Source organism: Bufo bufo, chromosome 2, assembly GCF_905171765.1.
Source record: "Bufo bufo chromosome 2, aBufBuf1.1, whole genome shotgun sequence".
In the NCBI taxonomy this organism is placed as follows: domain Eukaryota; kingdom Metazoa; phylum Chordata; class Amphibia; order Anura; family Bufonidae; genus Bufo; species Bufo bufo.
Window position 1 is genome coordinate 36,083,958 of NC_053390.1, and position 144,179 is coordinate 36,228,136.

The 144,179-nt window shown below is 45.3% G+C and overlaps 2 protein-coding genes and 1 long non-coding RNA gene across 4 annotated transcripts; 2 read left to right on the top strand and 1 right to left on the bottom strand.

Annotated features, from left to right (window-relative positions):
- The first annotated feature begins 3,591 nt into the window (after positions 1–3,591).
- On the top strand, positions 3,592–56,617 carry C7 (complement C7). Its single transcript, XM_040420929.1, has 18 exons — positions 3,592–3,733; positions 15,524–15,597; positions 17,572–17,647; positions 18,022–18,163; positions 18,764–18,905; positions 21,597–21,735; positions 25,614–25,751; positions 27,669–27,912; positions 29,447–29,560; positions 30,636–30,802; positions 44,020–44,248; positions 46,099–46,276; positions 48,956–49,043; positions 49,532–49,664; positions 50,753–50,944; positions 53,543–53,639; positions 53,918–54,102; positions 56,320–56,617. Exons 1-18 carry the CDS (start codon positions 3,728–3,730, stop codon positions 56,490–56,492), a joined length of 2,517 nt encoding a protein of 838 aa, XP_040276863.1. The 5' UTR covers positions 3,592–3,727; the 3' UTR covers positions 56,493–56,617.
- A 2,456-nt stretch (positions 56,618–59,073) lies between these two features.
- On the top strand, positions 59,074–59,495 carry LOC120992152. Its single transcript, XR_005776931.1, has 2 exons — positions 59,074–59,172; positions 59,265–59,495. It is a non-coding gene; the product is annotated as an uncharacterized LOC120992152 (long non-coding RNA).
- A 572-nt stretch (positions 59,496–60,067) lies between these two features.
- C6 (complement C6) lies at positions 60,068–115,639 on the bottom strand. Of its 2 annotated transcripts, none has more exons than XM_040420927.1 (18): positions 115,476–115,639; positions 112,758–112,908; positions 112,172–112,328; positions 109,714–109,858; positions 105,764–105,902; positions 105,478–105,625; positions 100,909–101,109; positions 78,880–79,120; positions 78,117–78,239; positions 77,389–77,555; positions 75,290–75,515; positions 74,475–74,646; positions 71,873–71,984; positions 64,910–65,042; positions 61,701–61,892; positions 60,850–60,940; positions 60,526–60,764; positions 60,068–60,298 (listed from the first exon to the last, which is right to left on the bottom strand). In XM_040420927.1, exons 2-18 carry the CDS (start codon positions 112,898–112,900, stop codon positions 60,123–60,125), a joined length of 2,805 nt encoding a protein of 934 aa, XP_040276861.1. In that variant the 5' UTR covers positions 112,901–112,908; positions 115,476–115,639; the 3' UTR covers positions 60,068–60,122. The 2 variants fall into 2 exon arrangements, with proteins under 2 accessions (XP_040276861.1, XP_040276862.1); XM_040420928.1 differs by having other exon boundaries at positions 112,758–112,911.
- Positions 115,640–144,179: the final 28,540 nt, after the last annotated feature.

Sequence of the window (144,179 nt, forward strand, 5' to 3'; positions counted from 1 at the left end):
GTGAGAGCTGTAGCTAGTGGAGGGCGGGTGGCACTAAATCACTAAGATCAGACTGGATACAACTGTGCTAGTTTGTTACAATGTATCAGTCTGGAGTCCGGGCTGTTTAGCTCACAGAGCATTGTCTAGACTGGATACAACTGTGCTAGTTTGTTACAATGTATCAGTCTGGAGTCCGGGCTGTTTAGCTCACAGAGCCTTGTCTAGACTGGATACAACTGTACTAGTTTTGTTACAATGTATCAGTCTGGAGTCCAGGCTGTTTAGCTCACAGAGCATTGTCTAGACTGGATACAACTGTGCTAGTTTTGTTACAATGTATCAGTCTGGAGTCCAGGCTGTTTAGCTCACAGAGCCTTGTCTAGACTGGATACAACTGTACTAGTTTTGTTACAATGTATCAGTCTGGAGTCCGGGCTGTTTAGCTCACAGAGCATTGTCTAGACTGGATACAACTGTGCTAGTTTGTTACAATGTATCAGTCTGGAGTCCAGGCTGTTTAGCTCACAGAGCATTGTCTAGACTGGATACAACTGTACTAGTTTGTTACAATGTATCAGTCTGGAGTCCGGGCTGTTTAGCTCACAGAGCATTGTCTAGACTGGATACAACTGTACTAGTTTGTTACAATGTATCAGTCTGGAGTCCGGGCTGTTTAGCTCACAGAGTATTGTCTAGACTGGATACAACTGTACTAGTTTGTTACAATGTATCAGTCTGGAGTCCGGGCTGTTTAGCTCACAGAGCATTGTCTAGACTGGATACAACTGTGCTAGTTTGTTACAATGTATCAGTCTGGAGTCCGGGCTGTTTAGCTCACAGAGCATTGTCTAGACTGGATACAACTGTGCTAGTTTGTTACAATGTATCAGTCTGGAGTCCGGGCTGTTTAGCTTACAGAGCATTGTCTAGTCTGGATACAACTGTACTAGTTTGTTACAATGTTTCAGTCTGGAGTCCGGGCTGTTTAGCTCACAGAGCATTGTCTAGACTGGATACAACTGTGCTAGTTTGTTACAATGTATCAGTCTGGAGTCTGGCTGTTTAGCTCACAGAGCATTGTCTACACTGGATACAACTGTGCTAGTTTGTTACAATGTATCAGTCTGGAGTCCTGGCTGTTTAGCTCACAGAGCATTGTCTAGACTGGATACAACTGTACTAGTTTGTTACAGTGTATCAGTCTGGAGTCCGGGCTCTTTAGCTCACAGAGCATTGTCTAGACTGGATACAACTGTACTAGTTTGTTACAGTGTATCAGTCTGGAGTCCGGGCTGTTTAGCTCACAGAGCATTGTCTAGACTGGATACAACTCTGCTAGTTTGTTACAATGTATCAGTCTGGAGTCCGGGCTGTTTAGCTCACAGAGCATTGTCTAGACTGGTTACAACTCTGCTAGTTTGTTACAATGTATCAGTCTGGAGTCCGGGCTGATTAGCTCACAGAGCATTGTCTAGACTGGATACAACTGTGCTAGTTTGTTACAATGTATCAGTCTGGAGTCCGGGCTGTTTAGCTCACAGAGCATTGTCTAGACTGGATACAGTTGGATCAGAATATTTGTCTTTCTTGCTATATCCAGTCCAGTTTCGGGGTAAGCTATATTACAGCAGGGGATGTTTTGCTGCGGAAGCCATGGATATGTAAGGTGGGCCGGAGGCCACATTGTCTGTCACCCAGCTTTCCCAGAATGAGATATTTCTGGCTGTAATCCTATCACTGTAACATAAAGCTCTGCGGACTATGTTGGCGCTATATAAATAAAGATGATGACTATATACATGCGTCGGTTTTCCACCTCTTACTTCTATGGCACATACAGGAAGTGCAGAATTATTAGGCAAGTTGTATTTTTGAGGATTAATTTTATTATTGAACAACAACCATGTTCTCAATGAACCCAATAAACTCATTAATATCAAAGCTGAATATTTGTGGAAGTATTTTTTAGTTTGTTTTTAGTTTTAGCTATTTTAGGGGGATATCTGTGTGTGCAGGTGACTATTACTGTGCATAATTATTAGGCAACTTAACAAAAAACAAATATATACCCATTTCAATTATTTATTTTTACCAGTGAAACCAATATAACATCTCAACATTCACAAATATACATTTCTGACATTCAAAAACAAAACAAAAACAAATCAGTGACCAATATAGCCACCTTTCTTTGCAAGGACACTCAAAAGCCTGCCATCCATGGATTCTGTCAGTGTTTTGATCTGTTCACCATCAACATTGCGTGCAGCAGCAACCACAGCCTCCCAGACACTGTTCAGAGAGGTGTACTGTTTTCCCTCCTTGTAAATCTCACATTTGATGATGGACCACAGGTTCTCAATGGGGTTCAGATCAGGTGAACAAGGAGGCCATGTCATTAGATTTTCTTCTTTTATACCCTTTCTTGCCAGCCACGCTGTGGAGTACTTGGACGCGTGTGATGGAGCATTGTCCTGCATGAAAATCATGTTTTTCTTGAAGGATGCAGACTTCTTCCTGTACCACTGCTTGAAGAAGGTGTCTTCCAGAAACTGGCAGTAGGACTGGGAGTTGAGCTTGACTCCATCCTCAACCCGAAAAGGCCCCACAAGCTCATCTTTGATGATACCAGCCCAAACCAGTACTCCACCTCCACCTTGCTGGCGTCTGAGTCAGACTGGAGCTCTCTGCCCTTTACCAATCCAGCCACGGGCCCATCCATCTGGCCCATCAAGACTCACTCTCATTTCATCAGTCCATAAAACCTTAGAAAAATCAGTCTTGAGATATTTCTTGGCCCAGTCTTGACGTTTCAGCTTGTGTGTCTTATTCAGTGGTGGTCGTCTTTCAGCCTTTCTTACCTTGGCCATGTCTCTGAGTATTGCACACCTTGTGCTTTTGGGCACTCCAGTGATGTTGCAGCTCTGAAATATGGCCAAACTGGTGGCAAGTGGCATCTTGGCAGCTGCACGCTTGACTTTTCTCAGTTCATGGGCAGTTATTTTGCTCCTTGGTTTTTCCACACGCTTCTTGCGACCCTGTTGACTATTTTGAATGAAACGCTTGATTGTTCGATGATCACGCTTCAGAAGCTTTGCAATTTTAAGAGTGCTGCATCCCTCTGCAAGATATCTCACTATTTTTGACTTTTCTGAGCCTGTCAAGTCCTTCTTTTGACCCATTTTGCCAAAGGAAAGGAAGTTGCCTAATAATTATGCACACCTAATATAGGGTGTTGATGTCATTAGACCACACCCCTTCTCATTACAGAGATGCACATCACCTAATATGCTTAATTGGTGGTAGGCTTTCGAGCCTATACAGCTTGGAGTAAGACAACATGCATAAAGAGGATGATGTGGTCAAAATACTCATTTGCCTAATAATTCTGCACGCAGTGTAGATAGGATATACCGTCACTATGTTATCAGTGGGCGCCGGCCTCTAGCAGCCGGGTCCGAGCGCTTGCACCTCATCTGGCAGCACCACATTTACTTGGTCCCCTCTTACACTAGTATCTGGTGCTCGGAATAGCGCCATAGTTGCGTCACCGGACCCCACCGATCATACATTTATAGGATATCCTATGTTATAGCGGGGGCGGGGGCGCAGTTCAGGGCGAGAAGTGGGCGGTGATTTCGGTAAACAGGATACAGATAGAGGATTATCTCAGGAGCCGGACACTTCCAGGCTGAACTCCAACTGCAGCAGACAGCAGCTCCAGGACCGAGGACATCCTCCAGATATGAAGGTAAGTCCCCGGGATCATCCCTGACACACAGGGGACAGCCCCAGATAATTCAGTAATATTACCTGCAGTCCTATGTAAGAGAGCTGAAAATTCATTTCACCATGAGACAAGGGACAACAGATTCAACTCTGCTACATTGTCTACATTACTGTGCGAAGGGTTGTCCTGTGATGGTCCCAGCAGTCCTATGTAAAAAATCTAACACACTGTGAAGCTATATGAGGTTTGGCCAAAAACAGCTCTGCTACATCTGACCACGGGGGTCGACTATATTTCCAGTAAATACTAATAGTTTTTTTTTTGTTTTTTTTTTAACTCTCCCTTGATCTAAAACTTCTCACAGCTGAGAGTTTGTTGCAATGTATCCACCTCTGCAATCAAAACAGCCCAGACTGATACATTGTAGCAAACTATCAGCGGGGGACAGGAGAGAGATTTGTGCAGCTGTATGTGTTCACAGAGGATTGTCTAGACCGGACACACTGTAACAAACCCTCAGCTGTGGCTCATGTTTAGCCTCTTCCGCGACAATTTTGCCTGGGTTCTCTAGTTTCCTCCTGGTATTCGGCTTTGTATGAAACTGGCCGCGGTGAATGTGAGAGATGGGGGGGGGGGGGGGTGATTAGATTGTCAGCTCCTAAGGACAGAGACTGATGTGAATGGTGACGGCCTCTGTACTGCGCTGCGGAATATGTTTTCTTGTTATATAAGTGATAGGAAATGAATAGCATGCGATTCTGTAACCAGCCGACCCCTGCACCTTTTTTTTTGCCATTTTTCCAAAAATTTAAAGAACCACAAGAAGCGATATTTGTGTCCAAGTCAGTAAACAGCAGCCCGCTACCTGTGGACGGTTTCCAAGGTAAACCCGCCGCAGCCATGTCATCAGGACATTCTGTGTAAAGGGGACGATTCTGATCATGCGATTACACTACAACTACCATCATATGACCCTACTCCATGATGGGGGTTGTGCGCTTTTGAGGCGCAGGTTGGAGACCCCAGAAGTGTTAGGGTGGGTTCACACTAGAGTTAGGGATTCCGTTATAGCATGGTTATAACGGAAAATAACGGAATGCCCAGACAGAATGCAAAACAGAAGCCTTTAAAAGGCATTCCGTTTGCTCTCCGTCCTAATAGAAGTCTATGGGAGAGCGTAACGGATCCGTCTTGATTCCCATAGACTTCTATTAGGACGGAGAGCAAACGGAATGCCTTTTTAAAGAATACAAGTCTATGGGGAGAAGAACGGATCCGTCCTTCCGTCTTATGGATTCCGTATTACTGTGCAGCAGCGGCGTCACGAAGCGCGCGGTGTCATAGCAACCAATGATGCCGTGCACTCCTGCAATGCCAGTCTGGTATCTCACGGACCGTGTTCCGCGGACGTCTGCATGAGGCCTCATGCACACGACCGTTGTTGCGTTCCGTTCCGCAAAATGTGCTTCCGTTGTTCCATGATCCGTTTCCGTTTTTGTTTCCGTGTGTCTTCCTTTATTTTTAGGGGATCACCAGACATGAAGGAAAGTAAAAAAAAAATCTAAGACAGGTTTGCCATGCAAATGACAGGAAAAAAACGTACGCGGATGACAATCTTGTGTGCCTCCGTGTTATTTCAGCGGTCTCATTGACTTGAATGGGTCCGTGAACCGTTTTCCGCAAAAATAATAGGACAGGTTATATTTTTTTGACGAACTGGAACCACGGATCACGGACGCAGATGACAAACGGTGCATTGGCCGAGTTTTCAACGGACCCATTGAAAGTGCATGAGGCCTGAGGCTTAGGATAGAATTTTTGACATGATGCAGTACCTCTTCTCACCTGCAGGTGGTGCTGTTAGACTTGACGGTGACTGGTCCATCCTGTCTGACTGCAATGGTTTTGCCAAATATTCTACTTCTGTATTTTGTTCCAGGCTTATCCGACGACTAATGACACCAGTTTACATCACTTTTAAGTGTTTTTTTGATCTGAACAAAAAGAAATTACCAAAAATTCTTCTCCCTCCATTAAAGTCAGTCTGAAAACTCATCGCAAAGAAAGATCCCGTTCTTTGCATTATAAAAGTTATCCAGTTTTATATTGGAACTGAAAAAGGTTCTACAATTTTCTGATAGACTACATGTTTCAATTCTTCATTGTTATCAAGATCTCTGCTTGCTGTCAATGAATAAAAACACTTTATTCAGAGTGCTCTGCACTCGCGTGAGAAAAATCGCGCATGTTTGGTACACAAAACCGAACTTCTTCACAGAAGTTCGGGTTTGGGATCGGTGTTCTGTAGATTGTATTATTTTCCCTTATAACATGGTTATCAGGGAAAATAATAGCATTCTGCATACAGAATGCATAGTAAAATAGCGCTGGAGGGGTTAAAAATAAATAAATAATAATTTAACTCACCTTAATCCACTTGCTAGCGCAGCCCGGCTTCTCTTCTGTCTTCATCTTTGCTGTGTGCAGGAAAAGGACCTGTGGTGACGTCACTTCGGTCATCACATGATCCATCACCATGGTAAAAGATCATGTGATGGACCATGTGATGACCGGAGTGACGTCACCACAGGTCCTTTTCCTGCACACAGCTAAGATGAAGACAGAAGAGAAGCCGGGCTGCGCTAGCAAGTGGATTAAGGTGAGTTAAATTATTATTTATTTATTTTTAACCCCTCCAGCGCTATTGTACTAGGCATTCTGTATGCAGAATGCTATTATTTTCCCTTATAACCATGTTATAAGGGAAAATAATAATGATCGGGTCTCCATCCCGATAGTCTCCTAGCAACCGTGCGTGAAATTCGCACCGCATCCGCACTTGCTTGCCCATTCACTTCTATGGGGCCTGCGTTACGTGAAAAACGCAGAATATAGAGCATGCTGCGATTTTCACGCAACGCACAAGTGATGCGTGAAAATCACCGCTCATGTGCACAGCCCCATAGAATTGAATTGGTCCGGATTCAGTGCGGGTGCAATGCGTTCAACTCACGCATCGCATCCGCGCGGAATACTCGCCCGTGTGAAAGGGGCCTAACTGAACGGATGATGACAAAACTGCAAGCTTTCGAGACTACGCAGGCACCCCCGCCCATCCGCTGTGTGAGGAGACGGCGCACGTAGTGTGCTTGTGCCGTCTCCCTTCTCTCGTACTGTTCACCTCTGGTCTTTGCCATAGACAGCAGCAGGAAGAGAGTCGGGAGACGCGCGCCGTCTCCTCACACAGCTGATCGGCAGGGGTGCCGGGTGTCGGACCCCCTCCAATCTGATAGTGATGAACTATGCTGAGAAGAGGTCATCAATAGTAAAAGCCTGGAGAACCCATTTAAGGAGTTCAGACCTTCTAAGGGTCCGCACATTCCTGGACTGGATATATATCAGGGGACAAAAAATGTTCACTCTCCTTATGTGTAACTGCCATAGAGATTTACTGCTACATCCCTTTCCCCTCCACCCAGATGGACCTGCTTTACCTCCGTTGTCTCATCTCCCTTATTATTCTCATGTATTTATGTGTGTAATAATGTGAATCTTCAGACACCGCGTAATAACATCCCTGAGTAATCTGGAAAGCTTTCCGTCTTGTCACCATCTTTTTAAGCCATTAAAAGGTATTATTCACTAAGGAATTTAATTTTTATACATTCAGAGGCAGCAATCCTGTCCACAGCTCGTCCTGCTCTCCGCTGAGAAGTGGAGACAGTTGTATCCAGTCTAGAAAATGCTCTGTGAGCTAAACAGCCCGGACTCCAGACTGATACATTGTAACAAACTAGTACAGTTGTATCCAGTGTAGACAATGCTCTGTGAGCTAAACAGCCCGGACTCCAGACTGATACATTGTAACAAACTAGCAGAGTTGTATCCAGTCTAGACAATGCTCTGTGAGCTAAACAGCCCGGACTCCAGACTGATACAGTGTAACAAACTAGTACAGTTGTATCCAGTCTAGACAATGTTCTGTGAGCTAAACAGCCCGGACTCCAGACTGATACATTGTAACAAACCAGCAGAGTTGTATCCAGTCTAGACAATGCTCTGTGAGCTAAACAGCCCGGACTCCAGACTGATACAATGTATCAGTCTGGAGTCCAGGCTGTTTAGCTCACAGAGCATTGTCTAGACTGGATACAACTGTGCTAGTTTGTTACAATGTATCAGTCTGGAGTCCAGGCTGTTTAGCTCACAGAGCATTGTCTAGACTGGATACAACTGTGCTAGTTTGTTACAATGTATCAGTCTGGAGTCCAGGCTGTTTAGCTCACAGAGCATTGTCTAGGCTGGATACAACTGTACTAGTTTGTTACAATGTATCAGTCTGGACTCCGGGCTGTTTAGCTCACAGAGCATTGTCCAGACTGGATACAACTGTGCTAGTTTGTTACAATGTATCAGTCTGGAGTCCGGGCTGTTTAGCTCACAGAGGATTGTCTAGACTGGATACAACTGTGCTAGTTTGTTACAATGTATCAGTCTGGAGTCCAAGCTCTTTAGCTCACATAGCATTGTCTAGACTGGATACAACTCTGATAGTTTGTTACAATGTATCAGTCTGGAGTCCAGGCTGTTTAGCTCAGAGTATTGTCTACACTGGATACAACTGTACTAGTTTGTTACAATGTGTCAGTCTGGAGTCCGGGCTGTTTAGCTCACAGAGCATTGTCTAGACTGGATACAACTGTGCTAGTTTGTTACAATGTATCAGTCTGGAGTCCGGGCTGTTTAGCTCACAGAGCATTGTCTAGACTGGATACAACTGTGCTAGTTTGTTACAATGTATCAGTCTGGGGTCCGGGCTGTTTTGCTCACAGAGCATTGTCTAGACTGGATACAACTGTACTAGTTTGTTACAATGTATCAGTCTGGAGTCCGGGCTGTTTAGCTCACAGAGCATTGTCTAGACTGGATACAACTGTGCTAGTTTGTTACAATGTATCAGTCTGGAGTCCGGGCTGTTTAGCTCACAGAGCATTGTCTAGACTGGATACAACTGTACTAGTTTGTTACAATGTATCAGTCTGGAGTCCGGGCTGTTTAGCTCACAGAGCATTGTCTAGACTGGATACAACTGTACTAGTTTGTTACAATGTATCAGTCTGGAGTCCGGGCTGTTTAGCTCACAGAGCATTGTCTAGACTGGATACAACTGTGCTAGTTTGTTACAATGTATCAGTCTGGAGTCCAGGCTGTTTAGCTCACAGAGCATTGTCTAGACTGGATACAACTGTGCTAGTTTGTTACAATGTATCAGTCTGGAGTCCAGGCTGTTTAGCTCACAGAGCATTGTCTAGACTGGATACAACTGTGCTAGTTTGTTACAATGTATCAGTCTGGAGTCCAGGCTGTTTAGCTCACAGAGCATTGTCTAGGCTGGATACAACTGTACTAGTTTGTTACAATGTATCAGTCTGGACTCCGGGCTGTTTAGCTCACAGAGCATTGTCCAGACTGGATACAACTGTGCTAGTTTGTTACAATGTATCAGTCTGGAGTCCGGGCTGTTTAGCTCACAGAGGATTGTCTAGACTGGATACAACTGTGCTAGTTTGTTACAATGTATCAGTCTGGAGTCCAAGCTCTTTAGCTCACATAGCATTGTCTAGACTGGATACAACTCTGATAGTTTGTTACAATGTATCAGTCTGGAGTCCAGGCTGTTTAGCTCAGAGTATTGTCTACACTGGATACAACTGTACTAGTTTGTTACAATGTGTCAGTCTGGAGTCCGGGCTGTTTAGCTCACAGAGCATTGTCTAGACTGGATACAACTGTGCTAGTTTGTTACAATGTATCAGTCTGGAGTCCGGGCTGTTTAGCTCACAGAGCATTGTCTAGACTGGATACAACTGTGCTAGTTTGTTACAATGTATCAGTCTGGGGTCCGGGCTGTTTTGCTCACAGAGCATTGTCTAGACTGGATACAACTGTACTAGTTTGTTACAATGTATCAGTCTGGAGTCCGGGCTGTTTAGCTCACAGAGCATTGTCTAGACTGGATACAACTGTGCTAGTTTGTTACAATGTATCAGTCTGGAGTCCGGGCTGTTTAGCTCACAGAGCATTGTCTAGACTGGATACAACTGTACTAGTTTGTTACAATGTATCAGTCTGGAGTCCGGGCTGTTTAGCTCACAGAGCATTGTCTAGACTGGATACAACTGTACTAGTTTGTTACAATGTATCAGTCTGGAGTCCGGGCTGTTTAGCTCACAGAGCATTGTCTAGACTGGATACAACTGTGCTAGTTTGTTACAATGTATCAGTCTGGAGTCCGGGCTGTTTAGCTCACAGAGCATTGTCTAGACTGGATACAACTGTCTCCACTTCTCAGCTGTGGACAGGATTACTGTCTCTGAATGGATATTAGTTTTCCCAGTAATCTTGGAAATGGTGAATAGTGCGGAACAATTGAAACAAAAAGAGTATTAGAAAGTTGTAGAACTTTTCATTTACACAGGGATTAGACTTTACTTCTATAAATCCCCTTCTCATCTAGGTCATCAGTATTTGATCATTGGGGGTCTGACACTGAGGTCTCGCCAATGATCTGTTTGAGAAGGCACTGGTGCTCGTAGTAGCGCTGCCGCTGTCTCGCAGCATTCCCTCGGCCGGTGACGATACGTTCATCCGTCACGTGGCCTGGGCGCAGCTCAGCTCCATAGAAATAAAAGGGGCTGAGCACGATACCAAGCATAGCCGTATACAATGTACGGGGCTGTGCTTGGTGAGTTTAGAGAAGGCCGCAGCGCTCACAGGAGCACCAGTACCTTTTCAAACAGCTAATCAGCGGGGGTCCCCGGTGTCAGACCCCCACAGATCAGATACTGATGCCCTATCCTGAGGAAAGGTCATCAGTTATAAAGTCATGGAAAACCCTTGTTTTAATTGGCTGAAGTCATCTGTTGTGAACGCTCCGCCATATATTCCCTGCGACTGTGCGGTATACGTCCAGGTGCAAGGAGACCTTCTGTCGCTGGGTATCAGGAGCTGACCTGTGGCTACCATCGTCTCGCTGCTGCGCCCATGTAGCATGTCTGTAGGTGATATGTAAGCGCTGCGCGAATGTCACTGATTGAATGCTCATTGCCTGAATGCAGGAGTAGCGAGCGCCCGGCTGGGATACTACACGACGCCCTTTCCTATAATGGCTGATATTATACATGTGGACACGGATGACAGCCTCCTGGTTCCATGGTAGATGGTGAACTATACTAAACGGGGGGAAGGGCAGGAACCATAGGCAATGCAGAGGGCAGGCTCCAACATCAGCTCAGATAGAAAGAGCATTGCAATAATGGGGCCACAGGGCCCTACAGAGCTCTCAGCACACACAGCATATGTGGCTGATAGGTTCTTAATACACAACCGCCAGTCGTCCAGTGCTAGTTAGACGAGTCCTGGCGACTGCACATGGAAACTGGTTCTAGTAGTCAGGACTAACTCTAGGAATCCGTGGGGGTTGTCCTGTGCTCCACATTATTATATCTAGTTCATAACATGGAGCATTGCCTCAGCATGTGCTGTGATATGGATGCCAAGCTAATGAAATGAACTCCCTCTAGTGGTGGCTGTATATATATCTGTATGCAGTAATCTCCTGAGCTCCCTCTAGTGGTGGCTGTATATATCTGTATGCAGTAATCTCCTGAGCTCCCTCTACTGGTGGCTGTATATATCTGTATGTAGTAATCTCCCGAGCTCCCTCTAGTGGTGGTTGTATATTTCTGTATGTAGTAATCTCCTGAGCTCCCTCTAGTGGTGGCTGTATATATCTGTATGCAGTAATCTCCTGAGCGCCCTCTAGTGGTGGCTGTATATATCTGTATGTAGTAATCTCCTGAGCTCCCTCTAGTGGTGGCTGTATATATCTGTATGTAGTAATCTCCTGAGCTCCCTCTAGTGGTAGTTGTATATATCTGTATGCAGTAATCTCCTGAGCTCTCTCTAGTGGTGGCTGTATATATCTGTATGTAGTAATCTCCTGAGCTCCCTCTAGTGGTGGCTGTATATATTTGCATGCAGTAATCTCCTGAGCTCCCTGTAGTGCTCGCTGTATATATCTGTATGCAGTAATCTCCTGAGCTCACTCTAGTGGTGGTTGTATATATCTGTATGCAGTAATCTCCTGAGCTCCCTCTAGTGGTGGCTGTATATATCTGTATGCAGTAATCTCCTGAGCTCCCCCTAGTGGTGACTGTATATATCTGTATCCAGTAATCTCCTGAGCTCCCTCTAGTGGTGGTTGTATATATCTGTATGCAGTAATATCCCGAGCTCCCTCTAGTGCTGGCTGTATATATCTGTATGCAGTAATCTCCTGAGCTCCCTCTAGTGGTGGCTGTATATATCTGTATGCAGTAATCTCCTGAGCTCCCTCTAGTGCTGGCTGTATATATCTGTATGCAGTAATCTCCTGAGCTCCCTCTAGTGCTGGCTGTATATATCTGTATGCAGTAATCTCCTGAGCTCCCCCTAGTGGTGGCTGTATATATATCTGTATGCAGTAATCTCCTGAGCTCCCTCTAGTGGTGGCTGTATATATCTGTATGTAGTAATCTCCCGAGCTCCCTCTAGTGGTGGTTGTATATTTCTGTATGCAGTAATCTCCTGAGCTCTCTCTAGTGGTGGCTGTATATATCTGTATGTAGTAATCTCCTGAGCTCCCTCTAGTGGTGGTTGTATATATCTGTATGCAGTAATCTCCTGAGCTCTCTCTAGTGGTGGCTGTATATATCTGTATGCAGTAATCTCCTGAGCTCCCTCTAGTGGTGGCTGTATATATCTGTATGCAGTAATCTCCTGAGCTCCCCCTAGTGGTGACTGTATATATCTGTATCCAGTAATCTCCTGAGCTCCCTCTAGTGGTGGTTGTATATATCTGTATGCAGTAATATCCCGAGCTCCCTCTAGTGCTGGCTGTATATATCTGTATGCAGTAATCTCCTGAGCTCCCTCTAGTGGTGGCTGTATATATCTGTATGCAGTAATCTCCTGAGCTCCCTCTAGTGCTGGCTGTATATATCTGTATGCAGTAATCTCCTGAGCTCCCTCTAGTGCTGGCTGTATATATCTGTATGCAGTAATCTCCTGAGCTCCCCCTAGTGGTGGCTGTATATATATCTGTATGCAGTAATCTCCTGAGCTCCCTCTAGTGGTGGCTGTATATATCTGTATGCAGTAATCTCCTGAGCTCCCTCTACTGGTGGCTGTATATATCTGTATGTAGTAATCTCCCGAGCTCCCTCTAGTGGTGGTTGTATATTTCTGTATGCAGTAATCTCCTGAGCTCTCTCTAGTGGTGGCTGTATATATCTGTATGTAGTAATCTCCTGAGCTCCCTCTAGTGGTGGTTGTATATATCTGTATGCAGTAATCTCCTGAGCTCTCTCTAGTGGTGGCTGTATATATCTGTATGTAGTAATCTCCTGAGCTCCCTCTAGTGGTGGCTGTATATATTTGCATGCAGTAATCTCCTGAGCTCCCTGTAGTGCTCGCTGTATATATCTGTATGCAATAATCTCCTGAGCTCCCTCTAGTGGTGGTTGTATATATCTGTATGCAGTAATCTCCTGAGCTCTCTCTAGTGGTGGCTGTATATATCTGTATGCAGTAATCTCCTGAGCTCCCTCTAGTGGTGGCTGTATATATCTGTATGCAGTAATCTCCTGAGCTCCCCCTAGTGGTGACTGTATATATCTGTATCCAGTAATCTCCTGAGCTCCCTCTAGTGGTGGTTGTATATATCTGTATGCAGTAATATCCCGAGCTCCCTCTAGTGCTGGCTGTATATATCTGTATGCAGTAATCTCCTGAGCTCCCTCTAGTGGTGGCTGTATATATCTGTATGCAGTAATCTCCTGAGCTCCCTCTAGTGCTGGCTGTATATATCTGTATGCAGTAATCTCCTGAGCTCCCTCTAGTGGTGGTTGTATATATCTGTATGCAGTAATCTCCTGAGCTCCCTGTAGTGCTTTCTGTATATATATGTATGCAGTAATCTCCTGAGCTCCCTGTAGTGCTGGCTGTATATATCTGTATGCAGTAATCTCCTGAGCTCCCTCTAGTGGTGGTTGTATATATCTGTATGCAGTAATCTCCTGACCTCCCTCTAGTGGTGGCTGTATATATCTGTATGTAGTAATCTCCTGAGCTCCCTCTAGTGGTGGCTGTATATATCTGTATGCAGCAATCTCCTGAGCTCCCTCTAGTGCTGGCTGTATATATCTGTATGCAGTAATCTCCTGAGCTCCCTCTAGTGGTGGTTGTAAATATCTGTATGCAGTAATCTCCTGAGCTCCCTGTAGTGCTTTCTGTATATATCTGTATGCAGTAATCTCCTGAGCTCCCTGTAGTGCTGGCTGTATATATCTGTATGCAGTAATCTCCTGAGCTCCCTCTAGTGGTGGTTGTATATATCTGTATGCAGTAATCTCCTGAGCTCCCTCTAGTGGTGGCTGTATATATCTGTATGCAGTAATCTCCTGAGCTCCCTCTAGTGCTGGCTGTATATATCTGTATGCAGTAATCTCCTGAGCTCCCTCTAGTGGTGGCTGTATATATCTGTATGCAGTAATCTCCTGAGCTCCCCCTAGTGGTGACTGTATATATCTGTATGCAATAATCTCCTGAGCTCCCTCTAGTGGTGGCTGTATATATCTGTATGCAGTAATCTCCTGAGCTCCCTCTAGTGCTGGCTGTATATATCTGTATGTAGTAATCTCCCGAGCTCCCTCTACTGGTGGCTGTATATATCTGTATGCAGTAATCTCCTGAGCTCCCTCTAGTGGTGACTGTATATATCTGTATGCAGTAATCTCCTGAGCTCCCTCTAGTGGGGGCTGTATATATCTATATGTAGTAATCTCCTGAGCTCCCTCTAGTGGTGGCTGTATATATCTGTATGTAGTAATCTCCTGAGCTCCCTCTAGTGGTGGTTGTATATATCTGTATGCAGTAATATCCTGAGCTCCCTCTAGTGCTGGCTGTATATATCTGTATGCAGTAATCTCCTGAGCTCCCTCTAGTGGTGGCTGTATATATCTGTATGCAGTAATCTCCTGAGCTCCCTCTAGTGCTGGCTGTATATATCTGTATGTAGTAATCTCCCGAGCTCCCTCTACTGGTGGCTGTATATATCTGTATGCAGTAATCTCCTGAGCTCCCTCTAGTGGTGACTGTATATATCTGTATGCAGTAATCTCCTGAGCTCCCTCTAGTGGGGGCTGTATATATCTATATGTAGTAATCTCCTGAGCTCCCTCTAGTGGTGGCTGTATATATCTGTATGCAGTAATCTCCTGAGCTACCTCTAGTGGTGACTGTATATATCTGTACGTAGTAATCTCCTGAGCTCCCTCTAGTGGTGGCTGTATATATCTGTATGCAGTAATCTCCTGAGCTCCCTCTAGTGGTGGCTGTATATATCTGTATGCAGTAATCTCCTGAGCTCCCTCTAATGGTGGCTGTATATATCTGTATGCAGTAATCTCCTGAGCTCCCTCTAGTGGTGGCAGAAGGAAGCACATTTTATTATGTAGCTATCAATGCAGAGGTTTCTTAGCTATGTATTATAAAAATGAAGCCACGGCCTATAAAAAGATATGTTAAGAAATGAATCAGTGCAGGATATTAAACTTAAAAAAACGATCTGATGACACAGTATAATCATTTTAAAGATCATATTTTTTCATGTTTTCAGTAAGATCTGAGGTCTTTTCTATAGTGGGTACAATAGCGAATATTCTTCCATTATATATGTGACGAGTAGAACGTATTTCTTTCCTTCCCCAGCATCGTCTGCTCTTCTTTGTGCTGCTCTTGGAGATCGGAGATGGGAACGGTTTTGATTGGGGTTTCTTTTCGAGGTAAGGATCAGAGACAAGCTATAAATTCACAGAAGACAAACAATGAGATGAGAATCAGAGTTTAGGCTTTCTTTGTCGGGGGCGTACCGCTTGCTGCTGGGCAGGAGGGACATTTATGGTGGCTTCTCCCAGGACAGAAGCTTGGTGACCCCCAACCTGAAGAGCACTGACATTCTAGGACTGAATCTTAGACTCCCGAGACTCCTGCCATATTTGTAAGCCATATGAGTACAGTTTTCATGTGCAGGTATGAGGCACTGAACTCTCATGTGCTGTGGAAGAGGAGCAGTGACAATCATTGTGAGCACATTACATCCTCAGGATAGCCGTTCTCAGCAGTTTAGGTCCTGACTGTGACCATAGCCCCCAACCCTCCTGCTTTTTGTAGGTTTGTCGACCTGAAATGGGAGTTCTAATGCAAATGTTGAGAGTAATGATTCGTGTGGAGCACTCAGACTGTGAAATCCAGAACCCAGAATGATAGGGAGGTGACTATATAATGAGAAGACAAGTAAAAAAAAAACAAAACCAGCGAACACATTCAAGAGCTACAAAACATGAATATTGAACACATCCGACCACAGATTCCACGTGGAATTTGTTTGCATTTGCAGGAATGTTTGTTGCTGAACGACGCGGGTAATTACCCCGAATATCTGCGGTATTGTCTCCACACAAGCAGCAGCTCTAATTAGATAACGCTCGGTGCTAATGATGATTAGTGCTGTGCATGACATGGCTGCTCACTGCCGCTCCTCGCCTGGCGGGCCAGGGACTCTTTATCGTGATGCTGGTGGTATGGAGGAATTCTCCAACCATCCCGATGAGAGAGTCGATCTTCGTTCTGGCTCCTAGAGAGTAGTGAAGCCGGGGGCCCCCTCCACGAAGTTACACACCTTCGCATAAATAGTACAAGTAACCACAAGAAACTCTGTAATGTGTTTTATCAGAGAAATATCGCAAGAAACTCTGTAATGTGTTTTATCAGAGAAATCTCTAGTTCTCCTTTTATAAGGTTTGTATCAGCCCCCCCAACACGCTAATTGCTTTTCACTTTGAAAAATGCCTTCCTCGCCAACCTTCCCCTTCCAGGACAGACTATCTCTTTGGGAAGATCATATTACACATGTTAATGCAAGTCTATGGAGAGGGGAGGGGGTGGAGTGAGGAGAAACTCAGGAGACACACATAAACAAGCAGGACTACATAGTCACATAGGAAGCTTATAGCTTATCACAAGTGCTTTATTCACAAGAAATACACCTCAGTACCTCTCTCTGTAATGTCCTCCATTATCCTGAGGCTACTTCTGATTGACTGTGAAACAGTTAGGAAGGAGATTTTCCTTTACTGCGTGCAGTGGATGGCAGCTAGTCTCCATTCACTAGTCTTATGAGAGATCTGCAAACTAGACATTCTCTATGCACAGGAAAACTGCTAAAAAATGTCAGATACAAGTGATATAGTCTTAAATACTGTTATTCCTCGTATTCCCCACACTGCCCTATTGACTACTGCAAGTTTGTTGAAATCTCAGTGCCGCTTTAAAGTCAACCATGTTGTACAATAGATAGGCATTAACTCCCCCGCCCTCTCATAATAATGGGAATAGCCATCTGTAATATATATCCCATGAATGATAATGAGATGACTCTATTCATGCTGTCCCAGTCTATACAGCAAAGCAGACAGATTAGCTTCAGGAAACAGGAAGTGTCAGCCAATGGTGTGCTCTAGTGGCCAGTGTGAGAACTGCAGTATTTCAGGATTGCTTTATATAGATCATAACATAAAAGTAATAAATAAATAAATATTCGTAATAAAAACCTGATTGAAATAATCTGTGTGTCCCATCAGGGGCCCTCCGAGTGGTCAAATAAAACACCAGTGTGACTCTGCTATATACTAATGTTACTTATTACGGTGCCAGAGGATATATGTAACAATGTGGCATTCGTACATTATATATTACAGACGTGTGACAAAAGTGAACTGCAAATGGGGCCCCTATGGACCTTGGTCAGAATGTGATGGCTGCTCTAAGACACAGGTATGTCACCTCGTCACACTTACAGGGCGCTGATGTCTATGTCAATGACCCCAATTGGGTATAGAAATCTGTACATTTTGTGACTAGCTGGTTTACATACTTCCGTTGTTGGAAACTCCTGGGGCGTATTGTTTCTCCTTGTGGAGATAATCAGAATGGACAAAGGGAACATTATAAGTCATGCAATGCTTCCTGGGAAAGAAGGATATGCAGATTAACTGCCTCCAAGGAATAGGAAGTTGCATCTGTAGCTCCACCCAGTGGACATTGACTGTCGAGTAACTCCCTCCACTAGGTTGCGCTATAGAGACAACTTCTAATGCTGCTTTTCGTGGTAAAGGATTGCAGTCACATTCTCACTTTTTCCCATCTAGACCCGCAGACGGATCGTCGAGGTCTACGCCCAGTTTGGAGGCCTGGAATGCACTGGAAGTTCTTATGAGACTCAGCCTTGTGTTCCCACCAAAGGTTGTCCTATCGATGACGGCTGCGGGGACAGGTTTCGATGCTTCTCAGGTAATGTCCTTATAATTGACACAAGCAGTGATACATAACAATATTTGTAAATGGTATCTACATATTGGATAGACCGTATAAACTAAACATGCACCACTGCAGCCATGCGCTGGACTCAGTGGCCTCGTGCTGCTTGTGGGCACGCCACTGCCAAGTGAATGGCTGCTGGGTGCATGTGGGGGTCAGAGGACACCTTTAAGCCAAGTGCGTTCGCCTTTTTAATTTTCTCCATGAAGGATGATGCCATATGGCCACCCATCACGTGACCAACCACCACTATGTAGCAGTGCAGCTACCAAAATGAATGGTGTTGCAGCGTGACTCGCAGTTTGCTACGTGGTCATGGAAAATTGCGAGTTGTGTCGTGACTCCATTCAGTTCACTGGCTGCACTGCTCGCTGCGATGGGTCTCCAGCTAAGATCATGAGCAAAATATGAACATGAACATAAAAGAAAAACCCAACTTTTTGGAAAATGTCACGATGACACTTGTGTGCAGATATCATGTCTTCTGCTCTTGGATGACTTTCGCTACAATCTCTGCCCTCCTCTGTGTAACCCAGGATGAGGGGAGTGATGGTCTCTGTCTCTGTGTTTCAGGTCAGTGTATCAGTAAAGCTCTGGTGTGTAATGGCGATCATGACTGTGAAGAAGACAGCAACGATGAGGCCAACTGTGAGGAGCGGCATAAAGTGTGCGACATTGATAAATACCCCCCCAATACAGAGTTAACTGGACTGGGGTAAGGGGGAAACAATGTTGCAGGGGCTCTGTGGGTGAAGGGAGGACATAAAGTGACAGGGATTAGGTAAGGAAAGAGCAAATGGTGAGGCTCTATAAGTGGAAATTGTAAAGGAGAGGACACAAGTATGGCAGGGGCTCTGTGGAGAAGGAGGCACAAAGTAGCAGGGTCTGTGTGGGGACGGAGGCAAAAAGTGGCAAGGGCTCTTTGGGGAGGAGACACAGTGAGGCAGGAGCTCTGCAGTAGAGGAGACACAAAGTGGCAGGAGCTCTGTGGGGGAAGAGACACAAAGTGGCAGGAGCTCTGTGAGGAAGGAGACACAAAGTGGCAGGAGCTCTACGGGGGAGGAGACACAAAGTAGCAGGGTCTGTGTGGGGACGGAGGCAAAAAGTGGCAAGGGCTCTTTGGGGAGGAGACACAGTGTGGCAGAAGCTCTGCAGTGGAGGAGACACAAAGTAGCAGGGTCTGTGTGGGGACGGAGGCAAAAAGTGGCAAGGAATCTTTGGGGAGGAGACACAGTGTGGCAGGAGCTCTGCAGTAGAGGAGACACAAAGTAGCAGGGGCTCTGCTGGGAAGGAGACACAAAGTGGCAGGAGCTCTGTGGGGGAAGAGACACAAAGTGGCAGGAGCTCTGTGGGGTAAGAGACACAAAGTGGCAGGAGCTATGCAGGGGAGGAGACACAAAGTGGCAGGAGCTCTGTGGGGGAAGAGACACAAAGTGGCAGGAGCTCTATGGGGAGGAGACACAAAGTGGCAGGAGCTCTGTGAGGAAGGAGACACAAAGTGGCAGGAGCTCTGTGAGGAAGGAGACACAAAGTGGCAGGAGCTCTGAGGAAGGAGACACAAAGTGGCAGGAGCTCTGTGAGGAAGGAGACACAAAGTGTCAGGAGCTCTGTGAGGAAGGAGACACAAAGTGGCAGGAGCTCTGTGAGGAAGGAGACACAAAGTGTCAGGAGCTTTGTGAGGAAGGAGACACAAAGTGGCAGGAGCTCTGTGAGGAAGGAGACACAAAGTGGCAGGAGCTCTGAGGAAGGAGACACAAAGTGGCAGGAGCTCTGTGAGGAAGGAGACACAAAGTGGCAGGAGCTCTGTGAGGAAGGAGACACAAAGTAGCAGGAGCTCTACGGGGGAGGAGACACAAAGTAGCAGGGTCTGTGTGGGGACGGAGGCAAAAAGTGGCAAGGGTTCTTTGGGGAGGAGACACAGTGTGGCAGAAGCTCTGCAGTGGAGGAGACACAAAGTAGCAGGAGCTCTGCTGGGAAGGAGACACAAAGTGGCAGGAGCTCTGTGAGGAAGGAGACACAAAGTGGCAGGAGCTCTATGGGGGTAGAGTCACAAAGTGGCAATAGCTATGCAGGGGAAGAGACACAAAGTGACAGGAGCTCTGTGAGGAAGGAGACACAAAGTGGCAGGAGCTCTGTGAGGAAGGAGACACAAAGTGGCAGGAGCTCTGTGGGAGAGGAGACACAAAGTGGCAGGAGCTCTGTGAGGAAGGAGACACAAAGCGGCAGGAGCTCAACGGGGGAGGAGACACAAAGTGGCAGGAGCTCTGCGGGGGAGGAGACACAAAGTGGCAGGAGCTCTGCAGGGGAGGAGACACAAAGTGGCAGGAGCTCTGTGGGGGAGGAGACACAAAGTGGCAGGAGCTCTGCAGGGGAGGAGACACAAAGTGGCAGGAGCTCTGTGTGGGAGGAGACACAAAGTGGCAGGAGCTCTGTGTAGGAGGAGACACAAAGTGGCAGGAGCTTTGTGAGGAAGGAGACACAAAGTGGCAGGAGCTCTGTGAGGAAGGAGACACAAAGCGGCAGGAGCTCAACGGGGGAGGAGACACAAAGTAGCAGGAGCTCTGTGGGGGAGGAGACACAAAGTGGCAGGAGCTCTGTGGGGGAGGAGACACTAAGTGGCAGTAGCTCTGTGGGGGAGGAGACACAAAGTGTCAGGAGCTCTGTGGGGGAGGAGACACAAAGTAGCAGGAGCTCTGTGGGGGAGGAGACACAAAGTGACAGGAGCTCTGCGGGGGAGGAGACACAAAGTGGCTTGAGCATTAAACGGAAGGGGAACACCATGGAGCTTTAAAATGGATTCACCATGCCAGCGTGGCCCATTTCTGCTCCCAGGGGTATCTGAACTCACTCTTAGGGGTCCCTAGAGCTGCAGGGACCTCATTAATAACAGTCCCTGTTTCTGGTTGCATTGTCTTAAAGGACAGATCCACCTTTGTATTGCTTTCATGCATCTAAAATAGAAATATGAATCAACCTTGTAAATTGTTTGAATTGGTCGTTTTGTGTTTGCAGCTCCTCTGCAGACCCGTATCTTCCTCCTCTCTGTCTGTTTCATCATTTCTACTAACTTGCCTTTAGCAGAAAAAAAGACAGTTAGATGGCAGTGATATCAGTCTGTTATTGTGGAGCACATACTGTAGGTCTGCGTAGGAGCTGTATACACAAAACGGTAGAAGATTTTGAATGACTGCTATTTATAAAGTTGAGCCATAAAACGGTGTTGAGTACATATGACATCACCATGATGATAATGCCTGTGGGGCAAGACCCGGAAAGTGGCGGCTGATGACGTCACAGGGCGATCACTGCACATATCAGCAGGGGGCAGGACAATGTCTGTCTCTGACCCGGTGCCGAGGATTATGTGAAATGTAGGGACAGTCACAATTTGCTCCTTTGTTTCCAGTTTTGATGTCACCTCCCAACAGCTGAAGAGCGGCGTCATTCATACGAAAAGCTTTGGCGGAAAGTGTCGTAAAGTGTTCAGCGGTGATGGCAGAGACTTCTACAGGTTAAGTGACAACCTCCTCACCTACACCTTCAAGGTAAGTCCACATTGGACGGCTTTCCTCAGTATTTTCTGTCCTTCATAGAGATCGCTGCCGCCTCCTTTTTTTAATTGGGAAATATCTAGACATGAAAAATGTTCAGTGAGACAGCAAAAGGAGAAGACTCCCATCATTGTGTGTATGATGAGAGGGGATACAGAACTTTAGGAGCACAGCAGGAACTCTGTAGGTATCCAACCCAATGGAGATCACTGGAGATGTCGGCGAGTGCTATACAAGATGATGCCTGGTTATACACAGCGCATGTGCCATTGTGCTGAAGGACCAGGGAGTCTGGTATTTTTTTTAATTGTCTCGATGGTTGGCCAGTTTAGACTGGAATGTAACTGGTGGGATCATTCATACTTTGTTGTTGGAGGGATCATTTATACTGTCCATTGTTGCTGTTGGGATCATTCATACATTGTTGCTGTTGGGATCATTCATACATTGTTGCTGTTGGGATCATTCATACATTGTTGCTGTTGGGATCATTCATACATTGTGGCTGGTGGGGACAATCTTACATTGTTACTGATGGGATCATTCATACATTGTTGCTGTTGGGATCATTCATACATTGATGCTGGTGGGATCATTCATATATTGATGCTGGTGGGATCATTCATACATTGTTACTGGTGGGATTATTCATACAGTGTTGCTGTTGGGATCATTGATGCTGGTGGGATCATTCATACATTGTCACTGGTGGGATCATTCATACATTGTTGCTGTTGGGTTCATTCATACATTGATGCTGGTGGGATCATTCATATATTGATGCTGGTGGGATCATTCATATATTGTGGCTGGTGGAATCATTCATACATTGTTCTCGGTGGGATCATTCATTCATTGTTCCCGGTGGGATCATTAATTCATTGTTGCTGGTGGGATCATTTATAAATTGTTGCTGTTGTGATCATTCATACATTCTTGCTGGTGTGATCATTCATACATTGATGCCGGTGGGATCATTCATACATTGATGCCGGTGGGATCATTCATACATTGATGCCGGTGGGATTATTCATACATTCTTGCCAGTGGGATAATTCATACATTGTTGCTGGTGGGATCATTCATGCAAACAATCGCACAGACGACTAAACGACTGTGATGCAGATAATCATCTTCTCATGTGTGTGGCCAATGTTAGAGTGATGGGAGCAATTCTACATCTTAAAGGGGTTGTCCATTTTCTGATATTGATGGCGTATCCTCAGGTCCTCAATATCAGATTGGCGGGGCCCAACCCCCTGCACACCCACGATCAGCTGTTTGAAGAGAGCGCAGCGCTTGTATGACGGAGATGTAATAACACTGCTTGCCGCTGCAATGTCGAGTACAGAGGACGCAGCGCTCTTCAAACAGCTGGTCGGAGGGGGTCCCGGGTGTCGGACCTCCATCGATCTGATATTCATTACCTGTCCTGAGGATTGGTCATCAATATCAGAAACCAGACAACCCCTTTAAACTGGCCATACACATTAGATAAATGTCTAAATACAGAGCCCAGATCAGACCCTTAAATAAATACAGACCCCAGATCAGACCCCTAAGTAAATACAGACCCCCAAACCAGACCCCTAAAAAAATGCAGACCCCAAACCAGACCTCTAAATAAATACAGACCACAAATCAGACCTCTAAATAAATACAGACCCCAGACTAGACCACTAAATAAATACAGACCCCAAACCAGACCCCTAAAAAAATGCATACCCCAAACCAGACCTCTAAATAAATACAGACCACAAATCAGACCCCTAAATAAATACAGACCCCAAACCAGACCCCTAAATAAATACAGACCCCAGACTAGACCCCTAAATAAATACAGACCCCAAACCAGACCCCTAAATAAATACAGACCCCAGACCAGACCCCTAAATAAATACAGACCCCAGACCAGACCCCTAAATAAATACAGACCCCAAACCAGACCCCTAAATAAATACAGACCCCAGACTAGACCACTAAATAAATACAGACCCCAAACCAGACCCCTAAATAAATATAGACCCCAGACTAGACCACTAAATAAATACAGACCCCAAACCAGACCCCTAAATAAATACAGACCTCAGACCATACCCCTAAATAAATACAGACCCCAGACTAGACCACTAAATAAATATAGACCAAAACCAGACCCCTAAATAAATATAGACCCCAAACCAGACCCCTAAATAAATACAGACCCCAGACTAGACCACTAAATAAATACAGACCCCAAACCAGACCCCTAAATAAATACAGACCCCAGACTAGACCACTAAATAAATACAGACCCCAAACAAGACCCCTAAATAAATATAGACCCCAAACCAGACCCCTAAATAAATACAGACCCCAAACCAGACCCCTAAATAAATACAGACCCCAGACCAGACCCCTAAATAAATACAGACCCCAGACTAGACCACTAAATAAATACAGACCCCAAACAAGACCCCTAAATAAATATAGACCCCAAACCAGACCCCTAAATAAATACAGACCCTAAACCAGACCCCTAAATAAATACAGACCCCAGACCAGACCCCTAAATAAATACAGACCCAAAACCAGGCCCATAAATAATACAGACCCCGACCAGACCCCTAAATTAATACAGACCCCAAACCAGACCCCTAAATTAATACAGACCCCAGACCAGACCCCTAAATAAATACAGACCCAAAACCAGGCCCATAAATAAATACAGCCCCCGACCAGACCCCTAAATTAATACAGACCCCAAACCAGACCCCTAAATAAATACAGACCCCAGACTAGACCACTAAATAAATACAGACCCCAAACCAGACCCCTAAATAAATACAGACCCCAGACTAGACCACTAAATAAATACAGACCCCCAAACCAGACCCCTAAATAAATATAGACCCCAAACCAGACCCCTAAATAAATACCGACCCCAGACCAGACCCCTAAATAAATACAGACCCCAGACCAGACCCCTAAATTAATACAGACCCCAACCAGACCCCTAAATAAATACAGACCCCAGACAAGACCCCCAAAATAAATACAGACCCCAGACCAAACCCCTAAATAAATACAGACCCCAGACTAGACCCCTAAATAAATACAGACCCCAGACAAGACCCCCTAAATAAATACAGACCCCAAACCAGACCCCTAAATAAATACAGACCCCAGACAAGACCCCCTAAATAAATACAGACCCCAAACCAGACCCCTAAATAAATACAGACCCCAGACCAGACCCCTAAATAAATACAGACCCCAGACTAGACCACTAAATAAATACAGACCCCAGACCAGACCCCTAAATAAATACAGACACCAAACCAGACCCCTAAATAAATACAGACACCAGACCCCTAAATAAATACAGACCCCAGACCAGACCCCTAAATAAATACAGACCCCAGACCAAACCCCTAAATAAATACAGACCCCAGATTAGACCCCTAAATAAATACAGACCCCAGACTAGACTCCTAAATATATACAGACCCCAAACCAGACTCCTAAATAAATACAGACCCCAGACTAGACCCCTAAATAAATACAGACCCCAGACATGACCCCCTAAATAAATACAGACCCCAAACCCCCAAATACGGATCCCAGACCAGAAACTGCAGATACTTCTCTTCATTCCTGCAGATTGTAATCCTTTTCACTGCGGCAGACAAAGCCCTGACTAGTGATGAAGACCGCAGAATCAAGGCGGTCATGGAGCGCCCCCCCTTCAGAGCGTCGCCCTGACATTCTGGCTGATCGTACCTGTTTATGGTGGAGTCGGTGGCTCTCGGTTGGATGGGCATTTGACATATACTGCATGAGTATGGCGGCTGTAGACTTGGACATATTTTTACATACATATTTTTGTGCAGGTGGAGGCTAAGAACGACTTCAGCTATGATTTCTATAACAGCAGCTGGTCCTACGTGAAAAACACCGAAGAAAAAGTGCGGTCCAACTACGCTGGGAACAAGGACGTGTCCAGAACCTTCTCAACCTCCAAAGAAAAGGTAACCCTGAGCCTGCACCTCCAGCATGCGGCTCCATGTATTGTGTGCGTGTGTGAGTCCAGGTACACCTCCATACTGGACGTTACATTGGGCACTGGTGGCTTAGGGTCTTCTTCTGCCCCTCACTGGTGTGAAATAAGAGCCGATCAGATGTCTCCCCGATCCTCCTCTCTCTGCCACTGCACCCGTAGACAGCACATAAAACTTCAGCTGCATCCCCCTCCTTTCCCTCCTCCAGAAAATATTCAGAAAAGAGCTGCTGGATGGTGAGGAAGATGACTTTCCTTTAATAACGTATATTACAAAGTTTCATAGATTCACAGATACAATGGATTCATGGGGGAAGAAAGCAATAGTTGCCCTTTAAATAGGACCCCTCCCTTCTTCGCATATGTCTGATTTAGCAACTACCTGCATTCCCCATGCAATAGCCATTTTAGTGACAATTCTTACGACTCTATGCTGTGCCACTACTCTATTATTCCCGCTAGAAGTTATGAATTAATTGCTAGGATTTTTTAATGAAGTTGGAAATTTGCCACTGCACAGTCTGACTATCTAATCAGTGTTGCCAGACTGTGCAGGGGACACACCTCCCAACTGGGAACCCCCATCTGGACCTTCATTGCAAACTGCCAACTAATTCATGAATTACCTCTTGCAGGAATAATAGAGGAATGGCACCAATGTTTGATAAATGAGTGCAGACTATCTTTCCAGGATAGCGCCCCCATAAAAGTAAATGCAAAAAATGCACCACTTATGAGGGTAAAATGCAGTCTAAATAGTTGCCTGACTATATTTATAGTAACAGCCCATCTCACAACACAAGCAACATCAGTCCGGTCATACCTTCACGGCTGTGTCTGCATCTGGCGGTTTTATTGTTGGGTTTCTGCCCATTTCTAACAGAAGGTTCTGTAATAAATGCTGTGGTCAGAGCAGAACCTCCCCGCGGTATTCCATACACATCGTGCGGTACTATACAGCTAGAACAGCTTGTATTGTTTTAGTAAATGCTTGCACTGGAGCATCTTTTCTTAGAGCGCTGCATTATGCCGTCCCTCTGTTATTCATCCTGGATATGTATCAATAAATTGACAACTGGGTGCTGCCAATCCCTTTGTCAAGGGGGCATTTCTCTAAACAAGGACTCGCCTAACTGGCAAAGAGAATGGTAACTCCCAGTTGTCAATATAGTTATACATTTGCAGGAGGAATAACAGAGGAATAGTGCTGCAAAAGTTTTAAAGAAAGCCTCCAAATACAGGGAATTAAGAAAGAATGTAAATCCTGTGCTGTGGACTGTGGGGGAGGCTTTGGGGGAGATTAAACAAAAAAACTGCAAGTGTGGAGCGGTAGTCGCTGCTTCATTTCCCAAAAATAGGAGGGCAGGACGCCATGGCACTGTTGTGTTTTAGTAAATCTCTCCCATCGGGGACAAAATGGTCGTGGAGAAGTCTTAAGGCTACATGCACACGACCGTATGTGTTTTGCGGTCCGCAAAAAAAAACAAAAAACGGATGACATCCGTTTTTTTTGTGGATCCATTGTAACAATGCCTAAAACGGACAAGAATAGGACATGTTCTATTTTTTGTTCCGGGGCTACGGAACGAACATACTGATGCGGACAGAACACGGTGTGCTGTCCGCATTTTTTGCGGACCCATTGAAATGAATGGGTCCGCATCCTATCCGCAAAAAAAAAAGAACGGAACGGACACGGAAACAAACAACGTTTGTGTGCATGTAGCCTAAAAGATACAAATTACTTTGTGTATAATGAGAAGTGAGACAATGTTTCAGCATGCTTCCTGTATCAATTCGTCCTGGTTTTTAAGATCACTGCTTGCTGTCATTACACCCAGAGAAGTAACTTCAGTGATACGGGAATGTTTTTGTCCCTCTCCTGCAGAGTTACCAGTTCTTGGTTATCAGGAATCACGTGGAAGTGGCGCAATTCATCAATAACAATCCGGAACATTTACTGCTGGCGGAGCCGTTCTGGAGAGAACTCTTCACCCTCCCTTCCGTCTACGACTACACCACTTACAGAAGGCTCATCGAAAGATATGGAACCCATTTTCTACGCTCTGGATCTCTGGGTGGCGAATATGAATTCCGTTTTCTTCTAGATACTGAGAAAGCGACGCAATACGGTACAAACTGTTACACACACGAGGTCATCACTCCAGATATCGTTCTAGATTGTGAGGCACACAGAAGTGGTGGGGGGGCATTTTTTGATTGACACCTAGAATTTTTTTTCCCCCATGGGTCATGATATATGAAGGGCACCAGTGGTTCCAAACATGAAGTCTATAGCTGTTGCAAAACGACAACTCTCAGCATCTTCTGAAAGTCACTGGAGAATCGCAGGATGGAGACCACTGATGGACACAAATTAAGCTTCTTTCTGGGAGCGGAGAACTTTTCCAAAAAAGCATCTCGGATATCCATTAAGTTTAATAAGTGGTGGTCTTAAATCTTAAAAATCATGATCATGGTAATCAAAAAATCTCCATAATCCAGGATTTATCAAATATCTTGGTCTTGGTTTTTATAATTTACCATCATCCAACATGGCCATCATGCTCAGAGGTTCTTCACTCTGGGCAATCCCAACTTGTTAGAAGGGTCTCTTGACAATATGCAGAGTGTCCTCCTGCTGGGACCCCCAGTGATCAGCTGTGATCTGTAACCTGGTAGTAAGTGTTGGGTTTCCCTGCAGTGCCCCTACAGGGGACATGAAGTATTACACAATGTCCATTCAAATCAATGGGTTGTCTGTGTAATACAGGTCCTCCAGAAAGAGAGATGCTCTATGTGACCGCCTTCCAACCTGCCCATCACTGAACATTAACTAGACAGTATTGTAGGTAGATTATTGGGGGTTCTCTGGACTAAACCTACTTAAAACATAACTTTTAATCAGAAAATGCTAAAATAAAGTCCCATTAAACATAAATACATATAACGATCATCTATCACATGTGGATGAGGGATTATTAGTCTGAGGGATATTTGCCACAGATGTGGCTCCTCACGATTCAGTAGTCAACCAGATAGTAGTTAAGCCAAAGCATTATCCAGATTCTGTGTGACGTCATCAACCTTTCGGTGGCTGACTCTCAAAATAGCTGTCCCTAGTATCCCATCATCCATATGTAATCTTCCCTTCCCGATGTGTTTCCCCTATTTTAGGTCTATAGGTTCCTCAGGGGATCAGATAATGGTCGGCACAATGGCGCTGGTGATATCCAGTTGATTTTAGTCGTGGCCAACCATCCCAGTCCTGGGCACTCGTCAAATAGCCCTCCAACCTGCCCATAAAGTGAATGTCTAGACTCTACTCCTCTACTCCCCCCCCCCTTAATATTAAGTCAGAATTCACAATAAGGCTACATGCACACAACCGTTGTTCTGGTCCGCATCCGAGCCGAATGGGTACGAACCCATTCGCTTCCGTTGCTCCGTTCCATGGCCCTGCAAAAAAAATATAACATGTCCTATTCTAGAACAGGCATTTCTACAATGGGCCGCCTGTTCCGTTCCGCCTGGGCTTTCGTGTTTTGCGGGCCGCATAAAAACGGAACGGTCGTGTGCATGAGGCCTTAGGGTGTGGGACAATGGGTTTTCTAAACTGGTCAAAACCTTTAACCGAAATAATACCGCAATCCTTTTTTTTTCTAGATGGATCTAAGACAAATTTTGAGCAATGCACTTCCTCCAGCTCGGGATTTCTTATCTTTAAGACTTCAAAAACAGAATGCAAAAAGTTGTTTGATGCAATAAGATCGTCCTCAGGTAGGTCTCGGCTCGTACGTGCGTCATAAAACGTAATGCACTTCCCACTCAGCAGCATTGTACAGGACTTAGGCCCCTTTCACACGGGCGAGTTTTCCGCACGGGTGCAAAGCGTGACGTGAACGCACAGCACCCGCACTGAATCCTGACCCATTTTTTTTTCACGAGTCAGTTCTGCGTTGCGTGAAAAACGCAGCATGTTCTATATTCTGCGTTTTTCACGCAGCCCTGGCCCCATAGAAGTGAATGGGGCTTCAGTGAAAAAACGCAACGCATCCAGAAGCAAGTGCGTTTTTTACTGATGGTTGCTGAGAGATGTTGTTTGTAAACCTTTCGTTTTTTTATCACGTGAGTGAAAAACGCATCAAAACGCATTGCACCCGTGCGAAAAAAAACTGAACGCAATTGCAGACAAAACTGACTGAACTTGCTTGCAAAATGGTGCGAGTTTCACTGAACGCATCCGTCACGCTCGTGTGAAAGGGGCCTTAGGTATCTTCGGGATCGGTCATCGATATGAGATAGGTGGGGGGTCCGACTCCTGGCAACCCCCACCGATCAGCTGTTTCGGGCAGCGCTGGAAACTGTATTGGGCTTTCTGCTACCCTAACCTAAGGGTAGGTCATCAATACCTATAGCGGGAGTGCCCCTTTAGGCCTCTTTCACAACGGATCCGTGAAAAACTGACCGCAAAACACTGAAAAAGCCATACGGTCTTGTGAAATTCAATCAGTGAATTCCAAATGCAGCTGTATTAAGTGCCCTACGACTTTCAGTAAATGAGTTACTCTCACCAGCTACCATTTCCAAATGTATTGCTGTAAAGGACGCTAAACGCGCGTCCGCGTCATTGTTCCTGTGTCCGCGGGGTCTGAGATGGTTTTATACTTCCGATAAATAAGGAAAAACCTGATGTAAAAGCTGCAGGGAAGGAGAACTCAAGGAATTTTTTATATTTTATCTCTATTCTTTCTTGCCGTAGCATGCTCACAGTAAGACGAGCAGTCACCATTCTCCATGGAGTGTGCTTGTTCTGACCAGAGATAATGCTATAAATATAGCCCGTCTTTTACAGGTGGCAGCGCCAAAGAGATTCGAGGCCAAGCAATTGTGAAAGGAGGAGAGCCCAAATTTATCTCTGCCCTCAGCTATTTCTCCCTGGAAAACCCAGTGGCGAATGACCAGCGGTATGCGTCCTGGGCCGGCTCCGTGACCAATCTGCCAAGTATTATAAAGTTTAAGGTCAGTATAATAGTGCTGTCTGCTCTAGAAAAGCCTGTTTTGCTCAGATAGTAGAGAGTCTTCCATTTAGGACCACCATCTATGAGTGGAGAGCGGCTGAAAAGAGCGTCGCCCTCTCTGGAGGTACATACATACATACATGGACAGTCCATTCATTTTAATGGAAACTGTGCAATACCTCATTTCTCCTGTGGTGGCGCTGCAGGGAAAGTTAACACTGAGCAGATTGCCGCCGATTAATGGGCATCCCAAGGTGAGACGACATGTGACCCTTCTCATGCAAGGGACTTGTTTCTAGAGGTTGCTTTCTTCCAAAACCACGCCTCCCCTGACCACAGGCTGGTTGTGGTAATGCAGCTCAGTTCCATTTACTTCAATACTGGACAGACTCTATGGACAGGTGTGGCACTGGTTTTGAAAGAAAGTAGCCATGGTCTTCTAATCTCAATGATGCCAAAACCCGAACCCCCCCCCCCTGTTCCTTTCCCCTTCCCCCCGTTCCTTTCCCCCGTTCCTTTCCCCTTCCCCCCGTTCCTTTCCCCTTCCCCCGTTCCTTTCCCCTCCCCCCCTCCATTCCTCCCCCCCCTCCGTTCCTTTCCTCTTCCCCCCCTCCATTCCTTTCCTCTTCCCCCCGTTCCTTTCCCCTCCCCCCGTTCCTTTCCCCTTCCCCCCCTGTTCCTTTCCCCTCCCCTTCAATGCCCTCAGTCTCTTCAGCAAGGCTGAGTGTATTTAAATCACCCTTTTGAGGGCTCGTTCACACGAACGTATTTTGCGTTCCGTATAGGGGCAGTTTTCTGCGTTCCGCATATGGTCCGTATATGGAACCATTCATTTCAATGGGTCCGCAAAAGATGCGGACAGCACTCTGTGTGCTGTCCGCATCCGTTGCTCCATTCCGTGGCCCCGCAAAAATTATGAGGCATGTTCTATTCTTGTCCGTTTTGCGGACAAGAATAGGCATTTCTATAATGGCCTCCTGTTCCGTTCCGCAATTTGCAGACCGCAAAAAATGGCACGGTCATGTGATCGAGCCCTGATGCCGTCATCTCACTTGGTCACAGCATCTAAAGGCTTTAATTACCGCGATCAGCATTATTGCCGGTCGCGGTAATTAGCCGTGTGTCTCTGCTATTTGAAACAGTGGAGACCCGCAGGCCATGATGCCCGTTGCATGTGCGAGCAGGCGCCATGTTTGCCTATCGCTCCAGCGATGTACATGTATAGCATTGGTAGCGTGCCCCCATTGTCTGATAGGTGCCTCTGGGACCCGCACCTGCAATGAGAATGGAGCGCGGAAATGAATGGAGGGCGCACTGCGCATGCTCAGCCGCCCTCCATTCATTTCAATTGGGCTGCCGAAAATAACCGAGTGCTTGCTAGGCTATTTCCTTCTGCCCTTTACAAATGAATGGGAGCATGGGCCGCGCGTGCGTGGTGTGCACCTATTCACTTGTATGGGAGCTGCGCCTGGTGGTGGTGGACGGACCCTGGGAAATCCGGGGTCCTCCAGCCACAGCTCTCCTCGCTCCGTTCTCCTTGTAGGTGCGGGTCCCAGAGGTGGGACCCGCACCTATAAGACAATGGGGGCATATCCTAGTGATATTCCCCCATTGTATGTGATGGGAATACCCCTTTAAGCTTCCTCCTACTAGGCAGCAGGATATATAAGAAGACAACAGTAGAGAGAGACTGATACAGAGTAACAAACTATCATAGATTGTTTGTTACAATGTATCCTGCTCTCAGCTGAGAAGTGGATACAATTGTATCCAGTGTAGACAATGCTCAAACCATTAGCAGCAGCTCACAGAGCATTGTCTAGACTGGATACAACTGTACTAGTTTGTTACAATGTATCAGTCTGGAGTCCGGGCTGTTTAGCTCACAGAGCATTGTCTGGACTGGATACAACTGTACTGGTTTGTTACAATGTATCAGTCTGGAGTCCGGGCTCTTTAGCTCACAGAGCATTGTCTAGACTGGATACAACTGTACTAGTTTGTTACAATGTATCAGTCTGGAGTCCGGGCTGTTTAGCTCACAGAGCATTGTCTAGACTGGATACAACTGTGCTAGTTTGATACAATGTATCAGTCTGGAGTCCGGGCTGTTTAGCTCACAGAGCATTGTCTAGACTGGATACAACTGTGCTAGTTTGTTACAATGTATCAGTCTGGAGTCCGCGCTGTTTAGCTCACAGAGCATTGTCTAGACTGGATACAACTGTACTAGTTTGATACAATGTATCAGTCTGGAGTCCGGGCTGTTTAGCTCACAGAGCATTGTCTAGACTGGATACAACTGTGCTAGTTTGTTACAATGTATCAGTCCGGAGTCCGGGCTGTTTAGCTCACAGAGCATTGTCTAGACTGGATACAACTGTACTAGTTTGATACAATGTATCAGTCTGGAGTCCAGGCTGTTTAGCTCACAGAGCATTGTCTAGACTGGATACAACTGTACTAGTTTGTTACAATGTATCAGTCTGGGGTCTGGGTTTAGCTCACAGAGCATTGTCTGGATTGGATACAACTCTGCTAGTTTGTTACAATGTATCAGTCTGGAGTCCGGGCTGTTTAGCTCACAGAGCATTGTCTAGACTGGATACAACTGTGCTGGTTTGTTACAATGTATCAGTCTGGAGTCCGGGCTGTTTAGCTCACAGCGCATTGTCTAGACGGGATACAACTGTACTAGTTTGTTACAATGTATCAGTCTGGAGTCCGGGCTGTTTAGCTCACAGAGCATTGTCTAGACTGGATACAACTGTACTAGTTTGTTACAATGTATCAGTCTGGAGTCCGGGCTGTTTAGCTCACAGAGCATTGTCTAGACTGGATACAACTGTACTAGTTTGTTACAATGTATCAGTCTGGAGTCCGGGCTGTTTAGCTCACAGAGCATTGTCTGGACTGGATACAACTGTACTGGTTTGTTACAATGTATCAGTCTGGAGTCCGGGCTCTTTAGCTCACAGAGCATTGTCTAGACTGGATACAACTGTACTAGTTTGTTACAATGTATCAGTCTGGAGTCCGGGCTGTTTAGCTCACAGAGCATTGTCTAGACTGGATACAACTGTACTAGTTTGTTACAATGTATCAGTCTGGAGTCCGGGCTGTTTAGCTCACAGAGCATTGTCTAGACTGGATACAACTGTGCTAGTTTGTTACAATGTATCAGTCCGGAGTCCGGGCTGTTTAGCTCACAGAGCACTGTCTAGACTGGATACAACTGTACTAGTTTGATACAATGTATCAGTCTGGAGTCCAGGCTGTTTAGCTCACAGAGCATTGTCTAGACTGGATACAACTGTGCTAGTTTGTTACAATGTATCAGTCTGGAGTCCGGGCTGTTTAGCTCACAGAGCATTGTCTAGACTGGATACAACTGTACTAGTTTGTTACAATGTATCAGTCTGGGGTCTGGGTTTAGCTCACAGAGCATTGTCTGGATTGGATACAACTCTGCTAGTTTGTTACAATGTATCAGTCTGGAGTCCGGGCTGTTTAGCTCACAGAGCATTGTCTAGACTGGATACAACTGTGCTGGTTTGTTACAATGTATCAGTCTGGAGTCCGGGCTGTTTAGCTCACAGCGCATTGTCTAGACGGGATACAACTGTACTAGTTTGTTACAATGTATCAGTCTGGAGTCCGGACTGTTTAGCTCACAGAGCATTGTCTAGACTGGATACAACTGTGCTGGTTTGTTACAATGTATCAGTCTGGAGTCCGGGCTGTTTAGCTCACAGCGCATTGTCTAGACGGGATACAACTGTACTAGTTTGTTACAATGTATCAGTCTGGAGTCCGGGCTGTTTAGCTCACAGAGCATTGTCTAGACTGCATACAACTGTATCCACTTCTCAGTTGACAGCAGGACTAGCTGTGGACAGGATTACTGCCTCTAAATGGAACTACAGTGTTCTTGTTCACTGACAGCAAGCAGATATCTCAGAAATTGTGAAGAGCTGAAACATGACGTGCATTAGACAGTTGTAGAACTTTTGCTTTAGGCCTCTTGCACACAAAACATTTCAATGGATCCACAAAAAAAATAGAACATGTCCTATTATTGTCTGCATAACGGACACGGATAGGACTGTTCTATCAGGGGCCAGCTTTTCCGTTCCGCAAAAAAAACCGGAATGCACACAGACATCATCCGTGTTTTTTACGGACCGCAAAATACTGAAAAAGCCATACGGTCATGTGCAAGAGGCCTTACCCAGCGATTGCTCCTGATGTCTCCTTCAATGATGTTACATTTGCATTTGAAATAATGGAAGATCCTGTGAAATGACAGGAAGCCGCGAAGCCTTCCTTCTAGCAGGCGGCACATGACGGCGCCATTTATCATGCCTTACATCGCCAGACACTTCAACACCTTTTTGCATTAGGGAATATGGGAGGCAAAAAGTAATTATGGATCTGACAGGGACGCCGCTGACCTTTCCACGTGATCAATGGCTTTGCCTGAAATATGTTTATCAGTGTTATTGTCATGCGGCTCACGTCCCGGACGCGCTGCCTGATGTGGTGAGGACCGAGGACGGGAGACTCCATGATGAGTCTTGTTTTTTTTTCTGGACTAGAAAAGCAGAAATCACTGGCAGCAAAAAGTTTTTCCAGCAGCATGCCCGCCCCCTTTATATAGGCCATACAGCCACAATAGTTGGGCCCCTGTTGACTGTTGCATCCTGGCGATATGCCTTCATTTTTTTACACTGGTTCGGCCCCTTTAAGATGAACTCCAGAATTAATTAAGACCCAAATTAAAAGAATGCAGACTCCAGAGCAGTACTTTACTGGACTGCACGCCACATATGGCGGTATGATACATTCTTGCATAGATGTTGGCTCTTCCACATTGTCACTTGGAGAGCCCACTCCTACGACTCCCTAATAAATGCAATGAGGCTCATTAGTTACAGGAGACATTGGGCGTTTGATTCACCCCTGTGCTGCCCACGAGGCGCATCTTCTGGTAGTTTGTGCGCCTGGAGTGGAAAAACGAACCTATTCCTTAAGTGGAGTATTTTTTCGCCAACATTTACGCCTTTCTCCAGGCATAAATGTTAGTAAAATGTTCTGGCCCTGGCTTGGCCTCCACAATATTATTAATGTTATAAAATGACCCCCATTGGCCCTACGTTTACTACGCAGCTTACAACAATTTTTGGTCAAATAAAGTTGCAAATCAGGCCTAGCGCCAAATTTCAGCACAAAGACTGGTGTTTTCTACTGCAATGCCGGAGGATGCACCTAATATATGATGCTGCACATCCACTGGCAGGCCGTGTGCGGTACCCCAGTACTGGCGGTATCTGCAATAGGTTTGAGAAACTGTAGAGAGGGAGGAGGAAGGGAGCAGACCTCCATTTGTTCCTCCCCTCCCCCCCAGATTCCAGCTTCAATCCCTGGGGCCTCAATGTCACGGATGGTGTTGCAGAAAGCTGGAACTTATAAATAAATATCCGACTGGCTTGATCCCAAACTAAGGAGCATATGGGTGACCCCTATAAAACCCCTAGAGCTCTCCCTGACTGCTATGCCCATGCAAAGGTCTTTATGGTAGACGATTGCATGCCCACGTACCTCATACTGTGTGACACCTGAAAACCCTATAATAGTGAGGGGACACGACCACCGGCTCCCTACACTTAATATGGACGGAGTCAGGGTCACCTAGAATCAAGCCAGCAAGGAAACACAAATAAAGGAAAAAGACTTATCTGAGGAATCAGCAGTAGCAGCCTCCAGCAGTGAACAACTCATCCAGGAAGAAGTATAAACCGCAAAGTGAGGCAGTATGGGAGGGAATATAAAGGGAGACAATTAGTGTAAATAGGTGACAGCTAGGAGAAGGAAAGGAGATGACAAAGTGAAACCAAAACAAAGAACGTCATGCAAGAGGTAGAGAAGAACGTCTAACAGACCTTCTCACAGAACTGGCGGTGACACTCAGTCACCTTCACAAGCTCCAAGAGATGAAAGCAACAAATAAATAAAGGAGGAGGATTTGCATGGGTAAAGTGAGAGAGAAACAGTAAGGTAACCCAGCTTATAGCATTCCAGACACTCCTGCTACAGAGGGATAACAAGTTAAGACACCTTATGTATAACAAAATACTGGATATTACAGCCACGCTTGCCAGAGCAGCTATAAGCCAGAGATCTCTAAAGCAGATATTTTAGCCAGAATACTCAGAGGGCCAATGCCGTATATACTTGCTTAGCTCATGCTGGGATATCTGGCAGGACTTTGCATTGTATAGAAACTACTGATGGATGTACTACAACTTCAGTTCAGCACACAGTAAAGAGAGTGTCTTGTTAAATTCTAACTGGCCTGGTCTCGGACTCTTCCTTAACACCACATGCTGACCAATGCATTTGCAACAAGTGTCCTGCCCAGGACCCACATGGACATTAATACCATGGGCCCCCCTGAACTGACATCAGCTATAGAGAGTGCACTGAGGGAACACAGGGTGCCCCTCCTTCACTGCATTAAGCCCAGCGAGTGATGGCCTGAGGGAGTACACTGTGACACATCATCATCAGGGCCACTACCACTCCCAGCCATTGAGCTGCTGTATCATTATTTCTTCATTTGAGCTCAAGTAAACAGGCGCAAATAAAGACTAATGAGACAGACTGTTGGCCCCCTCCCCTCCCTGCCCTCACCATGCCCATTTTCCCAGAAAGTGGCTAGGGCGGCACAGAAACACCATCTACATCAAAGTGCTGTATAAAGATTTGCTAACACGTTTCAACTTTTTAACGCCACTTTTCAGGTCCAGGGAGTTCATAAATCTCTCCTTTTTTTTTTGTCACTTGCCAAATTTGAAAGGTAAATATAAATGTGCATGCAGTCTACAAGGACTGGTCACCGTCTCCTTAGTGTAGGAATGGAGTAGGCCTGTTAGGAATCATCTCCCAAGAGTGAGTAGTCTTCAAGGAATGGGTGAGAATCGACTGCTATGAGTGGCCGTGGTCTCCAAGCAATGAGGAGAAAAGTACTGCCTGTAGAGCTTAGAGACAGGATTGTGTGGAGGCAGAGATCTGGAGAAGGGGGGAAAAAATGTCTGCTGCACTGAATGTTCCCAAGAGCAGAGTGGCTCCATAATTCATATATGGAAGAAATATGGAACATCCAAGACTCTTCCTAGAGCTGGCTGCCCCACCAAACTAACTAATTGGGGGAGAAGCGCCTTGGTAAGAAAGGTGACCAAGAACCAAATGGTCACTCTGGCTGAGCTCCAAAGATCCAGAAGGTCAACAATCACTGCAGCACTCCACCAATCTGGGCTTTGTGACACTGGTCAGAAAGAAGCCTCTCCTTAGTAAAAGACACAAGGAAGCCCACTTGGCATTTGCAAAAAAATCTCCTTAAGGACTTCCAGACCGTGAGAAACAAGATTATCTGGCCTGATGAAACCAATATTTATCTTTTTGGCCTCAATTCTAAGCATCATGTCTGGAAGAAACAAGGCACTGCTTAAGTTATCACCTGCCCAATACCATCCCTACAGTGAAGCATCATTCTGGGGGAACAAGGAGACTGGTCAGGGTTGGGAAAAAGTTGAATGGAGCAAAGTACAGAGATATTCTTAATTAAAAACCTGATCCAGATCTCTGGGCCTCAGAATGGGCCGAAGGTTCACCTTCTAACATGACAATGACCCTAAGCACACAGCCAACACAGGAGCGGCTTAGGGACAGCTCTGTGAATGTCCTTGAGTGGTCCAACCAGAGCCCTGACCTGAACCCAATGGAACATCTCTGGAGAGATTTGAAAATGACTGTCCACCAACGATCCCCATCCAACCTGACAGAGCTTGAGAAGATCTGCAGAGAAGAATGTTGGAAAATCTCCAAATCCAGGCATAAACCTTGTGGCATCATCCCCAAGAAGACTGGAGGCTGGTATCACTGCCAAAGGGGCTTCAACTAAGTCCTGAGTAAAGGGGCTGAAGACTTATGTCCTGAGTAAAGGGGCTGAAGACCTATGTCCTGAGTAAAGGGGCTGAAGACTTATGTCCTGAGTAAAGGGGCTGAAGACTTATGTCCTGAGTAAAGGGGCTGAAGACTTATGTCCTGAGTAAAGGGGCTGAAGACTTATGTCCTGAGTAAAGGGGCTGAATACTTATGTCCTGAGTAAAGGGGCTGAAGACTTATGTCCTGAGTAGGGATGAGCGAACCCGAACTGTATAGTTCGGGTTCGTACCGAATTTTGGGGTGTCCGTGACACGGACCCGAACCCGAACATTTTCGTAAAAGTCCGGGTTCGGTGTTCGGCGCTTTTTGAAAGGCTGCAAAGCAGCCAACCAACAAGCGTCATACTACTTGCCCCAAGAGGCCATCACAGCCTTGCCTACTATTGGCATGGCTGTGATTGGCCGGTGCAGCATGTGACCCAGCCTCTATATAAGCTTGGGTCACGTAGCGCTGCACGTCACTCTGCTGATACAAGTGTAGGGAGAGGTTGCAGCTGCGACGTTAGGGCGAGATTAGGCAGATTAACTCCTCCAAAAGACTTCATTCAGTGATCGATCTACAGCTGTGGATCATTGAACTGCTTCTATTCAATTGCTCACTGTTTTTAGGCTGCCCAGAGCGTTTTTCAGTCACTTTTTTCTGGGGTGATCGGCGGTCATTTTGTGGCTTGTGGTGCGCCAGCACAAGCTGCCACCAAGTCCATTTAGCCATCAATAGTGTGGTTATTTTTTGGCCATATACTACATCAGGGGCAAGTTGAGCCTGTCACCCAGCGCCTAAAAAATAGGCCTGACATTTCTATTCATCCAAATCAGTCATTACTGTTTTAGCTGGTCAAGTTATTTGTAGTGACCGTAAAAGCACAGTTTTTGTTCTGGGTTGAAAAACAATTCCCAAATTTGCAATTCACAAAATTAGTGGTTTCTGCTGTATCAGACCTACTTTAAATCTATCCCTTAAAGGGTATATTAGATTCAAGGTGCTGATAGGGTCATTCTGAAAAACTTAACACACACGCTACAGTGCAAATCCAAGTCTAATTCTGTGATTAAACCTATACCTGTCACACAGCGCCTAAAAAATAGGCCTCACATTTATATTCATATTATGAAATTCTGTCATTTAGGCTGGTGGAGACAGACAGCTTCAAACAGCTCATGTCACTTGCTGTCCCACAGTATGTCGTTCCCAGCCGGCACTACTTCTCCCGGAGAGCCGTGCCTTCCCTGCACAACCAAGTATCCGATAAAATCAAGTGTGCACTGCGTAACGCCATCTGTGGCAAGGTCCACCTAACCACAGATACGTGGACCAGTAAGCACGGCCAGGGACGCTATATCTCCCTAACTGCACACTGGGTAAATGTAGTGGCGGCTGGGCCCCAGACGGAGAGCTGTTTGGCGCATGTCCTTCCGCCGCCAAGGATCGCAGGGCAACATTCTTTGCCTCCTGTCTCCTCCTCCTCCTACTCAGCTTCCTCCTCCTCTTCTTCCACCTGCTCATCCAGTCAGCCACACACCTTCACCACCAACTTCAGCACAGCCCGGGGTAAACGTCAGCAGGCCGTTCTGAAACTCATATGTTTGGGGTACAGGCCCCACACCGCACAGGAGTTGTGGGAGGTATAGAACAACAGACTGACGAGTGGTTGCTGCCGGTGAGCCTCAAGCCCGGCCTGGTGGTGTGCGATAATGGGCGAAATCTCGTTGCAGCTCTGGGACTAGCCGGTTTGACGCACATCCCTTGCCTGGCGTATGTGCTGAATTTGGTGGTGCAGAAGCTCATTCGCAACTACCCCGACATGTCAGAGCTGCTGCATAAAGTGCGGGCCGTCTGTTCGCGCTTCCGGCGTTCACACCCTGCCGCTGCTCGCCTGTCTGCGCTACAGCGTAACTTCGGCCTTCCCGCTCACCGCCTCATATGCGACGTGCCCACCAGGTGGAACTCCACCTTGCACATGCTGGACAGACTGTGCGAGCAGCAGCAGGCCATAGTGGAGTTTCAGCTGCAGCACGCTCGGGTCAGTCGCACTGCGGAACAGCACCACTTCACCACCAATGACTGGGCCTCCATGCGAGACCTGTGTGCCCTGTTGCGCTGTTTCGAGTACTCCACCAACATGGCCAGTGGCGATGACGCCGTTATCAGCGTTACAATACCACTTCTATGTCTCCTTGAGAAAACACTTAGGGCGATGATGGAAGAGGAGGTGGCCCAGGAGGAGGAGGAGGAAGAGGGGTCATTTTTAGCACTTTCAGGCCAGTCTCAGCAGAGGCCAGGTACAAATGTGGCCAGACAGGGCCCACTACTGGAGGACGAGGAGGACGAGGATGAGGAAGAGGTGGAGGTGGAGGAGGATGAGGATGAAGCAGGTTCACAGCGGGGTGGCACCCAACGCAGCTCGGGCCCATCACTGGTGCGTGGCTGGGGGGAAACACAGGACGATGACGATACGCCTCCCACAGAGGACAGCTTGTCCTTACCTCTGGGCAGCCTGGCACACATGAGCGACTACATGCTGCAGTGCCTGCGCAACGACAGTACCTGTGCACACCCCTCCACGTACTGACTGATGGTTCGGCCCCATTCAACTTCTGGGTCTCCAAATTGTCCACGTGGCCAGAGCTAGCATTTTATGCCTTGGAGGTGCTGGCCTGCCCGGCGGCCAGCGTTTTGTCTGAACGTGTATTCAGCACGGCAGGGGGCGTCATTACAGACAAACGCAGCCGCCTGTCTACAGCAAATGTGGACAAGCTGACGTTCATAAAAATGAACCAGGCATGGATCCCACAGGACCTGTCCATCCCTTGTGCAGATTAGACATTAACTACCTCCCCTTAACAATATATTATTCTACTCCAGGGCACTTCCTCATTCAATCCTATTTTTATTTTCATTTTACCATTATATTGCGGGGCAACCCAAAGTTGAATGAACCTCTCCTCTGTCTGGGTGCCTGGGCCTAAATGTGTGACAGTGGCCTGTTCCAGTGGTGGGTGATGTGAAGCCTGATTCTCTGCTATGACATGAAGACAGATTCTGTGCTGACATGAAGCCAGATTCTCTGTTACGGGACCTCTCTCCTCTGCCTGGGTGCCTGGGCCTAAATATGTGACAGTGGCCTGTTCCAGTGGTGGGTGACGTGAAGCCTGATTCTCTGCTATGACATGAAGACTGATTCTCTGCTGACATGAAGCCAGATTCTCTGTTACGGGACCTCTCTCCTCTGTCTGGGTGCCGGGGCCTAAATATGTGACAGTGGCCTGTTCCAGTGGTGGGTGACGTGAAGCCTGATTCTGTGCTATGACATGAAGACTGATTCTGTGCTGACATGAAGCCAGATTCTCTGTTACGGGACCTCTCTCCTCTGTCTGGGTGCCGGGGCCTAAATATGTGACAGTGGCCTGTTCCAGTGGTGGGTGACGTGAAGCCTGATTCTCTGCTATGACATGAAGACTGATTCTCTGCTGACATGAAGCCAGATTCTCTGTTACAGGACCTCTCTCCTCTGCCTGGGTCTAAATATGTGACAGTGGCCTGTTTCAGTGGTGGGTGACGTGAAGCCTGATTCTCTGCTATGACATGAAGACTGATTCTGTGCTGACATGAAGCCAGATTCTCTGTTACGGGACCTCTCTCCTCTGTCTGGGTGCCGGGGCCTAAATATGTGACAGTGGCCTGTTCCAGTGGTGGGTGACGTGAAGCCTGATTCTCTGCTATGACATGAAGACTGATTCTCTGCTGACATGAAGCCAGATTCTCTGTTACGGGACCTCTCTCCTCTGTCTGGGTGCCGGGGCCTAAATATGTGACAGTGGCCTGTTCCAGTGGTGGGTGACGTGAAGCCTGATTCTCTGCTATGACATGAAGACTGATTCTCTGCTGACATGAAGCCAGATTCTCTGTTACGGGACCTCTCTCCTCTGCCTGGGTGCCTGGGCCTAAATATGTGACAGTGGCCTGTTCCAGTGGTGGGTGACGTGAAGCCAGATTTTCTGCTATGGCATGAAGAGACTGATTCTCTGCTGACGTGAAGCCAGATTCTCTGCTATGGGACCTCTGTCCAATTGATATTGGTTAATTTTTATTTTTTTTATTTTTATTTTAATTCATTTCCCTATCCACATTTGTTTGCAGGGGATTTACCTACATGTTGCTGCCTTTTGCAGCCCTCTAGCTCTCTCCTGGGCTGTTTTACAGCCTTTTTAGTGCCGAAAAGTTCGGGTCCCCATTGACTTCAAAGGGGTTCGGGTTCAGGACGAAGTTCGGGTCTGGTTCGGATCCCGAACCCGAACATTTCCGGGAAGTTCGGCCGAACTTCTCGAACCCGAACATCCAGGTGTTCGCTCAACTCTAGTCCTGAGTAAAGGGGCTGAAGACTTATGTCAATGTGAGATTTTAGTTTTTACTTTTCAATAAATTAGTAAATATTTCTAACATTCTGTTCTCACTTTCTCATTATGGGGAACTGGGTGCAAAATGATGGAGGGGGAACTGGAACTTTTTTTTTTTTAACACAATGCGCAACATAGCAAATTATGAAAAAAGTGAAAGGGTCTGAAGACTTACTGAATGCACTGTAGGTGTCTTCCCATAGCTGCATCCTAGTAACCTTCCTCTGTGACGCTGCAGTATCCTTATGTAAGATGTGAACAGAACCCAGCATTCATAGAAATGGTCTGTCATGTAAAAGACAAAAAGTTGTCAACTTTGGATAGAAAGGTCCCCAGGCTGACCACTGAAGATCAAAAACTGTGATCAAGGGTTCAATTTCTCTGCAGCGCCTCCACAGGAGAAATGAAGTATGACACTGCTTTTATGTAATGCACACTCGTCCAGGGAGAGTGGTGCTCTTTGTAGCTGCTCTCCGATAAATGAAGATCCTAAACATCTTATTTGAAAACATGATTTCTAAACCAGACGGAAATGGAGATTGATCTAGCCCATGATGGAAAAATGTATACTTTTATTATATCCGAGGGCTCGTCTTATATGCATGGGTGCTTTGTTCCAGAAACGGAGCCACGCCTGTCCACAGGTCGTGTGTGGTATTGCAGCTCAGTCTCATTCACTTCAATGGAGCTGAGCCCCAATACCATGCACAACCCATGGCCAGGTGTGGAGCTGTTTGAAAACAGCCATGTTGTTTTTAGTCCTAGAAAACCCTCCCAGTCGTTAATAACCTTTTCTTTCTTTGCATTTTTTCGTTAGCTCACTCCATTATATGAACTGGTAAGAGAAGTGCCATGTTACTCAGTTAAAAGGCAGTACCTGAAACGGGCCTTAGAGGAGTATATGAGCGAGGACAGTCCATGCCGGTGTAAACCTTGTCAGAACAAAGGGCTGCCAGTGGTCGAGGGTACAAAGTGTGTGTGCCACTGTAAGCCATACACATATGGATCTTCTTGTGAGCAAGGCGTGCTGACCCAGGATGATCCCGGTAGGAGTCACACTTCTATAAAGTTTTTTTTTAATGTCTTTTTCTTTCTTTTCAAGGTTCTTTGGTAAGATGATGGTACTTATACAGATATATCAGAGATTTACCGCAGCACCCATGTGTGTCGACACTAAGGAAATTTGCCACAATGCAAAGGGAAAATATACGTTCAGCATGAACTAGATCAAATGAAATACAATACACAGAATAGGAGGTTACCCTCTGCTTTATAATAATGTGAACACACCGGCTCTTTGTATGCTGCAAGAACCATCTGTAGTGGAGGCAAAATTGATCCAGGGCCGTGTCCTGCCACAAAGCATTTTGTGGACCGCTGCTGCCGGCACTGAGCCAATTTATGCTATTGCAGCCTATAATACATAGTGTGTATTATTCATAGGTTCTGCTCCTGCATTATAATCCCCATTTCATAGGGTACTGTTTTAATGTGAATTCAAAGATTTGAGAATAAATAGGCTTATACAGGCTAAGTGATAAAAAAATATTTACTAATTGTGATTAAATATATTAAAGATAAAACAGAAGGATGAATCAGAAAAATAACTCACATACATAGTAAAAAACAATAGCTCTAACAATAGCTCAAACCAATGAGCAAACTCCAATTGTCGACACTACCAACATAGCACATGAGGTGATAGGAGAGGTATAGTCACAGATATCCTTCTTTACATGATGTCTCCTGTTGCTTACAGCTCTTTGCCACCATGCATCAAGTTTATACCTCTTAATCCCTCCTCCTTAGGATGTCAAATGTGCAAAATTCATGCCCCTGAGGTAATCACACAGGCAGGAATGCAGCCTTTACAGCACAATGGAGGTCTTGAATATGCTTACTAGCTAAACTCCATTCAGGGAATATCACAACATTAAAAGGCTAATAAGTAAAGGTAATGATAATTAAAAGGAAAGAACCAATAAGAACAACTACAAAATACCCTTCTAACAAAGGTACCTGAAGTAAGATTGCCACATGCAACACATGTGGACAAACTCATGTCCAGTCACAAATGTCGTAAGCAGTGTAGAGCCTAGATTGGAAATATGGAGGAGTGGGGGTACTTAGCAAATTTTTGAATTCCCTTCCTGTTGCTTCCACTCCTCTGTGGTGTTCAGCTGTACTTGCACCTTTATAGCTAGTGCCACTTACCTCTACTTCTAGCTAACTTCACGCAGGAATAGCAGTGTCTGTCAGCTCTCATTTCTTGTGTCAGGCGTCTCCTGCTTAAAGAGGACCTTTTACAGTTTTGTTTTATTCTAGATAAATACCTTTACTTGCCAGAGAGCGTCACAGCCAGGGATAAAAAAATAAAATAACACCTTCTCCCTGATTGTGACGCCCTCCGCTGTGACTGGACCGCGCCACAGCCAGGGAGAAGGAGACATCCATTGAGAAACCCTGGCGTCTCGTCTCCTCCTCCCTGTACGATGCTCAGTATTATCATACTGAGCGGGAAAACTACAGTGGGGCATAGGAGCGATATTCAAAAAAAGCATGCAGGGTGGCAGCATCAGCGGTGGGAACCCCGCAAGTAAAGGTATTTATCTAGAATAAAACAAAAACCGCGAAAGGTCCTCTTTAAACCTCTGTTTACCAGGCTGCAGCAGTGACATCATGTTGACAATGTGTTACCTCTGGCGCCAATCAGTAGCCTCTGCCGCCGCCAAAAAGGCCAGTAACTGGCTGCAGTGGTCACATGTTGTTGACATGAAGTCACGGCTACAGCCCAGCCGGGAGAACTGGAGCGCCGGTGTGGTATCTGTCTGGTAAGTAATTAATGTTATTGTATAGAGGCGACCACTGATAGTCTCTTGTATTGTATTTCTTCAAGGCGTTATTGATGGTAACTGGGGCTGCTGGACATCCTGGAGTACCTGCGCTGGGAGCACTGGGAGACGAGTGAGAAGCCGCATCTGTAATAACCCTTCTCCTGCTGGTGGGGGGAAGCACTGCACTGGGGACTCAATAGAAAGCCAGAAATGTGAAGAGGATGAGTTACTGCATTTACGGTACATTTTATTTGCATCTTGTTCCCTGGTGCGCTGGTCATACACCAGACAACCGCTCGGTACTGAGTTACCGCAGAGCACCGTATGATTCGGGTAATGCAGCGGATGTTAAGGGATATTCTCATCCTAGAAATTTATGGAATATTCACAGAGCTGGGACCCACACTTATGTCCAGCATGGGGGTCCCCTGACCCCTTGTCCTTGCAATTCACTCCACTCTCTCACACACAGCATACACACAGTTCAAATAAACAGAGGGGGTGGGACCAGCCCACATCCAGTAACTATCTCTGGTAACAAACCCCTAATCCCTATATACAGCCTTTGGAAAGGTAATACCTTATGCATTAACCCATTAAGCAGTGGGCCGCTGGCGCACTGCACATCCACTTCTATTGCCGCTCCCAATACTGCTGAGCGAGCAAGTATGGAGAGGTGAATACAGACAGTCATGCGTCTGTGCAGCCACCTCTCCTTTCACAGTGCCCATGGGTCAGGTAGGGCAGGGGGTCGGGGTGGAGATGATGTGTTTCCTAGAGGGGCACCTAGATTTATCATCAGTGGATATGCCATAGATATCTAAAATGAAAATAGCAGATTATTGCAGAGTCTGTGGTGCAGCATCTCCTTGGCTGTAGTTTACTTGTGGAAGCGTCATCTCCTTGGGTCTAGCATATCCTGGGTTGCAGCAGCTTCTGCATGTTGCGTCTTCTGGGAATGGCATACCCTGGGCTGCAGCATTTTCTGGATGTAGCATGTCCAGGTGTGCATCAGCCTCTGGGTGTAGGCGCATCTTCTGGGTATGGCATATCCTTGGGTGCAACATGTCTCGGTGCAGGCTCTCTTGGGTGCAGTCTTTTATTTGTGCAGCCTATCCAGAGGTGCAATATTTCCAGAGGTAAAGCAGCTTCTGGGCGCATTCACTTTTGTTTGCAGCACCTCTTGAGGTTCAGCATTTTCTGGGTGCTGCCTCTAATGGGTGCAACATCTCCTGGGTTGCAGTATTCTCTGTGTGCATCATCTCCTAGGTACTGTCTCTTTTGTGTGCAGCATCTCCTGGGGTTTAGCGTTTTCTGGGTGCAGCCTCTTATATGTGCAGCATCTCCTGGGTGCAGTACCTCCTGAGGTTCAGCATCTTCTGGGTGCAGCATCTCCTGAGGTTCATCATTTTCTGGGTGTAGCCTCTTGTGGGTACAGCATCTCCTGAGGTTCAACATCATCAGGCTGCAGCCTCCTCTGAGTGCAACATCACTTGGGTGCAGCATCTCTTGAGGTTCAACATCTTCTGGGTGCAGCCTCTTCTGAGGTTCGTCTTCTGGCTGCATCCTCTTCTGAGTGCAACATCTCTTGGGTGCAGCATCTCCTGAGGTTCAGCATCTCCTGGGTGCAGCCTCTTCTGAGTGCAACATCTCTTGGGTGCAGCATCTCCTGAGGTTCAGCATCTTCTGGGTGCAGCCTCTTCTGAGTGCAACATCTCTTGGGTGCAGCATCTCCTGAGGTTCAGCATCTTCTGGGTGCAGCCTCTTCTGAGTGCAACATCTCTTGGGTGCAGCATCTCCTGAGGTTCAACATCTTTTGGCTGCAGCCTCTTCTGAGTGCAGCATCTCCTGAGGTTCATCTTCTGGCTGCATCCTCTTCTAAACGCAGCATCTCCTGGGTGTATTGTTGATGACTTCTGATTTCATGGTACATTGCTCACTGCAGATTTTTCTTTGCTTCTTATCCAGAAGGTGTCCAAGTCCATTCCCAGGAATGAGTTAATCATATTTAATTTGGAATCATTTGTGGGAGACGCAGACCACATCTGCCATGTGCTCATATTGTGACGTGACCTGTCCTTTCCTGAAACGCTCACCTGTTCTGACGACTGTCACTTCCACTTAGTCACTGCCTGGACAATGAATGCCATTATCTGCAGAACGAGGCCCCCCAGCTTATTACAAATGCTTGTCGTGGCCTGGGGGCTCATCCTGATTTCTTATACATGAGTAGTTATCATTACGGGTTGAGATACACTACAATCCTTATCATAAACCGGCCGCCCGGCTCTCTTGTTCCCACCCGCAACTCATGTCACCCCGCGTGGCTGCCAGGCACCGCGTCATGCAGAATGTATTCTTCATGGCTCATGGCGGCAGACCCCTTTATCTTAGAAAAAAACATGGCTGCATTCATTCTTCCTAAAACAGCGCCACCTCTGTCCATGGGTTCTGCCTCATTCATTTCAGTGGAACTGAGCTGCAATACCAGACACGACCTGTGGACAGGGGTGGTGCTATTTCTGTTTTTTTTTATATTTCCAGACAACCCATTTAAAGCGTCTGTAAGAAACTCCAGGTGCAACATTAGGGTCTCATAGAGTCCATTTTGTAAGGGGCTCATTGTTTTATGAAATGCTCAAAACTAAAGGAGAGCACCACCCTGTCCTTTAAAGGGGTTGTGCAGGATTAGCCTGTCCGTGGGCTGTGCCTGGTATTGCAGCTCAGCTTCATTGAATTGAATGGGTCTGAGCTGTAATACCAGAAACAACCTTTGTACAAGGGTGGTGCTGTTTTTGGAAGTAGGAGACCTCCCATAGTAATACACGTACTGAAATGGTGGTCACCCAGACAGGAAGCTGGTGGTTTCTAAGCAACAAAAAAATTGTACACAATTCTTATTTTTTTCTTTCTCTATAGTACGGTGGAGCCGCACTGCTTCGACATCAAAATCTTACCAACAGAGTTCTGCCCAGCCCCCCCTCCACTGGAAAATGGCTACATCCAGGTACCGCATCCGTCCACGTCTCCCCCAGGACCGCATGTTCTCCAGCGTGGTCTCTCTTTCCTATATACAAAGTAGCTAAAAACCGACCCTTTTGATCAATGTTGCAGGAGGCTATGGACTAAAGTCGCCTGCGGGTGCAAACCTCCTAATACTTTCCAGCAGACGTTCTGCGGGTCACGCCCTCACCCTGATCTCTCCTCAGGGCTTGTAGAAGGCGGTATATTTTACTTACCATTACTGACATATCGCCAGCATATACCGTAGAGAACCGCTCCGCTAATTCCCGCTCATACATGCAGAAATTAAAGGGGGCAACATGGCTGCCTTCTATCTGAAACGGCTCCACGCCCGTCTCACATCTGGCTCTGAAGCTCATCTCCATTGAAGTGAATGAGGCTGCAGTACCTGACACCTCCTGTGGGCAGGCGGGGCGCCGTTTATGTAAGAAAGCAGCAGGGATTTCCTAATTCTGGACGTTTCCTTAACAGGACGACGACGGCTCTCACCATGTTGGAAAACGCATAATATACGCCTGCCACGGCGGCTATACAATGACGGGTGACCCCATTGCCGAGTGTAACGATGACCGTCAGTGGCAAATCGGTGCCATGCAATGCAAACGTGAGTACAAATACCATGGTATTATCAATGCACATAGTAAACGGATGAATCGAACGCGGGGGATGGGGAGTATTAAAGGGGTTGTCCCACAAAAAATATTCTACAGTTTTTAAACCAGCACCTGAACCTGAATACTTTTGTAATTGCATGTAATTAAAAATTTTGCATACACGCTCAGTTATTCACTGAAATCTATCTACATAGCGCCACCTGCTGTTTGTTTTTTCTTATTTCTTTGTCCTGCTCACTGAGATGGCCGCACATGCTCAGTTTCATCCTTCAACTGGCTCCTGAGCTGTGATAGGGAGAGCTGAGACACGCCCCCTGAGCTGTGATAGGGAGAGCATGGCCTCGCCCCCTTAGCTGCAGCAGAAAAGACACTCCCCCTGAGCTGTGGTAGGGAGAGCTCAGACACGCCCCCTTAGCTGCAGCAGAAAAGACACTCCCCCTGAGCTGTGGTAGGGAGAGCTCAGACACGCCCCCTTAGCTGCAGCAGAAGAGACACTCCCCTTGAGCTGTCAGCTTGATATAAATCTAGCAGAGCAATGAATTGGGAGATCTCTGAATCCATGTGAGGTACAGGGCTGGTTCTAGCTTTGTTAGAAAGAGGTTGTCATGTGCTATATGATGTAATTTTTTACATTGGTCATAGGATAACCCCTTTAAGTGGAAGTTTATGTGATGGGCGCCGTGTTGGTAACCAGGTTTGCGCATTGTCTTGATTACATGGGGCATTTTTCATATATTAGTGAAGCTCTGTGCCCCTTGCGCTGCCACTGGTGGCTGAGTTTTATTTGCCTGGACCCCTGAGGTCGGCCCTGGTGGCGGTTACAGCGCCCGATCTTATATCCGGAGCATTTGTGTGCTGCTCCGATGTCGGGTGGGGGTCATTACCCTGCAGATTTGGAGGTGAATTTGGGAAATTTGCTGAGTACGTTACCATTTGAATCACAGTTGAAATCTGCACAAAAATATCCATTCTGCGGGTTAGTGATCTGCTAGGTGTGAACACGGTCCTGACAGCCCTGATACAATGTATCTGATTGAGGCTGACTCTGACACATTATGGTTACATTGTATCCTCTCAGGGGTGATGTGTTCCGCTCCTCATCTCCCAAGTGATGTTAAAGCTGCTCCGGAGAAAGACTCCTATGAAGTTGGGGACAAGCTGAGGCTGTCGTGTCCCCCCGGGCTGGATTTGGATGGTCCTGGTGTTATCCAGTGCAGTTCAAGCCTAACCTGGAATCCTCCTGTGCAAAGCATCCAGTGTATGAAGAGCGGTGAGTGTGGTGGATAATGTGCGACTTACCGTCACATGACATCAGAGAAATACAACAACGGTATAAGAAGAAAAACCGCAATGTATGTCACTGTACAGCCATATACAGAGCACCATGTCGTGTAGTCATTGTGTGGTATAGCAGTACTATGAATGTGTGTGGTATAGCAGTACTATGTATTTATGTGGCATAGCAGTACTATGAATGTGCGTAGTATAGCAGTACTATGTATGTGTATTGTATAGCAGTACTATGTATTTATGCTGTATAACAGTACTATGTATGTGTATTGTATAGCAGTACTATGTATTTATGCTGCATAGCAGTACTATGTATGTGTATTGTATAGCAGTACTATGTATTTATGTGGCATAGCAGTACTATAAATGTGTGTAGTATAGCAGTACTATGTATGTGTATTGTATAGCAGTACTATGTATTTATGCTGCATAGCAGTACTATGAATGTCTGTAGTATAGCAGTACTATATATGTATGCGGCATTGCAGTACTATGTATTTATGTGGCAAAGCAGTACTATGAATGTTTGTGGTATAGTAGTATTATTTATGTGTGCGGTATAGCAGAATTATGAATGTGGGCAGTATAACAGTACTATGTATGTGTGTGGTATAAGCAGTACTATGTATGTCTGTGGTATAAGCAGTACTATGTATGTGTGTGGTATAAGCAGTACTATGTATGTGTGTGGTATAAGCAGTACTATGTATGTGTGTGGTATAGCAGTACTATGTATGTGTGTGGTATAGCAGTACTATGTATGTTTGTGGTATAGCAGTACTATGTATGTGTGTGGGATAGGAGTACTATGTATGTGTGCGGGATAGCAGTACTATGTATGTGTGTGGGATAGGAGTACTATGTATGTGTGCAGTATAGCAGTACTATGTATGTGTGCGGTATAGCAGTACTATGTATGTGTGTGGTATAGCAGTACTATGTATGTGTGTGGTATAGCAGTACTATGTATGTGTGTGGTATAGCAGTACTATGTATGTGTGTGGGATAGGAGTACTATGTATGTTTGTGGTATAGCAGTACTATGTATGTGTGTGTGATAGGAGTACTATGTATGTGTGCGGTATAGCAGTACTATGTATGTGTGTGGGATAGGAGTACTATGTATGTTTGTGGTATAGCAGTACTATGTATGTGTGTGGGATAGGAGTACTATGTACAGTATGTGTGCGGGATAGGAGTACTATGTAGGTGTGTGGTATAGCAGTACTATGTATGTGTGCAGTATAGCAGTACTATGTATGTATGTATGTATGCGGCATAGCAGTATTATGAATGTGTCTGGTATAGCAGTTCTATGTATGTGTGTGGTATAGCAGTATTATGTATGTGTGTGGTATAGCAGTACTATGTATGTGTGTGGTATAGCAGTACTATGTATGTGTGTGGGATAGGAGTACTATTTATGTGTGTGGGATAGCAGTACTATGTATGTGTGCAGTATAGCAGTACTATGTATGTGTGTGGTATAGCAGTACTATGTATGTGTGTGGGATAGGAGTACTATTTATGTGTGCGGTATAGCAGTACTATGTATGTGTGTGGGATAGGAGTACTATGTATGTGTGCAGTATAGCAGGACTATGTATGTGTGTGGTATAGCAGTACTATGTATGTGTGTGGGATAGGAGTACTGTGTATGTGTGCAGTATAGCAGTACTATGTATGTATGTATGCGGCATAGCAGTATTATGAATGTGTCTGGTATAGCAGTTCTATGTATGTGTGTGGTATAGCAGTATTATGTATGTGTGTGGTATAGCAGTACTATGTATGATTGTGGGATAGGAGTACTATTTATGTGTGCGGTATAGCAGTACTATGTATGTGTGTGGGATAGGCGTACTATGTATGTGTGCAGTATAGCAGTACTATGTATGTGTGTGGTATAGCAGTACTATGTATGTGTGTGGGATAGGAGTACTGTGTATGTGTGCAGTATAGCAGTACTATGTATGTATGTATGTATGTATGCGGCATAGCAGTATTATGAATGTGTCAGGTATAGCAGTTCTATGTATGAATCCCAGCGGTGGGACCCACACCTATCAGACAATGGGGACATATCCTAGCAATATGCCCACATTGTCTCAGATGGGAATACCCCTTTAACCCCTTCACTTTGTGAAGTGCAACATGGCGCCCGCTCGTGTGTGCAGCAGGCATCATGGCCAGCGGGTCTCCCCTGTTTCAAACAGCCTAGACCCGCGGCTAACGACCGCGACCAGCAATAATGCCAATCGCGGTCATTAAAGCCTTGAGATGCTATGATCAAGTGAGATCCCGGCATCTAAAGGGTGGCGAGAGCTGCTGCAGGACGTGACCCAGAGATGTGGGCAGACAGGTATATGGTCACCCAAATACACCCCGCTCCTTGATGCTTCAAGTCCAAGGTAGGACCCCAGCGTGGTTGAGCACCACAGTCTTGGGTTAGACAACTCAGTTCCTGAATCCTCTTTCCATAAAGTAAAGTGCAGTTCCCCGATTGCAGGTGTCATCCTCCCCTGTTACAGGACGTACGGTATAATGGAGTAACGGTAAGATTTCTCTCTTCCTGTAGAAGCCGCAGTCACCCAAAAAGTGGATGATTCCAAATGCAAACCGTGGGAAAAAATCCAGGACTCTCTGTGCACCTGCAAAATGCCTTTTGAGTGCGGGTGAGTGTGATATAAGCGTGAACCGTGCGGATTCAGATATTACACCGCGTAAACGTACAGCACCGGTCCAATGATCTGGACGCTCTGAGGAGCAGACACAGCCCTGAGGATGGATCTCAGGGACCTTCTCCCCCTCAGTTACTGATGACCACTTGGAGTTCTGTATATGGGGGAGGAGGAGGGAAGTAGGCAGTGGATCCTCCACCGATGTCCCCCTCTTCATCCACATCCAGGGTCACGGTCGGATAATATTATTATGTACTGTGCTTGCTTTTCAGTTCCTCGTTGGATATATGCGCCATCGATGGTAGAACAAGCAGAAACGTGGCACTAACCGTCTGTAAAATGCACGCCCTGCAGTGTCTGGGGAGGACATACACCCTGACCAAGGACGCGGACTGCAAATTCCCCCAAAAAGCAGAGCGGACATGTGACTCGTGCCACTTGTGGGAAACCTGCTCAGGTAGAGGATCGCCATCGTTTCTGGGGGACTGGTTTTCATTACATACATCCCATACACTGTGAGACAAGGAGCGGAGATTTACAACCGTGGACTTCATGGCTCCACTGCTGGAAATGAATGGCTTCTGCTGACATGTAGCACAATGGGAGATGATCTAGAAAATATTAGACCTACGATGCATCCATGAGGCCCTGGCGGGTTGTCCCCGTTTTTTCTAACATTACAGCCCCTTTCTATACTGAGATCTCACAGGGTACAGTGTATATTCTGTATACTCTAGTTACTATGGGGTTAAAGGAGCTTTACAGTTCTCTTTACATTACTATGACTTTCTAATAGACTTCATGCGTCAGTTTTTCACCATTTTTTTTAAATCTCTGCCTTCTTTCAGTGAATAAGCACACTGCTTCCATTCAGAGGCAGCAATCCTGTCCACAGCTCGTCCTGCTCTCAGCTGAGAAGTAGTGACAATTGTATCCAGTCTAGACAATGCTCTGTGAGCTAAACAGCCCAGACTCCAGACTGATACATTGTAACAAACTAGTACAGTTGTATCCAGTCTAGACAATGCTCTGTGAGCTAAACAGCCCGGACTCCAGACTGATACATTGTAACAAACTAGTACAGTTGTATCCAGTCTAGACAATGCTCTGTGAGCTAAACAGCCCGGACTCCAGACTGATACATTGTAACAAACTAGCACAGTTGTATCCAGTCTAGACAATGCTCTGTGAGCTAAACAGCCCGGACTCCAGACTGATACATTGTAACAAACTAGTACAGTTGTATCCAGTCTAGACAATGCTCTGTGAGCTAAACAGCCCGGACTCCAGACTGATACATTGTAACAAACTAGTACAGTTGTATCCAGTCTAGACAATGCTCTGTGAGCTAAACAGCCCGGCCCCAGACTGATACATTGTAACAAACTAGTACAGTTGTATCCAGTCTAGACAATGCTCTGTGAGCTAAACAGCCCGGACTCCAGACTGATACATTGTAACAAACTAGCACAGTTGTATCCAGTCTAGACAATGCTCTGTGAGCTAAACAGCCCGGCCCCAGACTGATACATTGTAACAAACTAGTACAGTTGTAACCAGACTAGACAATGCTCTGTGAGCTAAACAGCGCGGACTCCAGACTGATACATTGTAACAAACTAGCACAGTTGTATCCACTCTAGACAATGCTCTGTGAGCTAAACAGCCCGGACTCCAGACTGATACATTGTAACAAACTAGCACAGTTGTATCCAGTCCAGACAATGCTCTGTGAGTCAAAACCATCTGCAGCAGCTTCAAAGATCTCTCTGATGGTTTGTTACAATGTATCAGTCTGGAGTCCGGGCTGTTTAGCTCACAGAGCATTGTCTAGACTGGATACAACTGTGCTGGTTTGTTACAATGTATCAGTCTGGAGTCCGGGCTGTTTAGCTCACAGAGCATTGTCTAGACTGGATACAACTGTACTAGTTTGTTACAATGTATCAGTCTGGAGTCCGGGCTGTTTAGCATCATAGAGCATTGTCTAGACTGGATACAATTGTCACCACGTATCGGCTGAGAGCAGGATCGGCTATGGACAGGATTACTGTCCCTGAATGGAAACTAGAGTGGCCTCGTTCACTGACAGCGATTTGAAAATGGTGGAGTTGAAACACAAAAGTCTATTAAAAGGCTGTAGAACTTTTCATTTATACAGAGATAAAGCTTTATTGACAGAAAGACAGAAAACCCCTTTAATGTTTGTGTCTTGTACATTATATAAATATCAAAAGACCCAAAAAGCGTCCCAGGGCCTATCTAGATTCTGGAGATTTAATAGCTGAAAGCTATACGAGTCCTGTTTATGGTCTATTAATAGAAAACTTTATGTTCTTACAGTTAAAAATTGCTCTCAAAAGAGTTAAAAACATCAACTTCTTTCACGAACCAAAGTGTTTCTAATCAGGAGTATGAAGTGAATTCCCCTTTGGTCACTATATTCATAACCTACACTGAGACTCACATATACAGTATGTAAAATAATACCCAAATGAGAGAGGTTGATATTTCTCACTCTTTTGAAGGTCATCCTGCACATTGTCTCGTGTGCGATGCGTGAAATGTCTCGGTGCAGTAATGTCGATGTCTCCGTTCTCTGTGATCTGTGCTTTGCCCCGTGTTCCCTAGATGCCAGTTGTAATTGTCACCCTGCTTCCACCTCTTTATCTAGATAAATCAAACGCGTGCGTCTGTAGAGAAGCCCGGACCTGTAAAACCGACGGCATCAGCATTTGTGTCCTAGTGAATGGCAAGGAGCAAACCCTGAGTGAATGTGACGCCGGGATCCTGAAATGCCGAGGGGAAGTGGTGTCGGTTGTCAGCACAAATCCCTGTGATGTCTAGAGGAATCAGAGCATTGTCCGCCCCTGTCAGCTGCTCCGTGCCAGAAAATGTCATGGAATCGTTCTGCGTCTTCTTTCTTCTTGTTTTATATCAGCTAAAAAAATTAAAACCTGTCCTGTACCATGCATTTCTTTGTCATTTCAACTGAAATAACTTTCTGAAAATCAATAGTATAAGCGAAGATAGGAAACTTTGTAATATAAGTAATTACAGAAAATCACCTCTATCTCGACTTATACTTCTCTCTCCCTCCAACCGACTACTGCACTGATGGGCACATCATTTATGGGTACAGAATTAATCAGCACGGGGCCTAACTAGAGCATGCTGAGCCCCATGCTGGATCCAAGTCACAGAGAGGACAAATGGGGTGATTATAGGTGCAACCGCTCCTCTTCTCATCCCTGTAATGTAGAATAAAGTACCATCCTAATTGCGACAATAAGAGAGTACATAACCTCTCACATTTGTTAGAGGGATGATAACATGAATAAAAGTTTCTTTTTCCCCCCTCTCTGAGGTCAATGGAGGTTGTACAGGGAAGAGAAGATGGGGGTCATAACTTGAAGAGAAGCTCCTGCATCCTTCCTTCCTCTGGGGATCACTAGAGGCTTCACAAGGAGGAGAGGTGGCAATGACAGGGGGTGATAAAATTAAGAAAAGTTCCTGTATCCCTCCTTTTTTGGGGTTCACTGGTGGCTATATACAGGTAATAATAACCATTTAAAGAGGTGATAACATGAATTAAATTTTGGGGTTACTAGAGCTGTACAGACAGTGACAGGGTAATATCTTGAAGAAAAGTTCCTGTATCCTGCTTCCTCTGGGGTCACTGTGGCAGTGAAAGGGGGTGATAACATGAAGAAAAGTTCTTGTATCCCTCATTTTTCTTGGTCACTTGAGGCTGTACAGGTGTACTGACAGTGATGGGGGGGGGGGGGGTGATAATATGAAGAAAAGTTCCTGTATCCCTCATTTTCTTGGTCACTGGAGGCTGTACAGGTGTACTACTGACAGTGACCGGGAAGGGGGGGTGATAACATGAAGAAAAGTTCCTGTATCCCTCATTTTCTTGGTCACTTGAAGCTGTACAGGTGTACTACTGACAGTGACGGGGGGGGGGGGGGGGGGGGTGATAACATGAAGAAAAGTTCCTGTATCCCTCATTTTCTTGGTCACTTGAAGCTGTACAGGTGTACTGACAGTGATGGGGGGGGGGGGGGGGGTGATAATATGAAGAAAAGTTCCTGTATCCCTCATTTTCTTGGTCACTGGAGGCTGTACAGGTGTACTACTGACAGTGACCGGGAAGGGGGGGTGATAACATGAAGAAAAGTTCCTGTATCCCTCATTTTCTTGGTCACTTGAAGCTGTACAGGTGTACTACTGACAGTGACGGGGGGGGGGGGGGGGTGATAACATGAAGAAAAGTTCCTGTATCCCTCATTTTCTTGGTCACTTGAAGCTGTACAGGTGTACTACTGACAGTGACGGGGGGGGGGGGGGTGATAACATGAAGAAAAGTTCCTGTATCCCTCATTTTCTTGGTCACTTGAAGCTGTACAGGTGTACTACTGACAGTGATGGGGGGGGGGGGTGATAATATGAAGAAAAGTTCCTGTATCCCTCATTTTCTTGGTCACTGGAGGCTGTACAGGTGTACTGACAGTGACGGGGGGGGGGGGGGGGGTGATAACATGAAGAAAAGTTCCTGTATCCCTCATTTTCTTGGTCACTTGAAGCTGTACAGGTGTACTGACAGTGACGGGGGGGGGGGGGGTGATAATATGAAGAAAAGTTCCTGTATCCCTCATTTTCTTGGTCACTGGAGGCTGTACAGGTGTACTACTGACAGTGACAGGGGGGGGGGTGATAACATGAAGAAAAGTTCTTGTATCCCTCATTTTTCTTGGTCACTTGAGGCTGTACAGGTGTACTACTGACAGTGACGGGGGGGGGGGGGGGTGATAACATGAAGAAAAGTTCTTGTATCCCTCATTTTTCTTGGTCACTTGAGGCTGTACAGGTGTACTACTGACAGTGACGGGGGGGGGGGGGGGGTGATAACATGAAGAAAAGTTCCTGTATCCCTCATTTTTCTTGGTCACTTGAAGCTGTACAGGTGTACTGACAGTGATGGGGGGGGGGGGGGTGATAATATGAAGAAAAGTTCCTGTATCCCTCATTTTCTTGGTCACTGGAGGCTGTACAGGTGTACTACTGACAGTGACCGGGGGGGGGGATAACATGAAGAAAAGTTCCTGTATCCCTCTTTTTCTGTGGTCACTTGAAGCTGTACAGGTGTACTACTGACAGTGACGGGGGGGGGGGGGGGGTGGGGGTGATAATATGAAGAAAAGTTCCTGTATCCCTCATTTTTCTTGGTCACTTGAAGCTGTACAGGTGTACTACTGACAGTGATGGGGGGGAGGGTGATAATATGAAGAAAAGTTCCTGTATCCCTCATTTTCTTGGTCACTGGAGGCTGTACAGGTCTACTACTGACAGTGACGGGGGGGGGGGGGGGGGTGATAATATGAAGAAAAGTTCCTGTATCCCTCATTTTTCTTGGTCACTTGAAGCTGTACAGGTGTACTGACAGTGATGGGGGGGGGGGGGGTGATAATATGAAGAAAAGTTCCTGTATCCCTCATTTTCTTGGTCACTGGAGGCTGTACAGGTGTACTACTGACAGTGACCGGGAAGGGGGGGTGATAACATGAAGAAAAGTTCCTGTATCCCTCATTTTCTTGGTCACTTGAAGCTGTACAGGTGTACTACTGACAGTGACGGGGGGGGGGGGGGGGGGGGGGGGGGGATAACATGAAGAAAAGTTCCTGTATCCCTCTTTTTCTGGGGTCACTGGAGGCTGTACAGGTGTACTACTGACAGTGACGGGGGGGGGGGGATAACATGAAGAAAAGTTCCTGTATCCCTCATTTTCTTGGTCACTGGAGGCTGTACAGGTGTACTACTGACAGTGACAGGGGGGGGGGGATAATATGAAGAAAAGTTTTTGTATCCCTCTTTTTCTTGGTCACTAGAGGCTGTACAGGGAAAGAGATAATGATGTAATAACATGAAGAAAAGTTCCTGTATTCCTAATTTTTCTGCGGTCACTAGAGACTGTATAGGTTTAATAATGATAGTCATAGGAGGTGATAGCATGAAGAAAACTTTCTGTATGCCTCATTTTTCTGGGGTCCCTAGAGGCTGTACAGGGGTAATAATGACCGTGACAGGGGGGTGATAATATGAAGAAAAGTTCCTGTTTCCCTCCTTTTTCTGAGGCCACTAGAAGCTGAACAGGCAGAGATGACAGGGGGTGATAACATGAAGAAACCTTCTTGTATCCTGCTTCCTCTGGGGTCACCGTCTGACAGTGGCGGCTGTGACCCCTCTTTCTGCTCTCATCTACCGCCTCCCTCTCCTCCTCTACGCAGACACAGAGCCAGGAAGTAAAACTTTTCCAAGTTCCTATGACCCAGAGTTTAGTTGGGGCTTCTATGAATTAGATCTATCATGACATCGGACATATATAAATTGGAGAATATTGATGATAATGAGAATCCTTGTCCATCTAACTATACATTTTTATTTTTATGGGACATATATGGGGGGAGGGGTGGTTTACTGGGCACACGTGCCATCATGCAATATCTCAGCCTTCAGCTTAGTGCATTTTATGGCTCCCAGTCCGCAGAGGTTCACCGTTCTCTGTCTCCCAGAAGATCCGGTCTTGATGCAAAAGAGTTGCCCGTTGTTCTCTGGGCACTGATATGGGAGAAGGCAAGAACACTGAGACCCTGTGAAGAGCGGGGAAGATGAAGTGTTAATCTGTGAAAACCAATGATTGCAGCCGAGAAAGTTATTATCAAAACTTAGGGGCATCAAACTTGTTGTCATCAGGGATAGGTTTACCTGTAGGCACACTGGGCACCTGCCTATAGGCAGCATGTTTAATGAATGTGTGTAGATGGCAGCTGCCATGTCTGTCAACCCTGAAACAAAACCATATCACTCTGTATAATACCTGTGCATCGTTCCCAGTCGTAGCAGAAGTCGTATCCACACGGCTCCCTCTTGGTGCTTCTTGCCGACAGAGACTTTCGCTCTCGTGCCCAGTTTACGTTGGCCTCTTTGCAGGTGCCGTTATTTAAGAAATTAAGCCGTTTCAATCCCTGGCATTGCTCAGCAAAGAAATTGCACTGAGACACAGTGACTAAGTCATCAATCCCTTCATCATAAGCGCAGATATCTTTCGTATCATGCCTAAAAGAGGATGGAAATCTCAGTCGGGAACTAAATGCATACTATGCAACATAAGGCGACCGGCCTGGGGCACTGGACTCCTTACCCACAATCCTCCTCAGATGACATGCAGACACACTGAGAACCCACTTGCTTTTCTCCCGGGCCGCAGTTCCCTTGAGAGGCCTTTTGTTGTACTGAACAAAGGAGAACGTAATAGACATGAATTAAGATCATGCTGACACTTCCCGCTGTGTTAGGGGAAGAGAGAGCTGCTGCATTTACTGACTGGTCCCAGATCAGTTCGCTTGGTTGCTGTAAAATCTTCATGCTGTGTGTGATTAGTCCCCAAACATGAACCTCTTACTCATAAGATATTGTCCCAGGGCAAGGCCCACCAGAATATTGGACTCACCCCCCAGGGGGAGGGTCTTTTTTTTTGATTATTTCACAAATAACCTATTAGGAGATTAAATGGCGGCTTTAAGGACTATGATCAAAAAGCTCTCCAGACATACAGTTTTACTGTTTAACTGTAAAATGGACCACAGTTTTCTCTTGCAGGCCAAAATGCACCTACTAAGTGCAAAATTACTATGTCTCCATAATATGATGTTTTTATATCTTCTCTAAAAAATATCAAGGCATATCTGTGTAGGAGGCTCTGTTTTTCTGACTTGATAAATGATGAAATTCCGGCTCCCTGCAGTCACCACCAGGGGGAGCTTGCAGCATACAAAGAGCATAGAACACAGTGGGAGCTGTATAATTCTGCATGTAAGTGAGCTCCCCCTAGTGGTGGCTGTAGGAAATGCAGTTGAGAGCAGTCCGCCCTCAGGTGCCACTTAGTTTGCTGATTCTGCCTTAGGCACATGACTAGCTTGCCTTAATGATGCATGCAGCTCTGTGTATATGACCTCATTTATGAATTTTCGACCCTATAAACAATGTAAGAACCTTTTTCGCAGGTGAGATCTCCCCGAATCGGTGGGCTCCACTCATAATCACTTCCGCACGTGTAGCGCTTTTCCCCGGTGACTGTAAATCCGGACCGACAACTTAACTGAATCACTTCCCCGACTTTATAGACTGACTTGAAGCGGAAAATGGTGACGTCATCGGTTGCTGAAGGTCTGGGGCACGTTGTCCCTGAGACGGAAATACAGAAATGTATATACAGTGAGAATATATGGCGACCTCGTATCAAGCTGATGTGTGGGACCTTCCTTAGTGCCCCTGTCATTTCCATCTATGGCTACTGATCTGACCGCTGTGATCCTTGCTGATCAGACTGAACATTCCAGTGACTTGTACTTTACACTGCACCATTGCTCCATTAGGGGACAACTTTGATCACAGACGCTAACATGCCCAATCACAGGCTCAGGCTCTGTCCATGCCTATTGTTACGAGCAGTGGGTGTGGAGCCACTGTACCAACCAACCGGTTTGACCTAGGGCTAACTCAAAGGAGGTTATCCTGGCAGCCCCCCAATATTCACTCTTTAGCCCCTATACAGGGATCTGGACTTTGTTGCGTGAAAGCTACCAGGTCTTGAGATAGTCCTGGTGTGGTTGGCGGCTGACCCATGGGGGTCAGAGACACCAGTCCAAAGCACCAAAAGATCAGACAATACGTATAATCTGGAGATGGGCCAAGGTCAGGGCAGGCTGTGTATATTCGTCAGAGGAGTCTGAGGTCAAGAGAGGCGGCAGTAGGGAAGTCCAAGAAACAGGATAATGTCAGACCAGGTGGCGAGAAGTCAGAGTCGGTAGTCAGGCTGAAGTGTGGTACACAGATAGTCAGACAGGGAATACACCTTTGCTGGTTACTAAAGACCAGGAAACCTAAAGCTCAGGCACCCTCCCACTTGAAAGCCATAGGCTTCTTAAAGGGCCAGTGCGTGCATCCCAATTCTTCCCCAGTCTATGGCTGACCATCCCATGGTGTTTTAGGCATATTCCCCAGTGAGAAGGTTCCTGAGCTTTAGGTTTCCTAGTCTTTAGTAACCAGCAAAGGTGTATTCGTCAGCTGATTCCACATAGATGTCTACAGAACCTGTTCACCCCAAAATCAGTAGTATCAGACCGTAATTTAACCCCAATTACATAAATCAGGATTAACAGATTGAATTATATATGAAACACCATGAACACCCCAAATTCTGTAGTATTAAGCCACAATTAAGTAATAATCGAATTGAGGATTACTAGAATTACTTATGTATAAAAGAATGCAAACAACCTAAAATCTGTAGTAGTAGATCACTTTTAGTAACCCCAATTAGTGCAGCAAGGTGTAATAGTAATCGCTCCTATTACCCCGGCTTTACACTCTCCTATTGGTCCCTGCTCTCTCCCTATAGTGTAGATGATGCCTCCCTATTATATCCCTTCACAATGATCTTTCCCTTAACTGCTCAATAGTAATATTTTGTGAATAAAGTCTTTCCTAGCACTGTCCCTAGTGCCTGTCATGTCTCTCCCTGCAATAAGTTCACTGGAAAATGGCGGAGACCGGGCATAAGGAGACTTTTTAGGGCTGTGAATAGGGTTGCCACGTTTCCCAACAAAAAATACCTGCCAAGTTAAGCCACACCCAAAGGGTGTGTGGTTGTGGGGAGGGGGGGGGCTAACACAAGGTGTCCCCCAATATTAATGCCCCCAGTAACATTAATGCCCCCATTAGTGCTACCCACAATTAACAATGACCCCATTAGTGCCTCCCAGCATTAATAATACCCCCATTACTGCACCCCAATAATATTAATGCCCCCATTAGCAGCCCCCAGAATTCATACTGCTCCCATTAGTGCCCCCAGTAATATTAATGTCCCCAGTAATAGTTATGCCCCCATTAGTGCACCCCAGAATTAATGCCCCCCATTAGTGCCCCCCAGTAAGAGTAATGCCCCCATTAGTGCCCCCCAGTAAGAGTAATGCCCCCATTAGTGCTTCCCAGAATTAATAGTACCCCCACTGGTGCCCCCCGTAAGAGTAATGCCCCCTTTAGTGCCCCCCAGTAAGTGTAATGCCCCCATTACTGCTCCCCAGAATTAATAGTGCCCCCACTAGTGCCCCCCAGTAAGAGTAATGCCCCCTTTAGTGCCCCCCAGTAAGAGTAATGCCCCCATTACTGCCCCCAGTAAGAGTAATGCCCCCTTTAGTGCCCCCCAGTAACTGTAATGCCCCCATTAGTGCTCCCCAGAATTAATAGTGCCCCCACTAGTGCCCCCAGTAAGAGTAATGCCCCCTTTAGTGCCCCCCCCCAGTAAAAGTAGTGCCCCCCCAGTATGAGTAATGCCCCCATTAGTACCCCCCAGTAAGAGTAATGCCCCCATTAATGCCCCCAGTAAGAATAATGTCCCCATTAGTGCACCCCAGAATTAATAGTGCCCCCACTGGTGTACCCCAGTATGACCCTATTAGTGCCCCCCCAGTAGGGTAATGCCCCCATTAGTGCCCCCCCCAGTAAGAGTAATGGCCCCATTATTCTGCAAAAAAATTAAATAAAGCACTCACCTCCTCCATTTGCTCGCGCTGCTGACTGGGAGCTCAGGACAGGATCTGCGCTCCAGCGTGATGACGTCTCGCAGGTCCTGTCCTGCAGTCAGCGTCCCCCGCGCCGCGATCAAATGGACAAGTTTTTATTTTATTTTTATTAACACAAGTGTGGGGAGGGTTAAAGGCTGGACTAATGAACGCTTCACAATGGAATTAATATTGGCGGTAGAAAAAAATTACCGTCACCAGGGGGCCACTAAATTACCGGTCTTGCCGGTGAGATACCAGCCAGGTGGCAACCCTACTCTTTCCCCGTACTGTCAGCTGGGTTTGCACAATTTTACTTGCAATCCAGATAATATATTGTGACAATGAACTGTACCATATGACAAACTGGGCTCTGCTACATAATCTATCACACATGTCCTGTGACTGCACACAAGGCAGGTTGGACTCTTCTACCTGCCGCCTGCATGTTCTGCTTATAGCCCGATCTGTGGTGTCATCCATGCTCCATCTCCTCCTGCACACTAGAAATCCATCACTTGACGCTGCTCTAAGATGTCGACTTATTAACCGGTGAGCATCTAAACAGGATGAATCTTATAAACCCGCCGCCACATTTCCATATAAATGAGTCCAGTAAATTACAAGCCCACTTACTGACGCACTCCACAGGCTCTTGCTTCCACGTTCCATCAGGAAGACATCTCAGGAACTGAAACCCAGAAAGTTCATAACCAGAGAAGCAGATGATTTCGACCTCCTCGGCCACAGAATACCAGGTCTTCTCATTCTAAGCAGAGGAAGCGGAAAACGTCACATACATGATATCTAATAATATCTGATAACAACATGGAAGACAATCCGCACATTGCAATTATACCGCCAGATAGGAACATCTCCCCTATCTTCATGCTGTCCCATCATGAGATTCACAGCGCATGATGTCTGAGGTCATCTTATATATCACTAATGTCATATCTATCTATCTATCTATCTATCTATCTATCTATCTATCTATCTATGTGTCTATCTATCTCATATCTTATTCAAATCAGCTTTATTGGCAGGACTAAATACATAATAGCATTGCCAAAGTAAGAGAGAAACAATTGGGTAGGTTTGGGGGATGTGGACACATCCATGATGGGGGTATAAGTCCATGGTATATCAGGCTCCTCTCAGTCTATGGCAGGCACTGACATATTATGTTGCTATGGCCGCTGTGTTCTCTTCTTCCACCACAGTATTGAGAGTATCTCTTCCTTCTCCACGGAGGTGAAGCCTGGGCAGAGATCAGACAGCCTCCTTAAGTGAGTCTCCCTCACTGCTGAGTAATATCAGGCTCCTCTCAGTCAATGGCAGGCACTGATATATTGTGCTGCTATGGCCGTTGTGTTCTCCTCTTCCCCCAGCAGTATAGATAGTGTATCTTCCTCCTTCATGGAGGTGAAGTCTGGGCAGAGATCAGACAGTCTCCTGAAGTGAGTGTCCCTCACTGCTGAGTGTTTGAGGCACCGCAGCAGAAAATGAGCCTCATCCTCCACAACCTCCTGGTCACACTGCTGGCACAGTCTGCTCTCTCTCGGCATGTACCTCTGTCAGTAGTGCTGTCCGGATTCAATGAGCAGGCTGTGGGCGTTTAGTCTGTACCGACTCAGGATCTGTCGGCCTCTGGGGTTGGAGAGTTTCTCCAGATATGGAGCCAGTTTGTACTCCCTCTGCAGTATCTAGTAGATTGTCAGCTTTTGTGATGTTCTTATGTTGTTCCTCCAGACACTAATATACTCCTCTTTGCCCTTGTGTATTGTCTTCTGGATTTCCCCCTTTGTCAGGTTGGTTTTGGGTGACTTGTTGCGGGCTGCTTTGTTTTTCTGAGTCTTCTTAGTGCAGCAAGGCTTTGTGATGGTAGGAGCTGGGACTGTCTCTGAATGAAAGCGCCCTCTTCTGGATAGCAAGGTATAATGGGAATGTGCCCAGCTCTGCTCAACAGGCTCTGTTAGAGGTGCTCTGATGGATCTGGAGGAGATGTTTGCAGAATTCTAGGTGGAATATTTTTGTTGGCCCAGAGTCCCACTTTGACCAGTCTAGTTATGTGTCTGGGCCCCAGACTTCGCTGTCACACAGGAGGATTGGGGCGATGATGCTGTCTAAGATTATAAACCAGATGGTCACTGGTGCCTTGAGATGATACAGACGCCTTCTGATGGCATAGAAGGTTTTGCACGCCTCTTTCAGTGTGTCTATAGCTTGCTTAAAGCTCCCTGACAGCCTCATTTCTAGTCCCAGGTAGGTGTAGCTGTCAGTTTCTGAAAGTGGACAATTGATTGGCAGGAAGGGAAGATGCCCGGCTGCTTTCTGGTTTCTTTTCTGGAACACCATGGTGTTGGTTTTCTTTGGCTTGATGGGCAATGCCCACGTGATGCTGAATTTCTCTAGAATTTCCAAGTTATTTTGGAGACCTTTCTCAGTTGGTGGTAATAGCAGAAGATCTGCATAAGGCCTCCTGCACACGACCGTTGTGTGCACCCGTGGCCGTTGTGCCGTTTTCCGCTTTTTTTCGCAGACCCATTGACTTTCAATGGGTCCGTGGAAAAATCGGAAAATGCACCGTTTTGCAGCCGCATCCGTGATCCGTGTTTCCTGGCCGTGAAAAAAATATGACCTGTCCTATTTTTTTCACGGCCAACGGTTCACGGACCCATTCAAGTCAATGGGTCCGTGAAAGAACACGGATGCACACAAGATTGGCATCCGTGTCCGTGATCTGTGGCCGTAGGTTAGTTTTTATACAGACGGATCCGAAGATCCGTCTGTATAAAAGCTTTTTCAAAGCTGAGTTTTCACTTCGTGAAAACTCAGAACCGACAGTATATTCTAAACAGAAGCGTTCCCATGGTGATGGGGACGCTTCTAGTTAGAATACACTACAAACTGTGTACAAGACTGCCCCCTGCTGCCTGGCAGCACCCGATCTCTTACAGGGGGCCGTGATCAGCACAATTAACCCCTTCAGGTGCGGCACCTGAAGGGGTTAATTGTGCGGTTCACGGCCCCCTGTAAGAGATCAGGGCTGCCAGGCAGCAGGGGGCAGACCCTCCCCCCCTCCCCAGTTTAAATATCATTGGTGGCCAGTGCGGCCCCCCCCCCTCCCTCTATTGTAATTATTCGTTGGTGGCACAGTGTGCGCCCCCCCCCCCCTCCCTCCCTCTATTGTAATAATTTGTTGGTGGCACAGTGTGCGCCCCCCATCGGCCCCTCCCTCCCCCTATAGCATTAACAACATTGGTGGCCAGTGTGCGGCCTCCCATCTCCCCCCCCCCCCCCATCATTGGTGGCAGCGGAGTTCCGATCGGAGTCCCAGTTTAATCGCTGGGGCTCCGATCGGTAACCATGGCAACCAGGACGCTGGTTGCCATGGTTACTTAGCAATAGTACAATAGTAGAAGATTCATACTTACCGGCTGCTGCGATGTTCGTGTCCGGCCGGGAGCTCCACCTACTGGTAAGTGTCATTGCTAAATGAACTGTCACTTACCAGTAGGAGGAGCTCCCGGCCGGAAGCAGACATCGCAGCTCCCAGGTAAGTATGAATCTTTTACTATTGTACTATTGCTAGTAACCCGCTGCCACCAATGATTGGGGGGGGGGGGGGGAGATGGGAGGCCGCACACTGGCCACCAATGTTGTTAATGCTATAGAGGGAGGGGGGGGGGGCGATGGGGGGCGCACACTGTGCCACCAACGAATTATTACATTAGAGGGAGGAAGGGGGGGGGCGCACACTGTGCCACCAACGATTTATTACAATAGAGGGAGGAAGGGGGGGGGGGGGGGGGCGCACACTGTGCCACCAAGGAATTATTACAATAGAGGGAGGAAGGGGGGGGGGGGCGCACTGGCCACCAATGATATTCAAACTGGGGAGGGGGGAGGGGGGGGTCTGCCCCCTGCTGCCTGGCAGCCCTGATCTCTTACAGGGGGATATGATAGCACAATTAACCCCTTCAGGTGCGGCACCTGAAGGGTTAATATTGCTGATCACAGCCCCCTGTAAGAGATCGGATGCTGCTAGGCAGCAGGGGGCAGTCATGTACACAGTTTGTAGTATATTCTAACTAGAAGCGTCCCCATCACCATGGGAACGCCTCTGTGTTAGAATATACTGTCAGAAATGAGGTTTCACGATCTAACTCATATCCGACAGTATATTCTAACATAGAGGCGTTCCCATGGTGATGGGGACGCTTCAAGTTAAAATATACCATCGGATTGGAGAAAACTCCGATCCGATGGTATAAAAGGGACTCCAGACTTTACATTGAAAGTCAATGGAGACGGATCCGTTTGAAATGGCACCATATTGTGTCAACGTCAAACGGATCCGTCCCCATTGACTTGCATTGTAATTCAGGACGGATCCGTTTGGCTCCGCACGGCCAGGCGGACACCGTGGATCCTCCAAAAATCAAGGAAGACCCACGGACGAAAAAACGGTCACGGATCACGGAAAAACGGGACCCGTTTTTGCGGACCGCAAAAAAATACGTTCGTGTGCAGGAGGCCTAAAGCAGAAATTTCACCTCGGTAAGGCTGCAGCCCCGGTCTGACTCCTCGGCTCTGCCAGAAATAAGCCGTTCTCCTCCGATTTACCTTCACGCTGTGATGACACTGTATGTTTTTCATCCTATTCCACTTTTGAGAAGTTTTTGGAATAGACCCTGGTACCACACGGAGTCAAAGGCCTTCTTAAATGTCTTCTGCTATGTTTCTATGTTTAAAGTTCACAAAGCAGGCATAGACCTTTCCATGCTTTGTATTGTGGACATGGCTCTTGATGAGGCTCTGCAGGGTGTAGATGTGGTCCGTGGTGCAGTGGTTTGGTATGAAGCCTGCTTGGCTTCTGCTGAGGACGTTGTGCTGGGTGAGGAAGCTGAGGATTCTCTTATTCAGGATACTGCTGAGGAGTTTCCCCAGGTTGCTGCTGACACATATCCCTCTATAGTTGGCTGGGTCGTACCTGTCTCCAGTCTTGTATATGGGGTGATGATGCCCTGGTTCCAGCTCTGGGGGAAGTAGCCGGCACTCAGCACAACATTGTAGAGTTTTACTATTGCAGCCTGGATACCTGGCGGGCTGTATTTGATCATTTCTAGGAGGATCCCATCTGGGCCGCTGGCTTTTTTACTCTTTATCACTGAGATCCTCTCTGTTATCTCCTGCAGTGTGATCGATGTGTCTAGAGGGTTTTGGAAATCTTTAATTTTTTTACTCCATATCCTTCAGCTTTTCCGTGATCTCTTTTTGTTCTGGGCTTCGGTCCTCCCTGAAGATGTCTTTATAAAGGTCCTTGAAGTACTGGAGCCAGATGTTGCCATTTTGGATGTGGAGGTTGGTGTTCTTACTGGTTTTGTCCATGTGCTTCCATAGCTCTCAGAAGAAGTTGTTCTGGAGAGCGTCTTGGATTTGGAGGAACTTAGTTGAGATGTTGCTTTGCTTTCCTTCAGACTGGGGTTGTTTGGGTCTCAGTGTCTCCTATTTGAGGCTGTTCTTAGCTCCTTCCTTACATCTTTACACTTCCAGTCAAACCAACTGTTGGGTTGCTGTTTTCTTGGCCTCTTGTTAGATCTTTTGAGCTCGAACATTTCTACCATAGTGTAAAGTATATTGTTAAAGTCCTTTACTACAAGATTTACTCCTTCTGGGTTCAGCTCACACACTTTATTATGGAAGCTATGGAGTATCTCCTGGATCTCTGTGCTGTTTATGGTCTCCATTTACTTCTGGGCTGACATCTTGGACCAGTTAAGAGATGGAGGTAGGTTGAGAGGCTGTTCTACTGTGGTGTTTGTGTAGTTGGTTTGCTTGTGGATTGAATGTATAGGAGCAGTTGGTTGTGGTCTGACAGGTGTGTTTGTGGGGTGACTACTATGATGCCACCAAAATTTGTGGGGTCCATACCTGTGATGGCGTAGTCTACCACAATGCTAGGGTATGTCTACCAAGAGAGTCTCCCTTGGTACGGCCATTGAGAATACGAATTCCAAGGCTTCGATATAAGTTCAGCATTACCACTTCTGCACCTCACTACTATCTCCTATGGTTAACCTAGTGTCATCCTGTGTATTTATTCAAAGTCCTATATAAAGTGCATTTCCTATTTTGCAACTTTTTATGTTCATGTGTAATATGCCTGGTTCACCAGCAGGTGGCAGCAAACAAGGCAGTGCTACAGTCTCATAGAATGGAGCTGTCTATTCCATTTTAATGGAAGGCAGATATAGCTCCATACAACAATCAGAGCTGTTACTGACAATGAGTGATAGGTCAGTAGCAATCTAGTAACCTTAGCAGGGAGAGTGCACATCCCTGCAGGGAGCAAGTTAGCAAAGCAAATAAAACACACACACTTCAGCCATTAGAGACAAGGAATGGTTTATTTTAAATCCTTCTTTTGTGTGGCTCACTATGTTGTTTTAACAAATGAAAAATAAAAGTTATATTTTATCAATACAGTAGTATCTGGGCAAAGTTGGTATTTAGAGAGGAGTTTGCCTGCCATAGTTTTGTTCATGCTAAAGCCTGCTGGGAACCAACGTTTATTGAAAGTAAAGCTGTTATCAGCTTCATCACAAGGTCTGGACTCAATTTATTTCTTCATCCCCTTCATCAACATCCCCCCTTTTCATTGCTTCGGAGCCAATGCCTAAGGTCCAGCGTATCCAGGTAGGAGCACCGTGACACGTGCACCAACAATAAGGCCTTCCTACACCACTCTGGCATTTGTACACCTGGGTACCATCCACAGTATCACTAAAAAGGGGCCCTGTGCCCTTGTTGCTTCACTGCAACTGGCGTCATGAAAACAAGTACTTTTTTCCTCTTAAAGGGCCCTGGGGGGAGGCGCCCATTGCACCGTCATAGCTGTTCCTCTCTGTGTACACTATGCTGTCACAGTCAGTGTCTGCTCCGAATGTATAGACATTTCCATCGGTGGTCAGGTAGTTTCTCTCCCTCCCTGTCCTTGCATTGAGCTTGTGCATATCTATCTATCTATCTATCTATCCATCCATCTATATATATCTCAGATCAATCAATCTAACATCTATCTACAATATCTAACCTATTTATCTATCTATCTATATCTCAGATCAATCAATCTAATAATTATCTACAATATCTAACCTATCTATCTATCTATCTATCTATCTATCTGTCTGTCCATCCTTCCATTACTTGTCTCAGAATGGGGAGGCACTTATGTAGTAAAACACATTGATATAATAAGGTTACACTAGACATAACTCCTCAGCCTTCTCCTAATTCATGTCCCACAACCCTGAACTACAAGCCTATATCACCAGAAGCAGAAGACGCGTCTGATACATTTTATGTATTTTAGGAATATTGCCTGATAAATTTATAGGTCTCTAAAAAAGAGTAATGGTTTATTCTGTTTATTTCTTGACTAATAAAAACGTGAAGAAGATGGAAATAAAAACAAGAAAGAAATCATGTGAAGCAGTGCTTGTGTCTGGTCATGACACCGAAAAGTATCTGGACAATCCTCCCAGAGCTCCACCACCGCTGGTCCCACCCCACAGTATAGAGACAAGGGCTTACCGCGAGTAGTCCATGTTCTGGGGGCTCAGGTTTGGGACATCCACTGTCAGGATCGGGATGTTTCTGATCCACTTCTTTCTTGTCTTCATTATCATTAATACAGAGCGCTCCTCTAAAAAATACAGATATATAGAGAAAGATGAGAAATATGGATATTAAATAGATAGACAGATATTAGATAGATAGATAGATAGATAGATATGAGATAGATAGATAGATAAATAATACATAGATAATAGGTATGAGATAGATACAAATTAGACACATAGACATTTGATACTATGATAGATAGATAGATAGATAGATAATAGATAGATAGATATATCGATAGATAGATAGATAGATATGGGATAGATAGAAGATAGATAAACAGATATGAGATACTCTATCTAGATGCCTATTTATTTCATCTCTGTATCTCTTAGCTGATAATATTCAGTTTTGCTGTAGGCTGTAAAATGAGATGTCAGTGGGTTATTGGTCTGCGTGTTGTGCTGACATCTACTGGCCACTGCAGGAACCGTAATATTTTGTCATTTGCTTTCACATGGACAGATGCAAAGAAATAAAAATAAAAATGCTTCCAAAAAATGCTTCTTTAGTTCACAGGTGAACACACTTAATAACTTTCTGTTCACGTCTGGAGCGGAGACACCAGAGAACACTGGAAATGAGCCAAGGAGTGAGGAAACCGATGTAATCAGCGAGATCTTCATTCTTCGTCTACCCGCTGTCCCGTCTCTGCAGGCCTCTGCGCTCAGTGTCTGCCTCTCACTTATTCATGGGCGTTGGTAATGTTCTCGGCTCCACATCCCTCAGACATGTCAAGTTTTAAGCTTTGAAAACATTTCACGTCTCCTGGCGAGGAAACCTGGTTGAGGTATGGAGACCAATATCCAGGCCAGCTTGATTATATGATGGTCCCATCTTAGTCTCTCTCTAGATATACCATGAAATCTTGCCAAATGAACAAATGATTACAAACTCTCAATATTTCTCTGCAACTGTGGGGTGCAGTCCTAGACCGGATGGCTGGTCTGTCTTAGTAATGTGGCGGGAGTCCGAAGCAATCAAACCCAAACCATGTGCAGTAAAGCCTACAGCAATATGTTCAGATTACCTTTACTGCCTCTATCTAAGCACTGTCCCTTATGGTCCTCAACCACCTGCACAAATTCAATGCTTCTGCCACAAACCAGTGGCTGTGAACCCACTGTGCCACGTGTCTTACCTCCTCTAAGGGCGTTGTCTAAGTGAACCCCACGTTCTTCACATTACCCCTGATGGTGGGGATAGACTTTGTCAAGGGGAACACCAGGTCACTAACTTGAGGAGGATTGGCACACGAGGCAGCTGGTCCAGGTGGACCAGAGGGTACCAGTGCAAAGTACCAGAGGTATGGATGTAGTCAGCAGGGCGAGTCATAACCAGGAGCAATAGTGCAGAACCGAAGGATGAGGCAGAGGCAAAGTCAAACAGGCAATGGGTCAGGGCAGGTAATCTGGGTCAGCAAGAGGAGAGTCGAGGTAGAGCAGGTAAAGGTCACACAGGTAGCGGAGTCGAGAAACACAAGCACAGGTAACAGCAACCTTTGCAGGATACAAGGAACTTTGACGCTCAGGCACCTGGGAAGGGGGCTGGACCACTTATATAGGTGCAGGAGGGCTCGGACATCGGCGGTCAGCAACTGCTGTTTCAGCTTCTTTCCCTCGGGGGATGGCTCTTAGCAAACTTGCTTTTCTGGTATCTCTCGCTCACAGAGGGTGGTCTCTCTCTGGAGAAGAATGTTCCTGCTGTTCCTTATCTGGCTTACACACCTATTAGCATCATGTAAGATGACTTGCCAGGAACTCCTAACTAGCCAGAGGAGAAGGTGACCAGTTCACTGCCCAGCAACTATTACTAAGCACTGCCAGTTAACTATTTCCTCACCCATACATAGCCTTCTGGAATACAGAGTGTATATCAAGCTACATTAGCCGTTTACAGCACTAAATGTGCGCAGTTGTCATCCCAGTAAACACTGCAAATTTTTTTTAGGTGAACCAAAGCATTAACCCTTTTGCAGTGGATCCGGAGGTCATTGCAAATCCCCGACTAATACTCCCAAAAACTGCTGTTTACAGAAAGAATGGCAGTATAAGACAGGGCAAACAACATTCCGTAGATACCAGATGATGTGTTATCCCGGCAGTGACCTGGGAACATTGTAGCTTTGTTACTCACCTCTCCTGGATCCAGACCCGTTTGCTCCCTTCCTCTGGCAGGCTCTGTCTCTTTTTCTACACCGTGGGTTGCCACTGTCTGCACTGATAACATCATTCCAACGGGTTATCTGAACCTAGTTTGGCTGGTGGGATGCCAACCTCTGCCCAGATCTTCATACAAGTGCAGCTTCTCTGCTACATCAACTCTGCTACATCAGTCTCCAGTTAACTCTGCTACAATCTGCTACACTGTTATCTAGTTAACTCTGCTATAGCTCTGCCATACCAGTTTCCAGTTTTCCTCACCTCCTGCCACCACCGCCCCATAGCAGGTGCCCGTTCTGCCTCCATGTATATATGAAATGTATAATATTATGCACATCTGATTGACCTACTTGTCTTCAAACAGAGCGACATAGCAATAGTCCTCCTCCGTCTGCGGACCCTCACATGGTTTGCCCCCATTACGAGGGGTAGGGTTGTTACACTGCCTCGTTCTTTTCCTATTTGAGAAGGCGTCACATGAGCTCCAGGCTGACCAACAGCTCCAAGACCCGTCAACCACAACTAGAGGAGGGGAGACAACAATGGGTTAACTAAGATCAAACTCATTGGTGGAGGACCACAGGTGTCCGGGGACCTGAAACTAAAACAAATCCTAATATTCATTTGTATAGCAGTATTATATAGATACTGTACAGCGCTGCTATTACAGCATTATTTGCGCACTGTATGATGATATTATTTGTGCACTGTATGTTGGTTTTATATGTGCACAGTATGGTGGTATGATGTGAGCGCAATATGGTAGTATTATTTGAGTACTGTATTGTGTTATTATTTGAGCGCTATATGATGGTATTATGTGAGAAATGTACGACTGTATTATTTGAGCACTGTATGTTGGTGTTATTTGAGCACTTTATGATTGTAATTTGAGCGCTTTTTAATGATATAATTTGGTACTGTATGATGGAATTAGTTGAGTAAGGTATATGGTGGTATTATGTGAGCACTGTATGATGGTATTATTTGAGCATGGTATGATTGCACTATTTGAGCACTGTATAATGGTATTGTTTGAGTACTGTATGATGGTATTGTTTGCATACTGCATAGATTAATTATTTCAGCACTGTATGACGATATTATCTGAACCCAGACCTGCTTTACATTTACATTAGGCTCTTTACATTAGACACTACTTTACCTGAATTGTAATCTGGACCCAGTTTCTCACAACTTTCCCCATAGGTGCCAGGCTGGCACACACAGTGGCACTCAGTGTCCAGTAATACAGTCCTGGCGTTATTAGGGCACGGCGAGCAGCGGCACGGGTCAAAATTTCCTAAATACTCATCAAACGCTTTCAGGAGGTTGCGCCTTTTTGTCACCGCACATGGAAAACCAGTCAACAGATCCACAATCGGCTTCAGCTGCAATATGAATAATAGGAGGACATCTTGAAAAGCAGAAGGTGTGAAGATATTTAATGTGGGCCCCTCTGCAAATCATGGAGCCCCAAACTGCACGCAGCGCAACGTTTATGGGGCAAACCCCTCCACTGCCGATTACACTCACTTTGTCACCTGTCTACATGTATCACATCGCATAGCTTTACATAGGGAGGATTAGGGGGCTAGTAATAGTATTCAAGTAATAGCCCTGGTGGTCTAGTGTGGCTTAGAGGTGGTTAATAGCCTGTATCTCTGGCAGGTGAGGGTGATGAAGGGGTTAATATTAAAATCTATTTATCCACAGGCTAATATCTAATATCCCTGGTGGATGATTTAGGATGGTGAAGGGGTTAATAGCAGAGGTCTCAGGCAGGAAACTATGCAGTGTTCCACTTATGTGTGTATAAGTGGTTCCCTTAAATCTCTGTATATGTATTTAATGTATTGTAATTCCTAAGTTCAGGCTGGCATTGTCATTACATCTATTCGCCCCTAGGTGGTGCTGGCGCCACATATTATATATAGCTTGGGGTTTGCTGACTCAGTGGAGAGTGTGTGGTGGAGTGTAGAAGAATGTAGGAAGCAGAGAGGAGAAGGAAGTGTATGGAGGAGCAGAGCAGACTCAGTCCAAGATGTAGCTGCCTATCTTTCCTCTGGGCCCTGATCAAGCCTGGAGCGGACAGACCAAGTAGTCACAGCAGCCCAGCACACACAAGTGAGTCTATGTACGAATATAGAGAAAGTCTAGTGAAGATTAGAGCTGAGTCTAGCCAAGGGACTTCACAAGCACCAGTGACCAGGAGGAACGTGGGTGCTTGGACACAACTGGATGATTAAAGGCCATAATTATCCTTTTTCACTAAATGCTTTCTGGGAAATAGTGAACCTGATATTTCAGGAGAGCATCCTGCATCAAATAATGTAGCAGAGAGTTTGCCTGCCTCGAGGGAGAACGCCATTATTGGATTGCTCGATATAAAGTAAGGAAACCATTATATTCAGTACCTGAGTGCTAGAGATTGGACTTAAAGTAGAACTATTTAAGAAGAGAACTTTTGTCTTGCCTGTAAAGAACCAGCAAGACTGACAACTGACAATTGCCATACCTGTTGTAAGGATTACAACTAAACTAATTTCTGAATCCTCCTTAATGCCATACAAGTGTACTGTACTGAAGAACTGTACCAACGGTCTTGAGACATTTGATTTAAGTAAATGTTCAACTGTTTCTACTGCAACTGACTCCTTTCTACTACCCTAAACATTTGCACTTTACGGTGCTGGCGTCACGAACAACACAGGGTCCCAGCCACCAAAGCACCTTAAATACCCATTACCATCAAGGGCACCTCAACCACCATCTGGCTGGTGTTCCTTGCAATAGAGAGTGCCCTGGAGGATTTAGTGCTGTCTTCCTCTCCACTGCAGGACGGCCCAGGAAACAACTGAACTGTGAGTACTACTACCCTCACTCGGCACACCATCACCATTACACTCACATAACACCCCTAGGGCGCGGGCGTTGCAACTATGCCTATAATTTATTCTGATTTTATTGAAATAGTCCTCAATAGTCCCATACAATGAAATGAAAAAATTCTGTCTTACAGCAGCCGCCACTAGGGGGAGCTCCCTGCAAGTACAGCTCCCACTGGCCTCAATCATGAATTAGTTTGCAGTGAACTCCATCTAGTGGCAACATGAAGGATTGCAGTCAGTTCAGTTCAGTTTGCTTACAAGATAATACACACCGTGTGGGTTTGTGACATTGAATTTTATCAAGCACATGTGTCCTCTGGCAGCAAACATTTTGTGCCAGGTATGCCAATGAACCAGAATAAGCTTACATTACCTCAAAATCCACCACCACAGGGTTATCCGCGGTGGACGCGCTCCATTCTGCGTAGACGTTGTGCTCTGGGAAGGAACCCTTCTTCTGCCAGGCTAATTTCGCTGCATATTCCGCCCGGCCGCCTTTGACAAGAGATATCGATTTTTCAGAGGACTGTAAAAATGAACCTGAGAGGAAAGTGAGGCTGGTTACAAGAGGCAGCACCCGATACAACAGATACACGTAACGCGCGTTCACACCCTCAGGACTTGATGGAGATTTATTAGTCTCCGATTCAATCAAATCCACCTCCAAGGCAAGTGAAGAGGGTATGAAAACATCCATGCGGAATGATGACTGCACTGTGGATCCTAAGAGCTGAAGTGTCTGCATTATTGGTGCGATTTTGAAAAGTTGAGGACTATCCCTTGTGTGGATCTGCCGGCGCATGCGCTGCAGAATTTCGGGTGACAGTCTTAGATTTCTGCAGATTCTCTGGAAAAATATACATTGGCCGTTGGCATGGGCGGCTCTCTCCATTCACTTCTATTGGAGTCCGAAAGAAAAGGTTCCTTTGTAACGACCATAGAAGTCAATGGAAAGAGCTGCGCATCTCAGAGGTGGGACCCGCACCCCTCAGGCATTAATCCTATGGAAATGTTGAGATGGGACTAACCCGTTAGTGTCTGGTGGTGATAGGAGGTCTATGATATGATCCCCTTCATACATTACTCGCACGGGGCCGGTACCTGCGTGTTGCTCGCTCATCTTGTTGGTCGTACATATGTGTTTCACGGTTTTCTTCTTAAAAAAAAGAAACCGCTTCGTTGTTTCCGTTCGCGAACATTCAGTTGATTCAGACACGGTCAGACCTAAGAATAGACACATTGGATATAGTGAGCTTAGGGACGTGCCCGTCAGCGCGGCGTCAACTGATTCTCACGGCAGCCGGCAGAATTCTAGATGTATCAGTGAATGTAAATCCTGTAATCAGGATCAGTGCAGGGAAATGAGATCAATGTGCGGTTACACTCCTGATGTCGGGTGAAGCCGTCATTGCTAAATCCCCCACAACTGGGAGACTTATACACCTCGATCAGTATATTCCGCTGCTGTACTATAAAGGGATTGCCTGCCGCATGTCATGCCGGGGGTAAGACCCCCAAAAAAATCTAATGTACCGAGCTAAGAGCTTGGAATGTGAAGCTACAGTAACCTCATATAACATAATACAAATATGTCTTGTTACATTGTATCTATCCTCATGTAACCTCCAGAGGTGGAGCAGGAGTCCAGTCAGTGGTGGAGCAGGAGTCCAGTCAGTGGTGGAGCAGGAGTCCAGTCAGTGGTGGAGCAGGAGTCCAGTCAGTGGTGGAGCAGGAGTCCAGTCAGTGGTGGAGCAGGAGTCCAGTCAGTGGTGGAGCAGGAGTCCAGTCAGTGGTGGAGCAGGAGTCCAGTCAGTGGTGGAGCAGGAGTCCAGTCTCTGCGCTGAGGTGCAGGGTCTGTTAGTACCTGAACTCTTCAGCTCTTCCGCACTATACTGATAGAGGAGGTCATATAATCCACCCATGGAGCCCGCTGTGATGTAATGGGTGCCAAAATCATCAAATATTCTGCTGTAGAGCGGATAGTTGTATTCCAAGGGCAGATGATTCAGAGCTCGCAGGAAGACGTCCGACAGCCACAGATTGTCCGGCTTCATTCGGAATTCTGACACCGAGATCACTTTATGTATCCGAATGAAGTTAGAATTCTAGAAGAAAAACAGTTTAATAGTAATATACTGCTGATACATTGTATCTATCTATCTATCTATCTATCTATCTATCTATCTACCTGTATATCTCATAAAGGAAACAGGTTCTTGGCAATAACCAAAGACAATTTCCTTTCCCAACTGGTTCAGGACCCGACTAGAGGGACGGCCATACTGGACTTAGTACTAACCAATAGACCTGACAGAACAACAGACGTGCACGTTGGGGGAAACCTGGGAAATAGTGACCATAAAGTAATAACCTTCCAATTATCATTCAAAAGAGTGTTTCTACAGGGAGGAACAAAAATACCAAACTTCAAAAAAGCTAAATTTAGCCAACTAAGAGAGGCCATAGGCCAAACTAACTGGGACAAAGTCTTCCAAATTAAAAATACAGCCACAAAATTGTATTTTTTGGACTTTGGAAATGCCTCAAGCTAGATATTTTCTGGACCCAAGTAGCTCAGCTATTGGAGAGAATTGGGTATAGCCAATCAGGTTTAACGCCATCACTGGTGGTGCTCCAAGCAGATGAAATGGAGACTTCTGAAGTCAATGGGAACAGTGAGAAAAAGAAACTGACGTTGTTAGCTCATAAAGTAGTGTTAGAAGCGAAAAGGTACTTGCTGACGAAGTGGTTGACTGCAGAGGTCCCTAGCTTGGAGCTACTGATAGCTCAGATCAGACGCATTTTTCAGATGGAATGGCAAAACGCCATTGATAAAAAAGAAACCTTAGGAAAGAAATTATATAAAACTTGGAAAAGGTTTATCCTGCACTACACTCTGCATGATGAATACTCCTCAGTAATGGGGCCTTTTAAATATACAGAGTGGTATCTACAAGAAGACCTGAGAGACCGATTAGGAAATTTGAAAGTTTGAATGTTCCTTAGAAGTAGCCGGGCCATCCAGAGAGGGGGAGGGGGGATACAGGAGGGGGGGGGGGGGCAACGGGAGGGGGGGTACAGGAGGGGGGGAGAAATTAGAAAACTCGGGTTTGTCATGTTATCATCATATGTATGGAAGAAAAGAAAAGAAATGTGAACCGATTGTTCTTCTGTATACCTTATTTGCACTTTACTTTACTGGTGTATCGTAATGACATGACAACAATAAAGAATTGTTTAAAAAAAAAAAATTGTATTTTTTTTTAAAAGCATCCTAAAATCTAATTGTGAGAGGTACATACCTTATGGGAATAAAAGGTTAAGGAACAAAAAAAAAACTATGTGGATAAATAGAACTGTAAAGAAAGCAATACATGACAAAAAGAAAGCATATAAATCACTAAAACAGGAGGGTAGCACAGAAGCACTGAAAAACTATAAGGAAAAAACTAGAATATGTAAAAAACAAATAAAAGCAGCCGAACCAGAGACCAAGAGATTAATTGCCAAAGAGAGAAAAACTAACCCTAAAATGTTCTTCAATTATATAAATGGTAAAAAGTATAAATCTGAAGGTGTCGGCCCTCTACAGAGTAATGAGGGGGGAGTTGCAGAGAGCGATGAGGAGAAAGCAAAGCTATTAAATATTTTTTCTCTACTGTATTCACTTAGGAAAATAAACTGTCAGATGCAATGCAGAATGTAAAAGTAAATTCCCCATTAAAAGTGCCCGGTCTGACCCACGAAGAAGTACAGGAAGTAGACAAATCGCCAGGACCAGATGGCATACACCCCCGTATCCTAAGAGAATTAAGTAATGTCATAGCCAGACCCTTATTTCTGATAGGACTTAATGACAGGGAGTGTTCCACAGGACTGGCGCATAGCAAATGTGGTGCCAATATTCAAAAAGGGTCCAAAAACAAAGCCCGGAAACTATAGACCGGTAAGTTTAACATCTGTAGCGGGTAAACTGTTTGAAGGTTTTCTGAGAGATGCTATCTTGCAGTACCTCAATGAAAATAAGCAAATAATGCCATATCAGCATGGCTTCATGAGGGATTGGTCACGTCAAACAAATTTAATCAGTTTCTATGAGGAGGTAAGTACTAGACTTGACAGCTGCGAATCAATGGATGTCGTATATCTGGACTTCTCCAAAGCATTTGACACTGTATCACATAAAAAGGTTAGTATATAAAATGAGAATGCTCTGACTGGGAGAAAACGTCTGTATGTGGGTAAGTAACTGGCTCAGTGATAGAAAACAGAGGGTGGTTATTAACGGTACACACTCAGATTGGGTCACTGTCACTAGTGGGGTACCTCAGGGGTCAGTATTGGGCCCTATTCTCTTCAATGTATTTATTAATGATCTTGTAGAAGGCTTGCATAGTAAAATATCAATTTTTGCAGAGGACACTAAACTGTGTAAAGTAATTGACACAGAAGAGGACAGTATACTACTACAGAGGGATCTGGATAGATTGGAGGCTTGGGCAGATAAGGGGCAGATGAGGTTTAACACTGACAAATGTAAGGTTATGCACATGGGAAGGAATAATGCAAGTCACCTGTACATACTAAATGGTAAAACACTGGGTAACACTGACATGGAAAAGGACCTAGGAATTTTAGTGAACAGCAAACTAAGCTGTAGAAACCAGTGTCAGGCAGCTGCTGCCAAGGCCAATAAGATAATGGGTTGCATCAAAAGGGGCATAGATGCCAGTGATGAGAACATAGTCCTACTACTTTACAAATCATTAGTCAGACCACACATGGAGTACTGTGTACAGTTGTGGGCTCCTGTGAACAAGGCAGACATAGCAGAGCTGGAGAGGGTCCAGAGGAGGGCAACTAAAGTAATAACTGGAATGGGGCAACTACAGTACTCTGGTGTTCCCTTTTTTCTGCGCCCTGCTGTGTGCCCGTACAGCAGTTTGCGACCACATATGGGGTGTTTCTGTAAACTGCAGAATCAGGGCAATAAATATTGAGTTTTGTTTGGCTTACTATGTATAAATATATCGGGGGTCAGTACAGAGATCACTCCCATCATCTATTTATCCCCAGGACTGTGACTGTGACGAGGGGACATCCTCTGCGTCTGGAGGAAAGAAGGTTTGTGCACAAACATAGAAGAGGATTCTTTATGGTAAGAGCAGTGAGACTATGGAACTCTCTGCCTGAGGAGGTGGTGAAGGTGAGTTCTTAACACAGTCTTAACACAGTACCCGCTTAATCTGTGCTTAGATGAACTCTGTCTGATACATTATTTGCAAGCGCTTCCATGTACTAAGCTATTCACCCGTATTTACCTGTGCATATACCTGAGAATTTAGGTATCCCAACACGGAACCACATGGGACGCCGAGCACAGAGGGTTGTGCATACACAGTGCCGGCTACACATTAGTGGCTGCAACATCTACTACGCCGGAGTACCTGAACATCCCAGCACAAAGCCACGTGGGACGCCGAACACACAGCTTTGGCCGTACAGCAGCGGTGACAGCCCGTAAAGACGTCGGGACAGGTAACAGTGGCCAGTATACAAGTGTATTATGGTGGGACGCCACCAGAAACACAGAAACAGACTGGTCCGCTTCTATACTAAATATATATTTCTCTGAGAAATGGGACATTGATATAACTGTGAAACTTTAACGGTTCCATATAACTGTGCAGACTCATATAACCATCCAGATCCATATTGGACTGCGCAAGGTGAACCTTTGGAACTGTATCAAGCTGCTACAATTTGTCATTTGGAAGACAATATTTTAAATCAAACAGAACGGTCTGTTGCGCAGTATAATACAGTGAACTTAACCATTGCAGGTCCGACTCTTACTACAAATGCAGTATACCAGACCAGGGCGATATATAACTGATGTATAATTGAAAGCCATCAACAACCAGCATTATTTGTCCTCAGGGGAAGGACTCTTAGGGCTCATGCACACGACCGTTTTGCAGTCCGTTTTTCACTGATCCGTTGTTCCGTATCTGAGGTTTTTTTTTCTCTCTGATTTAAGTCCTCTTCCGTTCCATTATTGCACGAAACATATCCGCATGGTTTCCGTATTTGATCAGTTTTACAGAAACAGTAACTTATTAATCACCAAACACATGAGCAATATGGGCTGTGCATAGCATTTCTACAGTATGGATCCGCAAAATACGGATGAAATACGGACATACGGATGTGTTCTGTGTGCGTTCCGTATTTTTTGCGGACCCATTGACTTGAATGGGGCCTCGGACCGTGATTTGCGGACAATAATAGGACATGCACTACTTTTTTGCGGAACGGCCATGCGGACAAACGGAAACGTAATGCACATGGAGTAACTTTCTACAGCCAGTCCACAAAAAAAAGGAACGGAAGCGGAAAGAAAATACGTTCGTGTGCATGAGCCTTTAGGAGAAGGATCCTCAGTTTGATCGATGTTAGGGCTCATGCTCATACACCGTATGTATTTTGCGGTCCGCAAAAAACGGATCCGCAAAAAATACGGATGACATCTGTGTGCATTCCGTATTTTGCGGAACGGAACAGCTGGCCCTTCATAGAACAGTCCTATCCTTGTCCGTAATGCGGGCGATAATAGGACATGTTATAGTAAATGGAGTACCTTCAATTTTTTTTTGCGGACCCAAAGAAAACGGAACAGACGCAAAGAAAACGGAACAGACACGGAAAGAAAATACGTTCGTCTGCATGAGCCCTTATGCTGTATACATTATTTTAGACATTTCAAGATAGACTTATATAACTAATTTACTTTTTTATCTCACTTTTTTTATTCTTTTTTATACATTTTAGGAAGAATACTCACTTACCCATCATACTTTCACTATTTGCGTGTTCTCTATAACCCTACATTTTTATGTATATTATAATTTCTAACAAATAATTTTACTTGAATATATCTGCGTGACTCTGGATATTGAGTGCTTGTCTACACTACTATTTCTTAATAATATTACAAGCTATAGCTACTAGAGAGGGGTCGTTGATCCAGGGAGTTATCTGATTGCCTGTTTAATATTTTTTTATCCCTTAACCCTTAGGATACCAGCGCCGTTCATGTACGGCGCAGAAATGCAGGACAGAAATCCCAGCGCAGTACAGGTACGGCACACTGATCGGGCGGGTGCAGGAGCTGCATCCGCCCGATCAGAGGCAGGGGTCCGGCTGTCACTGAGAGCCGGACCCCTGCTGTATGCGGCGGCATTGGTGAAAACACCGATGCCGGCGCATTAACCCTTGCACAGTGAGCGCGGTGACGTCAGCGAAGGTCCTTTTGCAGGTCCTTTAAGAAGAACAAAGAAGAGGATCCCGGCTGCGCGATCAAGTGGATGAGGTGAGTTATATTTGTATTATTTTTTAACCCTCAATTGACATTTCACTTTGCATCTTGTATTAAAGAATGCTATTATATTCCATTATAGTAAATTGGGATACAGCGGCTCACCCCTATCACGTATGGATAGGTGCTCACCCTCTAGTCCTACCCTCAGGACCACAAAGAATGCAAAACGTATAGAAGGAACGAGGGGGCACACACACCAGGGAGACACTAGATGGATGAATAATTTGATGTTTAATGTTTAATACTCTAAAAACAAACCCCTAAAATCACATAAAACGTACATCAAATAACTACAATAGCAGCCTATATAGCATGTACATATAACGCCACAGTTATAATATATTGACAACTGTGCAGCCGGTGTAGTGATGAGACACTACTATGGGTACAATCTATTAGAGTTTGATGTGTAACAGTTCATCCAAACAGTGTCCCAAATCATGCGGTGCTGCACAGAGTAAACCAATAGCGGTAGTAATATAAGAAGTCCTGAAGATAGCCCCAACAGGTATATCGGATGGGGCAATGAAAATGACAATGTCCGGTATTTGTAAGTAAGTACAGAGATGCGTACTGGTAAAGCGCATAGGCACTGGCCTCCAGATTACTTACAGTGTCCAGCCGCTTCAGGTCTCCCGGTCTCACCCCTCCTTGCTGCCTAGCCGCAGCACGATTTCCCAGGTGGCCGAACACGGCCGTCTGTGGCGTCCCACGTGACCTGGTGCTCTGGGGTTCCGGGCAGACGCTTAGATGACGTCACTGCTTTGCGGCGGTAATTTTAAATCTGGATCTGGATCTCTTGCGCTTTTGATCGGAAGTATAGTTTCTTTGTCCTTTTTCTCCTTGAATCCACGCTCACTCTGTATGCCAGACGCGTTTCAGGGTCTAACGCCCCTTCCTCAGTGGCCACCGAGTGAGTGGATTCTCACTCCTTATATATGGTATTAACCCACCCTCAATTGTGCTTTGTTCAGCTTGTTGCAATATGTGGGATGGATTTAATTACTGCTGCATTTCTACTAACAATTAAAATGTTACGTTCAAGTTAAAAACATGATACATAATAAATATTACTCCCCTTTAATAAATACAACATTAAAATATCTTAAAAATGTTCTTGATATAGGACTGCAGGGTTAGAACTGCATTATGAGGAAAATCGCATTGAAAACGCTTCAAAGACGCAACAGTGTGAATTGCGTCTTCATTGCGGTTTTTGTGTTTTTATATTGTATAGAGTCAGGTGACCCTACCTAAAAGGATTGGACCAGGATAAAAAGATTTTAAAAAGTTATAAAAAGATATAAAAGGATATAAAAAGATATAAAAAGATTTAAACGATCTTCATCAGAAATCATATATTGCAAGGGTAATTCATGGTTGTATAGTTGTATATGTAGGGAGTCATCCGGTGGGGAGGTGAATCACAGTGTCAATATCTGACCCTCCTGCGATATCTCATCCCCACCGGACAGCCCCCCCCAAAAAATTTACAGGAACCCGAACACCTCCATCTCAGCATTGAGACCCCTTGGCATAATGGTGTCATACTCGAAAATTCTGCGGGATTCCTGTCGTGACATGTGAGCAATGTGATTCCCTCCTCTCCACATTTTTTTAACCCTTTCTATGGCAGTGAATTTTAGGCCAGTTGGGTCACAATTGTGTTGAATTTTAAAATGTTTCGATAGGGAATGCGTTTCTAGACCTTTTTTAATATTTGCCACATGTTCGGCTACCCTCTTTTTGAGTGTCCTTTTGGTCCTGCCTATGTACTGTTTCCTACATCCACATTCCAATAGGTATATGACATCGGTGGAATCGCACGTAAGGCACTCTTGTATTTCTACACTAAAGGAATTTGTTGTAGATTTCACCCTAGTTGTTTTTTTGGGGAAACTAGTGATCTTACAATTCGTGCATCTACCACATTTAAAAAAGCCATTGGTTGTTAGCCAGTTTTTTCTTTGTTGTTGTTGACTATCCTTTTTAGCTTTAACGGTTGGGGCTATTTTACCTGCCAAATTGTTTGCCCTTGTGTACGTTATTTTTGGAACATCACTCAAAAGTGGGCCAATTAGTTTATCGTCTAACAGGTGTGCCCAATGTTTTCGAATGCTCCGTTCCATTATTCTGTATTGTGAGCTGAAAGGGAGAATGATTCTCAACGTTTCATCTAGCGGTTGTGATGGGCCTATCTCAAAGAAGCCTTTTCGTTCCATCTTTTGCACTTTCTCCAGTGATTTATCTATTATTTGGACGGGGTAGTCTCTCTCCAGCAATTGTTGTTTCAAGTGTGCAGCCTCTTCATCAAACTTGCTATCAACCGTACAGTTTCGCTTAAGTCTGCGAAACTGGCTGGTTGGTATATTGATTAGCCACCGCGGAAGGTGGCAGCTAGCAAATCTGATGAAGCTATTTTTGGCTACGGGCTTGAAAAACGTGTTGCATTGTAGCTGGTTTCCCCTAATCCATATCTCCAGGTCTAAGAATTCTACTTTTTCTTGACTGACAATTGGACTGAATACTAAATTTTTGTCATTTTTGTTAATGTTACTGAGGAACAAGTCTAAAGATTCAGTAGTGTCACGCCAAATGAACAAAATGTCATCAATATACCGCCGCCACAGCACCAGATCCGTCCCCAGCCTGGGTAGGATAATCTCTCTCTCCCATTGAGCCAAAAAAAGGTTGGCATAGCTGGGGGCGAATCTGGTGCCCATGGCGGTGCCAGTACACTGCAGATAGAACTCCTGCTCGAAAGAAAAATAATTGTGAGTTAAAATGTATCTCACTCCTTCCAGCAGGAACTCCAATTGTTCCACAGGGAGTCCGGCATCTCCTGACAGTTGCTCATGTAGTGCCTGTATTCCCCTGGTGTGTTCAATAACTGTGTAGAGTGATCCAACATCCAATGTCCCCAAGATCCACCCATCTACCCAGTTGACTTCCTCCAATGTCTTAATAATGTCAGTGGTGTCACGGATGTATGATGGCACCTGCTTGACATATGGTTGGAGCCATTGGTCGATGTACTTGGATAGGTTACATGATATAGATTGGATACCCGACACTATCGGGCGACCTGGAGGTGCTTCCAGGTTTTTGTGGATCTTGGGGACACAATAGAACATTGGTATTCTTCTCTCAGTGTCCAAAATGAACTTGGCTTCCTGATCAGTAAGAAAATCTGCTTTTGTCCCCTTTGCACAGTAATCTTTCAAAATATTATAATATTCCTGTGTCGGGTCTCCCTTCAGTTTTTGATAGGTGTTCTCTGATCTTAATTGCCTATAGCATTCCTCTATATAGTTTGTTGTATTGAGAATAACTACGGCACCGCCCTTATCCGCTGGCCTAATTATAATATTGTTTTCCTCCTGTAGAGATTTTATGGCCTTGATCTCTTCTCTACTTAGATTTGTATTGACCTTACGGCTTTTTATTCTTCTCAGGTCACGTTCAACATTATTCCTAAAGGTGGCCATTTCACTGCTTATCTCCTGTCTAGGGAATTTTTTCGATCTAACTTTGAGATCTGTGTGTGCATATTTATTTACATTAATTCCCATGTCTATCTCCCTGTTGATGGGATTTTTAAGGAAATATTTTTTCAGACATAGGCGTCTGATGAATTTCTCTACTCCTATGTATGTGGCAAATTTATCAATAGGATTAGTAGGAGCAAACTTTAAACCTTTATTCAGGAGCTGCACCTGAGTTTCTGAAAGTGCAATATCACTGATATTTATAACATTGGTGGTTGGTGTTTTTAATTTTTGTGTTTTCTCCTTTTGTGCATGTCGTCCTCTCCGTATTCTTCGTTGTGATGGTGCCTTTGTGACCTGCTGATTATTGGTGTATGATGATGTGTCGTGTTCTGATAATGTCTGTGCTCCTGTCTGTGTGTCTGATAGTGCCCTCTGCCCTGTGGATATTCCCTCGGACGCTCCCTCAAGTTGTAATCGTGAACATATCCCTGTGTTTTGTGACTGTGTTTCTTTATCTCTTGGCGTGGCGGGGTGGGGGTGCGTGTGCTTCTTATTCGTGTTTGGTGATGTGGCGGTGTGAAGTCTAAAAAATGTGGTGTAGCCAATACTTCATACCTGTTTGAGATTTTAACATTCTCAAACTGTGTGTTAGTGTGTTCAACCTCCCTTTGTTCATAAGCCTCAGTGTTTTCTTTCCTGTCCATGTATTGTAATTTCCTGGATTTTTTACCTATTATTTCCCTTTCTAGTATGTCTAGATTTTTGCAGATTCTCTCATGCCATTTATGAACTGCATCATTGTTTGGGAATGTTTCCATTTCCTTTTTTAGGGTATCAATTTGCCCTGACATTTCTTCTATCATTTGTGTTCTCCTTTTAATAATCATTTGGACAAGGGCCTCTGACTGTATTCTCAGAAATCCATCCCATTCCTTTTTGAATCTCTCATTCACCAGATCAGAAGCAGGTGTCTTGGTGAGTGACAGACCCTTAGGGATGTAGCCCCTGTCCAAATATTGCGTGAGTGATCTAATCTCCCATTTGTTACGCAATTGGCGCTGCAGAGTCCTCTCAAGAACTTTAAAAACATCATCCATGGATCTTGTCACTTCTGTTGATGCTTCCCCTTCTATGTTGAAGGTGAAAGCCTCAATTTTTTTATACTTGTTGTCTAAGTGTTCCCAGATGTCCATATCGGTACAGGGGGAGCTCAGCTGTTGAGGGTACAGAGTAAAAATAGTAAATTGGGATACAGCGGCTCACCCCTATCACGTATGGATAGGTGCTCACCCTCTAGTCCTACCCTCAGGACCACAAAGAATGCAAAACGTATAGAAGGAACGAGGGGGCACACACACCAGGGAGACACTAGATGGATGAATAATTTGATGTTTAATGTTTAATACTCTAAAAACAAACCCCTAAAATCACATAAAACGTACATCAAATAACTACAATAGCAGCCTATATAGCATGTACATATAACGCCACAGTTATAATATATTGACAACTGTGCAGCCGGTGTAGTGATGAGACACTACTATGGGTACAATCTATTAGAGTTTGATGTGTAACAGTTCATCCAAACAGTGTCCCAAATCATGCGGTGCTGCACAGAGTAAACCAATAGCGGTAGTAATATAAGAAGTCCTGAAGATAGCCCCAACAGGTATATCGGATGGGGCAATGAAAATGACAATGTCCGGTATTTGTAAGTAAGTACAGAGATGCGTACTGGTAAAGCGCATAGGCACTGGCCTCCAGATTACTTACAGTGTCCAGCCGCTTCAGGTCTCCCGGTCTCACCCCTCCTTGCTGCCTAGCCGCAGCACGATTTCCCAGGTGGCCGAACACGGCCGTCTGTGGCGTCCCACGTGACCTGGTGCTCTGGGGTTCCGGGCAGACGCTTAGATGACGTCACTGCTTTGCGGCGGTAATTTTAAATCTGGATCTGGATCTCTTGCGCTTTTGATCGGAAGTATAGTTTCTTTGTCCTTTTTCTCCTTGAATCCACGCTCACTCTGTATGCCAGACGCGTTTCAGGGTCTAACGCCCCTTCCTCAGTGGCCACCGAGTGAGTGGATTCTCACTCCTTATATATGGTATTAACCCACCCTCAATTGTGCTTTGTTCAGCTTGTTGCAATATGTGGGATGGATTTAATTACTGCTGCATTTCTACTAACAATTAAAATGTTACGTTCAAGTTAAAAACATGATACATAATAAATATTACTCCCCTTTAATAAATACAACATTAAAATATCTTAAAAATGTTCTTGATATAGGACTGCAGGGTTAGAACTGCATTATGAGGAAAATCGCATTGAAAACGCTTCAAAGACGCAACAGTGTGAATTGCGTCTTCATTGCGGTTTTTGTGTTTTTATATTGTATAGAGTCAGGTGACCCTACCTAAAAGGATTGGACCAGGATAAAAAGATTTTAAAAAGTTATAAAAAGATATAAAAGGATATAAAAAGATTTAAACGATCTTCATCAGAAATCATATATTGCAAGGGTAATTCATGGTTGTATAGTTTAAATCTTTTTATATCCTTTTATATCTTTTTATAACTTTTTAAAATCTTTTTATCCTGGTCCAATCCTTTTAGGTAGGGTCACCTGACTCTATACAATATAAAAACACAAAAACCGCAATGAAGACGCAATTCACACTGTTGCGTCTTTGAAGCGTTTTCAATGCGATTTTCCTCATAATGCAGTTCTAACCCTGCAGTCCTATATCAAGAACATTTTTAAGATATTTTAATGTTGTATTTATTAAAGGGGAGTAATATTTATTATGTATCATGTTTTTAACTTGAACGTAACATTTTAATTGTTAGTAGAAATGCAGCAGTAATTAAATCCATCCCACATATTGCAACAAGCTGAACAAAGCACAATTGAGGGTGGGTTAATACCATATATAAGGAGTGAGAATCCACTCACTCGGTGGCCACTGAGGAAGGGGCGTTAGACCCTGAAACGCGTCTGGCATACAGAGTGAGCGTGGATTCAAGGAGAAAAAGGACAAAGAAACTATACTTCCGATCAAAAGCGCAAGAGATCCAGATCCAGATTTAAAATTACCGCCGCAAAGCAGTGACGTCATCTAAGCGTCTGCCCGGAACCCCAGAGCACCAGGTCACGTGGGACGCCACAGACGGCCGTGTTCGGCCACCTGGGAAATCGTGCTGCGGCTAGGCAGCAAGGAGGGGTGAGACCGGGAGACCTGAAGCGGCTGGACACTGTAAGTAATCTGGAGGCCAGTGCCTATGCGCTTTACCAGTACGCATCTCTGTACTTACTTACAAATACCGGACATTGTCATTTTCATTGCCCCATCCGATATACCTGTTGGGGCTATCTTCAGGACTTCTTATATTACTACCGCTATTGGTTTACTCTGTGCAGCACCGCATGATTTGGGACACTGTTTGGATGAACTGTTACACATCAAACTCTAATAGATTGTACCCATAGTAGTGTCTCATCACTACACCGGCTGCACAGTTGTCAATATATTATAACTGTGGCGTTATATGTACATGCTATATAGGCTGCTATTGTAGTTATTTGATGTACGTTTTATGTGATTTTAGGGGTTTGTTTTTAGAGTATTAAACATTAAACATCAAATTATTCATCCATCTAGTGTCTCCCTGGTGTGTGTGCCCCCTCGTTCCTTCTATACGTTTTATATTCCATTATAACCTTGTTATAATGGAAAATAATAAAGTAAATGGGGTCTCGGATCGCTCATCCCTCGTCTGCTTCGCAACCATGCGTGAAAATCACATCACATCCGCACTTGCTGAATATAGAACATGCTGCGATTTTCACGCAACGCACAAGTGATGCGTGGAAAACATCGCTCAAGTGCACAGCCCCATAGAAATGAATGGGTCAGGACTTAGTGCGGGTGCAATGCGTTCACTTCAGGTATTGTACCCGCGCGGAATACTCGCCCGTGTGAAAGAGGCCTAAGGCCCCTTTCACACGGGCGAGTATTCCGCGCGGATGCGATGCGTGAGTTCAACGCCTTGCACCCGCACTGAATCCGGACCCATTCATTTCTATGGGGCTGTGCACACGAGCGGTGATTTTCACGCATCACTTGTGCATTGCGTGAAAATCGCAGCATGCTCTATGTTGTGCGTTTTTCACGTAACGCAGGCCCCATAGAAATAAATGGGGTTGCGGGAAAATCACAAGCATCCGCAAGCAAATGCGGATGCGGTGCGATTTTCACACACGGTTTCTAGGTGACGATCGGGATGGGGACCCGATCATTATTATTTCCCCTTATAACATGGTTATAAGAAAAAATAATAGCATTCTGAATACAGAATGCATAGTAAAATAGGGCTGGAGGGGTTAAAAAAAAAAAAGAAAAATTTAACTCACCTTAATCCACTTGTTCGAGCAGCCGGCATCTCTTCTGTCTTTATCTGTGAGCAATAGGACCTTTGATGATGTCACTATGCTCATCACATGATCCATCACCATGGTGATGGATCATGTGATGGACCATGTGATGAACGCAGTGACGTCATCAAAGGTCCTATTGCTCACAGATGAAGACAGAAGAGATGCCGGCTGCTCGAACAAGTGGATTAAGGTGAGTTAAATTATTATTATTTTTATTTTTAACCCCTCCAGCCCTATTGTACTATGCATTCTGTATTCAGAATGCTATTATTTTCCCTTATAACCATGTTATAAGGGGAAATAATACAATCTACACTACAACTAACCCAAACCTGAACTTCTGTAAAGAAGTGCGGGTCTGGGTACCACAGTCGGTTTTTTATCACGCGCGTGCAAAACACATTGCACCCGCGCGATAAAAACTGAACATCGGAACGCAATTGCAGTCAAAACTGACTGCAATTGCGTTCCTACTCGCGCGGGTTTGCCGCAATGCACCGGGACTCATCCGGACCTAATCCGGACACGCGCGTGTGAAAGAGGCCTAAGGGTGCATCAGGAGGTCTTCAAATGTGACATGGCAGCTTAAAATGATCCCAGTGAAATCTGCTTCCCAAAAACCATATGGTGTTCCCTTTCTTCTGCGCCCTGCCGTGTGCCCGTACAGCTGTTTACGACCACATACGGGGTGTTTCTGTAAACTACAGAATCAGGGCAATAAATATTGAGTTTTGTTTGGCTGTTAACCTTTGCTTTGTTAGTGGAAATTTTTTTAATAAAATGGAAAATCTGGCAAAAAAGTGAAATTATGAAATCTCGTCTCCATTTTCCATTAATTCTTGTGGAACACCTAAAGGGTTAACAAATTTTGTAAAATCAGTTTTGAATACCTTGAGGGGTGTAGTTTATAAAATTGGGTAATTTTTGGGTGGTTTCTATTATGTAAGCCTCACAAAGTGACTTCAGACCTGAACTGGTCCTTAAAAAGTGGGTTTTGGAAATTTTCTGAAAAATTTCAAGATTTGCTTCTAAACTTCTAAGCCTTGTAACGTCCCCAAAAAATAAAATGTCATTCCCAAAATGATCCAAACATGAAGTAGACATATGGGGAATGTAAAGTAATAACTATTTTTGGAGTTATTACTATGTATTATAAAAGTAGAGAAATTGAAATTTGGAAATTTGCTAATTTTTCTAAATTTTTGGTAAATTTGCTATTTTTTTTATAAATAAAAATGAAGTTTTTTGACTCAATTTCACCACCGTCATGAAGTACAATATGTGACGAGAAAACAATCTCAGAATGGCCTGGATAAGCAAAAGTGTTTTAAAGTTATCACCACATAAAGTGACACTCGTCAGATTAGCAAAATTCGGCCTGGGATTTAAGGTGAAAAGTGGCTCGGTGAAGGGGTTAAGTGGGGGAAATTGGCTTCTACCTCACAGTTTTTTTTTGCCTTCCTCTGGATCAACTTGCAGGATAACAGGATGAACTGGATGGACAGAGGGCTTTTTTCGGCCTTATGTACTATCTTACTATCTATCTATCTATCTATCCAGTGGTGTAGCTGTCAGGGAAGCAGCTGCTTCGGGCCTGAGCTCAGAAGGGGCCCGGGAGCAGTCACTGTGCTTCGTCACCCCGGGCCCCTGTCAGAGCAGCTGACTTCTCCTGCATCGGGCCCAGAGTCCTGCACTTGCACCTCTGACCTGACATCAGTGACATTGCTCAGTTCTGATGAGGGACAGTGACCAGCATCAGGACGGTCCGATGTGGGCGGAGCTAGAATAGCCCCGCCCCTTTCCTACCCGCTATTCCTGGTTGGATTGCCACAACTGCGCCAGTGATGTGAGTGGCAGGAGGGGAAGTGCGGTTATATTCAGCTTTCCCAGACTGTGCACATGTGACCTGCAGTACAGTAGGAAAGCTGGGTGAATAATATCATGAAATGTCATCCAGCTTCCCTGCTATCCTGCATGGCACAAGTGCAGAGGCATTAGAGTATGGGGGAGAGGCACAGCAGGAAAGCTGGGTGTCTATACAGTATATGTGTATTGTATATGTGTGCGTCCATGTATGTGGTGACTGTGTGTATTTGAGTGCATCTAGATACAGGTGAAACTCGAAAAATTAGAATATCGTGCAAAGTTCATTGATTTCAGTAATGCAACTTAAAATGTGAAACTAACACATGAGACTCATTACATGCAAAGCGAGATATTTCAAGCCTTTATTTGTTATAATTTGGATGATTATGGCTTACAGCTTATGAAACCCCAAAGTCACAATTTTGAGGTCCCCTTTGCTCAGGGGGTATGGATTAATTAGCTGACTAGAGTGTGAACCTTTGAGCCTAGAATATGGAACCTTTTCACAAAATTCTAATTTTAAGCTGCATTACTGAAATAAATAAAGTTCTGCACGATATTCTAATTTTTCGAGTTTCACCTGTATATGGTGATCACATGTATGAGTGCGTGTATGACTGCGTCCATGTATGTGGAGAGTGCATTCATGTACGTGATGAGTGTGTATATGAGTGCATCTATGTATATGTTAAATGCATGTATGACTGCGTCCATGTATGTGGAGAGTGCGTGTATGACTGCCGGACGCAGAGATTGCGTTTATGACTGCGTCCATGTACATGGCGAGTGTGTGTATGACTGCGTCCATGTACGTGGCGAGTGTGTGTATGACTGCGTCCATGTACGTGGCGAGTGAGTGTATGACTGCGTCCATGTACGTGGCGAGTGAGTGTATGACTGCGTCCATGTACGTGGCGAGTGTGTGTATGACTGCGTCCATGTACGTGGCGAGTGAGTGTATGACTGCGTCCATGTACGTGGCGAGTGTGTGTATGACTGCGTCCATGTACGTGGCGAGTGTGTGTATGACTGCGTCCATGTACGTGGCGAGTGAGTGTATGACTGCGTCCATGTACGTGGCGAGTGAGTGTATGACTGCGTCCATGTACGTAAATCAGACATGTCTATTACAATTGCAGTGCAGGTTTTAAAGGGTTTGAGTTGAATATAAACCCTGTCAGCAACTGGAAATGTTAAAAAACAATAAAGTCGGGCTAAAAATGAGAGGCAAAAAAAAAAAAGTTTATAAAAAGTCACAAAATAGCCATATGAGAGGGGTTTGTAATAGACCTGTTTGTGAAGAAGTGTGTAAGTGTGTGTGTGGGGGCCCCGTACAAAAATTTGCTGTGGGGCCCAGTCAGTTCTAGCTACGCCTCTGTATCTATCTATCTATCTATCTATCTATCTACTGTATCTATATCTAAGGCCCCATTCACACAATATTAACACATATTTTTGGTTCAAATTCATTTCTATGGGTCCGCAAGAAAAACGGACAACACACCAGGTGCTGTCCGCAACTGTACATCTGTTCTGCAGTCCCACAAAACCCCCAAAAAATAGAACATGTCCTATTCTTGCTTGTTTTGCAAAAAAAATGGATGCGACGCACACGTCACACGGACGTCATCTGTATTTTCTGCGGATATGCATTTTGCGGACTGGAAAATATATACAGTTGTGTGAATGCACCCTGAAAAAGGAAAAATCTGCAGCACTGTTAGAATAGAGGTAGGTGCAATCCTGCAAGAACGAAAAAGAGCCAGCACCCCAACATAGGTGAGAGGTGTGAACCTAAAAGCCAAACAAGTATTAAGGCCGATTAATTGGCCTGTATTTGTGGGAGGGGCGCCCTGCCCTATATCTAGGACGCACCTTTCTCCAGAGGGGACGGACGGCAGCAGTGTTCCTGTTACAGCCGGCGGCGTCAGCATCTCCTAGGCGACAGAGCGTCACTTCCGGTCGGCGCTTCCTCCGGCGTCCTGTTCCTCCTCGTGCGGCTGCCTCAGCGCAGTGACGGCTCCTTAGTCCGGTCGGTGGGGTCGGTCCCTCTAAGGTATGAGAGGGACATCCCCACACCGGAACGGCAGTCTGGCAGCACGCCCCGCTCCCACGTGACTTGCACGCAGGTAGCAGGAGTCAGCGGGACTCCGTTCGTATATTTGCTGGGGCTACTCGCATTAGGCTCTATCTTTCTGCATTGGGGGAGGCTTGTAAGGGAGTAAGGACTGGGGGAGGGGGGGGAATGTCAATGAGAAGGCTAGTCTTTGAGGGCGGAGTTTCAATCTGCCTGATTAATCACAGCCTAGCTGTTTTTAACTTTTCTGTCAAGACGAATTTGGTATATTCACCATGACTGTTATATGGGGGGCAAAGTCTGGCACGGGCCGCCGTGCTGTCAGTTAGGTAGGGGGTTAATGCCATACAGCGTGATGGTGATGAGTTGTTGGGGGTAGTACCCCCAGTAACAGGCGCCCCTAGACGTAGGCCAGCAGGGGCACGCCAGACCCTTCACATTGTATGGCATTTTATTCCATTGTTCTGTTTCAGATGGGCAGGTTTCTCACTTGCCTGTCTTCATACACTTGTCGCAATTTGCTTGCTACGTAGATAGCTGTGTTTTATTTTGGCATATGCACGTCAGCCGTTCAGCCAACTCCGTGAGAACCCCGGCAATCTGACAATCGTGTCTCGTCCCCCAGCTTCGGGCCACCTGAACGCAGGCGCAAGCGTTGTTAAAAAAAAAAAAAACGTATTCTGCTTAATTCGTGCGAACAGGTCTATTTCCACGGTTGGTTCCTTGTGTTCTTCTCGTATCAGCATCATGTCCGGTTTCCGGTAAGGTCCTCCTCCTTTGTCTCTAATTTATTTTCAACTGTCACACGTCTCCTCTTTCTCCGTACCTGTCAGGTGGTCACCAGGGTCAGTTACCTTTGCATGATGGTTTCTGCAGTGGCGGTGGTGGTGTCTAGGCACGGGTGGTAGTCAAATTGTTGCTAAACAGTAGTAGTGACGGTCCGTTTTTTGCTTGCTTTACAGTCACAGAGAGCATGTCAGCTAGGTTGCCGGAAGACAAGTTGGTTAGGGTCCGCGCAGCCATTCACAGTTTCGTCACTGGTAGGGTCACCACCAAGGTGGAACTGCAGTCGTTGTTAGGCATGTAAAGTGTGCGATGCGCGTCATTCCTCAGGGTAGGTTTTCGTAGCCAGATTGTTACCACTCCCACTGTCATAGCTATCATCCAGCCATGTCTCAGTTATTCCCACTGTCATAGCTATCATCCAGCCGTGTCTCAGTTATTCCCACTGTCATAGCTATTATCCAGCCGTGTCTCAGTTATTCCCACTGTCATAGCTATCATCCAGCCGTGTCTCAGTTATTCCCACTGTCATAGCTATCATCCAGCCGTGTCTCAGTTATTCCCACTGTCATAGCCATCATCCAGCCAGGTCTCAGTTATTCCCACTGTCATAGCTATCATCCAGCCGTGTCTCAGTTATTCCCACTGTCATAGCTATCATCCAGCCGTGTCTCAGTTATTCCCACTGTCATAGCTATTATCCAGCCGTGTCTCAGTTATTCCCACTGTCATAGCTATCATCCAGCCGTGTCTCAGTTATTCCCACTGTCATAGCTATCATCCAGCCGTGTCTCAGTTATTCCCACTGTCATAGCCATCATCCAGCCAGGTCTCAGTTATTCCCACTGTCATAGCTATCATCCAGCCATGTCTCAGTTATTCCCACTGTCATAGCTATCATCCAGCCGTGTCTCAGTTATTCCCACTGTCATAGCTATCATCCAGCCATGTCTCAGTTATTCCCACTGTCATAGCTATCATCCAGCCATGTCTCAGTTATTCCCACTGTCATAGCTGTCATCCAGCCATGTCTCAGTTATTCCCACTGCCATAGCTATCATCCAGCCGTGTCTCAGTTATTACCATTATGTCATAGCTATCATCCAGCCATGTCTCAGATATTCCCACTGTCATAGCTATCATCCAGCCGTGTCTCAGTTATTCCCACTATGTCATAGCTATCATCCAGCCGTGTCTCAGTTATTCCCACTGTCATAGCTATCCTCCCGCCATGTCTCAGTTATTCCCACTATGTCATAGCCATCATCCAGCCATGTCTCAGTTATTCCCCCTGTCATAGCTATCATCCAGCCGTGTCTCAGTTATTCCCACTGTCATAGCTATCATCCAGCCATGTCTCAGTTATTCCCACTGCCATAGCTATCATCCAGCCGTGTCTCAGTTATTCCCACTGTCATAGCTATCATCCAGCCATGTCTCAGTTATTCCCACTGTCATAGCTATCATCCAGCCGTGTCTCAGTTATTCCCACTGTCATAGCCATCATCCAGCCAGGTCTCAGTTATTCCCACTGTCATAGCTATCATCCAGCCATGTCTGTTATTCCCACTGCCATAGCTATCATCCAGCCGTGTCTCAGTTATTCCCACTGTCATAGCTATCATCCAGCCGTGTCTCAGTTATTCCCACTGTCATAGCTATCATCCAGCCGTGTCTCAGTTATTTCCTGTCAGGATAGTCCAGTGTTCCTGGACAGTCAAGCGCAAGCGGATTTGAGCATGTGGGACCACTTCTTGAGTCATTGGAATGGCGTGTCCATGTTTGTCCCGGCGGTCTCCCACAACTCCCCCGTCATATTCTCCAACAGCGGGGTCAGCACTGGTTTCGCTGCTATTTTTGGCCCCCATTGGCTGAATGGGGCGTGGCCGGAGGAGTTTTGCGAGGCCACGGGAATTTCCAGGCAACGGAGGCTAGGGACCTGTATCCCGTGGTGGCAGCAGCGCATGTTTAGGGTAACCATTGGACAGGCCGTACTGTGGTCTAAATGACCAAGACCTCCCAGTCAGGTCCCCCTACCCAGGTCAAATTCTTCCCCACGTCTCACAAATGGGGTCCGGTCCACGTCCTGCAGGGATTGTCAGGGGCACTGGCCGGTCGCGGCACTAACACCCCACTGTTACCCTTCGGGACAGCAGCGTTGTCTACCTCCCAATTCATAGCGCATGCGCGTATACTGGCGGTCAATCTAGGTTTTGACCCCCTCACGGTGTCAGGGCATTCGTTCAGGGTTGGGGCAGCCTCGGCCGCTTCAGGAATCAGGTGCCAGCCCACATTATCCGTAAGTTGGGCCGGTGGCGCTCGTCTTGTTACAGCCGTTATGTTCCGAACCCCGTTAGCGAGATTTCTTGTGCCTTTCAGAATTTGGCGTTGTAATACGTCAATGAACACGCTTTGTATTTTCATGCTGGGTTTTTGGCCTCTTTCAGGTGTACTCTCGACGGAAGCGGTTATGGCACAACTCAAGCCGCTAGTTCTGTTGGGGCATACATTAGGGGGTAGGTTCTTTCACATATAGCCCCGACCACAAGTATTAAGGCCGATTAATTGGCCTGTATTTGTGGGAGGGGCGCCCTGCCCTATATCTAGGACGCACCTTTCTCCAGAGGGGACGGACGGCAGCAGTGTTCCCCTCCCAGCCCGCCCTTTTCCTTTCACTCTCCTACAGGGTATGCCCTCTTTCAGGTGTACTCTCGACGGAAGCGGTTATGGCACAACTCAAGCCGCTAGTTCTGTTGGGGCATACATTAGGGGGTAGGTTCTTTCACATATAGCCCCGACCACAAGTGGAGTGTTATATCAAAAAATGTTATTTATTATAAAATATAAAAATGGAGAACAACAGGATGTAATACAGTACACAGAGAAGCACAGGGTGAGTCAAATCAAAAAAACAACCATGAAACTGTGCAAAGTAATGCACAGATAGGTACGATCGAGAGGTAAAGCTAAAGCTAAGGCTCTGGGAAACCAGATAAATATCACATATAATAGTCTCCTCAATAGGGGTATGGTACACAACGCACAACACAGACTAAATGTAATAAACCCAAGGACGTAGCTAGCATACACGGAATAGTATAGGCGTCACAATCAGCCAAATAAGGTAATATAATAATGAAAAATCACCAGTTTTATTATTTTGGATCCCAGCCAAGTGATTTTTCATTATTATATTACCTTATTTGGCTGATTGTGACGCCTATACTATTCCGTGTATGCTAGCTACGTCCTTGGGTTTATTACATTTAGTCTGTGTTGTGCGTTGTGTACCATACCCCTATTGAGGAGACTATTATATGTGATATTTATCTGGTTTCCCAGAGCCTTAGCTTTAGCTTTACCTCTCGATCGTACCTATCTGTGCATTACTTTGCACAGTTTCATGGTTGTTTTTTTGATTTGACTCACCCTGTGCTTCTCCGTGTACTGTATTACATCCTGTTGTTCTCCATTTTTATATTTTATAATAAATAACATTTTTTGATATAACACTCCACTTGTTTGGCTTTTAGTTTACTCTGGATGTGGTACAAGTGGTCATTATAGCTGTCTTAGTTGACAGAGCTGCCTTTTTGTAGGATAATAGAGAGGTGTGAACCTGCCTTACTTACCCCAACTGCCAGAGAAGCCTACACAGAGATAAGGTATAAGGGAAGGACTTGCCCCTGCTTGGTGTTTCTGACCTGCACCTGGTTTTGGCTCACAATCACTGACCAAAAACTAAATGTCTGAAACGGTCCTAAGGCCTTTATAGGCACACAGATTGGGGCCCCAAACAGAAGATATAGGGCGTTGCCTCTACAGTCATTCACCCCGCAGAATTCACTTGTTGTTTTACCTTCTTATAAGAGGCTTGTAAGGCTTCCTTAAAGGATGAGGAGGACGTCCTTTTGGTTTTACTTCGAGAATGGAATAATATGGGAATTCCACTAGATCTACTTCCTGACCCCTGATAAACGCCAGATTGGCTACCGGAATGAGCGAAATTGATGAGACTGTTGTAGAAATCAGAGGACACATCATCCTCCTCGTCTTTCGTCTGTTAAAAGGACAAACACACATTATTTTTCTCCGTTAGTCTGCACAGAATAATGAAAGCCCTAGAAAGGAATCCATCATCGCACAATGTCTTATTAGGAAAATCCGTTTGTTTTAACCTGTATAAAAAGATCTTGATGTATTGCAGTTCTCACACTGGCCATTAGAGCACACAATAGGCTGATACATCCAGTTACCTTCAGCTAACTTGTCATATTTATATGCTGTGTAGAATGGGACGGAATAAGCAGAGTCATCTCATCATTACAGGGATGGCAATATAATGACAGCTCTACTACACTGCTGGTGGTCTAGAGGGTAACACTATACGCACAGATAAGGTTATAAGGTTGCAGGAAGGAGGTGTGTGTCTCCAATATGGCCGTCCCTATACAAACTATACAGGAAGGTAGTGTTTCCCTCCAATATGGCCACCTCTATACAGACAATTCAGGAAGGAAGTGTGTGACTTCAATATGGCCGCCCCTATACAAACTATACAGGAAGGAAGTGTGTGTCTCCAATATGGCCGCCCCTATACAGACAATACAGGAAGGAGTGTGTGGCTCTAATATGGCCACCTCTATAAAAACTATACAGGAAGGAAGTGTGTGCCTCCAATATGGCCGCCCCTATACAAACTATACAGGGAGGAAGTGTATGTCTCCAATATGGCCGCCCCTATACAGACAATACAGGAAGGAAGTGTGTGGCTCTAATATGGCCGCCCCTATACAGACAATACAGGAATGAAGTATGTGGCTCTAATATGGCCACCTCTATACAAACTATACAGGAAGGAAGTGTGTGCCTCCAATATGGCCGCCCCTATACTATCAATACAGGAAGGAAGTGTGTGTCTCCAATATATCCCCCCCTATACAAACTGTACAGGAAGGAAGTGTGTGCCTCCAATATGCCCCCCCCCCCCCTATACTATCAATACAGGAAGGAAATGTGTGTCTCCAATATGGCCACCCCTATACAGACAATACAGGAAGGAAGTGTGTGCCTCCAATATGGCCACCCCTATACTATCAATACAGGATGGAAGTGTGTGTCTCTAATATGGCCACCCCCTATACAGACAATACAGGAAGGAAGTGTGCGGCTCTAATATGGCCACCTCTATACAAACTATACAGGAAGGAAGTGTATGTCTCCAATATGGCCGCCCCTATACAGACAATACAGGAAGGAAGTGTATGTCTCCAATATGGCCACCCCTATACTATCAATACAGGATGGAAGTGTGTGTCTCTAATATGGCCACCCCCTATACAGACAATACAGGAAGGAATGTATACTGTGGGATACCAGCTCACTATATCTGCGGTAGGAATGTATCCGCGTGCTCGGTGTCCTGGTTTTTCAACCTCCTTGTTCAGGTACATAGAAAATGAGTAAAATTAGACTCCAGCACTCACTTTTTTTCGAAGTATCAAGTTCTCCATTTATTCAAGTTACACACGGATAGTACAGGGCTCAAGATCTCTCTTGGTACAGGCTGTTTTTGACGCGTTTCGAAAAGTCTTATTCGTAAAAATAAGACTTTTCGAAACGCGTCAAAAACAGCCTGTACCAAGAGAGATCTTGAGCCCTGTACTATCCGTGTGTAACTTGAATAAATGGAGAACTTGATACTTCGAAAAAAAGTGAGTGCTGGAGTCTAATTTTACTCATTTTCTAAATACAGGAAGGAAGTGTGTGGCTCTAATATGGCCACCTCTATACAAACTATACAGGAAGGAAGTGTGTGCTTCCAATATGGCCGCCCCTATACTATCAATACAGGAAGGAAGTGTGTGCCTCCAATATATCCCCCCTATACAAACTATACAGGAAGGAAGTGTGTGCCTCCAATATGGCCGCCCCTATACTATCAATACAGGAAGGAAGTGTGTGCCTCCAATATGGCCGCCCCTATACAGACAATACAGGAAGGAAGTGTGTGTCTCCAATATGGCCGCCCCTATACAAACAATACAGGAAGGAAGTGTGTGCCTCCAATATGGAAATGTGCATTTTTTCTCTCCGGATTTCTAGGCTCCTCCTGATGTGATGTAGGTGCTGTGCTGGGTATGGACCAGTTAGTCGCCTCTCACTGACCCTCCCAAGTGTCCCTTTACATTTAAATACTAAGTAAAAAGCTGCAGCTGCCCCACCCCTCTTCTTCACCTCCTCTCCCGTCCTCCTCTTGAGTTCCTCTCCCCACCTCTTCCTCATCTCCCCCTCCTCTTGAGTTCCTCTCCCCTCCTCTTCCTCCTCTCCTCCTCCTCTTCAGCTCCTCTCCCCTCCTTCTCTTGAGTTCCTCTCCCCTCCTCTTCCTCATCTCCTCCTCTTCTTCAGCTCCTCTCCCCTCCTTCTCTTGAGTTCCTCTCCCCTCCTCTTTCTCATCTCCTCTTCATCTCCTCTCTCCTCCTCCTCTTGAGTTCCTCTCCCCTCCTCTTCCTCATCTCCTCCTCCTCTTCAGCTCCTCTCCCCTCCTTCTCTTGAGTTCCTCTCCCCTCCTCTTCCTCATCTCCTCCTCTTCTTCAGCTCCTCTCCCCTCTTCCTCTTGAGTTCCTCTCCCCTCCTCTTCCTCCTCTCCTCCTTCTCTTCATCTCCTCTCTCCTCCTCCTCTTGAGTTCCTCTCCCCTCCTCTTCCTCATCTCCTCCTCCTCTTCAGCTCCTCTCCCCTCCTTCTCTTGAGTTCCTCTCCCCTCCTCTTCCTCATCTCCTCCTCCTCTTGAGTTCCTCTCCCCTCCTCCTCCTCTCCTCCTCCTCTTCAGCTCCTCTCCCCTCCTCCTCTTGAGTTCCTCTCCCCTCCTCTTCCTCATCTCCTCCTCTTCTTCAGCTCCTCTCCCCTCTTCCTCTTGAGTTCCTCTCCCCTCCTCTTCCTCCTCTTCATCTCCTCTCTCCTCCTCCTCTTGAGTTCCTCTCCCCTCCTCTTCCTCATCTCCTGCTCCTCTTCAGCTCCTCTCCCCTCCTCCTCTTGAGTTCCTCTCCCCTCCTCTTCCTCCTCTCCTCCTCTTCAGCTCCTCTCCCCTCCTTCTCTTGAGTTCCTCTCCCTTCCTCTTCCTCATCTCCTCCTCTTCTTCACCTCCTCTCCCCTCCTCCTCTTGAGTTCCTCTCCCCTCCTCTTCCTCATCTCCTCCTCTTCTTCAGCTCCTCTCCCCTCCTTCTCTTGAGTTCCTCTCCCCTCCTCATCTCCTCCTCTTCAGCTCCTCTCCCTTCCTCCTCTTGAGTTCCTCTCCCCTCCTCTTCCTCATCTCCTCCTCCTCTTCAGCTCCTCTCCCCTCCTTCTCTTGAGTTCCTCTCCCCTCCTCTTCCTCATCTCCTCCTCTTCTTCAGCTCCTCTCCCCTCTTCCTCTTGAGTTCCTCTCCCCTCCTCTTCCTCCTCTCCTCCTTCTCTTCATCTCCTCTCTCCTGCTCCTCTTGAGTTCCTCTCCCCTCCTCTTCCTCATCTCCTCCTCCTCTTCAGCTCCTCTCCCCTCCTTCTCTTGAGTTCCTCTCCCCTCCTCTTCCTCATCTCCTCCTCCTCTTGAGTTCCTCTCCCCTCCTCTTCCTCCTCTCCTCCTCCTCTTCAGCTCCTCTCCCCTCCTCCTCTTGAGTTCCTCTCCCCTCCTCTTCCTCATCTCCTCCTCTTCTTCAGCTCCTCTCCCCTCTTCCTCTTGAGTTCCTCTCCCCTCCTCTTCCTCCTCTTCATCTCCTCTCTCCTCCTCTTGAGTTCCTCTCCCCTCCTCTTCCTCATCTCCTGCTCCTCTTCAGCTCCTCTCCCCTCCTCCTCTTGAGTTCCTCTCCCCTCCTCTTCCTCCTCTCCTCCTCTTCAGCTCCTCTCCCCTCCTTCTCTTGAGTTCCTCTCCCTTCCTCTTCCTCATCTCCTCCTCTTCTTCACCTCCTCTCCCCTCCTCCTCTTGAGTTCCTCTCCCCTCCTCTTCCTCATCTCCTCCTCTTCTTCAGCTCCTCTCCCCTCCTCCTCTTGAGTTCCTCTCCCCTCCTCTTCCTCATCTCCTCCTCTTCTTCAGCTCCTCTCCCCTCCTTCTCTTGAGTTCCTCTCCCCTCCTCATCTCCTCCTCTTCAGCTCCTCTCCCTTCCTCCTCTTGAGTTCCTCTCCCCTCCTCTTCCTCATCTCCTCCTCCTCTTCAGCTCCTCTCCCCTCCTCCTCTTGAGTTCCTCCCCCCCCCTCTTCCTCATCTCCTCCTCCTCTTCAGCTCCTCTCCCCTATTTACTGTATTACACTAGGTGGACTGTTTAGTGGATGAGGAGGTTCCTGGACATTCACAGATCTCCTACAAGCACAGACAAGGGCTAAAGCTTCTGGAAGGTGAAGGATATGGCAACTATTCTCTAGTACTCTTGGACAAAATGCAAAAAGAGATGTACTCACCTGAAATGTGATGCTTTCCACATTTGCAGGCAGCCGATATAACTTCCTGTTTGGTCCTGTTCCATTCCCAGAAACTGTTTCACGACTTCCTCCAAAAAATGAGTTATCAAGGATCTCGCCCCGACTCTCCCCGGACAAGTAGTTATACCTAAACATGGGACATGAATTTATATCAGGCAGGTGTATTGACTGAGGGTGCCCTGTGCTGGGGCTGCCTCGATCCACATTAGGTCCATTTATTTCTATATATGGAGAAATCAGATAATTTGTTTACTCCATGTTTTACCCATTTCCCATCAGCTGCACCCCGGGGATGTTCTCAAAGCTTCTTTTGGGCTCGATCTTTCTCCTGCAGCCCCTTTCATCTGAATTGTCTCCACAGTCATTGTCTCCATTACACTTCAGCTTGGGGTCGATGCAGCGACCTGTATACAATATATACAGTATATAATATCTTAAATTCAACGTGCTTTATGGGAGTTTTATAAAAAAAAAAAATGGGGCCCTGGGCAACATGCAACATAGGGCCCCCCATGCCACTTGCCATTTTTAGACCATTTAGCTCATAATTGCAGCTCACATTACAATATATATATAAATAAATATATAATACTGCCATATACATCCCATATAATTTTAAAATTAAAACATTGATCTAATTAATTTTTAGCAGTTGCATCTCTGTTTTGATACAGAGCTCCAAAACCTCTGCATAAAATAGAGTTAACCATAACATTGTGATTTAATTAGCCACCTCAAATGAGAGCTAGCACATTGTATATACATTGAACACAGTATGCAGTAATCTCCTGAGCTCCCTCTAGTAGGGGCTGTATATATCTGTATGCAGTAATCGCTTGAGCTCCCTCTAGTAGGGGCTGTATATATCTGTATGCAGTAATCTCCTGAGCTCCCTCTAGTAGGGGCTGTATATATCTGTATGCAGTAATCGCTTGAGCTCCCTCTAGTAGGGGCTGTATATATCTGTATGCCATAATCTCCTGAGCTCCCTCTAGTGGTGGCTGTATATATCTGTATGTAGTAATCTCCTGAGCTCCCTCTAGAGGTGGCTGTATATATCTGTATGCAGTAATCTCCTGAGCTCCCTCTAGTGGTGGCTGTATATATCTGTATGCAGCAATCTCCTGAAGTCCCTCTAGAGGTGGCTGTATATATCTATATGCAGTAATCTCCTGAGCTCCCTCTAGCGGTGGCTGTATATATCTGTATGTAGTAATCTCCTGAGCTCTCTCTAGTGGGGGCTGTATATATCTGTATGCAGTAATCTTCTGAGCTCCCTCTAGTGGTGGCTGTATATATCTGTATGTAGTAATCTCCTGAGCTCCCTCTAGTGATGACTGTATATATCTCTATGCAGTAATCTCCTGAGCTCCCTCTAGTGGTGGCTGTATATAGCTGTATGCAGCAATCTCATGAGCTCCCTCTAGTGGTGGCTGTATATATCTGTATGCAGTAATCTCCTGAGCTCCCTCTAGTGGTGGCTGTATATAACTGTTGTAGGAAGGCGCAAGGGACCGTCGTTGACGGAAGGTATGTCTCACCGACATTCCTGGCCTCGGTTCAGTAAGCAGTTTTCATGTGTCAGCAGCAGTAGCTGTTTGACACCTTGCTATTTAGTATAGCTGTAATAGCTGATCCCCACACTGTATACAGTAGTCTCCTGAGCTCCCTCCAATGGTAACTGTATATATCTGTATGCAGTAATCTCCTGAGCTCCCTCTAGTGGTGGCTGTATATATCTGTATGCAGTACTTTCCTGCTGCAGCAAGTTGTCTTCCAGGTAGACACAGGGCAGTAAGGAGGAGAAGGGGGACATGGCTGAGCTTTTGGGACTTGTAAAGGTGATTTTAATATATTTCTCAGTTATAATCATAATATGGGGAATGTGACGTTCTATGATTAAAGTTTCTTTAATTGATTTCATTTTAGTAAATTTCCCCATTAATTGTAATGAATGCATTGTGTGGACTACATTTACAAGTTATTTGGGCAAATGAAGGAAACAAACATGTAACTGTTTCCTTTCGTTCTGCCACGGTCTGTCAGCATCTGCTGGGAAATGAAATTATCCAAATCAGTAATATCTTTGATGGATCTGACTGTTCCCTTCCTGTCCAGAAACATCAGAGGTGAGTGTAGTAATTATCACAAAAGGAACAGACGAGCGGCTTCTTCTTGCACTGAACAGATGCTCGCTGATGTCTCGGTGGGTTATCGCCGCTTCCTCCAAGTAAACAGTTTGTGTTCTGAAGCTGTGCATTTAAAGTAGTAGGAAAATAATGTTAACAGAAGGGACAAGCGAGAGATTGAAATCCAACAAAACTTTACCGGCGACAATGTAAACAAGAGAAGGTAATTGTGACCGGTGTCACCTACCTAGAACCTACTGCTAAACTGCTGCACATACTGTACCTGTTCTCAGAGCTGCCATCAGTGGCTAGTCCAAAGAAAGAGGCCAATACTTCCTGGTACTCACCAGATCGGACCCCCACAGTTTTAATTATGCAGTATCTTCTGCCCCTCTCCTCATGATCTCAGACCTTAGACCAGACTCCTATATCAATCAGACACCAGACTAGACCATTATATCAATCAGACCCCAGACCAGACCCCTGTATTAATCAGACCCTGGACCCCTATATGTATCAGGCCCCAGACCAGACTTCTCTATTAATCACAGCACAGACGAAGACCACTATATTAATCAGACCCCAGACCAGAATCCATTATTAATCAGACCCTGGACCCCTATATTAATCAGACCTTAGATCAGATCCCTATATTAATCAGACCTCAGTCAAGACATCTATATTAATCAGATCCCAGACCAGACACCTCAATTAATCAGACCCCAGATCAGACCCCTACATTAATCAGACCCCACACCAGACTCATATTAATCATATTTTAGAACAAACCCTTATATCAATCAGACCTCTATAGTATCAGGACCCAGATAAGACTCCTATATTAATCAAACCCCAGACCAGACTCCTATATTATTCATATTTTAGACCAGGCCCATGTATTAACCAGACCTCTATAGTAATCATGACCCAGGTCAGACCCCCTATATTAATGAAACCCCACACCAGACTCCCATATAAATCAGACTCCAGACCAGGCCCCTATATTAATCCGACCCCAGAACAAATCCCCATATTAATCAGACCCTAGACCAGAGTCCTACATAAATCAGATCCCAGACTAATCTCCAATATTAATACGATCCCAGACCAGACTCCAACATTAATTAAATCCTAGACCAGGCACCTGTATTAATCAATCATGACCCAGGTCAGACCCCTATATTAATGAAACCACACACCAGACTCCCATATAAATCAGACTCCAGACCAGGCTCCTATATTAATCCGACCCCAGAACAAATCCCCATATTAATCAGACCCTAGACCAGAGTCCTACATAAATCAGATCCCAGACTAATCTCCAATATTAATACGATCCCAGACCAGACTCCAACATTAAATCCTAGACCAGGCACCTTTATTAATCAAACACCAGACCAGACCTCTATAGCAATCACACCACAGACCAGACCCCTATATTAATTAGACCCCATATCAGACTCCTATATAAATCATACCCCAGACATGACACCTATATAAATCAGACCTCAGACCAGACTCCTATATTAATCATACCCCATATCAGACCCAGACCAGACTACTTTATTAATTAGACCCCAGACCTGACCCCTGTATTAATCAGACTCTAGACCAGTTCCTATATTTATTCAGACCCCAGACCTAACATATTTCTAGCCTTGAAGCAATGCTTCCTTAGGCCTTCATATTAAGACATCACTACCAGGTCTTGCTCCTTAAAGGAAAGCATCAATGACATTGTCCATTACGATGTCACCATACCTGATGTTACTACTGCTATGAGGTCACCACTCTTTATCTATAAGGCCTTGGGTACCCTGGGAAGCGTACACTAGTCCTGGGGTTTGGCTTCTAGTAGTGCTGGAACTGTGTCTGTCCCTGAAGATAAGCTGGTCACAATTTCTTCCACTACTTGAACCCCCAACGATGACCTGTAATCTCTGGAAGAACCTGAAAGGAAATGTTCAATTCCTCTGCAGCACCCCCCACAAGGGAAATGTAGTATTACATGTTTTTTTGTTTAAGAGAATGGTTTGTCCATGTGACGTCACATATCTATCTTATATTATGGTCACCCTCGTCTTACCGCTGTCACATTGGAACCTTTTCGTGCAGTCTGCTTCCTCAATATTACACAGTTTGGTTGGGATACATGGCCGGGAGTCTGATAACTGTCCTGCGCAGCTCTGACCTCCAAACTGAGAGGGGCGCTGTAATGATCGAACCCGGAACTGGAAATATAAAGGAGCAGGACATGGAAAAAACAATCAGCAAATGTACAGCATGTCTGCCTGATGGGAGTGTTATATTATTGTGTTCTATCTGGATGTCCCCTAGTCTTGTCCTCATTGATTGACAACCATAACACTGGGACATCACCCAGCTTTCCACACACCCTGAAGGGTATAGACGGTAAATATGCTGTTATATTTCCTGTGAACGGAGATATTCTGTTTTATTGAAGAATCATTCCCATTTCAATGAGAACCTGCTCTTTATCAGGCTAGTGAAAAAGAAATCTGTTGGTACCGGATGCAACAGGTTAATAAATATGGAGCTGTTCATACAGTTCGTACTGCGGCATTGAAGAGGTATTCCACCACTGTATATATAAAGATGAATCTCTTTATAACTAAAAAGTTCTACATCTTTCTTATTGAGATTGAGAATCTGTGCGTTTCAATTCTTCAACATTTTTTCAAGATATGTGTTTGCTGTCAGTGAATGGCAACACTCTTGTTTTCATCTCCCCCAGACTCCTCTTTCCCCCCGAAGACCCCTCTGTCCGCTCAAGACACCTCTATCCCCTCCAGACAACTTTGTCCCTTCCAGACTCTTCTGTCAAGACTCATCTGTCCCCATAGGCTCCTCTGCTTCCTCCATATACCTCTGTCCCCGCCAGACTCCTCTGCCCTCTCCAGACTCCTCTGCCCTCTCCAGACTCCTCTGCCCTCTCCAGACCCCTCTGTCCTCTCCAGACTCCCATGTCCTTCCAGGCTACTCTATACTGTCCCAATCCCTCTTTCACTGTCCACTCCAGATTTTTCTGTTGTCTCCACATCTATTTGTCCTCTCCTCTGTCATGACTCCTATATCCCCTACATACTCCTCTGTTGAGACCCCTGTGTTCTCTCCAGACCCCAATCTCCACATACCACTGTCACCTCGAGACACCTATGTCACCTCCAGTCTCCTCTGTCCAAAATGATCTGTCCCCTCCAGATTTTTTTGTTCCCTCCAGGCTCCTCTATCCCCAACAGGCTCTTCTGCCCCCTCTAGACACCTCTGCCCTCTCCAGACTACTCTGTACCGCATACATCCCTCTGTCCATTCCAAACTTCTCTGTCCCCTCCAGACTCCTCTATACTCTCCCAATCCTTCTTTCTCTGTCCACTCCAGACTTTTTTGTTGCCTCCACATGTCTTTGTCCCTTCCAGACTCCTCTATCCCCTCCAGACTCCCCTGCCCTCTCCAGACTCCTCTTCCCCTCCAGACTCCTCACTCCCCCCCCCCCCTCCCCCAAAACTCCCCTATTCTTTCCAGGCTATTCTGCTTCCTCCAGACTTCTCTGTATACCTCCAGACCCCTCTGCCCTCTCCAGACTCCTCTGTCTGATCCAGACTCCTCTATCTTCCAGGATACTCTTCTCCTTCCAGACTTCTCTGTATACCTCCAGACTCCTCTGTCCCCTCCAGACTTCTCTGTCCCCTCCAGACTCCTCTGTCCCCTCCAGAATTTTCTGTTGCCTCCACATCTCTTTGTCCCCTCCAGACTCCTCTGCCTTCTCTTTCCCCTCCAGACTCCTCTGCCCTATCCAGACACCTATTTCCCCTTCAGACTCTTTTGTCACCTCCAGACTCCTCTGTCCCATCCAGACTCTATCTCCTCCTGACTCCTCTGTACCCTCCCAATCCCTCTTTCTCAGTCCACTTGGTCGAATCCATCTTTCTCTGTCCCACTCCTGACTCCTCTGCTCCCTCCTATTCTCTTTGACCCCTTCAGACTCCTCTGTCCCCACCATACTCCTCTATTCCCACCAGACTCCTTTTTCCCAAGCAGACTCCTCTGCTCTGTCCAGACTTCTCTGTATAACTCCAGACTCTACTCCCTCCAGACTTCTCTGTGTATCTCCAGACTCCTTGATCCCCTCCAGACTCCTCTGCCCTCTTCAGACTCCTCTGTGCCCCCAGGGTCCTCTGCTCCCCCAGGCTCCTCTGTTCCCCCCAGGCTCCTCTGCTCCCCCCAGGCTCCTCTTGTCTCCTCTGTTCCCCTCCAGACTCCTTTGTCCAGATTATAGGTATGTATTATAAGGGTAAATTTTCATAAGGCCTGGTTCACACTGTAGTTTTAGATTTTTTTTTCTTTTACAGAAATACAAGATTGGAGGAAAATTATAAACAAAAAACTTCTAATCCTCATTTTTGGGTCCACTCCTTGGTCAATCTAAGCAACCACATAAAACATTGCACTGTGTAAATCTGACCTTATGGCAATAGTCCACGCCAATGTACATGATCATTATTATATTCCCATGACTGAAATACCTGCTTCTTGAGACACGGATCACATTCGGACCAGGGACCGAAGTCTCCTAGCTGGCAGTTGATTGGACATGGCTGTTCATTGCAAGATCGACTCTCAATCTTCACACAAAGCTGTTCACAATTGTTTCTTCTGTAGTGTTCGTCATAGATGATATTACTGTGCGTAAAAGATATGATACAGATCTGACTGCAGTCCTCCATGTAATCTGCAACCTGTATCCATGTAGACATAGACATAAGGGACCACATAGGGAAATTACATTTTGAGTCCCACTGGGTACCATAGAGGCAGTCAATGGGTCTGCAATGGCGCCCTTCCATGGAAGGGGCCCCTACCCTAGGTGTTCCCATCTCCTTTACTACTGGTGGGTAAGAGCCTGTTCAGGACCTGGTGGGACCTCATTGTTTGCATGACAATTTGAGGAATTAGCTAAAGGGTCGTGGAACAAATGTAGAAGGGGAAATGGGCCCTTTTGTGTGCACCGCGGCAGAATATGTTGGTGCTATGAAAGCAATATTAGGTAAATACATTTTGATGATATTTCTCTCAAGTCTAAACTGAAAATGTTTCAGAAGTTGAACCCACCGAGATCTACTCTGACTTCCATGTGTACAGGTTTTAGAACAACTTGACCAGGAGGACCAGGGATAATGCTCACAGAAGCACGAAGACGCCTTCCCCACAATGGAGCTGAAGAGCAAGCACGCAAGAAAAATGCTGCAATCCATGGAGGTTTCTGCTGAAAGAGAAAAAAAAGGCTTTACTGGCTGACATCTGCCCTATCCCCATGCTGCGATTAGGATTTTAAAACCTTGAGGGTCCACCACCGAGGAGCAAGAACAGTAACGTAACTTACCTAGCATGGAGGCGGACCGCCGGAGGTGAGGGGGAAGGGGGTTAGCGTTAAACTTGTTCTTTTGTTGTCTACATAAATCCATGGCATTGTCCAACAGCCACCACTAGAGGGAGCTCAGTGCATAGAGATTTTTTTTACAGTGTTCATTATGTTTAACGGTAACTATATAAATACCTACACCATGAGCTCCCCCTAGTGGTGGCTGTGGGAAGCCAGTTTTATCATGTACTAAATGAAGGGAATCAGCAGATTTTAGAGCTATATGGGGGAGATTTATGAGATTTATCAATATAGTTATGCTAATTGTCTGTTGCAAATAATAGAAAGAACATAGAAGTCAGGGTACAACTTTTTCTTTCTATTAAAAGTTTACTCCAATTAATTAAAAAAAATTAAAGTAATTTGGAATGGGGGCATACTAAGTGTTGCTATGGGGCTCTATGAGATTTGTGTCCCCCCCTGACTATAGTGAAGCAGACACTACAGGTCCATCAAGGGCAAATGTACCATAAATGAAGCCAACATGACTGTATGTGTGGCTCTTTTGCGATATTGAGCCCCTAGGACGGAACTCTATGCCGGAAAATAAAAACGCAAGTGTGAAAGTATACTAAGAAAATAAATGATACCCCCTATTAGGGAATTCTAGGTCCCTATCTCTTGACCAGACTGGAGAGAGGTTACAACAAGTGTCTCTTGTCCTGAAAGATCTGGATATACCAACAACCCATTGATTTCAATGTGCACCATGCAATACTTCTTTTCCCCTGTGGAGGAGCTGCAGGGAAATTAAATACTTACTACCAGGTTTCCCGCACAAAAGATCATCGTTTCCTGATGGCAGACCATGCTGTGTAAACACGATCTGCTGCCGGGAAACAACCAGTCTGTATGGGGAAGAACGATGGCATTAGCGATCGTTCCTCCCCATTCTCTGGAGGAGATCGGTGCATGTAAATATAGTGGTCTGGAGATTGTCTGAAGAAACGCTTCTGCTAGATCTTTATCCCATGTAAAGGGACCTTAAGGGTAATCGCTGGGAGTCCCAGCAGGTGAAACTCTGAGATCTGCTTATCGTCAAGGGGATTATCCAGAGTACACAATCCCTTTCAGAAATAAAGGGGTCAGTGGGGGTCATGGGTAAACAAAAGGGTGGGGGTGGGAGGGAAACAAAGACAAGACCCTTCCACCCTGTGGGATTTATTTCCATCAATACTATTCATGTCAAAAGAAAAAGGTTTGGTACAGTATAAATATAAACAAAAAGAAGGCAATAACCTCTAGTGGTGACCTACAACCCACAACTAGAGGTACTAAGAAAAACCGCAAGGAAACTACACCACACGCTACTCAAAGATGACCGTCTCAGGACAATATTCCCAGACCGTCCTATACTATGCTTTGGACAACCTCAAAATTTAAGAAATCTACTGATCAGGAGCTCACTACTATCCAATATACAGAAAGGAACTTTTCCCTGCAATGTGAGGAGCTGCAAAACCTGTCCACACATAGTGACCACAGACAGGACACGTATCCCCAACACCCTAGATTCCTAGAACATTCATATGTTCTACATCCAATGTGGTGTACCTCATTATGTGCACAAAATGTCCCACTCAGGGTCTTTATGTGGGGGAAACAGGGCAGACACTCAGAGCGAGTGAAGATAAGGTCTCACCCTCATACTATAAAAGAGAAAAAGACAACTTTCCCCGTTGCCAAACATTTTTGTGATCCTGGCCATAAAATTACGGACCTCCAAGTATTAATATTAAAGGGTCATTTCAAATCCCAAAGGGATAGACAAGTTTGGGAATACACATTTATGACTGTCTTTGACACACTCAACTCAAGACTAAATTTGTCTCAAGGTTTTATGGCCCCCTACAACATCTGAGGAGAAAGAGGGGTCGTCTCCTCTCTAAACTCAGAGGCTAACAAACTTTCACACATCTCATCTCTAAACTAATTAAGGACTCTTTCTCCAAGACCATTCCCTGTTTGTTTGTGTTTTGCAATCTGTTTTTTCCTGTGTATATCCATGTTTCTTTAGATTTTTTCATTCCTGGCCTGAAGAAGGGACCTCAGAGTCTCGAACGCTTGCCTTATAACATCATGTATTTTAGTTAGCCATTAAAGGGTATCAACTCACAATATTTTATATTGTTTCTCTTTTGGAGAGCATCAGGACTGCTATTTATGTATGTCACTGTGTGTGTCCTCCAGGACGGCTCCCGTGTGCAGTCCCCCATGTTACAGAGTAGCTGCTCCTGTGCATAGCCATGATGTTCTCTTGTGTGGATCCACAACTCTCACCCCTTAAACCTCTATGATTGGTGCAAAAAGGCAGGAGCAGGATGGAGTGCATGTTATATTTATAACCTATACCTCGTCCTGGGGTGAACCCCCCATATGTACAACATAAGGATATTAGTAGACCTTACCCTTCTGATGGCTTCTTCTCTGTGTGTAGGAGATCACCTAAAAGTCCAGGGTCTGTGTGTACACTGGTTAATTTTCCACCATTCACCACTCCCTCCCACCCTGCAAGCAAACTGGGAATGATACAAAAAAACCATTGTCTCTGTCTCTGTTTGGGCTTCTTTAGCCTTTGAAACTGGCTATATCTTTTTCCACCACATGCCCCTTTAAAACCAGACTAATCTCTGGCATGGAGACAGCATCAACCATTGCTCAGACTGGTATGGAGGACCCAATATCTACTCCAGTATTAATACAAATTGAATTCGCTCTCAGAACCCTCCCCCCACCCCAGACTAAGACCAATGCAAAAATTACATTACATTTAGTTTTAATAAAAATTATTTGAAATTTCAAAAATTTTCCCTGGCAAATGCAGATCTCTCACGTGAGCCCCTGGTGATGATTTATACATGGCAGGTACCTCGGGGGCGGAGATTCCCTCCATCTACAATCCAAGACCATGGACAAAGGCAGCAACCAATCTGCCTCAGCCATTCCCAGATGCATGGGCTGCTATATGAGTCAGTAAGGGCTTCCGAAAAAGCTTGTAGCAACAAGAAGAGGCGGCCATGATCAGAGAATGGTGGGAGAAGGATGCCTTAGAGGGTTAGTAGCTTGGTTATATGGTGCCCATAGGTGTGCGTAGTCAGTCAAGACAGGTCGGGCTGCAAGGTGGTAGAAGGTGAGCATGGTGGGGGCAACCACATGTTGGCCTCATAAGGTACCGTATCATCATGTTGGGATAAAAGTGTAGCTACAGGGGGTGCAGAGGTAGCAGTCGCCAGGGGTGTAGCTATAGGGGTGCAGAGGTAGCAGTCGCTACCGGGCTAGGAGCCTGAGGGGGCCCAAAGACACCGAGCAAAATTCTTGTGTAGTTTTTTTCTGTGGCACAGTCAAAAATCGTAGTGGTTGAATCTCCAATTCAGGTACAATAATGCCATAATTATAGAAAACATTCTGGTACTAATGCTACGCTTAGTTTGCTAATTTAAGATTCTTGGTAAATACATTTTGTACAAAATTATTTGGGCCCGTCTGCCAAACGTCAAGGCGATCTCTGTAAGAAGGGAACCTAACACTAAATACTACCTGTTATGTGCCAAAATGGCCACCAAAATTAGGTTCCTGTCTTCTAGAGATCGCCTTGACGTTTGGCAGACGGGCCCAAATAATTTTGTACAAAATCTATTTGCCAAGAATCTCAAATTTGCAAAATAAGCGTAGCATTAGCACCATTTTTTTTCTATAATTATGGCATTATTGTACGTTATTTGTGTTTACAGAGTGCTGCGGCATTGTCTTTTTTTCTTTGTGTTTCTTTGTGTTTCTAGCCATGGCAGCGTGCACCTGCACAGTGGGATGTGCTGACTGACCCCCTTTTTTTTGTCAGTTGAATCCCCAATTCGCTTTCTTCTGATGCAGAATAGATTTATGCGCAGAATCTGAGCAGTCACGCGTACATCGGTCGCCTATCATTTTCATAATTTTTTTTCTAAATTAAACTGCAGGTTGCCTAGTGGCACCATGGGCAGTTACCCTTACTACCCCTCACCGCTGCCTCGTGTCCAGCAATTTCTGCTTCATTTCATGCAATATTTCCAGTGCAGATAATTTGGAATCTGCAGGGTCTCTGCTTTCTGCTGACCACTTCCCGTAGGAAGGACAATGCCTGATTATCCAGCTTATAACTTTCCTTATCTGTACTGTTTACTTGACCCGTCCTAAACATTCCCCAGGCTGAATTCCCGTCTAATGTCCAGTCTGAACAGGATTTCAAAACAGTTCTCGTAAATGTGGAGAAACAAGGATATCAGAGCCGGTATTTCCTCTTTCCTGATCGTCCTTGGCAGCACATGACTAAAGGGTTAAGTCCGCTAGGTACAACCAAGATAGAGACACATTAGAAAGCAATAAACATTGATTACCACCAATCAGCAATCGGCAATATCGGGCAGGTGCATGCGCAGAGGGCTGTGGGGAGCTTGTAGTGCGTATGCGCCGCATGAAGGAGCGCAGACCGGAAGTTCGACTTCTTAACTTTAATGCCAGCGGGATGCTGGCGCGCTCAGCCAGACCGCTTCACCCGCTGCTTACCGTGGTAAATATGGTGGTTCCTGGGGGATCTGGGGTCAAACTGCTTGGACTTCCCTGTTCAGTCTATTACAGACTGATATGTATAATATATATATATATATATATATGAGGTTTTTTTGGCAGTGCATGTCATTTTTTTATGCTAAGCGGTCTACATCCAAAACACCTGACGTTGCAGGGTTTTTCTTTTCCCTAGTCAGCAGCATTGTGTCTGGATATGCTTGAGCAGTCATTGGGGGTCAGCTGTTTTTTCGTCACTTTTTCTGGTGATATCGGATTGTACTTCTGAGAGGAAGTGGTCTTTATTTCCCTGTTATATTTCACATCCTAGGGTATGCTGGGGCTGCCATACACATAGCGGTGTACTAGGAAAGTTAATATACAGTACAGACCAAAAGTTTGGACACACTTTCTCATTCAAAGAGTTTTCTTTATTTTCATGACTATGAAGGCATCAAAACTATGAATTAACACATGTGGAATTATATACATAACAAACAAGTGTGAAACAACTGGAAATATGTCATATTCTAGGTTTTTCAAAGTAGCCACCTTTTGCTTTGATTACTGCTTTGCACACTCTTGGCATTCTCTTCATGAGCTTCAAGAGGTAGTCCCCTGAAATGGTCTTCCAACAGTCTTGAAGGAGTTCCCAGAGATGCTTAGCACTTGTTGGCCCTTTTGCCTTCACTCTGCGGTCCAGCTCACCCCAAACCATCTCGATTGGGTTCAGGTCCGGTGACTGTGGAGGCCAGGTCATCTGGCGCAGCACCCCATCACTCTCCTTCATGGTCAAATAGCCCTTACTTTCAAAGTTTTCCCAATTTTTCGGCTGACTGACTGACCTTCATTTCTTAAAGTAATGATGGCCACTCGTTTTTCTTTACTTAGCTGCTTTTTTCTTGCCATAATACAAATTCTAACAGTTTATTCAGTAGGACTATCAGCTGTGTATCCACCTGACTTCTCCTCAACGCAACTGATGGTCCCAACCCCATTTATAAGGCAAGAAATCCCACTTATTAAACCTGACAGGGCACACCTGTGAAGTGAAAACCATTTCAGGGGACTACCTCTTGAAGCTCATCGAGAGAATGCCAAGAGTGTGCAAAGCAGTAATCAAAGCAAAAGGTGGCTACTTTGAAGAACCGAGAATATGACATATTTTCAGTTGTTTCACACTTGTTTGTTATGTATATAATTCCACATGTGTTAATTCATAGTTTTGATGCCTTCAGTGTGAATCTACAATTTTCATAGTCATTTGAATGAGAAGGCGTGTCCAAACCTTTGGTCTGTACTGTATATATATACACTCACCTAAAGAATTATTAGTGCCCCCATACTAATACGGTGTTGGACCCCCTTTTGCCTTCAGAACTGCCTTAATTCTACGTGACATTGATTCCACAAGGTGCTGATAGCATTCTTTAGAAATGTTGGCCCATATTGATAGGATAGCATCTTGCAGTTGATGGAGATTTGAGGGATGCACATCCAGGGCACGAAGCTCCCGTTCCACCACATCCCAAAGATGCTCTATTGGGTTGAGATCTGGTGACTGTGGGGGCCATTTTAGTACAGTGAACTCATTGTCATGTTCAAGAAACCAATTTGAAATGATTCGAGCTTTCTGACATGGTGCATTATCCTGCTGGAAGTAGCCATCAGAGGATGGATACATGTTTCTATACCGCATTTGGAGTATTGTGCTCAGTACTGGAGACCATATCTCCAGAAGGATATTGATACTTTGGGGAGAGTTCAGAGAAGAGCTACTAAACTGGTACATGGATTGCAGGATAAAACTTACCAGGAAAGATTAAAGGACCTTAACATGTATAGCTTGGAAGAAAGAAGAGACGGAGGGGATATGATAGAAACTTTTAAATACATAAAGGGAATCAACAAGGTAAAAGAGGAGAGAATATTTAAAAGAAGAAAAACTGCTACAAGAGGACATCGTTTTAAATTAGAGGGGCAAAGGTTTAAAAGTAATATAAGGAAGTATTACTTTACTGAGAGAGTAGTGGATGCATGGAATAGCCTTCCTGCAGAAGTGGTAGCTGCAAATACAGTGAAGGGGTTTAAGCATGCATGGGATAGGCATAAGGCCATCCTTCATATAAGATAGGGCCAGGGGCTATCCATAGTACTCAGTATATTGGGCAGACTGGATGGGCCAAATGGTTCTCATCTGCCGACACATTCTATGTTTCTATGTTCTCATTCTGTTTACGCCAAATTCGGACTCTACCATTTGAATGTCTCAACAGAAATCGAGACTCATCAGACCAGGCAACATTTTTCCAGTCTTCAACAGTCCAATTTTGGTGAGCTCGTGCAAATTGTAGCCTCTTTTTCCTATTTGTAGTGGAGATGAGTGGTACCCGGTGGGGTCTTCTGCTGTTGTAGCCCATCTGCCTCAAGGTTGTGCGTGTTGTGGCTTCACAAATGCTTTGCTGCATACCTCGGTTGTAACGAGTGGTTATTTCAGTCAACGTTGCTCTTCTATCAGCTTGAATCAGTCGGCCCATTCTCCTCTGACCTCTAGCATCCACAAGGCATTTTTGCCCACACGACTGCCGCATACTGGATGTTTTTCCCTTTTCACACCATTCTTTGTAAACCCTAGAAATGGTTGTGCGTGAAAATCCCAGTAACTGAGCAGATTGTGAAATACTCAGACCGGCCCATCTGGCACCAACAACCATGCCACGCTCAAAATTGCTTAAATCACCTTTCTTTCCCATTCTGACATTCAGTTTGGAGTTCAGGAGATTGTCTTGACCAGGACCAGACCCCTAAATGCATTGAAGCAACTGCCATGTGATTGGTTGACTAGATAATTGCATTAATGAGAAATAGAACAGGTGTTCCTAATAATTCTTTAGGTGAGTGTATAACACTTAGGCCTCTTTCACACGGGCGAGATTTCCGCGCGGGTGCGATGCGTGAGGTGAACGCATTGCACCCACACTAAATCCAGACCCATTCATTTCTATGGGGCTGTGTATATGAGCGGTGATTTTCACGCATCCCTTGTGCGTTGCGTGAAAATCGCAGCATGCTCCTCTTTGTGCGTTGTCCACGCAACGCAGGCCCCATAGAAGTGAATGGGGCTGCGTGAAAATCGCAAGCATCCGCAAGCAAGTGCCGATGCGGTGCGATTTTCACGCACGGTTGCTAGGAGACGATCGGGATGGGGACTCGATCATTATTATTTTCCCTTATAACATGGTTATAAGGGAAAATAATAGCATTCTTAATACAGAATGCATAGTAAAATAGGTCTGGAGGGATTAAAAAAAATATATAATAATTTAACTCACCTTAATCCACTTGATCGCGCAGCCCGACTTCTCTTCTGTCTCCTTCTTTGCTGTGCACAGGAAAAGGACCTGTGGTGACGTCACTGCGGTCATCACATGGTCCGTCACATGATCCATCACCATGGTGATGGATCATGTGATGGACCATGTGATAAGCGCCGTGATGTCATCAAAGGTCCTATTCCTCAAAGATGAAGACAGAAGAGAAGCCGGGCTGCGTGATCAAGTGGATTAAGGTGAGTTAAATTATTATAATATTTTTTTTAACCCCTCCAGCGCTATAGTACTATGCATTCTGTATTCAGAATGCTATTATTTTCCCTTATAACCATGTTACAAGGGAAAATAATACAATCTACACAACACCTAACCCAAACCCGAACTTCTGTGAAGAAGTCCGGGTTTGGGTACCAAACATGGTGATTTTTCTCACGCGCGTGCAAAACGCATTACAATGTTTTGCACTTGCGCGGAAAAATCGCGCATTTTCCCGCAACGCACTCGCATCTTATCCGGGCCAAAAACATGACGCCCGTGTGAAAGAGGCCTAAAAGTCTTCAGCTCTGACATCTGTTTGTGTTTCACACTGGCGTTTTGGCTTTCCGTTTCTGAGATCCGTCATGTACTCTCACAAGCGGTCCAAAACGGATCAGTTTTGCCCTAATGCATTCTGAATGGAAAAGGATCCGCTCAAAATGCATCAGTTTGCCTCCGATCAGTCTCCATTCCGCTCTGGAGGCTGCCTGCAACATTTTTCTGTCCGCGATGCAGTGCGGAGCAAGACGGATCCGTCCTGGCACGCAATGTAAGTCAATGGGGACGGATCCGTTTTCTCTGACACAATGGAAAACGGGTCCGTCCCCCGTTGACTTTCAATGGTGTTCAAGACGGATCCGTCATGGCTATAGAAGACATAATACAACCGGATCCGTTCATGACGGATGCATGCGGTTGTATTATGGTGACGGTAGCGTTTTTGCAGATCCATGACGGATCCGCAAAAAACGCTAATGTGAAAGTAGCCTAACAGAGGTCTTCTTCTCAAGAGGAATCCAATAAGAGGAAAAGAAAATCTAGACACTGTTTATGTCAAAAATGTCAGGAACCCCTGCCTGATGAATTATCTGCCAATGTCTGCGCTGATTGCTTGTCTCCTACTACTACGTCTATTCAGTCTGGAAATAGGAACTTTTTATTATGGTCTCACGTCTGTGTTTGAGGAAATCAAATCAGCCAACAAAAGGCCCAGGCTTACAGACAGAGCTCCTCCACCTCAGCTGATCTCCTCCTCTTCTGAGGATGAAGTGTGTTCTGACTCCTCATAGGAGTGTGATCCAAATGAATATTTAATTTTTCATAAGGATAAATTGCCGGATCTGCTAAAAGCAGTAAAACGTACATTAGAGACTGATAAAGATACCTCTGGAAAATCTAAATCCGACAAGCTGTTTTATTTTCCAAAAACTAAAGGGATTTTTTTCCCTGGGCATCCTGTCCTAAATGAATGGATTAAACAGGGCTGGGATAGGCCTGATAAAAAATCTGGTCCAGGGTCCAGGTTGAAATCTCTATATAAGGCCTCTTGCACATGACTGTATGGCTTTTTCTGTATTTTGCAGTCCGTTTTTCCCCATTTTTTTTTTGTTTCAGTAGTGTTTCCGCTTCCGATTTGTTTTGCCGTTCCCTTTTTCCCATTTGTTTAAACAGTAAGTACATAAAAAATTGGGTTTGGCATAAAATTATCAATCGATGGTTCCGCAAAAACGAAATGGATACGGAAGACATATGGATGCATTCCGGTTTGTTTTTGCGGGACCATGGACTTGAATGGATCCACGTAACGTTTTTTGCCGGCGATAATAGGACATGTTCTATCTTTGAACGGAAATGCGGAAACGGAATGCATGCGGAGTACCTTCCGTTTTTTTTTTTGCGGACCCATTGATGTGAATGGTTCCGCAAACGGAACACAAAAGAACGGAAACGAAAAAAAGAACGTTCGTGTGCAAGAGGCCTAAGTTGGATGACAATTTTTCGGCTGAGTGGGCCTCAGTGCCCAAAGTTGATTTAGCGGTTGCTCGCTTATCTAAAAAAGCGATATTCCCTCCTGATGAAGCATCCCTTATTAAAGATCCTATGGATAGGAAAACTGAAACTTTTTTTTTTTTAAACTCTCTGCCTCTACCTCAGCCGTTTGTGTCTCTGCTATGTCTTCTGTACCTTTAGCCAGGTCTTTAAGAATCTGGTTATCTCAGCTGTCTCATGATCTAGAAGAAGGAGTTGCCAGAGATGAGATTTTAAAAAGCCTTCCTCTGATGAAAGCTGCTTCTGATTTTTTTTTTTTTTGTGCGATGCCCCTCTTGATATGATGAAATTTTCAGCAAACTCCTTGGCGCTCTCTAATGCTGCAAGGAGAGCGCTCTAGATTAAACAATGGCCTGGAGATATTTTACCTAAAAACCACTTCTGTAATCTTCTGTTTCAACCCACTTCACTGTTTGGCCCTCAGCTAGAAAAGATTCTTAAGACTCTGAATGAGGGAAAAGGAGCAGTTTTTCCAGAATCAAAGAAGCCATTTTTAAGGTCCTTCCATCCACAGAAGAGAAGATCACCTAGATTTAGAAATGGGCGAAGGAGATTTCGTGGCAATCAGACAAAATCTGAGCTCAAGAAAAGATCTAATCAAAAGACCTCGAAGCAATGATGCCAGGCTTCAGCCGAAAGTTGGCACCAGACTAAAACTATTCTCTCACATCCACAGATGCTTGGGTTACCTCCACGGTAAAAAATGGCTATGTCCTAGAATTTGCACGCTTTCCTCCAGATCGTTTCTTCTAAATCATGCAAAAGATCGTTAGCCTTCTTATTCAAGATTTTATACGCAAAGGTGCCCTAGAGCTGGTGCCCACAAGAGAGGCGTTCAAAGACGTATATTCCAGAATATTTTCTGCACCCAAACCAGGAGACAAATGGAGACTAATAATCGATTTAACTTTTATGAACAAATTTTTGGTAAAGAAAAAGTTCAAAATGGAATCAATAAAGTCTGTCGTTATGGCCCTGAAGAAGGGAGATCACATGGCATCAATAGATCTAGTGGATTCATACCTACATATTCCGATTCCCCCCGTCACAGGAGATTTCGGAGAATAGAGGTTCAGATGATGAAAGGCATTGTACACCTCCAATTTACCTGCCTTCCATTCGGAATAACGTCAGCCCCGAGAGTTTTTACAAAAGTCTCAGTAGTCCTTGCAGATGCTTTGAGACTGAGGGGCATCACCTGTATTCCCTATCTCGATGATTGGTTGTTGATAGCAGCCTCTGCCCAACAACTGAAACTACAACTACAGACCGCAATCCAAGTACTCCAATCTCACGGTTTTCTAATAAACATGGAAAAGTCTTCCTTGGTGACGTCACAACAAATAAAATTCCTGGGTTATATGCTGGACACTCAGTGCATGACACTGAAATTATCCCTGCAAAGAATATCTTCTATTCACAGAGTGGTCCATCAACATCGGTCCAATCCCAAGGTGTCTTTCCTTCAGGCAATGAGAGTATTGGATCTTCTAACTTCATCCATAGAAGCTGTTCCTTGGGCCAAAGCCCATATCAGATGTCTACAGTGCAATATTCTGTCCAGCTGGGACAGGGGTTACAAATCGTTGGAGAAAAGGATAGTAATATCATCATTACCTCACCAGGACCTGAAATGGTGGAAGACATCCCCTCACATGTGGCAAGGCAGAGATCTGAATCCCTATTGTCAGAAGATTCTCATGTCTGATGCCTCCTCTTGGGGCTGGGGTGCCCATGTAGATGGTCTTTGGGTACAGAAAAGATGGACAAGAGAAGAGGCAATAATGTCCTCCAACTGGAGAGAATTGAAAGCAGTAAGACTAGCATTTCTCCATTTTCAATCCCATCTTTCAGGATTCAAAATAATGATAGTCGGACAATCTACCCTCGGTTTACTATGTCAACAAACAAGGAGGTACGAGGAGACCAGTGGCGACTCTGGGAACAATATATAGGGGGGGCACATAAGATACAACACTCAAAAATGGGGGGGGGGGGCACTAATAATTTTCACCACTTAATCATACTACTGAAAAAACCAAAATAAGTATATATAAATAAGATTACAACATATGAGAGTATTGCAGTATGCAGGGATACCTTTTTATTGTACTAACCTAATACTTTAAAGACAAGCTTTCAAGAGTTTTCCTTTCTTCCTCTGTTTTGCTTCAGACCTGAGAAAGAGAGAAACAATCTCCAAAACTTTTCTTTATAGTTTAAATCAGTTTCAGCAAACACCAGGGCTGTGTAAATAATCCCATATGTTAAACATGTCACTAAAGAAGACCAATGAACAGACGCTCACAGGCTTATTCACAAAAGGGCGAAGAGTTTGGAGAAGGGTACAATCTAGGACAACATAACTGAATAGGATCGTGAGCTGAATTGGAGGATTTTTTTCAAATCAGCTACAGTCAGGTCCATAAATATTGGGACATCAACACAATTCTAAATTTTTTGGCCCTATACACCACCACAATGGATTTGAAATGAAACAAACAAGATGTGCTTTACCTGCAGACTGTCAGCTTTAATTTGAGGGTATTTACATCCAAATCAGGTGAACGGTGCAGGAATTACAACAGTTTGCATATGTGCCTCCCACTTGTTAAGGGACCAAAAGTAATGGGACAGAATAATAATCATAAATCAAACTTTCACTTTTTAATACTTGGTTGCAAATCCTTTGCAGTCAGTTACAGCCTGAAGTCTGGAACGCATAGACATCACCAGACGCTGGGTTTCATCCCTGGTGATGCTCTGCCAGGCCTCTACTGCAGCTGTCTTCAGTTCCTGCTTGTTCTTGGGGCATTTTCCCTTCAGTTTTGTCTTCAGCAAGTGAAATGCATGCTCAATCGGATTCAGGTCCGGTGATTGACTTGGCCATTGCAGAACATTCCACTTCTTTCCCTTAAAAAACTCTTTGGTTGCTTTTGCAGTATGCTTTGGGTCATTGTCCATCTGCACTGTGAAGCGCCGTCCAATGAGTTCTGAAGCATTTGGCTGAATATGAGCAGATAATATTGCCTGAAACACTTCAGAATTCATCCTGCTGCTTTTGTCAGCAGTCACATCATCAATAAATACAAGAGAAGCAGTTCCATTGGCAGCCATACATGCCCACGCCATGGCACTACCACCACCATGCTTAACTGATGAGGTGGTATGCTTAGGATCATGAGCAGTTCCTTTCCTTCTCCATACTCTTCTCTTCCCATCACTCTGGTACAAGTTGATCTTGGTCTCATCTGTCCATAGGATGTTGTTCCAGAACTGTGAGGCTTTTTTAGATGTCGTTTGGCAAACTCTAATCTGGCCTTCCTGTTTTTGAGGCTCACCAATGGTTTACATCTTGTGGTGAACCCTCTGTATTCACTCTGGAGAAGTCTTCTCCTGATTGTTGACTTTGTACACACATACACCTACCTCCTGGACAGTGTTTTGATCTGGTCAACTGTTGTGAAGGGTGTTTTCTTCACCAGGGAAGAATTCTTCGGTCATCCACCACAGTTGTTTTCTGTGGTCTTCCAAGTCTTTTGGTGTTGTTGAGCTCACCGGTGCTTTCCTTCTTTTCAAGAACGTTCCAAACAGTTGTTTTGGCCACGCCTAATGTTTTCTCATCTCCCTGATGGGTTGGTTTTGTTTTTTCAGCCTAATGATGGCTTGCTTCACTGATAGTGACAGCTCTTTGGATCTCATCTTGAGAGTTGACAGCAACAGATTCCAAATGCAAATAGCAGACTGGAAATTAACTCTGGACCTTTTATCTGCTCGTTGTAATTGGGATAATGAGGGAATAACACACACCTGCCCATGGAACAGCTGAGAAGACAATTGTCCCATTACTTTTGGTCCCTTAACAAGTAGGAGGCACATATGCAAACTGTTGTAATTCCTACACTGTTCACCTGATTTGGATGTAAATACCCTCAAATTAAAGCTGACAGTCTGCAGGTAAAGCACATCTTGTTCGTTTCATTTCAAATCCATTGTGGTGGTGTATAGAGCCACAAATGTTACAATTGTGTCCATGTCCCAATATTTATGGACCTGACTGTATGTTGTCCTATATTGTTCACTTCTCCAAACTCTTTACCATTTTGTGAAAAAACCCTGTGGATGTTGTTGGTGTGTGCAACTAATACTACTTATTCTGCTGTAATGCAGAGTGCGGCGGTCAGGGGTGCATGTAACTCAGGGTGCGCTGGTCAGGGGTGCGTGTAACTCAGGGTGCGCTGGTCAGGGGTGCGTGTAACGCAGGGGGGCGCTGGTCAGGGGTGCATCGCAGATAGAAAAAGGTACTTACAGTTCTGATGTGCTCTGTCCTCGTGCCTTCTTCCTCTAGGCGCGGTGGCAGGGGGAGGGGCGCGCAACGATGTTTCCTGATGTTAAATCCCCAAGCCGCATTCTTTTCTGCCTCTGCAGGCCCTGCTAGGCTGAAATACACAGGCAGCCAATGGCAGTGCTGCCCTCTCCCTCCCAATAGCAGCTGCGGTGGGCGGGGGAAGATTCACTTGGCTGCCGACTAGCCCGTAGTGAAGCGGGTGGGCAGCATGGGCAGTACTTTCAGTTTGGCAAAACTGACAGATCGCCGTCGCCGCTGTACTAGCGGCGGCCAGCATTTTAAAGGGGAATCAGTGGGGGGGGGGGGGCACGCGGGGGGGGGGCAAGGAATGACCTAGGGGGGGCAATTGCTCCCCTGTAGCGATGCCTATGGAGGAGCCGCAGCCTGTCCAAAGAGTGTGCTCTCCTGATGGAGTGGGCAGAGATTTATACAAAGGGCATTTCAGAAGTCCACATAAGGGGAGCTCCGAATCAATTAGCAGATCTACTCAGCCGAACTTCACTACACCCGGCAGTATTCAGCGACATTGTGACCCGCATGGGGAGGCCTTCTTTAGACAGAACAGAACACAAAGCTCAATCAATTTCGTTCAATTCAACAGTCCAGCCGAGCTCTAGCAATGGACAGTTTATCAGTCCGCTGAAGAAGGGGTCTGATATATGTGTTTCCTCCAATTCCACTCATTCCGAAAGTCCTAAAGAAAGTTCAAGAGGATCAAGCAGAAGTAATAGCGATCCTTCCCTTCTGGCCTCGGAGAACATGGTTTTCACTAGCCCTATCCCTTTCTAAGGGGAGAATTTGGTGAATTCCCCCTTGTCTAGATCTGCTTCTCCAGAAGGGGTTTCCTCATCACAGCCTACAACTAGTGGCCTGGAGGCTGAGCGGCAATCCCTAGCATCTTTGGGTCTCTCTACAGATCTCATGAATGCCATGTTAGCTGCCTGAAAACCAACTACTATTAAAATATATAACAGAGTGTGGAAAAATTTTTAAAATTGGTGTCAAGAAAATTCTTCAATGCCTGAAGATTTAAAATCACTTCTGCAATTTCTTCATGAGGGCTTCAGTAAAGGGTTAAAAATGAACTATTTGAAAGTACAGCTTACTGCAATAAATGCGCAGTTGCAGGAAAATGTTCAAACAATCAAATAATACGTACCTTTTTCAAGGCTCTGAAAAACCTGAGACCACCTATCAGTACTCCTAGCTATACAACGTTCAGACAGAAGGTGGCGCATTGTGTTACTAGCTATACAACGTTCAGACAGCAGGTGGCGCATTGTGTTACTAGCTATACAATGTTCAGACAACAGGTGGCGCATTGTGTTACTAGCCATACAACGTTCAGACAGCAGGTGGCACTTTGTGTTACTAGCCATACAACGTTCAGACAGCAGGTGGCACTTTGTGTTACTAGCCATACAACGTTCAGACAGCAGGTGGCGCATTGTGTTACTAGCTATGCAACGTTCAGACAGCAGGTGGCGCATTGTGTTACTAGCTATACAATGTTCAGACAGAAGGTGGCGCATTGTGTTACTAGCCATACAACGTTCAGACAGCAGGTGGCACTTTGTGTTACTAGCCATACAACGTTCAGACAGCAGGTGGCGCATTGTGTTACTAGCTATACAACGTTCAGACAGCAGGTGGCGCATTGTGTTACTAGCTATACAACGTTCAGACAGCAGGTGGCGCATTGTGTTACTAGCTATACAACGTTCAGACAGCAGGTGGCGCATTGTGTTACTAGCCATACAACGTTCAGACAGCAGGTGGCGCATTGTGTTACTAGCTATACAACGTTCAGACAGCAGGTGGCGCATTGTGTTACTAGCTATACAACGTTCAGACAGCAGGTGGCGCATTGTGTTACTAGCTATACAACGTTCAGACAGAAGGTGGCACTTTGTGTTACTAGCTATACAACGTTCAGACAGCAGGTGGCGCATTGTGTTACTAGCTATGCAACGTTCAGACAGCAGGTGGCGCATTGTGTTACTAGCTATACAACGTTCAGACAGCAGGTGGTGCATTGTGTTACTAGCTATACAACGTTCAGACAGCAGGTGGCGCATTGTGTTACTAGCTATACAACGTTCAGACAGAAGGTGGCACTTTGTGTTACTAGCTATACAACGTTCAGACAGCAGGTGGCGCATTGTGTTACTAGCTATGCAACGTTCAGACAGCAGGTGGCGCATTGTGTTACTAGCTAAATACATGAAATTAAGGTAAAGACCTGGTAATGGAATTACAATTGTTAAATTTGGCTGGGTTCACATCAGGTCTTTGTCTTACATTTAACAGATATGAAAAATGGATGCTCTTCTTTTTTTTTTTTTTTTTTACTGTGCAAAGATTACCATATATTTGACCTGTGCCATTGTTCACTACAATTATTCTATATGCCGTATACTATGATTTAGATACACTTGGTGTCAGTATACAGTGCTAGTCTAGTATTATATTTATTATATTCAAAATAACACACACCAACCACAGTATTATGCAGATATTATTATATACAGTACTTTTAACAGTCCCATTACATGTTACAAATGGACACGTTACAATTCAGACGCATTGGGTGTCAGTATATACCGCAATTTTTGCATGACATTTAAAATACTTATTGATTGTCTGCTGAGCTGCGTATCTAATCCTACCATGTGTGATACTATCTGCTGAGCTGCGTATCTAATCCTACCATGTGTGATACTATCTGCTGAGCTGTGTATTTAATCCTACCATGTGTGATACTGCCTGCTGAGCTGTGTATCTAATCCTACCATGTGTGATACTGCCTGCTGAGCTGTGTATCTAATCCTACCATGTGTGATACTGCCTGCTGAGCTGTGTATCTAATCCTACCATGTGTGATACTATCTGCTGAGCTGCGTATCTAATCCTACCATGTGTGATACTATCTGCTTAGCTGTGTATCTAATCCTATCTTGTGTGATATTGTCTATGAAGCTATTGTATGTACCTGTATAGAGTGTTATACAGATACAGAGATAAGGAGCCCTGCTCTGTGTACATACTGCACACTTCAGCCACTGCTGAGATAAGAGAGGTGGGGGAGGGGCTGATTACAAGTTAAATAAATTATAGAAGCCGATTCATGTTGCTATTGGAAAACATAACACAAAACATTCTTATTTTCTTGGGTCCCCGAGGCGGTGCTTGTTTTTAGAAAAATAAAATAAAAAACAACTTTCCACAGAGCACTACATGACACTGGTTTTGTCCCCCTTACATTTTTTATTTTTTTTTGGCGGTTCGGACCCTCACCCAGTGGCAGAGCCAGGTATGTGGACCTTTAGAAAAAATGCTTGAGTACTCCTGATTCAGAGTTTAATTTTAATAAACTTTAATTATGGGTTTAACGCAGAAAATAACAATTGCACCATTTTCATTTACAACATTTCCCAATGAATTACAATGGTGCAGCTCTAGTCCAGGACCACATCATGGCTCTACAGTAAGTCTACCCTTTAGGCCCCTTTCACACGGGCGAGAATTCCGTGCGGATGCAATGCGTGAGGTGAACGCATTGCACCCGCACTGAATCCGGACCCCTTGACTTCAATGGGGCTGTGCACATGAGCGGTGATTTTCACGCATCACTTGTGCGTTGCGTGAAAATCGCAGCATGTTCTATATTTTGCATTTTTCACGCAACGCAGGCCCCATAGAAATTAATGGCTATGCGTGAAAATCGTAAGCATTCGCAATGCAAGTGCGGATGCGGTGCGATTTTCACGCATGGTTGCTAGGAGTTGATGTAAATAAATTGATAAAAGTCAATTTACTGTATTATTTTCCCTTATAACATGGTTATAAGGGAAATAAATAGCATTCTTAATACAGAATGCTTACTAAAATGTGGCACGAGGGGTTAAAAAATAACTCACCTCTTCCTGTTGTTCGCGCAGCCGGCATCGTCTTCTTTCTTCTTCTTTCAGGACCTGCAAAAGGACCTTTGATGACGTAATCGTGACATCAGCTCAGGTCCTGCTGAATGAATATAGAAGGATTACGTCATCAAAGGTCCTTTTGCAGGTCCTGAAAGATAAAGAAATAAGACGATGCCGGCTGCGCAAACAACAGGATGAGGTGAGTTATTTTATTTTTTAACCCCTCAAGCAACATTTTAGTAAACATTCTGTATTAGGAATGCTATTATTTCCCCTTATAACCATGTTATAAGGGAAAATAATACAGTAAATTGACTTTGATCAATTTACTTACATCATCACCTAGCAACCATGCGTAAAAATCGCACCGCATCTGCACTTGCTTGCGGATGCTATGCAATTTTCACGCAGCCCCATTAATTTCTATGGGGCCTACGTTGCGTGAAAAAACGCAGAATATAGAACATGCTGCGTTTTTTCACGCAACGCACAAGTGATGCGTGACAATCACCGCTCATCTGCACAGCCCTATTGAAGTAAATGGGTCCGGATTCAGTGCTCAATGCGTTCACCTCATGCATTGCTCCCGTGCGGAGTTCTCGGCCGTGCTAAAGGGGCCTAAGTGTCCAGGCCTCATATTTACTGCTTATGTCCAGATTCCAGTCTCCAGGCCCTGTCTCTTCATTAGCTGTCTGTTTGCTCTGACTATTCACCATTGTATCCAGCTGTTCTGTGATTAGTCCCTGATTAAGTTAAATCCAGCCCCCCCCCCTCTATTGTTCACACCAAGAAGTGTAAATGTAAGGCTTTAGTAAGGATTAGATACACAGCTCAGCAGACGGTATCACACATAATGGAATTAGATACGCATCTTAGCAGACAGTATCACACAGAATAGGATTAGATACACAGATCAGCAGGCAGTATCACACATGATAGGATTAGATACACAGCTCAGCAGACAGTATCACACATGATAGGATTAGATATGGAGCTTTGCAGACAGCATCACACATGATAGGATTAGATACACAGCTCAGCAGGCAGTATCACACATGATATTATTAAATACACAATTCAGCAGGCAGTATCACACAATAGGTTCAGATACATGACTCTGCAGACAGTATCACACAGAATAGGATTAGATACACAGCTCAGCAGGCAGTATCACACATGATATGTTTAGATATACAACTCAGCAGGCAGTATCACACACAATAGGCTTAGATACACAACTCTGCAGATAGTATCACACATGGTAGGATTAGATACACAGATCAGCAGAAATTATCACACACGACAGGATTAGATACACATCTTAGCAAAACGTATCGCACATGATAGGATTAGATATGCAGCTTGGCAGACAGTATCACACATGATGGGTTTAGATACACAGCTCAGCAGACAGTATCACACATGATAGGTTTAGATACACAACTCTGCAGACAGTATCACACATTCTAGGATTAGATACTCAGAGCATACAGTATCACACAAGGTAGAATTACAGAGGTACACGGCTCTGCAGACAGTATCACACATGATATGATTAGATACACAACTCAGCAGGCAGTATCACACACAATAGGCTTAGATACACGACTCTGCAGACAGTATCACATATGATAGCATTAGATACACAGCTCAGCAGGCAGCATCAACCACAATATGATTAGAAACGCAGCTAAGCAGGCAGTATCACACATGATATGATTATATATACAGCTAAGCAGGCAGTATCGCACATGATATTTGGATTCTGGATTTAGTGTTCCTTTATTCTCGCACATTTAATATTCTCAATAGATCTCACCAAATCTAGCTAGGTCTGCCGCTAAATATCTCATATTTGAGGCTAGCTTCTCTGCAGCTTAAGCAATAAGCTAAATGTGGAGCACTCACCACCCAGTGGTTGTGATGTGTATTACAGCTTTTTAGAGTTTAGTTACAGTCTCGCGATATGATGTTTTGCTGTCAGGACAAGATTGACACCATTTCCAGTTTGGAGATCAGGTAAGAGAGGACGCATCTTTGTATGTCAAAAGAACCCTTTGAGCCTATTGAAGCATCCTCTCTGAAGTATATCTTCATGAACGCCTTATTTTTTAGTGGCCATCATATCAGCCAGGCGTGTGAGCGAGTTACAGGCTCTGTCGTGCAAAGAACCATATTTCAGAGCTATGGGGGACTGTATTATTCTACGTACTATGCCAGGTTTTCTTCCAAAGGTGGCATCAGCGGCAAATATCAATCTGGAAATTTCTCTTCCAGGAATCATTCAGATCCACCGGAACAGGTGGACTGGAATCTCTTGGATGTTAAAAGAGCATTGTCAGCTTATCTCCGTGCTACCTCCTCATTTAGGAAATCAGAAGGTTTGTTTTTGCAAATCCAAGGCCCCGACAAGAGTAAAAGCGCTAGTAAAGCAACTCTAGCAAGATGGATAAAGAGAACAATTGAAGAATCTTATTCTGTTTCGGGACTCGATTGTCCCATTCATCTAAAGGCACACTCTACACGGTCTACAGCATCTTCCTGGGCAGAATTGGCCCAAGTTTCTCTTGGTGAAATCTGTAAGGCTACTTTCACACTAGCGTTTTTTGCGGATCCGTCATGGACATTCAAAGGTGGAAGAAAGTTTTATTCTCTGATGAGAAAAGATTTAACCTTGATGGTCCTGATGGTTTCCAACGTTACCGGCATGACAAGCAGATCCCACCTGAGATGTTTTCTACGCGCCACAGTGGAGGGGGCTCCATAATGGTCTGGGGTGCTTTTTCCTTCAGTGGAATAATGGAACTTCAGGAGGTGCAGGGGCGTCAAACAGCCGCTGGCTATGTCCAGATATTGCAGATAGCATTCCTCATGACTGAGGGCCCTCGTTTGTGTGGTAATGACTAGGTTTTTTAACAGGACAACGCTACAGTACACAATGCCCGCAGGACAAGGGACTTCTTCCAGGAGAATAACATCACTCTAAATCCAATTGAGAACCTTTGGGGATGGATGGCAAGGGAAGTTTACAAAAATGGACAACAGTTCCAGACAGTAGATGGCCTTCGTGCGGCCTTCTTCACCACTTGGAGAAATGTTCCCACTCACCTCATGGAAACGCTTGCATCAAGCATGCCAAAACAAATTTTTGAAGTGATAAACAATAACGGCGGAGCTACTCATTACTGAGTTCATGTTTGGAAGTTGGATTTCTGTTTTGGGGGGGGTTTCGTTTTTTTTTTGGAGGCATGTGGTCCTAAACTTTTGATCAGCTGAAAAACAGCCTGTTTCAGTTTATTCGTTGTTTTCATTAAATTGAATGCTCAAAAAATGTTTTGTCTCACTCCCATTTCTTCTTGTTGCATGTTAAAGCTCTACTTGGAACCTTGTTAAGATCCAGCCATGCTAAAGTGGTCTTAAACTTTTGATCAGGACTGTATATGTATATATATATATATATATATATATATATATACACTGCTCAAAAAAATAAAGGGAACACTTAAACAACACAATGTAACTCCAAGTCAATCACACTTCTGTGAAATCAAACTGTCCACTTAGGAAGCAACACTGAGTGACAATCAATTTCACATGCTGTTGTGCAAATGGGATAGACAACAGGTGGAAATTATAGGCAATTAGCAAGACACCCCCAATAAAGGAGTGGTTCTGCAGGTGGAGACAGAGTCTACAACCCACACAAGTGGCTCAGGTAGTGCAGCTTATCCAGGATGGCACATCAATGCGAGCTGTGGCAAGAAGGTTTGCTGTGTCTGTCAGCGTAGTGTCCAGAGCATGGAGGCGCTACCAGGAGACAGGCCAGTACATCAGGAGACGTGGAGGAGGCCGTAGGAGGGCAACAACCCAGCAGCAGGACCGCTACCTCCGCCTTTGTGCAAGGAGGAACAGGAGGAGCCCTGCCAGAGCCCTGCAAAATGACCTCCAGCAGGCCACAATCGTGCATGTGTCTGCTCAAACGGTCAGAAACAGACTCCATGAGGGTGATATGAGGGCCCGACGTCCACAGGTGGGGGTTGTGCTTACAGCCCAACACCGTGCAGGACGTTTGGCATTTGCCAGAGAACACCAAGACTGGCAAATTCGCCACTGGCACCCTGTGCTCTTCACAGATGAAAGCAGGTTCACACTGAGCACATGTGACAGACGTGACAGAGTCTGGAGACGCCGTGGAGAACGTTCTGCTGCCTGCAACATCCTCCAGCATGACCGGTTTGGCATTGGGTCAGTAATGGTGTGGGGTGGCATTTCTTTGGAGGGCCGCACAGCCTTCCATGTGCTCGCCAGAGGTAGCCTGACTGCCATTAGGTACCGAGATGAGATCCTGAGACCCCTTGTGAGACCATATGCTGGTGCGGTTGGCCCTGGGTTCCTCCTAATGCAAGACAATGCTAGACCTCATGTGGCTGGAGTGTGTCAGCAGTTCCTGCAAGATGAAGGCATTGATGCTATGGACTGGCCCGCCGTTCCCCAGACCTGAATCCAATTGAGCACATCTGGGACATCATGTCTCGCTCTATCCACCAACGTCACGTTGCACCACAGACTGTCCAGGAGTTGGCAGATGCTTTAGTCCAGGTCTGGGAGGAGATCCCTCAGGAGACCGTCCGCCACCTCATCAGGAGCATGCACAGGCGTTGTAGGGAGGTCATACAGGCACGTGGAGGCCACACACACTACTGAGACTCATTTTGACTTGTTTTAAGGACATTACATCAAAGTTGGATCAGCCTGTAGTGTGTTTTTCCACTTTCATTTTGAGTGTGACCCCAAATCCAGACCTCCATGGGTTAAAAAATTTAATTTCCATTTTTTTATTTTTGTGTGATTTTGTTGTCAGCACATTCAACTATGTAAAGAATTTCAGAAGAATATTTAATTAATTCAGATCTAGGATGTGTTATTTTTGTGTTCCCTTTATTTTTTTGAGCAGTGTATATATATATATAAAATCTGGGGTATGCTAATAGGGCGGTTGTTGTTAGTTGATGTGTAGTAGAGAAGGAAGTTAATGGAGGAGCAGAAAAGGCCTAGTCCACAATGTAGCTGACAAGTTAGCCCCTTGGCCCTGATCAAGCCCAGAGAGTATAGAGAACAGTATTACAGCAGCAAAGCACGAACCAGTGAGTCTGTAGTCTAGATATAGAGAAAGTCTAGTGTAGATTAGAGCAAAATTAGCCAATGGACTTCACAAGCACCAGTGACCGGTAGAAGCCTAAAAGTACCTGGACACAGCCGGATGATTAATGCGCAAAATTATCCTTTACCACATGCCTCTATGGACATAGTGCACTGTAATTCTTCAGTGAGCATCCTTTCCAAAGAATGGATAGGCCCCCCCCAGAGCATTTAGCTTGGGGGACACATGGGGGTACATATGTAACATCCCAGAGTATGTCACTAAACTCCTTCACCCTGCTACAATAATGTTAAGTGTGAATGTATTGTCAACTAGTGTAATATAACTGTGCATCACCAACAATATGTATTTCTATGACTGTTTAATATGTATTTGCTGTAATTCTCGATGTACACCAGCAGGTGGCAGCAATATGTAGACAGACCATAGCTAGTTAATAGACCTAGATTGGAACAGACCATTCCAGTCTAGTCTCCCCTATGTGAGCAGAAGTGGGATGTCCCATGCCATGCTTTATAAGGAGGAGAAGGAAAGTGCTAGAGGAGTGTGAGCCACCCACCTGCTGGGGTAGGCTGTGTTAGTAGGAGCTCCCAGAAACAGGGACCCCAACCAAGGATCCAAGCCTCTGCTGAGGCCCAAGATCACCCTTCCCAGCCTGAGTCCCTTACCTCAGCTGGTGGACAAAGAAAGCAGCCCTTCACAGAACTATCAGATCTCCAGGAAGCCACCATCATACCCTGCGAGCAGTCCTGTAAGTAAAGATCCTAAGACCAAGAGAAGATAATTACCTCACCAGCTAGTCAGACCCATATCAAGCAGACCCCAGACAGAGCAGAAGATAGATACCTGCCAGATTCTAATAGGCGTATGATCAGATGCAGAATACATATAAATTCCTGCCACATATTGCCACTACCTGCTGGGACTCTAGACTATTGCTGTAACCTGTATGGATCAAAAGCTGCATACCGTAACATCAAGTAAAGACAAGTTGGACCGTATTATCTGTGTGGATTTCCATCATTCCTCAATTACTCCTATTAACCACACTCAATTTGGTTGCATGTGAGTCGGGATACAGGAGTCCAGCCGTACCAAGGTAGGAGACACCGTTGACACAATACAGAGACAATATCCCCCTCTGGCATTCCTCACCTGGTACGTGAGCTCATTACATCTTAAAGGGCCCTGCTACAGTACCTGCGCAAGCTGCAACTGGCGTCACAAACTTATACACATATAAATTGACCCACTGCATAGCATTCCCACTGACCCAGTGTCCTGCTCATTGCACATACATCTTTAGGGTAGGGCATTTGGTTTTTTAGGGTTTGTATGTTCTCCCCCCCCCCCTTTTTGTCTGTTTTATATTTGACAGGTAAAATTACCTCAGGAGAATTACCTGAGAGACGATGACCAGGTTAATCTGGTTTGAAGTGGATTCTGCTGGGTAGTGGAGGTCTCTGCTGATTGGTTGCCATCCGTTGCTGGGGGAGAAATCCAAGCTGTTGATTTGTTGTAGCAAGTTGCGGCGGGAAACTGACCCCTTTATATGGCACCACTTGACTGAGCTGGGCTACCACTCTGAAGAGGACCTGATCTGCGCTGGACCTGCGTCTGACCTGCGACATGGAAGAGCTCCTGCGTCAGCTGATCGTGAGAGCGGAGGCCGCCGGCGGGGAAGAATGGCTGAGGAGCTGCCTGGATCAAGCGCTACTGAGGAGGGAAGAGCCGGAGGAAAAGAGCCCTGGAGCGCCGGACGTGACGGCGGAGGATGCGGCTGCCTGTCAGCGGAGGGGGGAGGAGTGGTTGCCGCTTCCTTGCAAAAGAGCTAGGAAGTCAAGGAGCGCCTATACTCCTCCTCCTGAAGCGGGGCGTCGGCGCAGCAGAGCAGGGAGCCCATCGCCGGCAGCAGGAAGCAAGAAGACGCGGCATCTGTCTTCCAGGCGGGAGGACTTAAGAGTACAAAGTGGCGAGCCCTGTGGAGCGCAGGATGAAGACGTCGCAAGGGAGCGGCGGCCGAAGGGCGGAGCTGTGGAGCGTTGCATTCCACATACAGTAAAGGCCCTTCATGCAGCTAAGCAGTGGTGGGGCAGCTTGTTGAGGGGCTCCCCCTTGGTGGTGTAGAGCCACCTCCAAGCCTCCACAGAAGATTGAAGACAGCCTCTGGAGCGGTCCAGGAGGATCATATGGATGGTGAGAGTCTCCATGTATTGTCTTTGTCTGAGTCCACGCTGTTGTCTGGGCTGGTTAAGCTGTTAGCAGAGGTTGCTAACAGGCAGGTGCCTCACACAGCGTCTGACGTTTGGAGTAATAGGAAAAAGCAGGTTGCTTCTAGCAATGCTGCAGTTAATGCTTTGCCGGTGTTGGAAAAGGATGTTGGAGTTAATGAAATGTGTGTTAAAGAGGCGATGGTGTGTGAGATATCGCCCCTTGGTTATCATTTGGCCTCTGGTATGAAAGAGAGGATTTGGAGGATGGAATATGTGGAGATCATCTCCCTTTTGCCGCCTGCAAAGAAAAATGTGGTGCGGGATAAGAAAGAAGTGAGGATGATAGGAAGCGTGCTATGCCAAGGTCGTTTAAAGGGAGTCTTTCACCTAAAATCACCATTATAGAATACTAACATCAGGATCTCCATTACATTCCTCATATTAGACCACTACCTTCCATATTGCTGTCCATCGCCGATTTTCACAGAAAAACACTATTATTCAATATGTTAATTAGCTTCTGAAGGTGCCCAGGGGCGGCGTTCATGCGGCCGTTGCCCAGGCCCCTTGGCGCTTTTCATATGAAACCCCTCCCCTTTCACCCCTCTGGCCCGCCCTAGGGTCTTCTGATTACGTGCTCCTCTTAGTGAGAAATCCAGCGCCAGCGCCGTTCAACAGATTCGCCGCGCCTGCGCACTTCATTCCCCATTATGGGCAGAGGCACAAGAGCGTTTAATGCGCATGTGCCAGCCTGTACATCTCGATCTAGCCGGCCTTGTGCCTCTGCCCATAATGGGGAATGAAGTGTGCAGGCGCGGCAAATCTGTTGAAGTTTCCGCCCGGCAGTGTGTTATGATAAACAAAAGAGCCCGTGCCCTGCGAAATTTTGCGCAGGGCAAGGGAGCGCATCGGAGCATGAGATGCTGCGATGCTAGCCTCAGGGGGGATGCCGGGGTGAAAATAAGGGTATGTCCGGGTTCAGCTCTGAACCCGGACAACTCCTTTAAATGGGGAGTCAAAGATATTGGTCTGTGGGTGAATTTAATGTTGCCGCAGAAGCCGTTTCAAGCTAAAGCTGCTAATCCTCCTCAGACTAATATGAGAAAAGGGTGTGTTTTGCTTTTAATGAAGTAAATTGCAAATGGTTGTCAAACTGTCGCTACAAACATGAATGTTCATTTTGCAGTGGATCTCGTCCTATGCTGAGGTGTTTTAAAAGGAACTCCCAGTCTACCCAGCAGCTGCCCGGTACCAAAGAGCAAATTTCTAAAAGCATGGACGCCAATGAAGCTTTTAGAAATGCTACCATGGTTAAAAATGTATCCAGACCCCCAAATTAATTTTTGAGGGTTTTGAGGTGCCTGAATTTTTGGGGAAAGGTTGCTGCTGGGTAGATAATTTGAAATCTGTATTTTTATTTAAAGAAGTAGTAAGGAGTAAATTGCAAAAGAAATTGGGGCTTGGTAGGATAGCAGGTCCTTTTGTGACTCCTCCTTTTGAGAAATTTCGTTTGCCGCCATTGGGAGTGGTCCCAAAAAAGGACCCAGGGGAAAAAGACTCTCTTAATGATGTGGTGGACAAATCTAAGGCCTCTGTAGAATATGCGTCTTTTGATGTCGCATTGTCTTTGGTAAGGCGTTTTGGGAATAGGGCTTTACTGGCTAAGGCCTCATGCACATGGCCGTTGTTCCGTTTTCCGTTTTTTTTCGCGGACCCATTGACTTTCAATGGGTCCATGGAAAAATTGGAAAATGCACTGTTTTGCAGCCGCATCCGTGATTCGTGTTTCCTGTCCGTCAAAAAAATAGGACCTGTCCTATTTTTTGGACGGACAACGGTTCACTGACCCGTTCAAGTCAATGGGTCCGTGAAAAAACACGGATGCACACAAGATTGCCATCAGCGTCCGTCATCCTTGTCCGTAGGCTACTTTCACACAGACGGATCCGCTGATCCGTCTGCATAAAAGCTCTTTAGATCTGATTTTTACTTCGTGAAAACTGAGATCCGACAGTAACACAGAGGTGTTCCCATGGTGATGGGGACGCTTCGGGTTAGAATATACTAAAAGAACTGTGTACATGACTGCCCCCTGCTGCCAGGCAGCAGGGGGCAGACCCCCCTCCCTCCCCCCTGTATTTAACTCATTGGTGGCCAGTGTGGCCGGCCCCCTCTCCCTCCCTCCCTTGTATTTAACACATTGGTGGCCAGTGCGGCCAGCCCCCCCCTAATTAAAATGACCGACCCCCCATCATTGGTGGCAGCGGAGAGTTCCGATCAGAGTCCCAGTTTAATCGCTGGGGCTCCGATCGGTTACCATGGCAGCCAAGACGCTACTGCAGTCCTGGCTGCCATGGTTACTTAGCAATTTTAGAAGCATTATACTTACCTGCGATGTCTGTGACCGGCCGGGCGCTCCTCCTACTGGTAAGTGAAAGGTCTGTGCGGCGCATTTTTTCATGTCCGTGGATCCTCCAAAAATCAAGGAAGACCCACGGAAGAAAAAACGGTCACGGATCACGGAACAACGGAAATCCGTTTTGCGGACCGCAAAAAAAATGGTCGTGTGCATGAGGCCTAAAGCAGATGTGAAGTCGGCCTTTCGCTTATTGCCAGTAAGGCCGTCCGGGTTCAATTCATTGGGTTTTCAGTTTGATGGGAGTTATTGTTTTGATAAATGCCTTCCAATGGGGTTTTCCTTATCTTGCTTTTATTTTGAGGCTGGGTGGTTCAGTCGTTGGTTCCACAGGGTTGTTTATTGCACTACTAGGATGATCTTTTTGTTTGTTGGTAATTGTAAATCTAGTTTGTGTACAGAGTTGTTAAAATTTTTGAAAGTTAGTGAGTTGCAGATGAAAAGACAGTGTTACCTTGTAATTGTTAGGAGTTATGGAATTTTGTTTGTCATCAGAGAAGTTCGATAAGATTGCGTTTTTGTCGGTTTCTTTAATAAGAAAAATAAAATGCACGTTGAAGCAGTTGCAACCCTTGCTAGGTACATTGAACTTTGCTTGCAGGATCATTCCAAACGGCTGTACTTTTCTACTAGAGCTCTGAAATCTCCTAGTTCGCATATTAGGTTAGTTAAAAGTTTGAAAGATGATATGGCGATTTGGTTTTTAGAGAATTACAATGGAGCCAGTTGGCAGGAGGAGTTCGTGGAGGCTGATGCCTTGGGTTTATTTACAGACGCGGCAGGGAGTTATGGTTATGGCACTTTTTGGGATGGTAAATGGTCAGCAGAGGCTTGGCCAGTTTCATGGATTAATAATGGATTGACTCGTAACATTGTTCTCTTAGAATTTTTTCCTGTGCCGGGGTCAGTTGTTTTATGGGGTAGGTTTTTTAAAAACAGAAGGATTTTGATCAACACAGATAACAAAGGTGTCGTATTCGCAATTAATACGCTTTCGTCTAAGTGTGAAATAGTGGTTAAGTTATAGAGGCATTTTGTTTTATGTTGTATGAAACTTAATACTTGGTTAAGGCAAGATATGTTCAAGGTAAATTTAATTTCTTAGCGGATTCTTTATCTCGTTTTCAGTTTGGCAAGTTTCGGGAGCTAGCACCAGGAGCGGATGTGAAGGGAGTTCCTTGTCCTTGTCATCTTTGGGATATGGTATGGGATTGATAGCCGAGGCTATTAAACAGTCTGTAGCGCCTAAAACATGGGCTGCGTATGCAGCCGCATGGCGGGATTAGCTATTTTCTAATTCATTAAGCGGAGAGCATGATGATATTGGGTGCAGTTTGTTGCTAATCCTTCAAAAAACAACTGTCTTTTTCTTCAGTTACGAAAACTGTCGCTAGAATCTTGTTTTTTCAGAAGTTATTTGGCGAAAAAAACGTTGACATCTTATTTTCCTATTAAGCAGATGTTAAAGGGATACCGTAAAAATTAGATAACATGAGACCGATATCTGTTAAGCTGTTGGGAAGTATATATGAGATTCTGTCTGTGGTGTGTGTGGATTCATTAGAAGTATTTCTTTTTCATACTAGTTTTGTTCTAGCATTTTTTGCAGCTTTAAGGATTGGGGAGTTCGTTTCGGCAAATCGTTCAGTTTGTTCTGGTTTAGATTTTTCAGATGTCTCCTTAAACGCTGATTTTGTTGAAATTTTTCTGAAGCGGTCTAAAACTGATCAATTTGGAAGGGGTAGAGTGATAAGGCTAAATGCTTGGGTTGGTTCTTTACTTTGTCCACTTAATATAGCGCGTGATTGGCTTGTGGTGCGGCCGGCTGTGTCGGGCTTATTTTTGATTCGTAAAGATGGCTCTCCTCTTACCAAGTTTCAATTTTGCTCGGTACTTAAGAAATGTTTAGCTGCTCTTGGGCTTAGCTCTCTTAAAATGTCCTCGCATTCTTTCAGGATTGGAGCAGCCACAGAGGAATGAGCTGGAGTAGTGTGTTGTGGGAGGTTAAGAAGTTATGTTCTGAATGGCCTCTGGTTCTGGTTCTACATGTAGGGGAGAATGATGTTGGAAAAGTGAAGAGGACGTATCTGTTATTATGGGAGATGAAAAGAGACTTCTCACTGCTAAGATGCATGTTGCCAGACACTGTTTTGGTGTTTTCTGAAATAGTGCCTCGCTTGTTTTGGTCTTTTAAAGAGAATTTATTTTTTGAGAAGATCCGTAACAGAGTTAATAGATCTATGGAGAAGTTCCTTCAATTGCTAGGTGGAGCTTCTTACAGGCACATTGATTTGAAGGGCTGTGTTTTAGGCCTTTTCAGATCTAACAATGTGCATTTGTCAGAAATTGGGGTTCACATTGCAAACCAACATTAAAAATGTGCTATTGAGAAAGGGCTGCAATGCGTGTGGGGGGCCTCGCATTGTTAAGGCAGAGCTTGTTGGATTCATCACTCAGCTATAGCTGAGTGGATTGTGGTCTTTAATGGGTAATGATTTGGTTTTTAAGGGTTAATTAATTAATCAATCAGAATTAATAAATAATTATTAATTTATTGGGTAACTCATAATAAAGCATTGCAGCCATTTCTTCCATCAGATAGGTGTCTTGGTCTTTATTTATTATTTAGTTATGCTTAAGTTAAGCCTCGTGGGTGTAATGTGCCTCCATAGATAGGCCCCCCCAGAGCGTTTATCTTGGGGGACACATACACCTTTTTGGGTAGGGCATTTGTTTTTTTAGGGTTTGTATTTTCTCTCCCCCCCCCCCCCCCCCCCCCTTCCTTGTCTGTTTTATATTTGACAGGTAAAATTACCTCAGGAGAATTACCTGAGAGAAGATGACCAGGTTAATCTGGTTTGAAGCGGATTCTGCTGGGTAGTGGAGGTCTCTGCTGATTGGTTGCCATCCGTTGCTGGGGGAGAAATCCAAGCTGTTGATTTGTCGTAGCAAGTTGCGGCGGGAAACTGACCCCTTTATATGGCACCACTTGACTGAGCTGGGGTACCAGTCTGAAGAGGACCTGATCTGCGCCCGCCGTCCCTCCCTCCCTAAAATTTCCGAATTTTTTTATTTTCCTGTCGCATTAGCTT

What these genes read in the sequence shown, in the direction of transcription:
- C7 (XM_040420929.1), top strand. An exon ending in TGGAAAATGGCTACATCCAG is followed by an intron (nt 49,044 to 49,531) that starts GTACCGCATCCG and finishes TTTCCTTAACAG; the next exon opens with GACGACGACGGCTCTCACCA. An exon ending in CGGTGCCATGCAATGCAAAC is followed by an intron (nt 49,665 to 50,752) that starts GTGAGTACAAAT and finishes GTATCCTCTCAG; the next exon opens with GGGTGATGTGTTCCGCTCCT.
- C6 (XM_040420927.1), bottom strand. Translation starts at nt 112,900, where the DNA reads ATGGATTGCAGCATTTTTCTTGCGTGCTTGCTCTTCAGCTCCATTGTG. An exon ending in TACAAGCCTCTTATAAGAAG is followed by an intron (nt 79,121 to 100,908) that starts GTAAAACAACAA and finishes TTTTTCTTCTAG; the next exon opens with AATTCTAACTTCATTCGGAT. An exon ending in AGATCTCACCTGCGAAAAAG is followed by an intron (nt 60,941 to 61,700) that starts GTTCTTACATTG and finishes TCCTTTGTTCAG; the next exon opens with TACAACAAAAGGCCTCTCAA.